Source organism: Lepidochelys kempii, chromosome 8, assembly GCF_965140265.1.
Source record: "Lepidochelys kempii isolate rLepKem1 chromosome 8, rLepKem1.hap2, whole genome shotgun sequence".
In the NCBI taxonomy this organism is placed as follows: Eukaryota; Metazoa; Chordata; order Testudines; family Cheloniidae; genus Lepidochelys; species Lepidochelys kempii.
In genome coordinates, this window is record NC_133263.1 from 14842691 (window position 1) to 14960735 (window position 118045).

The 118045-nt window shown below is 43.6% G+C and overlaps 2 protein-coding genes across 11 annotated transcripts; both read right to left on the reverse strand.

Moving 5' to 3' along the window:
* Window positions 1–1411: 1411 nt before the first annotated feature.
* On the reverse strand, window positions 1412–14081 carry LOC140916436 (exocyst complex component 1-like). Its single transcript, XM_073358085.1, has 3 exons — window positions 13994–14081; window positions 3493–3623; window positions 1412–1681 (listed from the first exon to the last, which is right to left on the reverse strand). Exons 1-3 carry the CDS (start codon window positions 14079–14081, stop codon window positions 1412–1414), a joined length of 489 nt encoding a protein of 162 aa, XP_073214186.1.
* Window positions 14082–15784: 1703 nt separating this feature from the next.
* Window positions 15785–71233, reverse strand: P4HA2 (prolyl 4-hydroxylase subunit alpha 2). 10 transcript variants are annotated; one of them, XR_012160225.1, is made up of 19 exons: window positions 71160–71233; window positions 70321–70517; window positions 53043–53142; window positions 50594–50690; window positions 47903–48054; window positions 45503–45640; window positions 40597–40836; window positions 37236–37435; window positions 35472–35648; window positions 30341–30411; window positions 26608–26707; window positions 24977–25030; window positions 22818–22877; window positions 22683–22748; window positions 18638–18706; window positions 17653–17749; window positions 17208–17317; window positions 16860–17104; window positions 15785–16255 (listed from the first exon to the last, which is right to left on the reverse strand). XR_012160225.1 is itself a non-coding variant. In XM_073355634.1 (17 exons), the coding sequence occupies exons 3-17, from the start codon at window positions 53122–53124 to the stop codon at window positions 16185–16187; spliced, it is 1674 nt and encodes a 557-aa protein (XP_073211735.1). In that variant the 5' UTR covers window positions 53125–53142; window positions 70321–70517; window positions 71160–71233; the 3' UTR covers window positions 15785–16184. The 10 variants fall into 10 exon arrangements, 8 of the variants coding, with proteins under 8 accessions (XP_073211735.1, XP_073211736.1, XP_073211737.1 ...); XR_012160224.1 differs by having other exon boundaries at window positions 16860–17317; XM_073355634.1 differs by lacking the exons at window positions 16860–17104; window positions 17208–17317.
* Window positions 71234–118045: the final 46812 nt, after the last annotated feature.

The window sequence follows — 118045 nt, forward strand, 5'->3', positions numbered from 1 at the left end:
ACACAGTAGGAACTATAGCCCTGCTTGAAACAAATCCTTGCGACGTATTGAGAAGTTGAATGGTCTAATATTTCCAGTCCACACAGGGAACAAGAAAGAAGACAACAAGCTACACGTACAAGTGTCTGAAATGATCCTTTAATAAAAGACATTCAGTCTGCACTGTGGAATAGACCAAGGAGAGTGTGAAATGCTTGGGATTACAATAAGGGCATGTCCAGGATATCTGTTTTTGATCAATGTTTTGTTTCAGAACATTTGGAAATATTTCTTAGCACAAACACTCTGCAAAACAATTGACATTTATTTTTTGGTTTAACAAGCAAATAACTTTAGATGGATACGTTTTAAAACAGGGTTTCTCAACTTTTTTCTTTCTGAGGCCCTTCCCCTCCCTCCCCCCCCCTCAACATATTATAAAATCTCCATGGCCCAGCTGTGCCACAACAACTGTTTTTCTGCATATAAAAGCCAGAGACAGCCTTAGGGAGTAGCAAGCAGGGCAACTGCCCCCGGGGCCCCACGCCACAGGGGGCCTCGTGAAGCTAAGTTGCTCAGGCTTTGGCTTTAGCCCCGGATGGCGGGACTTGGGGCCCTGGGCTTCGACCCCATGTGGTGGGGCTTCAGCTTTCTGCCCTTGGCCTCAGCAGGTCTAATGCTGGGTGGCCCCCCTGAAACCTGCTCACGGCCCCCCCAGTCCCGGACCACTGGTTGAGAACCACTGTTTTAAAAGACATATTACGGTTTGGTTGCATGAAGATTCTTAACATAGTTTATAGCGGAGTACTGTAGGGAGAGCTTAGATGCTAGGAATTAAGTTCTTCTATGAATATTCAGGCCTTACAAGAGTAAAAGGTATTATTTCTACGGAGCAAAATTACTTAAATATTTAATTTTCATCCAACTGATGCTTGAAATCAAGTGGGTGTTTTCTATTCTTGATTCTCTTTCCTGACCATAAGGGGAAATTTTGGGTGAACAATGTCAAAGGAACATACTAAATCAAGGACAATTTGTTAAAGCTGGACAATTCTTGGGAGCCAGTTTCTGCTGAAGCTCTAGGAACTATTTAAATTACAAGAAAAACAACCAATCAAAAACAAAACAAACCTACGCTTTCTCATGAGACAATAAAGACTTGCTCCATGATAATTCCACATGCAAAACGGTACCACATGGGCAGTTTATTAGACCTAGGTGTATTTACTTTGTTGAAAGTTTATATAGCATTGAACGTGCAGTATACATAACGGCCCAGATTCTGGTCTCACTCTGCACCAGGTGTAACTCCCCTGACTGTGATGCAGTAACTTCGGATTGGTATTGGTGTAAGCGAGCTCAGAATCAGGCCTAAAGTATTCAGAGTAGAGGTTGTTAGGTATAACATCAATTAGGTCAGTTTTAATAGGGCTCAAGCGCGGAGCATTGCACCCAGTTGTATTCCTATAAGCAGCCCAGAAGGCATGCACAGTTCAAAACCTGTATACATCGTATCTTCAGATACTTGGAAGAGTCCAGTGTCACTCATATGATCGTCGTCAAAATTCACAAACGCAATGTCCCTTCTGTAGTGAATTTTACTCATTTTCCTTATGCAGCGTGTAAATGCATATTTGACTGCAGTGCTGAAGGCTTCCCAGCTATAAACATGTTCATAATGCATGTCAATTTTGGGATAATCCTACAAATTAAAACAAGCATTATGTAATCTAAGAGCTGTCAGCCAGCTATGAGAAGTATAGCTGTATAAGAAGTATATAGCCAATATGCAAGACACATGCTGACTAGTATTTCATATTTATTTTACTGTAGCAACCAGAGGCCCCAGTCAAGATTAGGGCCGCATTGTGCTAGATGATACATCAAACACAGACAAAGATATAGTCTCTGCCCTGAAGAGTTTACCATTTCAGAGAGCCAGATCCTGGGCCCCCATTCCATCTAAGGCAATGCAAACCACCTGGAAAGTTGGGGTTCTCTTGCTGTAGGGGAACGCTCGGTGATGTGAAGCTGGCATAGTTGGCTCCACATACCTGTTCCTCTTGGTTTAAGAAGCATGGTAGAAGCAGATTGGGGCAAAAGGGGATCCAGGGAAGGTGGGACCAGAGCACAGCATGAAATTGTCTCTAACTTGCGCTTGAGGCTGGTTTGAGTCACTTAACCATCTTTGCCTGCCCCTTGCCAGCTGAGGATTTAGACCTAAGGACAGAGTGACATGAAGAGATGGGCAGCAAGTCTTAGGCATGAAGTCCAAGACATTGGTTTGGGTTACCGCAGATAGTGGGCAGTAAACATGTGGTTGACTGTATTCTGAATATTTACATCTGTTGTATGCGCATAGTGTGTTTTTTCTTGTAGGTTTCCTTCCTCCACCCAAATATGCAGAGTGGTGCATTAAAAGTGCAAGTGTTTCTTATCTTGTCTTCTTTCCCCCCCACACTTCCCCAAAGCAACCAAACAGCCAAAGTATCTCTTCACAGGCCAGCTGCTGACCAGGGTTTGGGCTTTTCAGATCTTTCGAGCTGGAGTAGATTTCACACAAGGACACCTGTGGGAAGAGCATGTGCTACGTTGGCTGTTTCCCCAATCAGGCTATTTTATTCATGCCAGAAAAACCAGTCGCCTTTGATATCTAGGATAAAGCCTAGGACTTAGTTTCATAGGACACTCAGCACTAACGTGGGCATCCCCCAATCTCTTCACCCCTAGGCTACAAATTCTGTTCCATAGGAGGAATACAAACTGAGCCTGAGGAAAACAACTGCGGGGTTAAGTGACTAAGGCACTTCTGAAAATGGCATTTAGAAGCCATCATAACTTAAGTGCTTTCAAACGTTTTACCCGGCACCTTGGCATGAAAATAACTGGAGTGGGAGTGGCAGGCAGGCACATTTTGAGATTTCATATGCCAAGACAAATATTCATACCAAAAAAATATCTGAAAAGGCCCAATTCACCATTGTTAGACACTGATTTTACCCAATCAATGTAGCTGAAGACATTTTTTTAATTCTAGTCCTCTCCTTGATAGAAAACCACAGTTAAGCATCTGTGACCCAGGAACCTCTTAGTGCCAACTGGCAGAGGGCACAGCGCGGGTCCCTAGGGGTTACCGCCATCTCTGGCATCTGACACGTGCATTCCAGTTCACCAAAGAGTGTCATGTGAAGTCTCAAATAAAAGCTAGTGTCACCCTGGTTCTTAGTATTGTTGCGAAAGGCCGGCATGAATGTTGTGTAAAGACTTATGTACATACACTGAAAATTATGAGGCCTGTGTTTAGGGACTGGTCACCTGCAAAGGGGAAATCAAGTTTCATGTCAGAAAAGAAATGTTTATCTAGCTGGCCATTTACATGTCAATTAAGTATCTACAGCACAGATGAGACTACTTCCTGCTAAGGGCAGGTGATGGTGAGGTGCCTTACAAGAACCTTCACAGTATCCCCACAAATTATCTGTGAGGTAACGTACGCAGCGCAATTAGACTTACTTGCATGGCCTCTTTTCCATCTATCAAGGTTAGATCTTTCAGCAGCCACATACAATCGATTTTGTACTGGCTGCTTGTCTTCTCCTCCAAGGTGATCACATAGGTGATTTTCACATCTTTTTCTCCGGTAACTTGGACAGGAAATAATAACAAATAAAGTTAAATGCAGAACAAAGAAAAGTACAAGTATTTCATTTAGTGAACGTGGGGAATCTGGATTTTTAGGTGATTTCTCCATTCAACTGGAGGGATGCATTGCCTGCATAGTGGTTAATGCAATGTGTCTACACCCACTATAGTCAAGCCAGAGTTTAACAAACCAAGTATTTGAACTTGCTTTCCATTACTGTCATGGAGGGAAAGGGGGGGTTCTTCTTCTGCCAAGACACTGTAAGATACTGTAAGAGGATGCCTTTCTGGGGTAGAGATAGTCCACATGGCATCAGCATCTATCATGCACAGGAGTTGGCTGTTCAAACACAGTGAGAAAGCTTCCTCGTGGACGCAATAACAGCTCCTGTGCAATCTGAAAGCATTTTTACAAAGCTCCCCAGAGTGCATTATGCACACCCTCTGGCCTTCTATGTATGCAGCCTGACAGACACTTGCCCAGCCCAGGGTCAGTGTGGAGTCACACCACCCCATGTTAAGTGTCAGGAAGGATTGGGCTTCCTTCCAGAGCACCTAGACTCTCAAGAAGTGGCGTAGCGTGCACATTCCCTTGGAAGATGCAGCATGTACCCTCTGACTAGCCAGTTCTGGCATGGAGTAGGGAAGAGGGGCAGACAATGCCCCCCACCCCACCCCCTGCGCCTCTTCCTTTGAGTTGCCTAGTAGCCTGGGGTTTCAAGGACGGAGCGGTCTCTATGCTCAGCTGAGTGCAAGGACTACAGTGTGCCTGGCTTCTGCATGAGGTCACCTGAGCAATAGTCAGCCACAGTCCTGCCCTGTAGGAAACACTTCACCACTGAAATACAGCCACATCTGGGGCAGGAGGAGGCAACCCTGTGGGAACCGGAGCACAGCCGGCTAAAGGTGAAGGTAACTCCTGCTGTTACAAAGAGTGCCATGGGAACACTGAATTACATCCAGAACGGACAAGACTTAGGTCTTTTGGGGTATGTCTACACTACGAAATTAGGTCGAATTTATAGAAGTCGGTTTTTTAGAAATCGGTTTTATATATTCGAGTGTGTGTGTCCCCACAGAAAATGCTCTAAGTGCATTAAGTGCATTAACTCGGCGGAGCGCTTCCACAGTACCGAGGCAAGCGTCGACTTCCGGAGCGTTGCACTGTGGGTAGCTATCCCACAGTTCCCGCAGTCTCCGCTGCCCATTGGAATTCTGGGTTGAGATCCCAATGCCTGATGGGGCTAAAACATTGTCGCGGGTGGTTCTGGGTACATATCGTCAGGCCCCTGTTCCCTCCCTCCCCCCGTGAAAGCAAGGGCAGACAATCATTTCGCGCCTTTTTTCCTGAGTTACCTGTGCAGACGCCATACCACGGCAAGCATGGAGCCCGCTCAGGTAACCGTCACCCTATGTCTCCTGGGTGCTGGCAGACGCGGTACGGCATTGCTACACAGTAGCAGCAACCCCTTGCCTTGTGGCAGCAGATGGTACAGTACGACTGGTAGCCGTCATCGTCATGTCTGAGGTGCTCCTGGTCGCCTCTGTGAGGTCGATCAGGAGCGCCTGGGCAGACATGGGCGCAGGGACTAAATTTGGAGTGACTTGAGCAGGTCATTCTCTTTAGTCCTGCAGTCAGTCCTATTGAACCGTCTTATGGTGAGCGGGCAGGCGATATGGACTGCTAGCAGTCGTACTGTACCATCTTCTGCCGAGCAGCCATGAGATGTGGATGGCATGCAGTCCTTCTGCACCGTCTGCTGCCAGCCAAAGATGTAAAAGATAGATGGAGTGGATCAAAACAAGAAATAGACCAGATTTGTTTTGTACTCATTTGCTTTCCCCCCCCCCTGTCTAGGGGACTCATTCTTCTAGATCACACTGCAGTCACTTACAGAGAAGGTGCAGCGAGGTAAATCTAGCCATGTATCAATCAGAGGCCAGGCTAACCTTCTTGTTCCAATAAGGACAATAACTTAGGTGCACCATTTCTTATTGGAACCCTCCGTGAAGTCCTGCCTGAAATACTCCTTGATGTAAAGCCACCCCCTTTGTTGATTTTAGCTCCCTGAAGCCAACCCTGTAAGCGCCCCTCCCAGCGTCAGAGCAATGGCAAACAATCGGGCATCTGAGAGTGCTGTCCAGAGCAGTCACAATGGAGCACTCTGATGGGGCTAAAACATTGTCGCGGGTGGTTCTGGGTACGTGTCGTCAGGCCCCCGTTCCCTCCCTCCTTCCGTGAAAGCAAGGGCAGACAATCATTTCGTGCCTTTTTTCATGAGTTTCCTGTGCAGACGCCATACCACGGCAAGCATGGAGCCAGCTCAGGTAACCGTCACCCTATGTCTCCTGGGTGCTGGCAGACGCGGTACGGCTTTGCTGCACAGTAGCAGCAACCCATTGCCTTCTGGCAGCAGACGGTGCAATATGATTGGTAGTCGTCCTCATCGTGTCCGAGGTGCTCCTGGCCACGTCGGCTGGGAGCGCCTGGGCAGACATGGGCGCAGGGACTAAATTTGGAGTGACTTGACCAGGTCATTCTCTTTAGTCCTGCAGTCCTATTGAACCGTCTTATGGTGAGCGGGCAGGCGATACGGACTGCTAGCAGTCGTATTGTACCATCTTCTGCCGAGCAGCCATGAGATGTGGATGGCATGCAGTCCTTCTGCACCATCTGCTGCCAGCCAAAGATGTAAAAGATAGATGGAGTGGGTCAGAACAAGAAATAGACCAGATTTGTTTTGTACTCATTTGCCTCCTCCCCTGTCTAGATCACACTGCAGTCACTCACAGAGAAGGTGCAGCGAGGTAAATCTAGCCATGTATCAATCAGAGGCCAGGCTAACCTCCTTGTTCCAATAACAACGATAACTTAGGTGCACCATTTCTTATTGGAACCCTCCGTGCAGTCCTGCCTGAAATACTCCTTGATGTACAGGCACACCCTTTGTTGATTTTAGCTCCCTGAAGCCAACCCTGTAAGCCGTGTCGTCAGTCGCCCCTCCCTCCGTCAGAGCAACGGCAGACAATCGTTCCGCGCCTTTTTTCTGTGCGGACGCCATACCAAGGCAAGCATGGAGGCCGCTCAGCTCACTTTGGCAATTAGGAGCACATTAACCACCACACGCATTATCCAGCAGTATATGCAGCACCAGAACATGGCAACGCGATACCGGGCGAGGAGGCGACGTCAGCGCGGTCCCGTGAGTGATCAGGACATGGACACAGATTTCTCTGAAAGCATGGGCCCTGACAATGCATGCATCATGGTGCTAATGGGGCAGGTTCATGCTGTGGAACGCCGATTCTGGGCTCGGGAAACAAGCACAGACTGGTGGGACTGCATAGTGTTGCAGGTCTGGGACGATTCCCAGTGGCTGCGAAACTTTCGCATGCGTAGGGGCACTTTCATGGAACTTTGTGACTTGCTTTCCCCTGCCCTGAAGCGCATGAATACGAAGATGAGAGCAGCCCTCACAGTTGAGAAGCGAGTGGCGATAGCCCTGTGGAAGCTTGCAACGCCAGACAGCTACCGGTCAGTTGGGAATCAATTTGGAGTGGGCAAATCTACTGTGGGGGCTGCTGTGATGCAAGTAGCTCACGCAATCAAAGATCTGCTGATATCAAGGGTAGTGACCCTGGGAAATGTGCAGGTCATAGTGGATGGCTTTGCTGCAATGGGATTCCCTAACTGTGGTGGGGCTATAGACGGAACCCATATCCCTATCTTGGCACCGGAGCACCAAGCCGCCGAGTACATAAACCGCAAGGGGTACTTTTCAATAGTGCTGCAAGCTCTGGTGGATCACAAGGGACGTTTCACCAACATCAACGTGGGATGGCCGGGAAAGGTGCATGATGCTCGCATCTTCAGGAACTCTGGTCTGTTTCAAAAGCTGCAGGAAGGGACTTTATTCCCAGACCAGAAAATAACTGTTGGGGATGTTGAAATGCCTATATGTATCCTTGGGGACCCAGCCTACCCCTTAATGCCATGGCTCATGAAGCCGTACACAGGCAGCCTGGACAGTAGTCAGGAGCTGTTCAACTACAGGCTGAGCAAGTGCAGAATGGTGGTAGAATGTGCATTTGGACGTTTAAAGGCGCGCTGGCGCAGTTTACTGACTCGCTTAGGCCTCAGCGAAACCAATATTCCCACTGTTATTACTGCTTGCTGTGTGCTCCACAATATCTGTGAGAGTAAGGGGGAGACGTTTATGGCGGGGTGGGAGGTTGAGGCAAATCGCCTAGCTGCTGGTTACGCGCAGCCAGACACCAGGGCGGTTAGAAGAGCACAGGAGGGCACGGTACGCATCAGAGAAGCTTTGAAAACCAGTTTCATGACTGGCCAGGTTACGGTGTGAAAGTTCTGTTTGTTTCTCCTTGATGAAACCCCCCGCCCCTTGGTTCACTCTACTTCCCTGTAAGCTAACCACCCTCCCCTCCTCCCTTTAATCATTGCTTGCAGAGGCAATAAAGTCATTGCTGCTTCACAGTCATGCATTCGTTATTCATTCATCACACAAATAGGGAGATGACTACCAAGGTATCCCAGGAGTGGTGGTGGAGGAGGGAAGGAAAATGCCACACAGCACTTTAAGCACAGCACTTTAAAAGTTGACAACTTTAAAATTTATTGAATGACAGCCTTCTTTTTTTTGGGCAATCCTCTGTGGTGGAGTGGCTGGTTGGCCGGAGGCCCCCCCACCACGTTCTTGGGCGTCTGGGTGTGGAGGCTATGGAACTTGGGGAGGAGGGCGGTTGGTTACAGAGGGGCAGCAGTGGCAGTCTGTGCTCCAGCTGCCTTTGCTGCAGCTCAACCATACACTGGAGCATACTGGTTTGGTCCTGCAGCAGCCTCAGCATTGAATCCTGCCTCCTCTCATCATGCTGCCGCCACATTTGAGCTTCAGCCCGGTCTTCAGCCCGCCACTTACTCTCTTCAGCCCGCCACCTCTCCTCCCGGTCATTTTGTGCTTTCCTGCACTCTGACATTATTTGCCTCCACGCATTCGTCTGTGCTCTGTCAGTGTGGGAGGACAGCATGAGCTCGGAGAACATTTCATCGCGAGTGCATTTTTTTTTCTTTCTAAGCTTCACTAGCCTCTGGGAAGGAGAAGATCCTGTGATCATTGAAACACATGCAGCTGGTGGAGAAAAAAAAAGGGACAGCGGTATTTAAAAAGACACATTTTATAAAACAGTGGCTACACTCTTTCAGGGTAAACCTTGCTGTTAACATTACATACATAGCACATGTGCTTTCGTTACAAGGTCGCATTTTGCCTCCTCCCACCGCGTGACTACCCCCTCAACCTTCCCCCCTCCCTGTGGCTAACAGCGGGGAACATTTCTGTTTAGCCACAGGCAAACAGCCCAGCAGGAATGGGCTCCTCTGAGTGTCCCCTGAAGAAAAGCACTCTATTTCAACCAGGTGACCATGAATTATATCTCACTCTCCTGAGGATAACACAGAGAGATAAAGAACGGATTTTGGTTGAATGCCAGCAAACATACACTGCAATGCTTTGTTCTACAGTGATTCCCGAGTATGTGTGACTGACCTGGAGTGGTAAAGTGTCCTACCATGAAGGACGAAATAAGGCTGCCCTCCCCAGAAACCTTTTGCAAAGGCTTTAGGACTACATCTAGGAGAACCGCAAATGCCAGGGCAAAGTAATCCTTTCACATGCTTGCTTTTAAACCATGTATAGCATTTTAAAAGGTACAGTCACCAGAGGTCCCTTCTCCGCCTGCTGGGTCCAGGAGGCAGCCTTGGGTGGGTTCGGGGGGTACTGGCTCCAGGTCTAAGGTGAGAAACAGTTCCTGGCTGTCGGGAAAACCGGATTCTCCGCTTGCTTGCCGTGAGCTATCTACAACCTCCTCCTCATCATCATCTTCTTCGTCCCCAAAACCTACTTCCGTCCTGCCTCCATCTCCATTGAAGGAGTCAAACAACACGGCTGGGGTAGTGGTGGCTGAACCCCCTAAAATGGCATGCAGCTCATCATAGAACCGGCATGTTTGGGACTCTGACCCAGAGCGGCTGTTCGCCTCTCTGGTTTTCTGGTAGGCTTGCCTCAGCTCCTTCAGTTTCACGCGGCACTGCTTCGGGTCCCTGTTATGGCCTCTGTCCTTCATGCCCTGGGAGATTTTGACAAAGGTTTTGGCATTTCGAAAACTGGAACGGAGTTCTGATAGCACGGATTCCTCTCCCCAAACAGCGATCAGATCCCGTACCTCCCGTTCGGTCCATGCTGGAGCTCTTTTGCGATTCTGGGACTCCATCATGGTCACCTGTGCTGATGAGCTCTGCATGGTCACCTGCAGCTTGCCACGCTGGCCAAACAGGAAATGAGATTCAAAAGTTCGCGGTTCTTTTCCTGTCTACCTGGCCAGTGCATCTGAGTTGAGAGTGCTGTCCAGAGCAGTCAGAACGGAGCACTCTGGGATAGCTCCCGGAGGCCAATACCATCGAATTGTGTCCACAGTACCCCAAATTCGAGCCGGCAACGTCGATTTAAGCGCTAATCCACTTGTCAGGGGTGGAGTAAGGAAATCGATTTTAAGAGCCCTTTAAGTCGAAATAAAGGGCTTCATTGTGTGGACAGGTGCAGGTTTAAATCGATTTAACGCTGCTAAATTCGACCTAAAGTCCTAGTGTAGACCAGGGCTTAAAGTCCCAGCTACTTCCTTCCCAACAAAGGTAATGGAACTCAGTCGAACAATACTACTGACTGTGGCTTCCAGTACCAGCCTTTTGGTGTTCAACCATATCTCTTCTTCCTGTCCCCCAGCTTCTCATATGCTGGGCTATTGATAGTGCTAGAAAATAAGTTCAGCTAAGTGATCAAGTGCACATTGCATGAAGTGAAGGTTGAGAGGAGTAAGGCAGTCCAGTCCCCAAAAGACTGACACTATCCACGGTTCTAGTGGATTTTAAGAAATTAAACACATTCAATTAATGCTGCCTGGTATTAACAAAAACAATAACCCTGCCATAAATTGCTGATGACAACTGCTGTTGGAAATATCAAGCTTATTAAACACTCACAAGATCATAACCTGCTATATAGTTATGTTAATGTAAACCATGCCAGGCCTATTTGTACATGCTTGAGATGTGTGGGTATGAATATGGAGCTTGATCCACCTCCCTTCCGTGGTGTCACTTCCATCATTGTCAACAGGAGCGGGACAGGACCTGGAAGTATGCAGCAAGAATGGCACTCTTCTAAGTGTGGAAAACTGTGGCTAACTCACATAATTGGGCTCTTTCTAATGAATAGCTGAGCACTGTACGTGGATAGAGATAAATATTGTGTACGTCACTATAACATCTGTCAATGTGATGGGGCTGTCAGGCTCACAGGAAGATCACACTGAATGACAGAGGAAAAAATGCTATTCAGTTATATCACTGAAACCAATCCCTCCCTGGGACAGGCATAGTTCATAAATGCCTTTGTAGAGCTAGGTAAGAGGCTGCCTTAGAGGGAACTGTCTTGCTGGTTTGCTTTTCTCAGACCCTTTAGTGTAATTTTGCTTTTTGCATTTTCATGCATGTTTTTTATATCATCTTGCAGAACGTATTGCTGTTTTATATTGATAAAGTAAAAACATTTACTTGTGGGGTGGAGATATTCTACAGCCTTGTAGGGGAAAAAAACCCTCTTTGTTCAAAGTACACAGGCTATAATAAACTGGAAAATAATTTTATATCATGCTATATTTGCAATATGTCACTAGTGCTCACAACAGACAAGTGTGTCTTGTATTGTATTAGCATGGATTGGGATTCAGCAACTAGTAATTGGTAATATTAGCCCCATTAGAAATAGGCTATGCCTCAAATTTATACATCTTGAAAACAATATTGTGTGATCATTCATGTACATTACATATCAGTGTGTTTTATTAATTATGAATATAAAATAGTGAGGAAAGAACATCTTTAAGGTGAATTTTTTGCTTTAATTTCACCGTTTAAGTATCCAAAAAACCCATCCCCGTCGCCTTCAAATACTGCATTTTTCAATTAAAGTCAAAACGTGTCTGACATTGAAGATAGTTGGGAGCTTTAAGTAAATGCACATAAGATTTAATTGAATTCGGTTCTGTGTTACTAGGCTTTTGAGTCACGTTCCCCCTTCACCCCCATTATCTTCTAGCAAATATTGACTCTCTTCAGGTTGATGAATACACGAGATATGGTTTTTAACACCAACTTTTTCCCTTACCTTCTCAGGGTGGTGTATGTTTGCCTGGAACATTACCAGTAGTGATGTTATTGAAAACCCTGAAAATAATTAGTTATGTTTGAAAAGTCCAGGGAGCAGAATGGTTGATGCAGAGAGCTCAGATATTGTCACTCTAAAATGGCTTTGAACAGTGGATAGGGAATTAATTTTAAATGCGTTTTTCTTAATAAAAGACCACTTTCATAAGAATTGCCATCAGAGTCTTCTTATTATGAAGAATCTATCCGCAGCAATACGGAGAGTCAAAGGTTATTTGCCAGCATAAACATGATGCTTTTCATATTCACTCCAGAATTAAAATATATTCTCACAGAGGTGACGCAAGTAATTGGAATTGTGTGGCTCAGATCCCAAATATTCTCCATGAAATGTCACCAGGTTGGTGATATCAATTCCATTGCAAAATTATATCATTATTAACCATTTACAGAACACTGCAAATCTCCATAGTGCTTCTACACTAAGAGACACAAAATAGAGAATACTATCATTTCCATCTAAATGTGCAGTCAATTTCAAGGGAAAATGCCATCTATTAAAAAGCAGTTAAGTGTCAAATGTATTAATTTAATATTGTTCACAGATTCTTGTCAAATGTTCTTTACATTTCTAGACAAACTTGGCTCTAAAAAAATCCCCCTCTTGTTTAAAACTGATGTACTAATGTCCCCAAATTACAATTATGGTAAATTGAAAATGTAAAAAAACAAAAACAAAACTCCCATTCAGATTACTATGAAGAAATAGCTTCTGCTATGTGTTACACCCTGTGAAATATAGAAGCATAAGCAGCGTGTTTATGAGATAGAATTCTATCAGGTTAAAACAATTGTGTGAAGTAATCACCATACCTGTAACGCACAGATAGGAATGCTCCTCTCCCTGCATAGTGGAAGGCATTGATAATTCCAAGACATGCAAAAGCTTCTCTCTTTTAGGTCTGAAAACAAAGTCCTGTAGGCTTATTTTTAGGCTTGCTGCCATAGTTAGTCTATCTTCTATAAAGCCAGGGAGCAGAATGGTGGACGCAATCTGACAAGCTATGCACACATCTCAGAGTTTACTGACACCCAGGTGTTTGAGACATTGTTTTGCAGAAAAGCCCAGACTCTCCAGACCTAATAGATCAATACTTTACAAATCAGATTAGCTATAAGAGAATACTGTACATGGTATAATGAAGGACCATGCCCTGTGAGTTCAAACACTTTCATACACACTCACTCCACTTCTTTCTCTGCAGGAGAGGCTAAAGGCTAGGTGAGAGTATCCATTATGTATTATAGGCATTTACCTGGAAAAACAGGATCAAGTGAACAGTAGTCAGTTTGATGTGTGAATTACTCAATTGCCTATCCCAGTCCTCTTGGTTGAGATGGTGTGACTTGCAGCTTTTGACTAGAGTTCTGATCTGTTCTGTTGGAGCCTATATACATACCATGGTGATGGTTGTTCTAGAAATCTATAGCTACAATAGATAGATTCTTCTCCCACACCCTGAAATTCAAAGGAGTTAAAATCTTAGCTTTTAGCCCATCTCTGTTTCATCCAAATGTTTGTGGGTTTGCTATATGCTGCACACATTGTTCTAAAACAAAGCACATCATTTCTTGTGTTTTTGTTGTGCTTAGAGATTTTACCAACATAGCTACAGCTCATCAGTGGAGTTTTCTGAAGAAACAGCCAGAAACCATAAGAATTCTTAGCAACGTTTCTGGACAAGAGCCGTGAAAGATTACAGAAAAACGACCAAGTTGTAGTCAAGACTAGTGTGGAAAGGACACCGCAGATTAAAGGGGATTGCCCTCAGGGTCAGCTAAACTGGGGTTCAGTTCCTGACTGCCACTGGACTCACTATGTGAGCTTGGGCAAATCACATAGCCACACTATGCCCCAGTTTCCATCTATAAAATTGGGACAACACTTTCCCAGCTTTGAGAAACACTCAATCTGAGAAATACACTCAGATTTTCAAATGCAGAGTGTAGTGTATTGCATTTATTACCACAGGCTTTGTGAAAGTGCTTATGATTTCACATTACTTACTGCAGCTGTTTGTAGGATAAAGCGATTTATTCACACATAATTATTCAATGAACAACCCTTCCCACCCATATCGTTCACAATGAATGATTCCATCAGCTCTATTCGTTTATCTAACCTTCCAGCCTTCTCTTCAAGAGTGTATTTGCCACTCATGGTGAAATTAAAACTTATGATTAGTACTTGATAGAATCAGGTCTAAGCATGTGCCAGACTTTAAGCATGTAATTCCACTGAATTCAATGGAAATATTTACATGCTAAAATTTAGGCACGTGCTGAAGTTTATTGCTGAATCAGAGCCACACTATCCTACCATCGTACCAGGGAGGGTTATGTCCATTATACCTGCCATATGAAATCCAATACTCTCTAAATTGCTCTTTCCCTAAGAACACAATCTAGTAGGCGTAGTGCTTCCAGCCCTCAAGAGGATGTTGACAGATAATTGTTTTAAGTATTAGTTCATTCAACAGTTACCTTACAATGGAGAAGAAATGTACAATGGAGAAGAAATCAATGTTCATCTTATGATGACATTATGGGTGCAGTTAGACACGGCAAGTTAACTGAATTTTCTTTCACTGAAGTCTCTTCTGAATGTCAATGCCCATAGTCTTTAAGCAATAATGTAGGTTTTTACGGTTTACTCTAAGGCGTTCACTTGAAATCACTAATACTCTAAAACGTTCACCCTCATACCAGTACTGGCCAGAAGAACTCCCACTGAAGTCAACTCCCTGGCACATCTGCACAAGAGTCAGCCACAATCTGGCTCAGTATTTCTTAATTTTTCCCTCAAAACATGTCTATTTCTTCTCAATTCTGCTAGACCTTTTGTGCTATTCACTCCCCATAAGTAATCATCTCATACTTTTTGAAGAAATTGTAAAGCACCTAAATACAGATATTTGGCCCCAATTTCTACTGTCTTGTGCTTTGTGTGGTCTTATCCTCTAGCCCTTGCCCCTTCATGAAACCATTATGATTTGGAAGCACTTTACAGTCCCTTCACATGTGTTAAGTGACCAACACAAGATGCAAGGCAGCCGGAAATCTGGCTCCTTGTGTGTCTGGTACAGAAGACAATGATGACTTGAGCACAAGAACACATGCTCCAATCTATCCAGACACTTAAGCACGTGCTTAAACTTTGCTTGTGAGTTGTCCCGTTGACTTCAAGTTAAGCATGTACTTAAGTGCTTTATTAGATCGGGGCTTCCTGCAGCAAAGAGGCACAGTACTATGCAAAGGAAACGTATACTTCTGGGATGAAAAAGTCACAAAAATGTGAAGGCGCCACACAAAAATAATGAAAATGTTTAAAATCGTAACTAGAGACTGTCGTAAATCTACCTATGTATTTTTCAAAGATTTTAGGTCTCCCATATACAATATTTCCTAAAGATAATGGAAGCATAGGAGTTTATTGTGTTGTAGATGTTTTTGTATTTCTTATTTTAAAAATGAAAGTGACAATTCTGTTAACTGGAGTAAGCTCAGGCCCAAACCTGGAGGTTCTTATTCAAGCAACGCATCCACTGAAGTCAATTCAGACAAAGGAAAAACCCAGGCCAAGTTACAACATTGTAAGCATGTTGTAAGATTTCAATACAGCTACACCAATTTACACGCTCAGTCTTGCAAGGTACTGAGCAACCTGAGCTCACTCTGGTTTCCCTAGGAGGTGTGGGTGCCCAGCACCTTGTGTGATCGAGCTCCGAAGTGCTAGTCCAAAACATTTCTAAACATAAACATTTCTAAATGAAGCAAATGGCCCAGACCCATAGATAAGCTGGGACACAGCATTAGACACAAGCTCACAGCAGAGGACAACTTTTTTTTTTTTTGAAACAGCATTTATTTTTTAAAACTTGCAATCCACAGAAATACAATAAATTTAACACGTACACAAAACTTTGGCTCAATGAAGTATTTAATACCTAAAACATCTGAGGAATGAAAGGCACAAGACCAGGCGCTCAAATGCACTGAATTGCCAAAAGTGCTGTTTGCACTGCTATAACAGAAGAGACAATTGGGAAGGTGTGGTGAGAAGGTGAAACTGGGGGAGGAGTGGGGAAAATAATAGTTACCGAGTACTGCCAAGTCATTGCAGCCTTTTGCTTCTTTCACTTATAGAGGTTACATTCTTTTTAAAAAGTGCCAGAGCTCTTTCATAATAGAAGATGGATCATTTCTTAGAAATGAACTGAAAAAGAAAGGGACAAAAAAGGAAGAGCTAGCAGCAGGCTGGATTTCAGTCGACCTCTGTTGACCCACAAGGTCTTAAGAACTCATTCCCTCTTTCGTGGAACCATTTGTTTGAAACTGTGGAACAAAGAGATAAATTAGTTAGAACTGTACATGGAGCCTGTATGTAACCTTCAAAGTTTGGTTTCTACGGATGAAATTTTGTCTGGATTAATAAAATGAGGTGGTTGAACTGGATGGTTGTGTTCCTCCTTCTCCCGCACAAGAGCTAAAGAGACTCAAGGGAGGAGGTGCAAGGTACCTTTCCAATTCCCCAATTCTGGGGCCAGTCTTAACTTACAGCTATGGTGGCAACATTCCCCTTTGCATTATTCTGCCAATTTGGGATCAGCCCACAGTGCGGGCTGCTCTGATAATTCTCCCTCTGCAATGCCCTTTATGCTGGAGTGGGAGAATGGGTGGTGTAGACCTCTGTGTATTCCCATAAATATCCTCAGCTAATCAATCCACCTTCTATATTCCAGCACAAAGCAGCTGGACAGAGGATTGAGGATGTGGGCTTTTGTTCACAGTCTGGAAGTGAACATCTGAGGCCCAAAGGTAGAATTCACTTTCCATTGGCCTGACGTCAAAATCGATTTACTTCCAGAACATGTTGTAAAACTGTCTATTTTGAATAGGTAATGATGGAAAAGATATTCCAGTGCAAGGTTAGAATTACCTGGGAGAGAGACACATACACATGCCAACTGCTTTACTTAGGGTGATTTGAAAGTAACCAATTCCTAAGTACGTTGCAGAAAAAGCTCTTCTCTTTGTGTTCCATTTGATCTTCTCTGGTGCTCTGGAAGTGTCAGTGCAGTAGAAAGTGTTCAGATACTATTTAGTCAAAACTACATTGTCACTTTCCAGGTCACCAGTTCAGCTAACGAGTCCACCTTCTATATTCCAGGCAGAGTATGTCACCTGGGGATATGACCACAAAGGGACCTCTGTAAGTACTTAGGTCCTATCCTGCAAACACTTATACATGTGTTTAACTTTGAAGCATGTAAGTAGTCACACCGACCTCAGTGGGACTACTTGCACATTTAAAGTTAAGTCCATCTATATGTTTTCGTAGGATCACGTCTTGAACCCCAATCATCCTTGATTTTCACGGCATCTGGATCTAGAGATCTACAATATGGAAACAGCAGCCTTATAAGTGTTCTCAACATGAAAAAAAAAGATGTTCACAACATTGACCAGAGAATGCAATAACTGGGTGTCATGTGTGATTTTTATTTGACACAACACTGGTGGAGTGATGTGTATTTATGACTCAAAATGGCAAAAGTTAAAATGGCAATGCCACAATTACAGAATCCTTTTCGAAGAGAGTTCAAATATTATCTTTTCACTGAAAGGGGAATTATTAGACAGCTTCTTTTTGCGAATACAGACTAACACGGCTGTTACTCTGAAACCTTGCAATTTTTGTTACTAAAGGCAAGTAGAGGACAATGACTTACCCCATTTGCAGCCTACTAATACTGGGCAAGCTGCATGCCTTGTTCGATAATCACCCTCGCCACTTCTGAAAAGATTGTACCAAAACACTGCTGTCCCCTGAAAACGAAAGCCTGGATTAAACAAAGTTCAACACAACTATTCAGAATGAGTGTGTGAGAGAGAAAGTAAAAACACCAAGTATCTGGCTCTCAGTAACGTCAAGCTTATGGCTCACTGCTGACAGTATATCAAAATTAAATAATTTAAGCTCCAATTAGTAATTTATCTCACCTTTCTCTTTGCTCTTCTGAGCTTCACACCTGTTAAATAAAGAGCCACTCATTCCATCCCTGCCATAGTGCACTCTGGGTTTATGGGACTGTCTAGATCTTTCTTTAAATTGATCCGAGTTTTCCCTGTTTCATTCCTATGTCAGGATGTGAGGAGCTATAACTCTGCATAAGAAAGCCACAGCTGCTGTGCTAACTTGCTTGGGCAGCCAAGTCTTAACTCAAACTCATGCATATAAATTGGTTGGGACTCTTTATAAGTCAGAAGGAACTAGGGACAGGGACAAGGGAGCCCTGAAAGGAGAAAAGCTAGGTACTGCCATGCTAAAGGGGAAGCTCAAGATGAGGTTGCTTTTTGTTCCTATTTAAGATAACAAAGGAAAACCCTAAGTAACGGGCAGATGATGTGTTTAATATCTAGTATGGGTGTACTGTGTCTGGAGCAGGGGGTAATGTTACCTCCATGCAACTCCTTTCCTGTTAAAAGCTGCCCTTTGTAGAAATTGTTCAGATTGCCGTTCTACAGCCACCCAGAATCGGGTATCATTGCTTTCTATAATGGCAATATATAGGCCCATAATCTAGGGCAGCTCTAAGTAAGTCACTGCTACCACTCGTACCATGTAAGTGTATGAAAGCAACAACGTTTTCACAAACTTTACTGTGCATGTGGGGAAAGAGGAGAGGGACTGTATACAAATAAAGGAGCTGTTACCTTTTGGGGCCAAATTGCAGCCCCAAAGTCTGGGAAAACTGTAGCACCTCCAGCTTCTACATCACTCATCTGGGAAAATAAGTTAACAAAGTCACCATAACACAAACATTTTATGATGCAATGTCAGAGCATGCAAATCACAACCACTGAACCATTATAAAAGTGCCCAAAGCACCAGTGGAAACACAAAGTTATAACTCTCATACTGTATAAACAGACAATTAATTACATGGAGGATGCTGAATTTGAAATGTGAACAGAACACACAAGACTTGTATATAACTATCAGGGTCCAGACACCCCAAAGGGAGAAGAGGGAGTCTGAACCACAAAGAATAAGCAGTGGTTGTATACAATGTTGTGTATAAAAATATGCCAATTAAGGTTTTTATGAAAGCTTATAATGTTCTGAACTTGATGGTCATTATGAGATATGTATACAGACTCTGGTTTTGAATCTATGTATTCACGTATGTGGAATATGCTCCTGACTATGGATATGATTTTGTCACAGTAAAATTAAGCAAAATTCACAGAACAGTCTTGGTAGAAAGGACAAAGTCAGGGTATGGTCACAGCAGAGCTGAAGCCAAAGTCCGGGGCTGACAGCCTGAACCCCACCATCCAGGGCTGAAGCAGAAGCCAAAAAAGTCATAGAGATCTCTTAAAGTCATGGAATTCATTACCTCATCGTATCCTTGCTCATGATTGGTACTACAATTTCATGTACACCTCCCAAGCTAGTTGTTTACACAGAACTAACTTCAAGGACCCATCCATTGTCCAGCCAGGCAAAGATAAGAGTGGACCATTTGAGTTAATGGGAAAACACTGAAACAACTTGAAACTGACAAGAAAACCCCAGTCTCGCCAAACTGAAAAAGGAGGTTTCAGAGTAACAGCTGTGTTAGTCTGAATTCGCAAAAAGAAAAGGAGTACTTGTGGCACCTTAGAGACCAACCAATTTATCTGAGCATAAGCTTTCGTGAGCTACAGCTCACTTCATCGGATGCATACTGTGGAAAATACAGAAGATGTTTGTTTTTATACACACAAATCATGAAAAAATGGGTGTTTGTCACTACAAAAGGTTTTCTCTCCCCCACCCCACTCTCCTGCTGGTAATAGCTTATGTAAAGTGATCACTCTCCTTACAATAAAAAAGGAGGAAATTTCCTTCACCATAAATGAACACAGTCTGGGGACAGACCTACACATAAAACACTACAGCTTGAGCCACTGTAGCATTTTAATGAAGATACTCTATGTTGATGGGAGAGAGCTCTCCTGTTGGCGTAGTTAATCCACCTTCCCGAGAAGCGGTAGCTATGTCGGTGGGAGAGGTTCTCCAACATGGTGTCATCTACATGGGGGTTACGTTGATATAACTATGCTGCTCAGGCATGTGGATTTTTCACATCCCTGAGCAATGCAGTTCTACCGGTAAAGGTCTGTAGTGTAGACCAGACCTGAGAGAAAGACTCTTACCCCCGCAAACCCTGTTAAAAGGAAAAGGGTTTGAAGTGAAAGGATCCAGAACTGAGGGACAGTCTTGAAGACATGAGGCTGTCTGTGAACACTGGATTCCCCCCTTGGGGCTAGGGGGCATGCTGGGAAAGGCAAAAGGCAGTTGTATTAGAAAAGGGATTTTTATCTGATGTGTAAATGTAGAGACCTGAGGCTGGGTCTTTATGTTTATTTTCTGTGTAACTTTTATGTGTTTGTCTTCCTTACTATGTCATCTTTGAATCTGTGGTTTTTCTATTAAATAAACCTTTTATTTTTACCCCCAAACAGGTTGTGCAAACTGTGTGGAGTGTGTCCCCCAAAGTTAGCTGGTAACAGGGGAGCAGGTTTCACTCCTTTAGGGGTGACGAACCACAGAGGAAGAGTCTTAGTGTCTGGTAGCTAAGAACTTGGAGTAGATGGATGTGGGGACTCAGAACGGGAAGGGCTGCTCAGAATAAGTAGCCTGGTGGGCTTGTAGGCTTGCTATTGGTGTCAGGGCTTTGAGCCACAGCAGCAAGGTACCCAAAGTTATAAGGCAGGAAGTGAGAGAACCCCTTACTGGTCTGGGTGATCCTCAGAACATCTAAGCTTGGTCCATCCTTTAGGGTTCTTAAAGAAGCCAAAGATTTTTGTTCACTTCACATGTATATGTTATATAGCGAGATAAGGTGGGTGAGGTAGTATCTTTTATTGGACCAACTGCTGTTGATGAGAGAGACAAGTTTTCGAGCCACACAGAGCTCTTCTTCAGGTCTCGGAAAGGTACTCCCAGCGTCGCAGTTAAACCCAAGGTGGAACAGATAGTTTAGCATATGTAGTTAGCACATATTCTATGGAACTATTCAAGGTGGAGTGGCCTGTTAACACCTCTGCAATCATAGGACAAAAAGAGGGTGTTAGTGCATTTCAGATTGATGTAATAAGCCATAAACTCAGTGTCTCTGTTCAGTCCATCTGTTCAGGCTCATCTTTTGAAAGTGTTGTGCAGGTTTTCTTTGCGGATGAAGACTGATGGGTCAGAAATGTCTCTATGTATTTCCACTGATTTCAATAGCCTTTAGATCAGGCCCTAGGTGAAGAGGTATAAAACTGGGTTTGATTCTGCTCTCTTTGAAGTCAACAGCCCAACCACTATTGCCACCAATGAGAGCAGGATTGGATCTTGTGTTTTGTAAATATTACCGTCCTAATTGTCATCACACTTTCTCATTTTGATTTGTTTTTCTGCTTAAAGAGTAACATTATTATTACTTTTGTGTCCCAGTTTGGTACCTACAATAAAAGGGCACAAGATGCCATTGGCATTAGGGGCCAATTCCCTCTCTCCCCAATCTAGAAAGCATAGTGCATGCAGCTTTGCAAATTAAAAACCTACATTTTAGCAACAAAACAATCTTTTATAATAGGCACCTTGGACATGCTGACATGCTGTACATGTCATATAATAAGGGACATTTGCTGTTGTACATGTACCACTGACAATGTATGTAATTTTTATTTGTTTTAATCTCAGTCAAAGTTAGTCAGAAAATGTGAAAAGCCCAATATGAGCTGTGGCCACTGAAATTTCATCCTAACTAACAGACCCATTTGGGACCACTGTTTCGGACAACTGTTTCATTGTTTCAGTCAAGTTGTTTCTGGTTGTTTTTACAAGCTACACTTGACATTTGAAATATCAGCTCATTCAAAACATTTTGCAAACAGGGTGACACCTACCCTGTATCACCCACAAACTATACTATATAACAGGACTGAAGACCCAAACTATTGAGATAATAAATAGAGGTTATCTGATAACTGTAGTATGTCATTGTCAGAATAAAACAGCCATGAAAGCATACCCAGGGCCATATACAGCTTGGAATCTGCTTGCAGAACTCCCATTAATTTCAGTGGGGATGATGCATGGTAATCTAGTGTATATGGCCATTAGGTTCCATGCTGGAAATGCACCACACTAACATTACTTTATTTTCAGTACTTGCATTTGTAGCAGAGTTTCTTAACTGAAGTAGCATTTCGTTAGTCATGTCTCCGTTTGCAAAGGTAATAACTACACTACTGTATATTAGCTTTGAGCGCAGAGTTACAAAGGGGAAACTGCCAGAAGATCCACAACATCAAGTGCTATCAGACACTGGTGAAAAAGATGGAAGTCCCCTTGACAAACAACTGATGGCCAGGATGCTGAGTGAAAGGTTATGTTTGAAGTCACTCAGCCCCTTTTGAAGTTTCACTTTGAAACTTCTGAGTCAAATTCTCCTCTCACACCCGTGCAAATCCAGTGAAGCCAATGGATTTGTTCCAGTGTAAACAAGAGCAACATTTAGTCTCTATTCAAATTATGTTTTCCACATTCGGGGTAAGAGATACTGAACTGTGATAGCAGCAGATGGTGTGAGAACAAGGAAATCCCCACTTTCAGATGCTATAGCTTTTTAGTTAGCCCGTATTACAGCTTGTACGACTGGTTATTTCTAAATGTGATGCTACGGAAAGCATCACTCGACACGTACAGGATTATCATACTTACATAGTTTAAAAAAGTGGCCACACGATTTCCAGTCCCTAAACGCTTGAAAGCATCAGGTTCATCTTTCTATAAAATTAAATGAGAATCAACTGCAAACTTCAAGAGCACAAACAACAAGGACACAGGGGTACTTACATAGTTAAGAAATGTTGCTAGCCTATTTCCTTCCGTTTTGAGTGTGCTGTCAAAGGGTCGCTGTAATAGATAACAACTTTAACCCAGGTTCCAAACAGGCTCACACTAATGTTACATGCGTGTAGCTCTCTGCAAAAACAATTCCAGTAGTTTGGCACAAAATGTGGACACTTTATATGGAGTCACATATAAAGGCATTACATCTTGTAGCCAAACTAGGTTTGCAAATGCATGCAATGTGCACACTGGATAAGTATACACAGAATTGAATCAACGCGGTTCTTCAGCAATCAGAAGCGTCTGAATGGAAATTTTAGGGCACAGAGCACAAACATTCTGCAAATAAATATTATAACCCTTGTGACATTTTCATTGTGGATGGCAGCTGTATTGGGATTACTGGACTTGATCCAAAGCCCACTGAGGTCAATGGAAAGATTCCCATTCACTTGGTGGGCTTTGGATCAGACCCCTGGTTCTCCTAAATGTCTGATGCAGCTGCAACAGTGCAGGTCTAACCAATTGTTCCCACATATAATATACTCTGCTCTGGGAAAAGGAGCAGAGTATTTTTAGCTAACTGTGACAGGTTGTAATAGCAGTAATGACACCAGCCAGACACTTCCAATTGTCTGGGATTAATGAATGGAACAAGAATCCCAATTTATCATTAATCCCCAGAAAATGCTTTGAAGCCTCATTCGTTATTGTTTAGGAGTGGCATCAATCACCCACCTTCAAACAATACAAGTGACAATTTATTTCAATCTCTCAAGTGCCAAAAGCAGTAAGGAATTTCAGCCAGGAGATGTTAAAATGCATGGTTACGAAGGAACAAACAAGAAAGTCCCAAAGATTATACAGGGAATGGAGGAAATCAGGATTAAAAAAAAAAAAAACATTCAAAAATATAAACAATTTCAAATCAATTTTGGATGCAAGAATACACGTCTGTCCTGAAATGGGTTCACAAAAGGCACTGTGTATGTTTTAAATCACAATCAACTTGAAATAAAAAATTAATAAGAAAATGTTTAGAACTTGGACCTTGACAGGCTTGCAGCCTTTCTGCCAAATGCAGCCTGTGTGAAGATTTTGGAGTTTTGGTTCCTAAAAACAGGTCTGAAAGTTTTGAGTGATTGACAGTAGTGCTCAAAGTGGGATATACTTTTATATTAAAAAATAATTTTAAAAAAATCACTGTACAAAGTTCTGTGAGCAAACAAAGAACTGCAAACTCGTATGGAGATTGAAATATGGAAATCTGCAATGCACACAGAGTGGAGAGGACCAGTCCAAACCCATATTGAATCTAATTGTTGCCTTGCATTAACTTAGGGAGGAGCTGCACTTGGAATTTATCTGGTAATTGCTGCCAAAGTGCCTAATCCAAGAGTAAAGATTATGTTGGCCAATTTGACGGCTAATTTGCGTTCTTTATTAAGATTCTATCAACCTCCTTTAGTTCAAACGAGGATTTAAATGTATTTATTTGCATCAAGAGATTACACAGACTCCAAGTTAACAGGAAAGTGATGTTCAGTAAAGCTAGCAAGCCAAAACTTGTTTATGAGCAGTAAGTTTGATAATGAACACAAGCGGTCAGTGTTGAAGTTTTGTTTTAATGCTGACGAAGGCCTCAATCCTGTATTCAGAAACATGAATGTGGAACTATGTGCTCCTGAAATCAGTGGGACTCTGATGGGTGCAGGAGTCCATGCTAGTGGGTCCAAATGCAGAACCAGAATCTGAATTCGGATTTAACCATAACACACTAACAAAACATTGGTTTAAAACAAGCAGTTATAAATGGAATACATCAAAAAAAGACAGCAAACCATAGCTCCCCAGTAGGGTTGGCACGGACACTGACTGCGTTTAGGTGGCACTCGTGAACTACTACTGTCTTTTTCAGCCTGGTACTCAGAGACCCAATTCTGCAAGGTTCCAAGTACCTCCTGCAAGCTGTTAAATACCCAAGCGAACAGGAGCAGAGGTCACTAGTCACCTTGCAGGGTCAGGCCCTAGGTTAATAAATATTAAAATAATTTTTCATGAAAACAAACATCATATCATCTCTCAAAACGAACCTTATTTTAAAGTACTATTTGCATTTAGCATTAATGTGAGCATTAATGAGTTTGACACTGTGATCTTACCCTTGAGAAATCAAAATGTGGCTCATACTGTCCTCCCATTCCATAATTAGCAACCTAGGGTGTGGGGGAAACAAACACATTTAATTGCAAATTAGATAGTTGGGAAGACAAATATTTTCTTCTTGGAGGCAAAGACCCAAGCCATATCCACCCACGGAGAGGAAGTGGCTTTTGACAGGACTGCATTGCACTCTTATTTTGTCACGTTATGTTTAATCCACACTTTTTCTATCACAAAATGAACACGAGTACCTAAATAAATATAAAGGGGGAAAATGTTTTATTACTTTGAAGGGATGTCTAATTAATTGAATGTGGTCACTATAACAGTCTTCCCTTGCTGGATCAATTCAGAAACTATTTTAAAATATTAAGCAGAAACTTTTTTTTTTTAAATAAAGCTGGAAGTACTGGTCCTTTGGCAATGTTCTGTTCGAATGTTTGACTATTATAGCAAGAGGCAAACAAATGAAAGAAGAGAAACAATGATTTTTCACATGCTTGTCCACCACCTCTTTCCACTTCTATAAACACATATAATCCACTGGCCAGGGTGTATTATGTGCTCCTCTATGTGCCTGATCCACAGAGGCTGTGAGTCTGTTACAGCTCCAGCTAGAGAGCCTGGCTTTAGTGTGTGCATTACACATGCATGGCCAGTTTCATACACGCAGATGGAGGAGGACAGGGAGGGTCAAAGGTGGATTTAAACTACCTTTCGCCTCCTCGGCTGTTTCCTGGTATGATTTAGTGCAGCCTCAGGGTCGTTCTATACTCTACTCAGCAGCCACAGCCACTAAGCGACTATCTGGCACCTGACAATAGCCAGAGAGGAGCAGGGCTCCAGCCATACTCTGACACTCCTCCAAAACTGCAGTCTACAAGGGGGATGTAGAGATGTTCTGGCAGCTCTGTGCCACTTATGGAACCCCTTACTGCAGGGCTATTCCCTAGGAACAAGATGCAGACAATTCACATTCCCTTTGTATCATCAGAATAGCACAAAAGGGCTGGAGCAGGGCTGTGAACTGGGCTCACGGTCTCCAAATCCTTCTCTAGGGGATCCTAAAGGCAACAGCAATAAGGATGTTATTTTCCTTCCAACCAGGAATCTTCATTTAAAGACTTTTTATTTTTGCCAAATCTTGGATCCCTGCCCAAAGCCCGTAAGCACAGAGAACATTTTAAATAGACCTGCGTGGCTGCCAAACTAAGAGAAAGAATCCTCCTCTCGGGGGTGGGGCTGCTGCACCTCCCTCTAAATGGCAGGACTGGCTAGTGGATTGCCAATGCTGCAGCTTCTCTGGCTCCACGTCTTATTCCTTGGCTGCCCTCTATCCTTCCACGTTGGCTAACCACAGGGAGAGCAAACTGACCCATTGCACAGCTCTGTAGCAGGAAGTGGAGTGCCTATGACACTCTTCATGGGGTCCCTGTCCACCCACACCATGGGAATGTGACAGTTCTGCATCGCTTAGGCCTTCTGAGACCTGTTGAGCGAGATGTTTGGTAAAATATCCCCTTCCTATACCCACTTCCACGTCAGGCCCAATCCTGACCCTCCTGACAGGCGTGGAAGCTGCTTACAAAGCATCGCGGTGTTAACCCAGGTAAGAAATATCAGAACCAACCTGCAATAGTTCAGCTGTTTTTACTGTTAATCCCGTGATATGCTGCATTCGGTGATTCACTCTGGCAACAACAGGATCATCGTGTTCCTCCAACCATGAACTGGGCGTGGAGGCGAGGGGAAAAGAGAAAGAAGAAGAAAAAAAAAAAAGATGAGAAATCCAATGTTCGACTCAGAACAGCCCTACTTCATTATCTTACCTCACCCAGCTTGTCTCTCTAATATCCTGGGACCAACCCGTCTCCCACTACACTGCATACGCCTTCACTCTGCCAGACACAGCTTTACCACATGACTCTATACCAGAACTTTTGGTGGTTTCTGCAAGGTTTTGCCACCTGCGAAGTACTTCAAATTTAGTTTCAGTCACAGACAGCAGACGCAGGTGTGAAAGGCTTTGGTTTTTGTTTTTGCACAGATATAGTACAACTTTTACCAATAAAAACTGCAAAAAGTGGGTGTTCTCTCTCTAACCTAGAAGGTGAAAGTAGAGGAAAGAGCTTCCAGGCCTAGCAAAGGGCCATCAACATTCTTATCCACACACAAGCCAAACCTTTCCCCTTTTCTCTGAGTTTAGTTCCCCACCTTGAGACATTTTGGGCTTCATTGTCTGAGGTTCTGGCCACTTGCTGATACTATTTATTTGTTGAAAAGTGTGATAAAACATATATGCAAAAAACCAATCAAAGGCAATAACCTTTGAAAAGCTGGAGCCACCCCAGCTTATGTGGCTTAGCAAATCAGCGGCAAAGGTGCTCCCTTACATAAAATCTTGATAGACGAAAAAGCTGAGTGATTTGCAGGTTTTCAAGGTCTATAGTGATTTCAAAGATTCTGACAGGTGTTTCTCGTGCATCCAGAACCACCGTGGCAGTTACGGAGTTAGCTGTACCGATTGTTGGGCTACAGCTCTTGTGCTCATCTAAAAAAAAAACCCCCACAAACTAGGAAGAATGCAGCTTTGCAGGCTTGTGATGCTGAAGAAGTTGGTTTGTTTTGAAAAATGTTACTCTCGCATACACTGGCAAAGAGGACTGAAGAGACTGCAACCACGGGGTACAGACAGTAAAGACAAGCACATGGTTTTTTTGGGCCAGTGCAACCCATCAACATCAGCTGAAGCTGTATTGACCTGGCTGCTGCGCAAACCTTTGTTGCGTTAAGCACAGAAACATGTCTGCTGTTCCTGAAATGTGCAGTTATTCTGCCAACCGCTAGATAATAGGAACCCAATATACCCACTAGTTTAAAAAAAAAAAATTGTGCCTTCTGTTAAAACCTGTCCTGCAACCACAGATTGCCCTGTCCATCAGATATCCCTGCCCAAGATAACACAAGATGTAGACATCACTGTGATTCCCTCCTCCCCTTACCAAATCACTACATTCTGTTTTTAGCACATGGCTCAGTTTGTGATCTCGGCCTTTAAGCAAAACTTCCAGAGAACATTTCCACCTTGAGATTTAGCATTGGAAATCTAGGTGCACGTTTCTGGTAGTCTAGGTGCAAAATCTGATTGATTTTTGGATTACAAAAAAGACTTCCCCCTCAGAAGTTGCTGTGTTGCAGTATGTTGGATACTCTCTATAGAGGTCTGATTTTCCTGAATGAGAAAAATGAAAACACAGCCAGCAAAGGAGGTGGAAAACATCATGCAGGGAAGTAGGGTAGAGGTAATAGTCAAAAGACTAGGAGGTTGAAAATGTGCATGACACAGTTGAAACATAGCACAACCACCTTTTAGCCTGAGGAAACCCACAGTCCTGGCTCTCCCGATACTGGGGGAAGGCAAGGGGAAATAACAAACGTCCTTTTCCTTGAGACGATGAACTTAACATATGAACTGATGCAATAGAGAGAAGCAACTGGGCTCCCTGAACCTGACATAAAGCCCACTGAAGTCCAAAGAAATCTTGCCTTGAAATGCTGGAAGGTTTTCCTGCCCTTCCTCATCACGTTTACAATTTATTGGCTTACTCTGGCAGCAACCCGCATAGCACACATCTAGAAACTGAGTAAATGCTCTGCAGGAACTTGACGAGGGAGGGGCAGGAGATAAAACTGATTAACCTTAAAAAGGAAATATAATATGCTTCCCTTTAGAAACAGATGGCAGAGGATTACAGCCCTGAACCTGGAAAAGGTATTAAGGCCAGGTTGACACTACACACTTACTTCAGTATGACTACATTGCTCGGGGGTGTGAAAAATCCACATCCCTGAGCGATGTAGCTATCCAAACCGTAAGCCCCTGTGTAGGCAGTGCTATGTCGGTGGGAGAGCTTCTCCTGTCAACAAGGCTACCGCCTCTCACAGGGGTGGAGTTATTAAGCTCTCCCGTTGGCTTAGATCGTCTTCACCAGAAGTACTCCAGCTGCACAGCTGTGCTGATGCAAGTTTGTAGTGTAGACCCTCAAACTTGGTGCAGTAGAGTGAAGGCAATGGAGGGATTTAAAAGGGGTGTTGACGTGGTTACATTGTATAGTTTCTAAACCTCTCTATTCACCATTAGAAGTTTTTCTAAAAAGATATGCTCTAGATCAGGGGTTCTCAAACTTCACTGCACCACGACCCCCTTCTGACAACAAAAATTACGACATGACCCCAGAAAGGGGGACGGAAGCCTGAGCCCGCCCAAACCTTGGTGCCCTAGGTATGGTGGGGCAAAGCCAAAACCCCACTGCCCTGGGCGGCGGGGGATTGGTGGGCGGCGTTAAAGCCCAAGCACTTTAGCCCCAGGCCGGGGACCTATAACTTGAGCCCTGACACCCAGGGTTGAAGTCCCTGGGCTTTGGCTTCGGCCCTGGGCGGTGGAGCTCAGGCTTCAGCTTCGGTCCTGAGCCCCAGCAAGTCTAAGCCAGCCCTGGCGACCACATTAAAATGGGGTCGCGACCCACAGTTTGAGAACCACTGCTCTAGTTCAACTACAGGTATTGGACTTAAAGCAGTAATTAATTCAGGGAAGTTCTATAACCTGGCTTATGCAAAAGATCAAACCAGATTATCACAATGGTCCCTTTTGACCTTTAAAATATATTAATCTATGAAGGTTTAACTTCTCTAGAAACATAACTTTTATAACAATTTTCAACATCAGCAGGGTTTTTGTGAGACTTTATGTGCAAAGTATTATAATACTGCTCGATATTCCAAACTGTATATTTTGAGTTTTGTTTGAAAACCATTTGGTACAGGTCGTCTTGTTGCCAGAAGGAAAGGGACAAAAATATTTGTGTTTTTAGATCAGTAAAGCTGGATAGATGCTCCACAAAAAAAACCCTGCATAATAAATTTCTATTCTATTATTCTAAATTGTACATTAACATAAGGATTCATAAATCCTTAAATCCAGAATTAAAGTATCTTTATAGTTAATATCAGTGTTACTGCTATTTAAAGTAATAGAGGCTATTGTCTATGAGTCTCGTAAAGCATCTAAGGCACCAGAATTTGCACACATTCAACCTCCAGAATACAAAAATAAAAAGCATTAATTAAAGGCCATAAAACTCATTGTCTAATCTTAGATGTAGTATAAAACACAGTATATGCAATTAAAGCGATCTAATCAGATAGATAGCATTCTTCATTCTACACTGTCAATGAAAGCAGGCAGACAAGGGAAGAATGTTAAGAAGAGCATATGGACTAGTGACAGCTACACCACTGCATTCAGGTTGAGTGGAGCTTGAAGACAAAACAGTAGGATGCAAGTTCTTTCACAGTCATCTTACCTTTTTGACACCCTGTAGTTGGCCACTGTTAGGACACCTGTTTTGGGGTCACGTACCGTGGCTCGTGCCAACTGTGTCAAAAGAAATGCCAAGGACAAAATTAACAAAGAATAAACAGTTTAAAAAAAATCTGTTTCAAAATTCTACCAATTGCCTATTTCCCTCCCCAATTGTCAGACTCCAAATTCCTGGGTTAGATATATTTCTGGGTGAAATTCTTAGCTTCAATCTGGACCTTATTCTGATTTCACACAAGAACAGTCTATGATGCAACGTGGATGAGCTATAGCGGTCATCCTCCTGATTAGAATCTGGCTAAGGGGGCTGCATAAACCATGGTATCCATTAAAGCTATAATTTGACGTTGCTTGACTAATAGGTTTGGAAAGTACTTTTGTCTGAAGTATGGCTTGGGTCGATATCAGCAAGAAGGAACAACAGAAAATTAATGACCCATGAAGTTTGTGTCCTTACTGACAGAGAAGAAAGAAAGTTAACTCTTGGATATTCTCTGGATTCAGCCAGATTATTTCAAAGGTGGGCTGGGGTAGATCATAAGAATTGCATTGTCGGAGAAAAACACAGTTCTCACTCTTCAGGTTGGGTGCAGCAAGTCAGATACACTTTATTATCTCAAGCAATTGCACAGAGGGAGACTGTGCACTAGGACACAGGGTTTCCCCCACCTAGGCAGGTCTCTCTAAAGATAAACAATTAAAGCAAGCATTTATACCTTTATTATGGACAATAATGAGCAACAGCTGCATATTGTTTATACACATTCCTTCACGATATCTTATTTTTCTCACCAATTTCTCTTATAGTCTACATTCTATTCTTATCTAATACAAGGTCACAACAGCCTCTCTCTCTGTTCTTTTCCCACTCGGTTCGAACAATCCCCGCTTCTACAAATCTCACGCTACTAAAGCTAGAGTTAGCTCGACTCCAGCTCATTTAGAGGCCTGTGCCCAAATTCCCTTTATCTACTTCCACAGCATTCGGTGTTCACAAGGAGTGGGTGAGAAAAACAAGGACTTTGTTATGAAATAGGTTAGGCAACTGAGGAATTCACAGGATCCAGCTCAATGAAATCACAAGGGAGCATGCTCATCAAAACAAGGGAGCCCTCAACCCGTGTACTTGATGGACATTGCCTCAATGGAAGTGCACAGGCTCATTGTTTCTCTTAGTGTTGGGTTTATTAGGTACAAGTGCTGGGAGCAAGAGTGTTGGGCTGGGGATGTATCTGCTGTTGGATCAGGTGAGAATGTTCAGCACTGTGGCCTAGCAGAATGAACCCTGAACTCCTGAGTTCTAATCACAGCTCTAACATGGATTTATTGTATGACCTTGGGCAAGTCACTTCACTGCGCCTCAGTTTCTCCATCTGTAAGATGCAAAAGTTTCACCTACACTACAGGGATGCTGTTGGGATAAACAAGTTATATCACTTTGAAGATGAAGAGTGCCAAACCCACTTACTTACATGTCACCCCCATTCAATCACAATCCCTCTTGACTTTTGTATTTTTTTCCAATGCATAATCACATTTTCCTTCATATTTCCCCAAATGTGTCATTCTCCTGTTTCCCTTCCAATCTGCTTGTTAGGTTTCTTGTCTCTACCCGCAGCTCTTGGCACAACTTTCCCCATAATTCTGACTAATTTGGTATTTTGTTCCAGAATTCTGCTCCATGATTCATAGATATTAAGGTCCGAAGAGACCATTTTGATCATCTAGTCTGACCTCCTGCACAATGCAGGCCACAGAATATCACCCACCCACTCCTGTGAAAAACCTCTCACCTATGTCTGAGCTATTGAAGTCCTCAAATCGTGGTTTAAAGACTTCAAGGAGCAGAGAATCCTCCAGCAAGTGACCCATGCCCCATGCTACAGAGGAAGGCGAAAAACCTCCAGGGCCTCTTCCAATCCTTCCCGACCCCAAATATGGCGATCAGCTAAACCCTGAGCATATGGGCAAGATTCACCAGCTAGATACCCAGGAAAGAATTCTCTGTAGTAACGCAGATCCCACCGCATCTAACATCCCATCGGGCCTATTTACCATGAATATTTAAAGATCAATTAAGCAGGGAAGTCAGGCTGACAATGTTTTTCTTTATTTGGACAATGAAGTGTTGCTTTCTGCAATATAATTTAGCTTGCCAAACTCCTCATTACCCTTCTATTTCCTTTGGGTTCTCCATATGGTTTCTTTCTGTGGTCACCAGTTGACCTAAACAAAGAAGAGAAGCTAAAATATGCCTGGCTACAAACTTATTAATTGGTATCTCATTTGTGTGGTGCTAGAATACTCCATTTCTCTGTAAAATCTTGTCTTCTTGACTTTAATCGTGTATTCAGCTCATAGTAGACCTGACTACAACATATAATTAATAATAGTGGATTAAAAACAAAACAGAAACACCCCAGATTTCATTCCTAAACCAATACACAAACAACGTGTACACTCTGTGGTTTCTGGGCTTTATAGAATCTTCATTAAAATTCTGCTCTAATATAAATTCCATTCTTTCCTACTTAACAGCACAACTGCTTTTCTTCTCAGGCAGAAGTCTCAGTTCTCTTTCAGTTTTTTCTCTCTCCACCCCTGCCCCAGGCGGCTTCTTCAGTATTTCAACAGCACAGCTTTTCCTGTAACCCAGGATGACTGCGAGTTATAACTGAGAGGTCAGTGAGGCTCTATACTTTCCTCTCTATGATGCACCTTTGTCTAATCTGGCACATCTGTATTACAAAGAAGCCATTGTTAAAATTTACAATTACATTGTATATGCTTCCATGCTACACCTGTCCCAGTGCAATCCATGCCTTTTACAATTAACAGTTTTATTGTTCCAGCAGTTCAGTTGATAGTTCGGAACAGATTCATTTAGTTTAGAAAGCAATTTTAACAGTTGATGAAAATATGACTGTATTTTGCAAATTGAGCATGAAAAACACCTGGTCGCCCTGAACAGCTACCCCCTCTCAAACGCAGATGTTGCTTTTCTTCAAAAACAAAGCCTTGGCACATTTAAACCTGCAGATAATGTTTGGAACTGGGAGGAGAGATTTCTCGAGCAGATATTCTACAATATTAGGGATAACTTGGGAACTCCCAACCTTTCCAAATCCAAGATAGTAACACACTACCTCACAGAGCTCTGCCTGTAAAACTTAAGTGATTACTGAATAAAGTTTCCTGGCTGAAATTACATTTATTTTATTTAGGAATTATCCCATCATAATGTTATATTTTCCACCCTTCTGGGCATAACACCATGGGTTTCAAAGTAAGTCCAGCAGTTAGGTCTGAGACAGATGCTGAAAAATTAAGTTTGTGAACAACTATGTAGGAATATTTATAAATTCACCTAAAACTATTACATTTACCTACACACACTGGGTCTGATCCTGATCTCACATATACTCGTGAGGAATCAGGAGTAATTTCACTGAAGTTAATGGAGCTACGCTGATGTAAAATTGGTGCATGTGACCCGGCAGTGATTTCATAAATGAAATCTGAACAGCAAACACACTAAATTAAGTCAATTGTTAATTATTGTCTTATTATATTTATAGCCCATTTGCTTTTCCAGACTAGAAAAAATTTCCAGTGATAGAGGCTAGTTTGAATTTTTGTTTTATCTGAAGCTTTTGAAGTCCCAAGGACCATTTTACAGCATGATGCCATGGTGAAGCATCAGGAAAAAGATTTAAGTTCATGGAGGTGCGAGTCTTGAAAGAGAAATAACATTTTCTGCCAAGGCACTTGGCTGATAAACACAGAAATCTAGCTTCAGAAACTTACTAAATATAATTCATGTTCCTAAAAGGTATCGATTTCTCACTCCATTTCCAATTATATCTTAAAATATTTCATTCAGAAATACATGCAGAAAGGTTATCCTCACTGGTATTTTAATTGCATAGTTTATAGCAATAGCGAGAAGAAACGATTAACATGAATAATTAATTATATAACAATCAATATAAATGCTTTTAATTTTAGTTTCTTGACAGACTTTGCAAAGCAGAATGAATCAAGCTTAACATCTAGTATTGGTTTTGAGCTGCCATTATTTTCCTTTTTGAGGTTTAGCAAGTAAAGGAAGACAACTGCAGCACTGGAAAACTACACCGGCTAAAGAAACATTAGGTTCATATTAGCTGTACAACACAGTATAGCATTGTTTATGATATATGGTGTCACTACAACTTAGAGTCTGGGTAAAAAGATACCACACCAAGACTTGAGCCCATAATCAGTGCTGGCACTGCATTTGATATGCACCCAAGAGCAGAGAAGGGGGGTGCTGAAGAATCAAGCCCTCTTCTTCCCAGCTGTCCAGGTAGACGTTAGAGATCCCAAAGCGCCTTTGGAAGAGAAGTAGGTCAAGCCCTCACCTTGACCAATACTCCACTTTCATAACAAGTTCCAGCATTCAGGACTGTAAGCTATTGTTGAGCATACAAAAACGTGCTCTATTTGTTCTATTTTATGCAATGCAATAATTCTGTGATAAGACATACCAGTGACTTCAGAAGAACACTGCAGCTCCATTCATCAATGGAAACACAGCCTAGATCAGACTGAGATACTGGTTAACATACTTTGTTTTAGGGAGGAATACATTGCCTTTACAACAACAACAAAAGCAAATAAAGGAAATAAAAATATACCTCCAAGAAACAAAAGAGGAAGCGTTTAACAACCGAAGCAACATTATTTCTCCAATTCTTGTTTGTTATGCCCTAGAGTAAAATCTTCAAAAGCATCATATTCAAAAGTGGTTTAGGAGCCTAAGTCTCCATTGGAAATTAATGGGACTTAGGCTCCTTATGAGTCACTTTTGAAAATGAAACTTAGGCCCTGAAACACTGAGCAAAGCAATGCCTAAAAACCTTTAAAAAACTGGGCCTTGGATTCCTAAGTCACTTAGGTTGCTTTTGAAAGTTTTACCCTTAAGTTCATCGCACGTAGTATAGCTGCACTGTATAGTCCAGGATGTGAAATTAGACATTTTTAATCCACTTGCTTAGTCTTCCCTATTAGAGATAAAGTGCTGAAACAGCAAGTGTTGGTGAGATGGAAACAGCAGAAGAGGGGACACCTACTTTTGGTTTAGCCAGCTCCTTAATTTTCTCTATTTCTTCATGAGACATGACATCATAGTATCGGACGATATAAGGGCTGTCCCATTCATCTTCTTCCTTAAAGGGAGCTATGACCAGATGGGGATTTCTGTTTCCATCATGGTACCTGCAGAACAGCCTCTTTTGTCGCCGAGGTGTCTGAAATATAAGCCCCAAACACACACACACACACTTGTTTTCTTTAAATGTTTAAGACCAAAACCAAAGTGTTCTCTATACTGTGTAACAGAAGATATTGGGAAACTGAATGTCCACATTATCTGGCCTAGAAAATTTATAGGATTGTTACTTTACAATCTTCTGCGAGTAAAGAGTAGTGACTAGTCTTTTCTCCCCTATGTTACTGAGTAACAGCTGTGACATTCTACCCTCTATAAATCATAATAAATTACAGGTTATGGAAACCAAATGACAAAGCAAGTAGCCAACTGGCTAGAATTCTGTTTTTCATATGTAAGGCTTTGCAGCAAGACTGATGAAACAAAGAAAAGAAAAACTCAGAAGACCCCAAAGCAGTGTCTAATCTAGGAATTACAACCACGTTTGAAGACAGGTATCAGAGACCACTCCCTTCTGCCCTCTATAATGGCGATCAAAATGGTTGCCCCATAGAGACAACTGATTTCAACAGTAGTTAAAGCATGATAGACCCTTGACAGAAAAAAGCTTCTAGCACACCCAGCTACAGTGAGTGTTCAGAATGGCTGACCAGACACACTGGAAGGACAACCATTTGCAACACCCTGTGAATGAGCAGTGGAGAGCCCTTTTTTCTATGTAGGTTTATATTATGATGTCCGAATGCCTAGCTGTTAAACGGCTGGAAGTTCCAGTGTGGACTTAATTAAGAAACATGCTCTCAACTCTTCCAAGTGCAATATCTAAATGACTCCACATGAGGAAGAACCTAAGCCCTGCATCAGTGACCCTGCTTATACATACAGAAACCCAGCTCAGTCAGAAAGGGCAGTTTCTACCTAAAGGGGACAAGAAACCACAGCCTACAGGCTTCCTATGTATAGAAGGAGAAGCAGAGTCCTCAAAACTATGTTCTTTTCACCATCTACCGGCAGAGAAAAGTAAAAATATGGGCTAGTCTATAGGAGAATGATGGGGATAGGGAAAGAGGAGAATTTTTTTTTAAATTTATACTATGCAGATTGCTTAAATAATAATAATTAAAAAAAGAACTCAGGGGTCAACATGAGATGGAACAGCTAGAGAGTTAATGGATTCTGTTTCTATACAGAGGCCACCATTAAGAGGTCAACATTCACAGGCAGATACCACTTAGGGATAATCACGGAGTTCCCACTATTCTGCATCCCAAATGCAGAATAATATCACGGTAAAGAGATTCCAGTGCGTCACCTAAATTCTACCACAACCACTGTGATTGATTTAATTTATCTACCACGTCTTTCCCCTCACAGGCAGACATTTTTTATTCCATTATTAATTTTCCCCCAGAATATTTCTGAATAGAAAGGGATGACTTTTGAAAACAGACCCCTTGCTGATTGTACAGTTACATACTTGCTGGGACAGTGGCATCTGGCAGGGAGCATGTGTTCTGAAAAGTAGCTTTGGAAGGGAACACTATAAATCAAACTGAAAACTTTACTATAAGCCATAGGAATTATCAGGACACAGCCCTTGGCAGTCTATACAGCAACATGTACTGTAGAAAGAACGTCCCAAGTCAGCACTTTGTACTTCTCTCACCATTTTCACACCTTCGCCTCTGCAGAGAGCCTCATAGGTATCACGCTCTGGCAGATAGTCAGCAGGTCTCTCATAAAGCCCACCTTGTGTGGCCGATTCTGTTATCGTTGACGTCGTATTTAGTAGCTTTGCCACTCTCTCTTTCTCCAACAACTTCTCAAAATATCGCAGGTTGCTGCCTGCCCTCTCGTGAGCAGAATCTTGGTTGGGGAGAACGAAAAGAAAAAAGAAATAGTGGAATTCATTCGTCCTAACTCAATAATCTAGTCAGAGAAAGCCTTGAGCCGATCAACACTGCACCAGCAATCCTGCCCATGTCAGCCTCCCCCGAGATATTGTTTTAGAACAGAGGTGCAAACATACACAGTGGGCTCCCATCTCTGAAATCCATGAGAACTGAAAGCCAGATCAGCTGTACACATCGAAGGGAGAGCTCAAGGTGTTTCTTCACCTCTTTTGTCCTCCCGCAGAGGTGGCTGTAATCCTTTTATTTATTTGTATGTTTTTATATAAAATATAAATACAATAAAAACAAAAATATATATTATATATATGTATATGCACACGATGGAAGTAGCATATAAAAGAATTCATCGTTCATTATTTCCAAACCTGAAGAATCACCCCCCCACCCCAAAACCCTGAAGTCATAGAAGTCATTCAAGGCATCAATAATTAAAGTAACTAAATAGATAAATAAGTGAGACGATACCCTATGACTGTCAGGGACTCATATAAGCTAAACTGCAAAAGCATGCAAAAGTTTCATGTGTGATGCGACAGCCTCATATTTTTTTCCAACCATTTCTATTAAACAGACTAATTTTTTCCATTTACGCAGTAGCAGAGAGCTCATTAAGCCAGTCTGTGTATGGGAGAGGAACGGCAGATTCTCACTTTCTTAAAATAACTCTTTTGCCCTTTAGAAGAGTTACTGCAATCCATTTCTTAATGTTAACTGGTAATACCAACTCATCCAGCACTCCTAAAATGCACACGCTTGGAGACGGAAAGATAGCGACATTAAAGTTTTTGAGAGAGCACTGAACGCGGTATTGTTTGACGGGTATAGAGGATATATGAAAGGTTGGCATGTGGCTGTTTGAATCTCCAATATGTGCTGTACATTGCAATCCAGCTTTAAATTAACGTTCTGGAGTCCAGTTGTACCTCTTTAATATCTTCTTCCTTGTGATTCATTCAGAACAAGAACGTGAAGTATCCTTAACGTTAAGGCAAATATCCTCCCAGATTTCTGCTGAAATGTAAGGCTAAATTCTTTCTTCCCATTTCGATTAGAGACCGAGATTAAGAAGGTACTGCAAAGTATTAAGCCGCCTAAAAGTAATTCCTACAGAGTGACTTTTGCTTCCATTTCTTAACATGTTCTTCTAGAGGTGAGAGAGCTGCAACAGACTAATTGTCCCCTATCCTGACATGAATCCTTGTGCACACCCACTGAAAGAAGGAACTCTGAGAACTGCCTGTCATCCTGTTGGAGAACACAGTCCCCACCAGCACCCACACAGGCACTGCAAGTTCAAAGAGAGTGGGAATGTCTGGGGTAAGGTCTGAGCCATGACCTTCACTCCCACTTTGCTCCAGCCAGGCTAAGTTGGCAATATGCTGCATCCTCTCCACAGACAGCAGAGTTCCCTCTGAGGTGAGCACATACTGGAGGTTTAAGGAGGAGGTCTGGTTGAGTTAGTCCAGTTACCACACAGCCCCCTTTCCCCACCCCTCCCATGCTCTATGTGCAAGGCACAATCTTGCCTTGAGTGAAGGCTAAAGATGGATCAGAGCTGCAAAGTTCAGATCTGGACAAGAATATCTCCAGAAGTTTGGGGATACTCACCTGCAGGGTTTTGGTAAGAGCCAATCTTTAGGAAAAATTTCAGGATTGTGCCATCTAGTAGGTTTATTAAAGGAGTTATCTTACAATACTAACAGCATTAGACCTCTTCCATCTTGTGGGGATTTAGGTTAAATCAATTTTGATGTGTCTACAGGCATTGTCAATAAATTTTAGCTGTCTGAACCAAGAAAGAAATAATTCCCTGGTCTTCATTAATAGCTTCATGCAGTTTTGAGACAAACATGAAGAACAATTTCCCCTCTGCCCAGGTTTCATTTTATAATGTAAATAATTCTGAGCTTTCCTGAGAGCACATATTTATAGAGTTCTGCTCAGATACAAACATGGTCTATGGATGCAGATATCCATGGTTGCAGAATATTCATGGATATCAAGTGGATATCTGCAAATTTGCAGGACTCTAGATATAAAATTTGGATCTGCAGATATCTGCAGATTTGCAGGGCTCTACTTATTTAACCATATTGGATAGCATCAAAGAGTGCAGGCAAATACAGGCCAAGCCTCCTTACACTGATAACACCACTGAGCCTCTCTGAGCAGCCACTGCCAAATCTGTCCCATTGTGTGATAGTGATAAGGACGATTTATTTGTGCTTTGCAGACATTGCCCAGGCACTGGCACAGAAGATTGTATTTAACAATAATATACATTCACATTTATATGGGGATTTTGATCCTCAAGAGCTTTCCAAAGTTAAGCTGGTATGTGTGTGTAAAGATCACTTTGCCCCCTATTGGGGTGCAGCCAACATTGGGGTAAAAGACAGCAGCTGTTTACCAGTGTATAGCCACACAGCACAGCTGATTAGGGCATGAATTGGAGAAGAATACATACCTTGCGTTTCAGCTTGGCTAGGTCACACAACCAGGTACAATCATTCCTTCCCATATGACTTAACCTGTAGCTCACTCTCTTACTAAGAAGGAAGAAATGAAAGTTGATCTGCTATGAGCTAAAGACAGTGCTTTTTAAAAGCCTAATTAGACCAAGTTCATTTAAGAATTTGAAAAATCCAGTCCCTTGAAAACCTGTGGGCAAAAGCCTTTTCTTTTGGCATAAAGAAACATTAAAAACCATCTAGTAATGAAGCAGAGAAGTTGGTAGGATTTAGTAGAGAAAACAGCATCCTGAGAGTCAGTCGAATATGGAGAGAAAGGCCTCAGACAATACAAACTTCCGCCACTAGCAACAAAAAGCCTCTTTCCATGACAGACAGTACACATGATTGACGCTGCACCATGTCAGGCATGTGTTTGCTTTTGGGGTCAGCTTTGCGTGAATTGTAGGACACCTTTTGAAGAGGGCTTTTTATACAAACAGGCTGTGGTACCCAATATTTATGTTAGTGCGTGTCACAGGGTAGGACATTTCTCGGTAAATGTTGTTGTGCTGATTGGAGCACGGGTGTTCTTGGCACTGCCACCTACGGTACATCCCATTCCTCCCTGGCTTTAGAAAAATGAATCATTTGTACTTCTCACCGAGAGAAATCAGGCGCCTGGTGAGCTCCACGGCCCTGTGTAAGTCACCAAGCTGGAAGACAGCAAAGCTGAGATAGTCCAGGATCTCCACTTTGGTGACGGCTGCATCTTCCCCTTCATCGTGCTGCTTCAACGCCTGCTGCATCCACAGCACCGTATGATAGTAATCTCCTTCATTGTAAGCAATCTTTCCCATGCCAAAGCAGTCGTCCACTGTCAAAGTGGATCTGTATTTTGTTCCTAAATTTATAAAATGAAACAAACTATAAGTGCTCTTTGCAAATCTTGAGTGAAAATATTTTTGGCTGGGAGACATTTGTAAATACTGACCTCGTTTGAAAAGGTTTTTAAAAGGGGACACCCTGCCAAGATTTCAGATCCTCTACCACTCACCAAACTCCATTTATATGAAAGAGTTAAGGGTCATATCCTGACATAGCTCCATGTGTTTATCTCCTATGGAAGTAAATGGGAGTTTTGTGTACAAATAAGATTGTGAGCTCTAGCTTACATTCCATCTATGATACTTACCTGACTCCAAAAAGCACATCTGAGCACTTCATAATCATTAATGTGGTTCTCCTCACCACACCGCTGTAAGGCAGGGAAGTGTTGTTATTCCATTTCACAGATTGGGAACCGTGGCACAGAGAGACTATGGGTATAACTGACTACACAGCAAACAGCAGTGAGGCTCAGAGCTGAGAGACTTGGGCTGGTGCTACAGAACTAAAAACAGCTGTGTAGATGTTTGGGCCTGGGCTGGAGCTTGGGCTCTGAATCCCAGGATGAGGGGTGGGCTTCAGGGTCTGTGCTCCAGCCCCAGCTGTAATGTCTACACATTTATTTTTAGCGCCGCAACACAAGCCTGCAGACCTGGGCTCTGAGACTTGCTGTCATGGGTTTTAGAACAGTGTAGACATGCACTAGGTCAGCGGTTCTCAAACTAGGGGCGCAGCTTGTTCAGGGAAAGCCCCTGGCAGGCCGGGCCAGTTTGTTTACCTGGCGTGTCCGCAGGTTTGGCTGATCGCGGCTCCCACTGGCCGCAGTTTGCTGCTCCAGGCCAATGGGGGCTGTGGGAAGCAGCGCGGGCTGAGGGATGTGCTGGCTGCCCTTCCCACAGCCCCCATTGGCCTGGAGTGGCGAACTGCAGCCAGTGGGAGCCGCGATCAGCCAAACCTGCGGAGGCAGCAGGTAAACAAACTGGCCTGGCCCGCCAGGTGCTTTTCCTGAACAAGCGGCACCCCTAGTCTGAGAATCACTGCCCTAGGTGACCTGCTCATTGTCACACAGGAAGTCTGTAGCAGAGCAGGGAATTTAACCCAGGTTTCCCAAGTCCTAGCCTAAGACCCTGCCCACCAAGCCATCCTTCCTCTCATTGTGAGCTCTCCGGGGCAAGGGCTATCTCTGTGTATTTGCTTGTACAGCGACTACAGTATCAATGAGAACCTAACCCCTGTTTCTAGTCTTTAGCTACCACAATAATAATGGCAGGATGGGGCTCCAATTACTGTAATTAGCATTTTCTTTTGAAAGTAAAGCAAGAGTTTGTGCCCACACAAATCTATTTCTACGAGTCACTGAAGACACTAGTTAAAAGACATAACACACAAGCCATCTTGTGTGACCTACGTATGCACAAATCTGACACCACGATAAGGATGGCTCACATTCTCAGCACCACGTGTGCAGTCTGTGCAGGAAGGCATATTTATGCTGCTTCTGTAATATACTGTGCTCTCAAAATCAGCTGGAAAAGACTATGTGGCTTTGGTGGAGATGGCTGCCCTAGGAATGCATACAGAAACTAGGGACAGTCGCTACACTTGCACACCTAGGCTAAGTGAAAATAATTTCTTTATAAAATGTTATGGATGTGACTGGGGATGGCAGCCTGAGGCTTTCGTGGCAACAAAATTCATAGCCTTTCACCAGAATTTCTCAATCATTTTCACAGTATGGACATTACCTTAATTGTGAGCGTGTCATCTCCTCCCACTGCTAAGCCAATAACATCCCATTGGCAGTAGCTGCTTACAGGAAAAGGTAATTTTAGGCAATTATATAGGATAATTTTAGCTGCTCTTAGTTTGATTTAACAGCTGGATGCAAGAAGGAGCAAGTTCTCAGACATTTGGGAAACCTCCATTTTGAACTGTGTGATGGCCTTAAAGGCCTTCTCCCTTTCTCTCTCAGCAAGCCCTTTAACTTTTACTGGTCCAGCTTCAGCAGGGCTGACCATAAAAGTCTTTCAAAAAATAGAGCTCTCAAACAGAAGAACCTTGATAGTAAAAGACCTTCCGCCCTGTGTTTCCTGGGTGGTGGGGTTGCCATCCCCTTGCACTGCCTGGAAAGGAGATGCTGGGTCATCCCTTGTCCTCCTGGGACTCGAGAGTGCACTGGCAATAGACCGTCTCTATTTCTTCCCTCTTCCCCATGAGAACAGGGACCCTTTTGTTTTGGTCCTGCCTGCCCAGGGTGTCAAGGTTGGTTTGGTGACTGACTGATTGAGTAGACAAGGGGGAAGCCTATCCTCACCGTATACCACAAGGCTCCCGGTCCCAGTTCTATAAAGCAACAGTAACCTAGTTATGTCTCAGATACTAACTACCCCTTCTTAGGGCCACTTCCTGTCTCCCAACACCTGCCCTCTATCATTTCCAAGCCCCTGTTTGCTCCAGAATTCCTGGAATAGGGAAGCCTGGTCTTAAAGGGCCAGTATGCCCCATTACTCACAAACTTGTCATTTCAATGCACGTGCCTGTGTTCACAGATGTTAAGGCCAGCTACAGACTAAGGTCTGCAATGGATTAGACCCAATTTCAACTTGCAACCAGTAGTACACAACGCATGATACTTTCCACTGTTCTTCTAAGCTTCTGTGTATAATTTGCACATCTATCTCCAGGGCCCCCAGAAAATTTAAACTTGGGACTTCTGACACTGTCAGAAGGAGACATACCATAAAACACAATACTAACTATCTGATGTGTTAATATAGAAATTATATTAGATGAAAGGAAGGATTATCAATAGTGCTCAGAACTGGCCAGACTGTGTTCCCACTGCAGGCAACAGCAAAACTCACAGCAGAGCAGAGCTAGGCCAATGCTGAGCACAACCGAAAGAGGTTAATTAACAAACTAAAGAGCTTTAAAAAGTGGAAAGGCAGTAAGAAGTCCTGATTCCCAAAGTTTTCATTTTATTCTCAGAGCCTAACACTCGATGACTGACTGATAATAATAAGACCTATAAACAGAAGAGAGATGAGACTGTTGAGCCATTTGCTGGAAGGATTCCTGCCATGTCTGCTGATGAGCTGCTCAATCAAAACACCATTAAAAACACTTTATTATTTGTTTAGTTTGTGCAGAATGTGCTAACTGGTGCAGAATTTTATTCCGTTGGAGACAAATACAACACAAGGTTTCATAACACTACCCATCCTTTTCTGAATAGGGGACAAATTAAAGAGGAACATTTTCAAGAGCAATAAATAACTTAAGAGCCTAAATCCCACTGACTTTCAACGAGATTAGGTGGCTAGAAAGCTGGCTAGATTGTCGGGCTCAACGGGTAGTGATCAATGGCTCCATATCTAGTTGGCAGCCGGTATGAAGTGGAGTGCCCCAGGGGTCAGTCCTGGGGCCGGTTTTGTTCAATATCTTCAATAAATGATCTGGAGGATGGTGTGGATTGCACCCTCAGCAAGTTTGCAGATGACACTAAACTGGGAGGAGTGGTAGATACACTGGAGGGTAGGGATAGGATACAGAGGGACCTAGACAAATTGGAGGATTGGGCCAAAAGAAATCTGATGAGGTTCAACAAGGACAGGTGCAGAGTCCTGCACTTAGGCCGGAAGAATCCAATGCACCGCTACAGACTAGAGACTGAATGGCTCGGCAGCAGTTCTGCAGAAAAGGACCTAGGGGTTACAGTGGATGAGAAGTTTCAGAGTAACAGCCGTGTTAGTCTGTATTCGCAAAAAGAAAAGGAGTACTTGTGGCACCTTAAAGACTAACCAATTTATTTGAGCATAAGCTTTCGTGAGCTACAGCTCACTTCATCGGATACATACTGTTGAAAAAGAGAAGTTGGATATGAGTCAACAGTGTGCCCTTGTTGCCAAGAAGGCCAATGGCATTTTGGGATGTATAAGTAGGGGCATTGCCAGCAGATTGAAGGACGTGATCGTTCCCCTCTATTCGACATTGGTGAGGCCTCATCTGGAGTACTGTGTCCAGTTTTGGGCCCCACACTACAAGAAGGATGTGGAAAAATTGGAAGAGTCCAGCGGAGGGCAACAAAAATGATTATGGGACTGGAACACATGACTTATGAGGAGAGGCTGAGGGAACTGGGGATGTTTAGTCTTCAGAAGAGAAGAATGAGGGGGGATTTGATAGCTGCTTTCAACTACCTGAAAGGGGGTTCCAAAGAGGATGGCTCTAGACTGTTCTCAGTGGTAGCAGATGACAGAAAGAGGAGTAATGGTCTCAAGTTGCAGTGGGGGAGATTTAGGTTGGATATTAGGAAAAACTTTTTCACTATGAGGGTGGTGAAACACTGGAATGCGTTACCTAGGGAGGTGGTGGAATCTCCTTCCCTAGAAGTTTCTGAGGTCAGGCTTGACAAAGCCCTGGCTGGTATGATTTAGTCGGGGATCGGTCCTGCTTTGAGCAGGTGGTTGGACTAGATGACCTCCTGAGGTCCCTTCCAACCCTGATATTCTATGAGATTCAGGCTTGCAAGTGCTTCTAAGTGACTTTTGAAAAGGAACTTCTCAGGTGCTTTTGAAATTTTTGCCCAGTCTCCTAAAATGCTGCCATCATGAACATGTCAATAAAATCACTTCTTCAATACAAACTGAATCTTAAAGCAGAGGAGGCTGCTGTAGCGTTACCTGGTAGTCTCCCCTGAGACATGGTCTCAGGGTCCAGCCTATATGTGTCCTGTAGACGCATCAGAGCCTTAGCAGCACCTGTCTCGTCTTCCTCAGTTGGGAAGAGCTGACGTTGAATTGTGAGGTTCGCGATAAAACCTTTCAGTTAAAAAAGAAGAAAACAGTTAACTCCACAACTCATATGCATATAATCAATACCAGACTGGCCCAGGATTGGAAACATGCGTTTTGTTTTGCAACACATCCTCAGTGGGAATCAAACAGTTGAGATTTAAACATAAACAGTCCTCTTGTCAGACTCTTCAGTTATATACATATCTTGTTCTTTACCTTTTGCTTTAAACCTTTTGATTTATGAGCTCAAATGAGAGACATTAACAGAAGATGCTCAGTTCTCGTGTGATGCACCATTAACAAAGTAGGGTGATGGATATTATCGCCTTAACCCTAATAATTTTTATTTTCCCATAATGCCTTTTCCTAACATCCCTCCTGCTTCCACAATATCCTCCCTCACTTTTCCTTTGGCAACACTCCACCAAGGCAGATGCAGGATCTCAGCATTCTCTGGAGGCCTCCAAACTCTGTGAACTTCAAGCATCTGCTAACCCATAGGAGTTCTGTGAGATGTGAAGACCTCAGATGACCCAAAAGAGGCTCTCAGACCATCCCACATCCCATTGATGACACAAAGGGGGTGTTTGGGGAGAGACTGAGTACTTATCTCACTTTAGTTTGGTACGTGGGATGAGATTCATGCCTGATTATGTATTTTCCAACTGCTTCAACCCATCTCTAACAAAGAGAGAAAATGACCTAAGTTTCTTTACTTTCTGACAAGTCTGGGACCCCCCCAAGACCCCACCCCTATCCAACCCCCCCGCTCCCTGTCTCCTGACTGCCCCCCTCCCCGAACCTCCGCCCCATCCGACTGCCCCCTGTCCCCTAACTGCCCCTCGGGACCTCCTGCCCCCCACTTCCCCTTACCATGCCGCTCAGAGTGGCAGGACAGGCTTGTTGGAAAGCCTGGGAGGTGGGCGGGGCGCAAGCGGTGATGTGGCTGTGGGGGAAGGGAGACAGCAGGGGAGGGGCCGGGGGCTGGCCTCCCTGGCCAGGAGCTCAGGGGCCGAGCAGGACGGTCCCACAGGCTGGATATGGCCCACAGGCTATAGTTTGCCCACCTCTTTCATACAACATCAACAGCAGAGCCACAGTGCATTCATTTTAAAGGGATACTCGCAACTAACAAAATAGGTTGCATAAAGGAAGAACTTTAAGTGTATTATGCAAATAAATTGAAGTGTTGAGCTATCCAAAATTATATGAAAGGTTGTAAAAAAAATAATAAGGGAAGAAAACAAAAGTTCTGATTTTAATTTTAAGTGTTACATCAATCACAATAGTATTGATTTTACAAAATATTACAGGGAAATCTTTAAGAGCAAAATTAGAGAGTAAGTGCTCAGTGGAATTAGTGATCTAGTTGTTAGAAAAGTTCATAATTGTATTTGTTCCAGGACAGCTATAAAACGCTTGGCTGAACAGACAGACTTCAAAGCATCTAAACTTTTAGCATAAGCAGAATGGAAAGAGAAAACATGCAGTCGAGTTCAAAGAAAAATATTTCCTCCTTTTCTTCTTTCACTTTCAGAAAGTCCAATAAAAATAAACTGACAAAAAATGTTTAAGCTTAAGAAAGCAAGATTAAGACAGGTTCTCTGGGAAGAATATGTAGTAAGAAGCAGGGTTAGCTACGGAACATTTTTAGAAGGATAAACTCATGAATAATAGACAAATATATAGACATTAACTCTATAATGTTTGCCAGCTGTTTATGTTGGAGCAGATCAGAAGCCTCTGGAGATCCAGTCTGGGCAGCAGAGTTTGATTCTTAAGTCCTTCTATCTACTGATCCAAAGGCCAAGGCAGACCAAAGACTAGCACTACTGAGTGCTGAGAAGGGAAAAAAGAATAAAAACAGATTGGGAAGACTGAGTGGAATAAGAGCTTTCCTATAAAGCTGAAGTCTCAAGAAAAAAAACGCTTTAAATAAAAACTGTCCTAATAGTTGGACCTTTTGGTATATCATACTCTTCTTCCCTCTGCCCGATGTTCTAAAATAGCATGAAGGGCTTCTGCCATAATCAAACTAATGGCACTGCTTCTAGGACAGATCAGGGTATTGATCAAAGGGAAATGTCTAATGGTGGCTGGGAAGTGGTGAACGGTAGCCAGTAAACAATAAGTTATTTCTTGGTTTGTAAGTTTCACACAATTCAGGCAACAGTATCTGAAATCACAACAATTAAGTCTGCAGATTTCCAGTATATGAGCCGGGGAAGGAAAAAGCAGAGTTGCAGCAAAGTCACAGAAACTATTTTCTTCCCTTTAACACCTTACCACTTGTTGAGTCCTGAAGAACTAGATTCTCTAATTCCAGCCAATCGGTGTTTAAACGCTTCACCAATTTATATGCATTTACTGGGTGTGCAAGATAACCTTCTGGGTCGGAAGCTGATTTCATAGTCAGTGCATCCATTTTTTCAGCCCAGCTGGAAAAAGAATAGTATGTCTCAATCTGAGATAATTTTATGAAGGCATGTCTTCCCTATTATCATCACATCTAAAAAGGAATTGCTCCTTTTGCTATATATAGCCAGCTGTCTTTGCTATATATAGCCAGCCACTTACTTTTAACTCTGTAAGGGTGACTCATGGCACAATTGATTTTTTTTAACTGCAACAAAATATAAATATTTCCTACCTGTAAGGCCACTGGGCACAAATCTTGTTTGCATTAATGTCTCAACCAACAATTTATATTATGTTGAATTATGAAAAAGATACATTGTGCAAGATGAACTACACTATAATTCTTAAAAAGTCACTCTCATTTACACCTCACTATCACCACCACAAAATCAGTTTGCTTTTTCAAAAGCTGTTTAGGCTCTTATGGGAGTGATCCATGCACACAGATGGAAAGACAGACCTCTTCATTTTTCAAGTTATTAGGATTCTTTTCTTCTAACAATAGGTTAATGAATATAGTTCCATCATACGCTCATGCAGAAGTAAGTTGGCAAATTAAAAAATGATAGTGATGAGTCCTAATATTCTTTTGAGTGTCATAGATGAACTCTTATTTTAGTCCGATATATGGTACTTCACTAATGCTACAGTTGTGCTCTCATCCCCGGCTTTATCTGATCTCTTAGCTGAACCATTACGCATGCACCAGAGCTTCACATTTCTCTCTCCAATATGCAGTGGGAACTGAGCACACTACCGAGGCAAAACTAAAAAGTGAACAATAAAAGAGCTTTGCTCTAAGCAAGATCCTTGAGCACAGTCCAAAAGCTTCCACTTGCAAGCTTGCAGTTTCATAATCAGAGGGGTCACGAATGTAATAATGTTTCCAACTGACAGAGATAATTTAGTATAAATTTATGCAATTATCCCCAAGTTGCTCATGTATTTTCTGTGTATTATAATGTCCCAGGTCAAAATGGAATCCAAAGCTACTAATTCTTCAGAGATACTTTAAAGAGATCCTGTCAGATTAAAATCCATGTACTCACCAAAGCAGATTACTTTACCCATGCTCCTAGTAACATTCTTTAGATTTTTCATATTCTTTCAATTTTAGTAATTTAATTTTCACTATTTACATTGTTTGGGGGGTTTTGCTGTACAAAAGGAGGGCCAAATTTGATAATCATGTCGAGTAGTATCTTACTTTGTAAACAGCTCCACTGAAACCAATGAGACCAATTGAGTAGTAAAGTACCACATTAAGTGAGTGAAAGTGGCAGAATCTGGTCCTTATTTTTATCATAATATGGCAGTTTCATTTTTGCCTATAATTAGTATCTAAGAAGCTTTAGGGAATTCACTGTAGGGGAATTTATTTTTTTTAATTAACTATTTCTACTGAAATTTAAAAACATACACAAAAGACATTTTTGCTGACATTTATGCAAAAGCTCGTTGTAACAAAAACCTACATCTGAAATCTAAACTGACTTGACCATCTCCCTTTAAAGGAAAATATATTGACTGGATTTCAAAACTTATAAGGAATGTATATTACTTTTCCCCTAATGGCCAGATTTTCAAGAGAGCTCAATAGCCATTGGAGCACTTAAATGATGTGGCAAGATTTTAATAAATTCTCAGCACCCAGAAGTTCCCATTGAGAATAAGTAGAACTGCTGAGTTCTGAGCACTTTACAAAATCTGTCCCCAATTATAGGTGAATAACATTTCTAAGACCTAGCCCTGAAAAAATGGCTTTAAACCTTTTATAGAACTATCTGAGTGTTGTTACTCTATCTGTGATGCTGTAATCCCTATTCAGAAAACACATGCCAACACTCAATGCTCTGGGTGAACTTACTTGTTTCTTTTTTAAATAGATGAATAGTAACAAATTCATACAATCTACTTTTAGGGACATTTAAACAGGGATGATTGGCAGGAACATCTCAGCTGTCAGGACCATGTAGAAGGAGAAAAGTGGCTTCTGAGGCAGCCAGGGCCCAGAATATATCACAATTTATAGATCAGAGGCCACCTTGATCCACATTGGAAGTAAATATAATCAGTGCAGCATGGAACACATGGGTGCAAAGTGCTCATTGTGGGCCTGCTAAACAAGCAGCCTGCCATGTTCTTCCTTAAGATTACTGCTTCTGAGTGGTCAGCAAGGGTAGCTCAACCATAACATGTTGACACAGTCCAGCTGAGAGGTGCACAGATAACTATGGCAGAGTCTTCTTGAGAGAGGAAAAGTTCCAACATCTCAACTGATAGAAAATGCACTCTTGGCCATTGCTAGTACTTGAGAGTACTACAAAGATCCAAAAGAACACCTAGAGCGGGGATCTCCCTCACCCCTGCTTTTGCTGGAATAAGCCTCAGCCTGCTTGCTCTTATTTATCCCTCTCCCTTGGTCAGGCACTGGGGAAAGCAGTGGCAGTACTATCCGAGAGAGAGAGAGAGAGAGAGAGAGAGAAAAAAGGTGATATTGTACAGTCAACATATAAATAATGGAGAAGTGCAGATTTGTTATGCAATCCTTCCCCTTACCTTTTAATCTTAGAGAGTTTAGATTCTTCTGCTTGAATATATTCCTTTAAAGACTGCACCAGATCTTTCTCTGCATAAATCAGGTCTGTCATCTGACCTACAATGGAAGGAGAAATTTTACTACACAAGTAAAACAAGGGACTACCCTTTCCCATGGGCACAGAAGAGGGGAAACATCCCAGACACTCTAGGGCTAGTAAAACAGCTTGAAGAATCAACATATTCAGGCTCAAGCAATTTACTACTTTGAGGCTAAAATGAGAAAAGCCTAGAGTTTGGGACACTGAATTCCTGTTAAAACCAGGTGTCCAAATCCTCTAGGTGGCTTTGAAAATGTCAGCCTTAATGTCTTCTGGAGGAACTTTGCTGTGACCCCTTCATTGCCTTTGAATGATTTTAATATTAGTTACTTGCACCTGTGTGCAGTCAAAAGAGATTTGACACAATTACAGTTAGAAGCAACACAGTTAGCGGTCAAAATAATTGCCATGGCATCTGCTCTGCGTGTGGACACAGATTAGGTCATAGTGCTAGTTTATTAGTGAATGCCACATGCACTAGTTAGAATTATAGTTCCTTGGTATGTGGCTTGCAAATAGTAACTGTGGAAACAACAAATATAAAAGACTTACAGTCTAACACTCGCAGACTAACCGATGTGCAGAAAGTCTCCTAATGGAGATTGCTAGTATACAAATCTTACTTCATTTTGTGTTTTACACATAAGAAGCCCTTGATTTTTGGCAACCAAAGCTGAACACGTACACGTATGAGTTGATTAGACTGACAAATACAGCTACAGATTTCTTTTCAGCATTACTAAGTAATTATGACTGAAGTATAATTAAGCAGCAGTCCTAGGTGAAATCCAGAAATGAGTTCTGTTCTGCCTGGGTCAGACTTGCAAATGGGGAAATACAAGACAAGGAGAAGGTCATTCACAACAACTGCCTATCAATAGTTATCTTTAACTGCCAAGAAAAAAAAAAGACTACCAACAATAAGTTTCTGTCTGTTTTTATCACAGATATTTAAACGCAGCTTAGAGCAATCTGTTCTGTATGGGACTCAATATGCTTTCTTCCGACTGAGGAATTTTACAAAATAAAGCAGAAGTCTAATCAAGGCATGATGTCCATCCAGTGTAACTCCACTGATTTAAATGGGGCATAAATCATTTCGAAGCCATTCAAATCACAATTGAATATTGAGCACTATTCACAGTACAGCATTATAGATACGGAAGCATAAGTCCCCTTGAAAGTTAATAGGACTTGTGCTTCTCAATCTCTGATGTGCTTTTGAACAATCTACCTGCATAAGCAATAGTGTTCTGAGATCTGTATACTGAGACAGGGCTATTAAACAGAAGAAACTAAAGCAGCCTGGGCTAGGATCACTAGTCTGATTGTTTTCAAAGTTTCCAGCTATTCTATGTGACATTTTTGATTAATTTACTGGACAATTTATAGGAGGACTTGAAAAGACTTGTTTAAAAAGGGGGGGGGCCCCGCGGGGAAATCACATGATTTTAGTTTTGCCCTCTTTTTGCACCCAGCATGTGCAGTAATTGACATCTGTTGCAAAACAGCTTTAAGTAATTCTCATTGCAGAACATAGGTCACACTGAAGAGAGGGAAGCAGAAATAATTCAGCCATAGTATATAAAGTCCACTTTAATCATATAGGTAAAACATATTCTGCAACTTTTCATCTGTGTGGAGTTCAAACCAGGGAGTACAGATTTACTAGAAGCAATTGTCAATCCTGCCTGTGGTTCATTTTTGTGTGTCTATAAATGGAACTTTTCAAAAACAATCTATTCAAGATGGGCAATGATGTAGTCATTGTATCCGAGGTGAGAGAGAAACAGTCATAATGATATGGCAAGAAATGAAAGTAAATTTACCATGAAGCTTTATTACATATTGTTAAATTTCATGTGAAGTCATCATTCTTTGTTTATTCAAATCTACCATAGCAGGCTCCCAATTCTAAGAAGTTCTTACACGTAAGGAGGTTTTGTTTTTGATGTTTTTTTTTTTCCTTTTTTAATTAAAAAGGTTTCCTAGCTACTCAGTGATTTAGCATTAAACCTTCAGGGGTAAGGTTTAAGTGCCATACTCAAGCCAGAACAGATACGCAATGCCAATTAACAGCAAGGAATTAGTCATCTTTTCCCTTTTTGCGTGTTTCATTCAAATCTGAGGCCCTGTCTGCATGAGAGAAATCTGCACCAGTTTGCTCATCACTGGTGAGGCTTAGAGGGAGTAAGTGGCCCCAGTGCAAATCCTGCTATACACAATTGCATTAGGCAATTCTAATGTAAACCCTGTCTGATAGGGTTACAGTGTGAGGCTTACCAAAAGAGAACCTTCTTTGTGTGCACTAAAGAATTTTATACACTGTGCTCCAACATCAGGTTATTTTGCACTGACTCTTTCCTTACCTATAGAGGTGAAAAATTCAGCTTGTGTGTGCCATGTGCAGCTAATGCAGGTCAACAGCAGTGACAGTATCCAGGACTTCATCTTCAATAAAGTTGAGATCTGCAGGATATTCGGAGAGGAAAAAAACTCAATACCCTGTGTACAAATAACACTCAGATACCCTAATAAGGATGAGTCAAGAATCCCTAATTTTCATAGAAACAGGACCTAGGTCAGTGATGGGCAACCTGCGGCCCTCCAGGACAATCCGCTGGCGGGCCGCGAGACAGGGCTTACACTGACCATCTGCAGGCACAGCCGCCTGCAGCTCCCAGTGGCCGCGGTTCACTGTTCCTGGCCAGTGGGAGCTGCGGGAAGCAGCTCCACTTCCCGCAGCTCCCATTCCTCAAAAACCCCTGCCTCAAATTTAGAGACTCTGTTATTCAAAAATACATCCAACAGGATGATAGCTGTCATCCCTCTCATGATCTCTGCTGGAAACTCTACAGTAGCAATGTTCTGCACTGCCCCATGCAAGGCCTGGTTTGCTCTATATGATGACAGAGATAAGGCAGGACACAGAAGAGATGCACCTGTCTCTGAAAGGAAATGAGAGCAAGTGTCACAAAGATTCCAGACCTGGAGGGAGTTTTTATTTTTTTAAACAAGAACAGGATTAAAAGAGTGGGGGGTTAGCAATAGGAGAGGTGCACTTCAAGGAGAATGGTATCCTGGGAAGGAGTTTTCGCTCTCATCCCTATTCCAGGGCACTGGGACTCAAGACCGCAAAAGCATCATTTAAAAAAAAAAAAAGTGTACTAGTCAAGTATTTAAAATAAGGTGGTTTTATTTTTGTACACCTGAAGCTAATTTTAGCTCTGATGAAAGCAAAAGCAAATTCTCTTGACTTCAGTGATGCAGTCTAATGGCCTCTGCATGAGATTAAGGATCTGATACTTCTCCCACTAAAGTAAATGGCAAAACTCCCTTTGATTTCAGTGTATGATTTTGAGCATTGGCTTTGCCTTTGATTCACTGGTGAACTTCTTAACCTCTGCATGTCTGTTTTTCCCACCCATGTAAAGCATGCACCTCGCAGGCTTGTGGAGAGAATTCGCTCTGCCCCTCTTCACCTACCCCTCTACTACCAGCCTGTCTTGCTCCAGCTGCATGGCTGCTTTCCAGCCTCTCCCCACCCAACAATCAGAAGCTCCCAGGCAGAGTTCGGCTGAGGAATAGTAGGGAAGGCTGCCTGCACAGGATGTGCCACCACTCGAAATGGGAAAACAGGGCAGGACTCACTGCAGGCAAAAGCCCAAACTACCCTCACAGTCTTCCAGGGAGTGCAGGACAGAGGATATGGGAGGGGACCAGTATGCAACCAAAGCAGACCGAAAGGCCAATGGCAGCTGGAAAGTGGGTTAGGAGGACCAGTACCCTGCAGGAGGGCACTCTAGGAGCTGCAGTCAAATTGGTGTTGAATCCCGGCCACTGAACACAGTGGAAGTCTGTATTGTATGTGCAATCTGGAGGTCATCCTGCAGGAAAGTCTCTCTGGGAACTGACTGTTCTCAGAGTGTTCCTGACCACAAATGCCTATCATAGCCTGCATGCTCATTGCAAAGACTCTGAGGGTCAATAAACTTCAAAATTACCTTTAAAAAGGGGGTTACTTTAGACTCATCATAAGCTATGGACTATCCTGTTGGCAGTTGTTCTTTTTTATGCCCCATCTGGTCAAGGTTAACTCCAGATATGAAATAGTTGGCAAATACAACCTGCTTTGAAAATACAATACCCCTTCAACTATACAGAAAAGCAAAGACTAAGACAGAGTCACTTAAATTTGCACACTTACTGCAAAAACCCAGGAGAAAGTGCCACTGCACTGCTCTAAGACTAAGAAATGGGCAAACAGAAAAGTACGATGTTTCAATGCCACAGTAAGGGATAAAGCTGCCATGCAGAGAACCACTTACATGCCAGCTCTGTTTTCTGCTGTTTATATTATTATATTCATAAACCATTGTTCAGTTTTTAAAACAAACCTCCCCCCAACCCCTTTGCAAATCTACTGGAAGAATCTGAAATATTTACGGCAATATGTATATCGGGTGTATACACGTGCAAGTGTGAGAACATTGTCTCAGTTGCGTCATGCTGAATATTTTTTCAATGCCATGTGCTTTAGAGTTGTTATGTTTCAGACACATGTTTTACTGCAAAGCTAATACACAGGTAATCTGAGCACTAGGCAAAGCTGAATGAGTAGTGCCATGAAGAGGTCTGCCAATACTAAAGCCACAATAAGTGATATAGCAGACCAGAAGAGTGAGTCAAGAGCACTCAGAAGATACATGCACTCGGATATATTAAACCCTGGCTGTCCAGCTGCATAGCTTGTTCTTGTTTCCCAGAGCAGTTTTCTGGAATCATCACACACAGTTTGGCCAAGTGACTATGAACGAATTTTCCACTTAAAACAGCATAACCCTCCATTCCCTACTCCCAACATTCTCTTGTAGTTCAGGACATCTGCCAAGAACAATAAAATTTACCAAATCTAGCAGCTTTGCCATCACACGCAGAGAAAGAATCAGTAAACAGGCACACTCAATAAACACAGGAAATCAATTCTTGCTTGAACAAGGGAAAGATACCTGTCTGTAGGGATTTTAATATTGTTTACAGGCATTCTTTGCACATCTCAAAACACCAGCGCCAACACCTCCTCGCCACAGCCTGAAAACAATTCTTGCAAATATGTTTTTGGAGAGAAGACTGTACACCCCACACACCATTACAGCTCGAACATCTTAGGGATTCAGAAACCCCTGTAACCGAGACCAAGATACTTGGATATAAAACTAACCTGTTCGTTCAAGCTGAGGGAGAAACACAAAACTCTGGTTTTCAAGAAATGCTTAGAATTCAGCAATAAGGAGAAAGCTATTTAGGGCAACTATTTCCCATACGTACACCCTTTCTCTTAGGCTGGCTTTGTATCTGTCATAAATATAAAGGGAAGGGTAAACCCCTTTGAAATCCCTCCTGGCCAGGGGAAAGCTCCTCTCACCTGTAAAGGGTTAAGAAGCTAAAGGTAACCTCGCTGGCACCTGACCAAAATGACCAATGAGGAGACAAGATACTTTCAAAAGCTGGGAGGAGGGAGAGAAACAAAGGGTTTGTGTGTCTGTCTGTAGTCGTCTTGGCCGGGGACAGAACAGGAATGGAGTCTTAGAACTTTTAGTAAGTAATCTAGCTAGGTATGTGTTAGATTATGATTTCTTTAAATGGCTGAGAAAAGAATTGTGCTGAATAGAATAACTATTTCTGTCTGTGTATCTTTTTTGTAACTTAAGGTTTTGCCTAGAGGGGTTCTCTATGTTTTTTAATCTAATTACCCTGTAAGATATATACCATTCTGATTTTACAGGGGGGATTTCTTTATTTCTATTTACTTCTATTTTTTATTAAAAGTCTTCTTGTAAAACACTGAATGCTTTTTCATTGTTCTCAGATCCAAGGGTTTGGGTTTGTGGTCACCTATGCAAATTGGTGAGGCTTTTTATCCAACATTTCCCAGGAAAGGGGGGGTGCAAGTGTTGGGAGGATTGTTCATTGTTCTTAAGATCCAAGGGTCTGGGTCTGTGGTCACCTATGCAAATTGGTGAGGCTTTTTACCAAACCTTGTCCAGGAAGTGGGGTGCAAGGTTTTGGGAAGTATTTTGGGGGGAAGGACGCGTCCAAACAGCTCTTCCCCAGTAACCAGTATTAGTTTGGTGGTGGTAGCGGCCATTCCAAGGATAACGGGGGTAATATTTGTTACCTTGGGGAAGTTTTGACCTAAGCTGGTAAAGATAAGCTTAGGAGGTTTTTCATGCAGGTCCCCACATCTGTACCCTAGAGTTCAGAGTGGGGGAGGAACCTTGACAGTATCAAAATTATCTTTGAAAGCAGAAAATCTCACTTTAGTTGAGGCAACATTTAGGATTTCCTTAAACCTTCTTATCTTCATCTGTAATAGACTTGGGAAAGACTTCAAAAGCATGCTCTTATTGACCCCAGTTCATCCAGAGGCCTGTGCAAAGCCCAGGGCAATAAGAAGAGGAGAGGCATCTTGTTTCTCTGTGCTGGGGCTACTGAACGACAGTTTGGTCCTGGGTGCAGTTTAGGGCAATTGTACCCAAGCTGCCATGGGTCTTGTGGCAGCTGGGAAAATGGCCAAGCTGTCATGGCAAGCGTTGCTGGCAGAGGGACTCTGGGAGGCATGTTCACCCAACAACTGATGCCTATTCCCCTACCTCATTTGAGATATGGTTCTGATCTCACACTGGTGAGAATCGGAAGTAACTCCACTGAAGTCAATGGAGCTGCACCACTGTAACGCCAGTGTAGGGCCAATAAGAGTCAGGCCTTAGTATTCTGAATTTTTCCTTCCACCCCAAACACCCCTTGATAACTGCACTCAATAGTCAAACCTAAACTATGTTGTTCAAACACTTGGCTTCTCTGTAACTGCTAAATCTCAGTGAATCACTGATCCACTGAGAAGAATGCTCTGTTGTACTTCTGAAACTGCTGGCAGAAGGAAAGAGGCTTTCACATACAGTCAGGGGTAGGAAGGCCACAGAGGAGGCAGGAACAGAATTCTCTTCCCAAGTTACCGAATTGAATTCTCACCATGTTACTTTGAAATGCTATTGAAATTAGGGATCTAAATATAATTTAAAAAGTTAACCATTTAAACCAGGGGTTGGCAACCTTTCAGAAGGGGTGTGCCGAATCTTCATTTATATCTTCACTTTAATTTAAGGTTTCGCGCGCCAGTAATATATTTTAACGTTTTTTTAGAAGGTCTCTCTCTATAAGTCTATATATTACATAACTAAATTATTGTTGTATGTAAAGTAAACAAGGTTTTCAAAATGTTTAAGAAGCTTCATTTAAAATTAAATTAAAATGCTGATCTTACGCCGCCGGCCCGCTCAGCCCACTGCCAGCCTGGGGTTCCATTCACCTAGTCCAGCAACAGGCTGAGCGGGGCCTGAAGCCAGGACCCCGGCTGGCAAGGGGCCGGCAGTCAGAACCCCAGACCGGCAGCGGGCTGAGCAGAGCTGGCGGCCGGGACTCCAGACCGGCAGTGGGCTGAGCGGCTCAGCCTGCTGCCGGTCTGTGGTTCCGTCCACCGGCTCCTGCCAACCAGGGTCCCGGCTGCCGGCCCCGCTCAGCCCGCTGCCGGTCTGGGATCCCGGCCCTGCCCACGTAGAGTGGGTACCTACCTTCTTCCTGGTTCTACCCATTCTCTTCCTCTCTCTCTGCACTGAACTGAGGTTGAGAGTGCACTGAGCACAAGGCTGGGGGTGAAGGAGCAGGCTGGGGGTTGGGCTGTAGGGTCTGGCCAGGAGCAAGAATGAGGGAGGGGGCTCAGGGTTGGGGCAGGAGGTTTGGGGGTGGACCATTTACCTGGGCAGCTCCCATTTGGTGCTCAGGGTGGGGGTGGGAATGTGGGGGATGCAAGAGTCAGGACATAGGGTGTGGGGGGGCTGGGTATGTGTGGGGGGTGCAGGAGTCAGGGCAGAGGGCTGGGAGCATGTGAGGGGGGTGCAGGAGTCAGGGCTGGGGTCATGGGGGGGTGCAGGGATCAGGGCAGAGGGCTGGGTGCGTGTGGGGAGATGCACGGGTCAGGGCAGAGGGCTGGGTGCGTGTGGGGAGATGCACGGGTCAGGGCAGAGGGCTGGGAGTGTGGGCTGGGGTCGTGGGGGTGCTCCCAGCCCTTTGCCCTGAGCGGCTCACTGCAGGGAGCTGGAGGGGATATGCCCTGATTTTACCCCCTTCCCCATGGCCCGTCCCCACCTCGTCTCCGCCTCCTCCCTGGAACAGCAAGCCCACTGCAGCTCTGCTTCTCCCCGTCCCCTGCAAGGGCCATCAGCTGATCAGGGGCAGGGAGGGAGAGGAGGAGGGGCAGGAACCCAGCACGGCCTCTGAAGCAGCAGCCGGCAGGACCAAGCTTCTTCACCCTGCCCCGGCAGGGGGGACGGAGAAGAGTGGGCCAGGGCGGGCAGGATTTTTAGTGGCACACTGCTGCCTGCCGGGGTCCTGGACTGGGTTCGGCAGTGGGCTGAGCGGGGCCGGCGGCTGGGACCTGGCAGGCAGCAGCATGCCATTAAAAATCGGCTCGTGTGCCGTCTTTGGCACATGTGCCATAGGTTGCCAATTTAAATGATTAAAATGATATCATTTAACTGATTAAAGGGAGAGGGGCTGGGGTTGCTCCAGCCAGCTTGGCCTGGGGCTGCTCCAGCCAGCATGGCCGGGGTCAGCCGGCCCAGGGTGGCTGGGGCTGCTTCGGCAGGCCTGGGATAGCTGGGGATTAACCGTTAGGGTGGGTTAATGGTAAGACAAATGCTTACCAGTTAACCGGTTAACTGTTTAATATTTTACATCCCTAATTGAAATGCGGGTCTTCCTGACTTTCAGGGCCAATAACCACAAGCGGCTCAATCCAACTCCCTTTCATCCCAATGGAAGGACTCCCATTGCTCAGCTGGGCTCAATAAAATCACATGGCTGCTAAGTATTCTGCTCATTTGGGGTCCTGTTCCTGCCTGCACCTCAGTCTTCCTCTCCCCCCTTCTCAGGCAGTAGAACCAGACAGGGAAGCCACAACTCAACCACCAGAGACCCTCGCCCCAGTCAGGAAGCAGCAGCTCAGAGCACAAATATCCCTCATCCTTCCTTGGAGCACTGCAAGACTTTCAGCTACCAAGTTAAAACAGACAAAGAGTCCTGTGGCACTTATAGACTAACAGACATATAGGAGCATAAGCTTTCATGGGTGAATACCCACTTCATCGGATGCATGTAGTGGAAATTTCCAGAGGCAGGTAGAAATATGCAAGCAAGAATCAGGCTAGGGATAACGAGGTTAGTTCAATCAGGGAGGATGAGGCCCTCTTCTAGCAGTTGAGGTATGAACATCAAGGGAGGAGAAACAGTTTAAGTAGCTTTAGGATGAATTTCACAAGTGCGCCTGAAGACAGACACACAGGAGAAAGTTAATAAATAAAATGTTTTTTTTCTTGATACGTCAGCAATCTTTCATTTCGTTGTTACAATGATTCATCTTCAGATGGTTTGCATTATACTCTGCATTTACTTTACTTTTTGAAGCCGCATTATAAAACAAGCTGCAACGGAATATTTATGGTGCCGCTTGTGTTCTGGACTTTCAAAATTAATTCTCTTTTGGCTGATGATTCAGGGGGCAATTTTCTCTTTCCAGTCAGAGAGAATGTTGAGCACAGATGAACAAGATGAAAGTCGGAGCAAATCTCCCCCTTCCCTGATAAACTAGTGCCATCGAAGTGCTTAGTCAAATGTTAATTGCTTCTATCAGCGTCAGAATTTACATGGTTTTCACAGGGAGGCCAACCAATTTATCAGATTACATGAAGATATACTGAAATTCGGTCATAATGAGATCAGTTTATGTAAAATTTAAAATCACAATCTCATTTCATGCCACAAACCAACAGGTAACACCAGAGTGACACATTCTGCGGTTTGAAATGCTCCCCATAGTCACACAGGCCAGAAGATACTTTTTACTCTCTGCTCACATTAAGAGTCAAAGAAGTACACCCAGCATATATCAAGTCTTGCTCCCTGACTCTGTTCATGAGCAAGACTCTTTAAAAAGACCATACATTTTCTCATCTTATATGCTGAAACCTACAGAAACCACAAATGTCCACATGCACTCCATATATGTCTGCCTTTATATATATATATATATATATATATATATATATATATAAAACACATTTGGTTTTACCTGTGGCTCAATTTTCAGCACCAATTTTGGGCACCCACAACTGCAACACCTGACATTATTGGAAGTAGGTGTGTGAAGCCATTCTGGAAACCAGGCCCCAGAACTTTATTCCTTCAACTACACAACATGGCAGAAAACATTTTTCAGTTACCTCCTTTGTCTCATGAACATGACTGTCCTATTTAAATCATGGCACAAGAATTGGGAGGTGGACGTTCGAGAATTCAAAAGCCAGTTACCAACAGATTCGGGAGGCCAGGGTTCAATTCCCTGCTCCACCACAGACTTCCTGCATGACTTTGGGCAGGTCACTTAATCTCTGTGCCTCAGTTTTCCATCTGTAAAAAAGAGATAATAGCACTTCCCTCCCTCACAGAGAGTTGGGAAGATACATACTGAAGATTATGAGGCTCTCAGATACTATGTCAATGGAGGCGGTCTAAGTACCTAAAATAGACAGAATAGCCAGACAGATGGGGACCAGAGAGTACTACATATGTAAAAAATCTATAGCCAATAAGGAACTTTACAAATGTCAGGAACTGTGTATCAACACCATACATCAGGAATAGAACTCAGATTCTCCTGCTTCAAAAAGCATAGATCTCTAGAAGAGAATCTGTGATAGCTCTTAGCACAGAGGAGGGCAAACTACGGCCCACAGGCCACATCTGGCCTGCAGGACCATCCTACCCGGCCTTTGAGCTCCCAGCCAGGGAGGCTAGCCCCCAGCCCCTTCCTTGCTGTCTCCCTTCCCCCGCAGCCTCAGCTCACTGCGCCGCCCGCCACTCGGCCCGCCACTCCTGACAGGCAGCGCGGCAGGCTTTGGTGGGGCTGCGAGCTCCTGCTGCTCTGAGCAGCATGATAAGGGAGCGGGGCGGTTTGGATGGGGCAGAGGTTCGGGGGGGCGGCCAGGGGACAGGAGGGTTGGATAGGCATGGGAGTATCAGGGGGCCTGGCGGGAGTGTGAATAGGGATCAGGGCAGTCAGGGGACGGGGGGGTTGGATAGAGGGAGGGGTTCTGGGGGGGGCAGTTAGGGGTGGGGGGATCCTGGGAGGGGCAGTCAGGGGACAAGGAGCAGGGGGGGTTGGATGGGTCGGAGGTTCTGAGGGGGGCAGTCATGGGGTGAGAAGTGGGAGGGGGCAGATAGGGGGCAGGGGCCAGGCTGTTTGGGGTGGCACAGCCTTCCCTACCCGGCCCTCCATACAGTTCCGCAACCCTGATGTCGCCCTCGGGCCAAAAAATTTGCCCGCCCCTGTCTTAGCAGTACAGGGCCTAACTTACAGAGTTGAGTAGTTCCAATTCTATCCAGCAGAGGGCTACAGTGCATATACATACCAGCTAAGTCACTGCACATTCTTGGTTAAAGTAGTTTTCATAATAAATCACATCATGTACACAACATAGGATCTATTCGTTTCTTCCACATTTATTTAAGAACACAGATTTTTTTCTGTAATGATATAAAATTAACTATGCAGCAGAAGACACTGCAGTTCTCTTGCTCTTAGTTAGGTCCCAATCTTGCACTCCCAGCGTACACAATGTACAAAGGTATAAGGCATTACAAGATAGGATACCATGAAACAAGAAAATCTAAATCCCATTAATACCTTAATTACTTTACTCAACCAACTGCAGTAAGCCAGCACTGAACAGTGAGTAAGGGTTGATGTTTGGGCTCTAATCTGTACTTACTCAACAGACTTGAAATTTACCTCAAAACCAAAGCCAAAGTAAATGTTGCTTCCAACGTGCATCTAAATTTAAACTAGCATGGTGCAGTCTAACCAGCCTGACTTAAACAAAGAACTAACTGTTTCAAAGGCATACATGGCTACAGACTGGCTGGTGGTATTTTTTTCAGAGGCATGGCCCAAATACAAAGCCATGAAGAGAGGTCAACACTTGTACAAATAGCAATTTAAGGTTGAACTGTTGTCTGAGCCAAGTCTGCTTACACTTCCCCACATGCCATTGCTGCATCATGGTTTAAATCACTAGTCAGGAAGACTCGATTTAATCATGATTTTCTACATAAAAGTGCATTCTTGTTGGTTGTTATAACCTTAATACATGTTCTTCACAACTTAGAGATAGACATAGGTTTCATTTTTAGAAGGTACACACTATACATTTTTAAACATTGATTTATTTTGAAAACTTTTCAGATTAGTTTTACAGCTATATCAGAAAATGAATGACTGTTTGGTTATTTCATTTACCAAAGGTAATTGAAGCAGATATTTATGAAGTCACTGGGAGGTGAACTATCTCCAATTCAACAGGTTAATCATTAATATTTGAAGGATTTTCTTGCCAGATTGTATTAGGAGAACATCACCAGACAGGCATTTAAATTGTTTTATTTAACTAAAACAACAACATTAAGTATTCTGGATTTTTTTCTTCAACAGCAAACATATAATATTTTAACAAAACAAGTGTATGTCCTTCGCTTCTCACATTTATCTCCAGACTTCTTCTCCTTGTCCAGATCTATTCTGCCTTTCCGAACTTTTTGAAACTTGGCACTTTTAGAGAGAGGTAAGAGATTGACTCTGCGTACACAAATTTGCAGAGGGACAATAGAGTTGAGGTCTGTCATTTCTCACCTCTATATATTATTTATTTATTTAAAAACATTTTTGCTGTTAACAAGCAAGTTACCTCTGGAGACACAAATCCACAGTTTGAGAACTGCAAAACTAAGCATCTCTGATGGTATCTTCAATCTAGACTGAGCACTGAGTCTCATTGGGTAGATAGAAAGATTAACCTAAATAATCTATACAGAAGCGTGTGGAACCCCATAAGATTGGGTCCCTAATCCATGAACTATTGGAACTCATTTACAAAACTTTTCTTAAACATTACATTAATATATTGTCTCATACTATAGAATTATAATTTATAATCCCTGTTCCATTATGAGTTATCTTTGAGCTATAATGTAGAAAAATTATCTTTAGATAGGTTTTTTCCTCAAAAAGCATTTTATTAAAAAAAATCTGATTTAAATAAAAAAATATGATTTTTTTTAAATCATTGATTTTTATCCACCCTGGCATCCGATGCATCAGCACTCTCACTTACAGGACCAGAAACGACAAATAGTGAAGTACTAAACCCACCACATTATTTCATTTTTCCTCCATCTACAGACAATAGACTTTCTCTGCTTAAAAAGCACACACCATCAAATGCCAAGCTGCTGTCAAACTGGGTGACTTCAGCTATAAGGCTAATGATTTTTAAATGGATAACACAGACAAAATCTAAATGTCCCCCACGCGGCCAAACGCCAAGGGCTGTGCTGAATCATAATTAGGATTTTAGGATGTTGGAAGGTGAGTATACTATGGTTAGAAAGATCAAAAAGGAAAGCAATCACAAAATACTCCACTTAGCAGGATTTTAATGAGGTCAGCTGAAAACCATCTGCAAACTAGACCAAACCATATGAAGCATCTTCTTTAAATTACAACTTTGCTATCATATGCACTAATTGCCAGCAGATTAGATAGCACACAGAAACCCTCATTACTATTATGATCTCCATCCAGGGGGTGGTCCTTAAGGCTATAAGGTGAGCCTAGGAATCTTGCAATTCATTACTGCTGTAATTCAGATGTACTCAGGAGACCTACACTTGCCTGGGCCAATTGTAAATTTGCCCGTAGCAATGGAAACTGAGTCTGGATTTATCACACCACAGTGCAGAACTCTAGCCACCAGGCTGTACTTTAGAACCCTCTATTGAGGCAGTTCATAGCATGAGATCATACAGCTGCACGCAGGCAGCACTCGTTAACAAAAATGGGGTCTTGTTGGCTCTTGATGTCATCTGCCTCTGTACTGATGGATCCTTCCCGCGCCCATCCCCTAGAGATAACTATTTTCTGGCTGACTCTTCCTTTTCATCAAAGGCATCACACTCGTCTCCACATGCCTGCATCACCAGCTTCCTTGCCAAAGCCTCTAATGTGCATCTGCAAATAATTAAAAACTACATGCCCAACAACTTGCTTGCCTTTGTTTCTCCAAAACAGACCAAAGAAAAATGCTGTTTCTTTGCATGCACTGATATTGACTGTCTTTATTCAAATTTCCATTGGCTTCCTTCAGTCTAAAACTTGTGATATCCGTAGTTATGTAACCTTAAGAAATGTCAACAGCTGGATTAACTTCTGATAGCTCCTTTAAATCATAGCTGAAAAAATATTTAATTCCTGGCAGTAAAAAAAAGAGAGAGAAGTCACACCAATCTTAGGAGCAGTAGTCCTGCCCATCATTTCCCCTGAGATAACAGCAAGCTCATCTCATATTAAACTCAATAGTCTGCAGAGTGTTAAATGCCCCAGACAAGCTATACCATAAGTGGGGAGGTTGTTGACCAAACTACATGTTTTCAACCCCTGTTGCAATATGCCAAGTCTTTTCAATCCTGAAGTGTACCTGTGTTCCTGAACATAGCCCATAATTTTAATGGATCAAAATCTCTCATATAAACTTCCAAATTCTCTGGGAACGTTCAAAATAAAAGGTCATTTGAAACTGCATTAAGTGTTCAGAAAAGGTTAATTTAAAACATATCAGGAAGCATTTATTTTTCTTTCCCCTGCTATCAGGAGGATAAAGCAAGAAAAAGAAAGACTCTTTCTGGATGGCACAGAGTCCGAGCCTACTCTGGCATGGCAGCATCCTACTTTCCAACAAATATAAAACTCCATACACTGAACCAGTCACAGAAAATAAAACCTATCTACATGTTTATATTTTACTCCTTAGAAATCTGCCATCACGAACAGTGTGGCAAATATAAATGTAACAGTTGTCTTATGTAAACAAGTCTAAAAATGGAAAATTCTTTGGACTAATACCCCATATGTTACCCTTGACTATTAACTCCTTTAATACTTGTGGGAAATAAAGGCCCAAATTTTCAATGATGCATATATTTGAGTTAGGGCTGCAGCAAAATAAAGTTAAAGAAGTTAAGGAGTAAGCAAAAGGCCAGACCTTCATCCATTAACTTCAGTGCTATGCTGATTTACAGCAGCCAAGGACCTCTGCCTGTCAAGTACTATGTACACAAGAGGGATTGTTTCCTGTTCAGTGTCACACAGCTGCGGGAATTGGTGGTTGTGGGGTCCTTTTCAGCTTATTTCTATCCTCCCAGTGCACCTATAAAGTGAAGCAATCAGGAGTTTTATTATGGGAAATGTTTTGTGTCAAAGCCTATTTGGAGGACTGAACCTTCAGGTCTGATAATGTGGGGGATTAACTAGCAAGGATATGAAACCCAAGTAAAAAGTGTCCTGAACTGGCTGACTCGCCACTGCATTCAGAAATCCAAATATTCAGGCTATCTGATTTGCCTCTTACTGATACCATTGCTCACAATAGCAGCTGGGGGAGCACTGTTTCTAGGCTTGGACAGCAGATAGCCTTTCATCTTTCACTGCTCAAACATTTTCGACACACTATTCCAAATAGAAGATAGCCTACTACTGCTACTAGCTAACAGTGTTACTCCTTTAACTCACGTTGCAGAGATCTGTGCCATGGTTCAGTGTTCAGAATGGGTGTGATAGGAGAGCCTCCTATCACACTACTCCTCTCTCCCCTCCTCCTCTTTGGAATGTGGGGGTATTTGGGTGGAAAGTTCCCCCTATGGCCAGATGCTGAGCTGGCAACTAACTTCCATGTGGTGGTGACACCTACAGTTTCCCTCCTTCACTCATGCACTCTCAAACCATCTCAGCACCCGAAGTTATAAAACTGGATTTAGACACTTGTTCTATAATAAGGAGAGCCCACTCTTTGCTGTAGGCCCTCCTCAGAACATTTCAATAATACAGGACTACAAGTAAACTATTCCAGGGACTCCTTCCACCCAATTACAAACATATTTAATAAAGATAACCCAGCAGCTGAAAAATTATTATCAACCCCTATCAGAGTCCTCCCAAACCCTCTCAGGTCTGGGAAACAAATGGGCCTCACAGTCCTGCAGGTTGATAAAGGAGGACCATTTCAGAGCAGGTTCCAAAACTGAGGGGCCCTCACAAAGACGGCCTTGTCAACTGCCCCTGCTTTCTTACACAAGTGGAGTTCCAGCTCAGGAACTTCCATTCATCGCTCACTCTGGCAGCACAGCATGGGGAGCAAGGAGGCTTACAGACAAGAGAGTGAGCTGGACCCTTGGGCTGGCTTCCAACCCAGGGAGAACCATGAGGGCAGGGAGAAAGAGAAGTGAAGAAGAAACTAATGGTAGATGTCACAGACAGGAGAGCGAAAAAGAGAGAGAATAGAATAGGGAGAGGTAAGGAGAAGAGAATAAAACAGATAGGGAGAGGACAAATCTGAGGTCTTGTCTACACACACACCATTTGAACCAGTTTAACTTAAACAGATTTAGTTAAAACAAGTGCAAACCCCTGTAGTAGACACTTATTTCTGTTTAAGCCAGACTTATTTCCGTTTAACTTATAGCTAGGAACTGGTTTAGGCTAAAACAAAATAAGAAGTGCCCACACAGAGGCTTGTACCAGTTTAACTAAGCCAGTGCAAGCTTGTACATGGACATGTCCTTTCTTTCTTAGGTTATCTCTGATTCTCTACTGCCTGCCACTTTATGTCAAAGATATCTGTGCAAAGTGCAACTCTTCTGATCTGGAAATGTCTCCCACTGTTTTTGCATTGGTGTAAGTGGTGACACAGAGCGCCAAGGATGGGAGAATCAGGCCCCACACTTTATGGTGGTGGGGATGATTTACAGGAAATTTGTTTTGAATGACATTTTGAATCTGTGATTTACTAGTAGTTTGTCTGTTTCTAGCTAACCTGAAAATCATCCTGGCTTAGGACGTACAGAGGTGACAGACTTTAAAGGCCAGAAGGTATTATTATGACCATCCTATATAACACTGCTCAGACATTCACCCACCAGTTCATTAGTGAGACGAGCAGCTTGTAGATGAACTAGAATATACCTTTCAGAAAGACAGGCAGTCATGATTTAAAAACTCCAAGTGATGGAGAATTTACCACATCCTTTAGGAAGCTGTTCCAATGATTAACTCACTGGTGAAAAAAATGTAATTTTTTTAAATTCCAGACATTGCTTCATGTTATCCCTTCATGTTATCCCCTTCGCTAGACTGAATGTCAGACAACAGGACCCTTCAACACCCTGAGAAATTTACAGGTCACCCTAATTTTTTTTTTTTTTTACGGAAAGTTGGAATCAACACAGCTGCTCCCCATCTTCTTTCTTTGCGCACCTGTCTCTACCCCATCCTTTAGAAATCTTCCATGGAAGCAATGGCAGACCATTGCCCCCTGAGTCCAGAAGTGGGACTGGCTCCAAACTGCCTGTTGTAGGACAGGCTCTGGAAAATTCCATCCATCAACCCCAGAGAAAACTCCTAAGGCATAAGGACTGGGATGGAGAATAATACAAAAATGTGATCACAGAATCACAGAACTGGAAGGGACCTCAAGAGGTTATCTAGTCCAGCCCTGCACTTGTGGCAGCATTATCTAGACCATTCCTAGATCACGCCGTTATAAAATGTATATATACAATGTGCAACCTCATCTGGAATACAGCATGCTGTAGTGGGCACCCCATCTCAAAAAGGATATTACAGAGAGCAGGGATGCAGGTAAAAACAATGAAAACTCTTCTATGAAGAGAAATTGAAGATATTTGGATGATTACCTTAGTAAGACAACAGATAAACAGGGCCTGATCTAAGTATACAAAATAATGAATGGTCTAGAGAAAGGAGACTGGAACCTCTTGTTCATCTATCTACTACCTCACAAGAGCCAGGGGACTGTGAATGAAATTAAAAGTTATCAATTTGGAATTTGCTACAAGGAAATACTTCTTTACTTATCCCATAATTAGACTGTGGAATTCACTGCCACAGGACATCACTGAAGCCATGAACTTACTAACATTCAAAGAGGCCCTGGAAATCTATAAGGATAACAAGAATAACCAGACATAGAACAGTTGATGCAAACAAAATTTAGGAAGAAATACAAAACCGCAGGCTTCATGGCTTAACGCCAATCTCTAACTATTAGGGCTTACTTCTTTTGAAGCATCTGGTTCCAGGGCAGCGAGTTGTATGGGCCCATGGTGCCCGGCTCCACCAATGTTTGGGGCCGGGTCTCTCCCCCGGCCCCGCCTGCTGCCTCCCCCGAGTGTCTCCCAGCCCCACTTTCTGCCCCCGTGCGCCTCCCCTGGGTCCCAGAGCATCCCTGCCTCTCCCTTGCAGCTCCACGCTGACTCTGCTCCGCTGGCTCCTGGTATGAACGGCCACCGCAGGGTCCTAGTGCCCCTCACCAGCCTGCCCTGCCCTTCTGCATCAGACCCTTCCTTCTTCCGGCAGGACCCTCCACCAGCACAGGGGGCCCCCCTGCCTGCAGTCACTGCTCCTGGCCCACACTGGGCAAGGGGCAGCCCCATCCCCCACCCCCCAGTGAGGCTACAGTGATGGGCAGCAGCAGGGGAGGAGGCGCACATGTGATGACAGCCCCCCCACCCCAGCACCCACCACAGGGGAGGCAAGGGGGCTTCCTGGGCCTGAGAGGGGCTCTAGGAGCATGTACTGTGATAATGGTGTGAGGTGAATGTGCTGCCGGGGAGGGGAGAGGGGGGCCCCTCCCCCAGAGCTCACTGCTGCCGGTGGGGAGAGGGCTGAGGGGAGTCCTCCTTTCTGGTCCCAGCTCCGGGACAGCCTGCCTGCACCCCAAACTCATCCCCAGCCCTGCCCCACCCCAGAGCCCACACCCGCAGGCAGAGCCCTCAGCCCCCCCATACCCCAAACCTCTGCCCCAGCCCTGAGCCTCTCCAACACCCCAAACCCCTCACCCCACCCACACCCTACCCTCTGCCCTAGGCCTGAGCCCCTCCCAAACCCTTCATCCCCAGCCAGAGCACTCATCCCCCTGCACCCTAACCCACTGTCCCAGCCCTGAGCCCCCTCCTGCATCATGAACCCCATCCCCAGCCTCACCCCAAACCCCTCATCCCTAACCCCACCACACAACCCTCACCCCCTCCCTCCGCACCCCCTTCCATCCCCAAACTCCATCCCAGAGCCTGCACCCCTCACTCCCTCCTGCACCCCCTCCCCCTTGCCCAGCCCAGAGCCTACACCCAAACTCCAGCCCAGAGCCTGCACCCCTCACTCCCTCCTGCACCCCCACCCCCTTGCCCAGCCCAGAGCCTACACCCAAACTCCAGCCCAGAGCCTGCACCCCTCACCCCCTCCTGCACCCCTCACCCCGGAGCCTGCACCCAGCAACCAAACTCCATCCCAGAGCCTGCACCCCAGACTTCCTCCCCCCACCCAAACCCCCTCCCCGAGCCTTAGGCAGGTGGGGGGACGGAGTTTGTGGGGGGCGGATTCTGGGCACCACCAAAATTTCTACAAACCTGCCACCCCTGTCTGGTTCTGGCCCCTGTCAGAGACCGCGGGTCTAAGCCGGTGGGACAATTCCTATGTCCCAACACGCCTGAAGTGCAGTGCAGACGTGCGGGCTGCTCGCTGGTGTGTCTGTCCCATCCACGGGAGCTGGCACAAGCCGGCTTTCCTGAATTTTCCCTCGGAGGAGGGAAGGAACCACGCCTAACTGGGGGAGAAGGGGGATTCAGCCTGGGGAGTACAAGGAGACAATTCTCTTCTACCCTCCCCACCTTGACACCTCCATGGGGCAGGCCCCCTGGTCCCTGAGAGGGGTCTCTCGTTTTTAGCTCCCACCCCACCTTGCCCTGGGGTGCCCTGCCCAGGGAGTTCCACTCTTCCCCGCAACACCCCTGCCTGGGCAAGGGTCGCCACCCTTCCAGTCCCCCACCCCCCTGGTGCCCCCTCCATCCCGCAGAGCCAGCGGAGGGGGGGTGTCTCCTGCTGGGGTGGCTGCTGGGGCGCGGTGGGGGGTGTCTGCGCGACCAATGCCCCTACGAACACCAGGCAGAGGGGAGTTTGCACGGGGCAGCCCCTGCCCCGGGCGAGGCCGGAGCTCGCTCCCCCCCCCCCGCGGCTCCCTAGGGGCTCCTCCCCACCCCCCGCCGCACGGATACGCGCCGCTTTCCCACCAGATCTCGCCGGTGGCTCCACGTTTCTCCTGCCAGGCCGGGCAGGGCTGAGACGCCCCGGGCAGCGGCCGGCGCCCGGGAACCCCCGAAAGTTAGCAACAGCCCCGGCCGCGCGGGCCTCTGCCCGCCCCTGTGCCTGGCGCGCGCCCGGTGCCCGGTGCCCAGCGCCCCCCGCTCACCGGCCACGCGCCGCCCGCGCCCTGCCTTCCAGAACGGCCGCGGCACCTCCAGCGGCAGCCCCCGCTCCGCCTCCTCCCCGGCACGGCCTGCCCCCGCCTCTCCCGGCCCAGCCTCCAGACGGGACCGTAATGCTTGGAATAGCTGCAGCCCCGGAACCACCGGGAGACGCCGGCCGGCGGTGGAAGAGGAGTCCTGACCGGGCCCTGCACTGGGAAACAGGCAAGGCTTGAGGAGCAGCTCAATGGAACAACTCATGTCTGCTCTGCCCCGCCTGCAGCCTGTGCTTAGGGGAAATCCCCATAGAATGTAAAAGAGGCGAAGATCCCTTCCCTGGAATTATTACCGCCCCCCCCTCCCTTCACTATTAATTTCTGTAAGCAAAAAGAAAAGGAGTACTTGTGGCACCTGAGAGACTAACCAATTTATTTGAGCATGAGCTTTTGTGAGCTACAGCTCAGCATCCGATGAAGTGAGCTGTAGCTCAGGAAAGCTTATGCTCAAATAAATTGGTTAGTCTCTAAGGTGCCACAAGTCCTCCTTTTCTTTTTCCGAATACAGACTAACACGGCTGCTACTCTGAAATTTCTGTAAGGGTGTGTAAAGCTCTTTCTAGAGCACTCTCTTGGTTTCCTCCCTATTAAATTCCAATGTGTTTGTTTCTCTCGGTGTTGTGCCCTGAAATGAAAAGTCCAGGGACATACAGGGGATTCATAGCATCATAGAAGCATAGGGCTGGCTGGAAGAGACCTCCAGAGGTCATCTAGTCCATCCCCTGCACTGAGGCAGGACCAAGAATGCCGACACCATCCCTGACAGGTGTCTAACCCGTTCTTGAAAACCACCAACGATGGAGATTCCACAGCCTCCCTTGGTAACGTGTTCCAGTGCTTAACTATACTTATAGTTAGAACCTTTTTCCTAATTTCTAACCTAAATCTCCCTTGCTGCAGATTTAACAGATTATTTCTTGTCCTACCTTCAGGGGACATGGAAAACAATTGATCTCCGTGGTCTTAGTGACATCCTTTAACATATTTGAAGGCTGTTATCAGGTCCTCCTTCCCTTTCCTTTTCACAAAACTGGGTTTTCTCTTCCAAACTTAGGTTTTTTAAACCTTTCCTCTTAGATCATATTTTCTGATCAGTTTATCTTTTTTGTTGCTCTACTTTGGTCTTTCTCCAATTTGTCCTCATCTGAGTTGTTTATCTTGACCTTATTGTGACAGATATTGCAACCCCATGCAGTATCTTTGAGGACCATTATATTAAAATTGATGAATGATTTATGTATGATTGTGTTCTGTGTCTGGGGAAGGGTGACTACAGCTCCTCCAGGAACTAAAAACAGTGTGTGTAGGGGATGATTAAGGCAAGTCACAGAAACTGTAAACGACCCTGAAGAGGTACCACTACTTGGGGTGGTTCGCATTGACTGGTTCAAACTAGGTTTTACAGAGACCAACAGACAAAAAATGGGATTTGGGTATGAAAGACTGAGTTTAAGCAGACTGGTGGTGGTTTTCCTTTTGATTCAGCAAACTGGCAGAACTGTGGGTCTGAGGAGGATCCCAACTCTTGCTGAAGAGTTGGAAAGACTGACACCTACCAGAGCCCTAGGTTGGAGTTAGAAGTGACCTCTGGTAAGCCCTTAGCAAGCATGTGGGAACTTTTTTACAAAATGTTTTCTCTATAATGCTTTTGCCTTATAAATAAGTGTACATGCTTCGAAATAGCTGTGTGGTAATGTGTAACTGCTGGTAATATACTGTTGATAGTCTTCAGAGAGAAAGCAATGCATAGGGGCTTGCAGGGGGTATTCCAATGTAAGGCAGGGGTCTACGCAGCCTTAAAACACCCAATCAGAAAGAAGTGAGACAAGGGTCTCTACCTAGAGACAAGTGTCCCGAGACCTGACTGAGCACTCCAGGAGTGGACTACAGAGGGGAAATACAAGTGCAGTTATTCTGAAACAGTGACAATGATATTTCATTTCATTTTTTCTAAAGGCCCTAATCCAGCAGAGTACTTAAATATGTGCTTAAATCCAAGCGCTTGAGCAGTTACATTGATTTAAATGGGACTCTTCCCATGCTTATAATTAAGCAGATGGTTAAGAGTCTGCTGGATTGGGGCCTTAATGTCTGAATATATTATAATAAATAATAATAATTAAGACCTGGAGAGTCACACTATTAAACTTTGTAATGTTAATAGAAAAAAATGGGTCAGTTGTGAAGCTTTGATCCAAGTTCCTAAACTTCAGATCCAAACCCAAGCCCTCTTCACAAGAGTATTGGGAGTTCTCAACTGGCCCATCATAAAAGTAAACCTGAGCTGTGAAGCTGAAATCTGGATCAAGATCTGATCTTCCTCATGTTTGTGAATGGTTTGGATTCTGTGTCCTAGTTTTGGATTCATCTCTAGTTAAAAGTGAACTGTAAAGAGAAAATGGAATTGTAACAAGCATGAGATTTCTGGTACTTGTGATGCCCAAGAGAACCAATGTCTCCTTGTAAACCCAGAAGAGAGAGCAGATTCAAATGGAGAGGAGAAAATAATTTTATAAGGTAAATTAGAACTGATTCCTGACATAATTATTCGTGCTGATATTATCACAAAAGCTCTAAAAGATCATATCAAAGGATTGGCTTGCAAATATCTCTGTTCTTCAAATTGATATAATACATCAGTACAATCCAGAGCTTCCCTAGCAAGACTGCTGCCAAGGGTATAATTTACCACCAGTTGCTGTGGGGGCTTTTGTTGTAGGAACAATGTCCAGTGGAAACTAGACTGAACTCAGCAGCACATTTCAGAATACTCACTACATAGCTGGGTAGGTGCTCTCCAGCCACCTATACCCTATTCAGCCTAGACCCAGCATGACCACAACCTTCAAATGTGTTTACCCAGAGCCAGTTTAGCCTTCGTAGCTTGGGGTTTCCCCTCTCCCATGCCCCCTGCATCCTCACATTCTATTCACTTTGGATGTAAAGGCATGGTTAGCCAGCATTTAAGCCATTACTTTCTCTAAGAGCTGAGCTGTCCATCAAAACATGTTACAGAGATAACTCTGTTGCCAGATCCAAAGACAGAGGTATTTTTGGATCTCCTCTATTGTATTACAAGGCTTTTACCTGGCAGCTTAACAGAAGAAATATTAAAACCATCCAACAATACCTAATATTATCATAATATCATTATCATAAAACAATACTATAGGTGACTGAAGACTAAAGAGACAGGGGGTGACATGCTGGTCCCATTCAAGTCAATAGCAAAATTCCTACTGATTTCAATGGAGCCAGGATTACCCCAGTTTATAATTTACACCCAAAAAGTGTCTCCAGTGCAAAATATATTTCTGTGTTTAGCCGCATGTCTATAGCTCTTCTCTTGTTTCTTGTGAATGGAAGGGAGGAAAAAATCACACTCGCACATCTGAGAAAATCATCAGAAACTGAAGCCAAAAAGCGAGGCATGCCCAACATAATCTTTGTGCAGTTCAGAGGCTCAGACAAAAACCTGGCCCAATTCTTTACAACAAATACTGTAGCTAAAAGATTGTACTGCACTGCATCTGGGAAGACGGTGTCTGTTGAGGTGACATCTAATTAATATTAATCCTTGAGGGTCTGTAGGTGGATTTACAAGGGGGAGATTTGTCTAGGCTACAGAAAATATGGTTCATTTCTTGGTGAATGGAATAACTGGGAAATTTCCAGAGGTGAGGATAGGTGGTGATGGAGCATTACAAATTAATCTCCTGCTCTAAGCACACAGCCAGCGTGGATGTTCTGGCTCTAGCTGTGTGCTCAGCCACTGGGGTTTTTCAGAAGCCCGACATCACTGGAGGCTATGGCACCCAGCCGCTATTGTAGCCCCTTCCTGCCAAATGCCAGCATCCCTCTGCTGCTCTGATCCTTGAGCGCTCATCAGGAAGCCGTGCAGAGTCTATGTGGTGACCACTGAGCAATAGGAAGAACTCAGGAAACCCAACCCCCCCAGGAAACATAAGACATCAAATGGAAAATGTTCTTGGATGGGTAAGTCCAAATCCTCATTTCATCCTCATTCCATCTGTGGTGAGGCACAAGAGGAATGTTACATAAAAGGCATGCACCCTGGATAAGAACCTACTGCAGCATCCGCGCACCCTCAAATGAAACATTACCTATCAAACCAGAAGGGCACATCAGGAAAGTTCATTTTCCTGGGGCACACCACTCTAGGCCAGGGAATACCGTAACCCCCAGTATGGGAAGTTCAGCTCTGGGATCTGTAAATGGGGGGACACAGGGGATGCTGTCTGTAACACAGGCAGTGGCTGAGAACACTCTCCTCTGGTTACAGAGGCACAGGAAAGCACCGCAACAAGCAGAGATGCCACCTGCAGGGAGCTCTGCTCAACACTCCCACTACAACTGCAGATACCATTGGAGGGTCAATGCACATCATGTCTATGCAGGCTGTGTGCTTCCTATTTTTCTCAGCTCCAGGAGCCCTCACAGTCACATGTATCCCATTCAGTATTCCTGTCATGGAAGGGAAGTGGGCTCTTTCCTTGAGGTCCTACATTATTGCCAACAGCTTGTTTCAGTCCATGTCCAAAGAGATGTATTGAGCCCTCTCTGCTGTGCTGAGGAAGCCCTCAAGGCAATGGGAGGCAGTAGATTGGTTTATTCAAGTGCTGTCCCCGTCGGCCCTCTGAAAGGACACAGCAGCTAGCATAATCACGGCAGTACGGACTTGGCCTGACACAATTCCTGTCGGACAGGTCCCACTTCAGCTCCTCCCAGAGATGAGAGATGGATTCCAGGCCAAGCCTGTGCCTTTGGATTTCCTGTACCTCTGTGAGATCAAGAAAGTTTCTGCTCGGTTCCTATATCTTCTCCATCTCTGAACAAGGGCCAGACTTTCTCTCCAGCTCATCTGATGCCTCACTGTATACCACTCTAGCATGAACAGATATTTGTTCTGCAGCAAGTGGCTGCATAGCTCCTATATGAATTGCCAAACCCAAGATGAATCCTACTCCCCCCATCCCTCCCACCTACACTTACCCCAGAGTCCAGAGTCATGTTCTCAGATGTGGCGTGCAGACAACTATTGATTGGCTAATGCTCGAGTGACTTAATTTGTGCCTCCTGGATTGGTCCGGTAGCTGCTATGACCACTACATGTTAAGCCAGGAGCAGTTGGCTGAGTGGGGGTGGAGGGAGGAGAGAGAAATTTCTGAGTGTTTTTGAAAATGGTTGGTCATATATCCCACTAACCACACCAAGGCTCTGCCTTCTTGGAGCATCAGGGCCCCGCTGAGAACATGGGTGGAAGTAAGCATGTGCTCTGAAAATCACTCGAGCAGTGTCACATGCACAGAGCGCATGTAGGAGCAGGCAAAAAGCCACTTGGGCCTACACAAGCTTTGGAAAATTTTGGCTTCAGGGCCCAATCCAAGGGGTTGAAGGTGCTCAGTCTCTCACAGGAGGTGTTCAGCATCTCACAAGATTGGGCTTTCCGAAGACACTAGAAAAAGCAAAGTGCAATAAAGTAAAATGGAAGCAGGGATTGCATTAGTTAAATTCTGAAGTTGACTAGTGGAATAAGAAGGTATCTGACAATGATCGGATGGGAAAGGTCTAGCAACTCCTGCTGCCTCTGGGACAGGTTTAAGAAACTAAACATGGGATTGATAGGAAAAAGTAAAATAAGCCAAGAGAAGAATTTTGATGGCTCATGTTCCTATTTAGTGTAATTATGGTACAAAGAGGTTCCTGCAGCTCTCTGAACTGTGTTCAACTGCACGTTTACAAGGCCTGCTAAACTCCTGGAAATGTGGAAACCTCCAGAAATTGCCAGTGTCGTTTATTTAAAGTGTCTAAAATGCATCCTTCCAGACACAGGACTGTCTGGCTGCCCTATATGAGAGGAGAGAGCTCTTCTTTCTCCATGCTTATAGGTTATGTAAAGGGTTATTTCATGTATTTTAAATATGGTTTTGAAATTTGATAACTCCTACAGGCTGATCTTTTCTAAAGCAGAGATTCTCAGCCTTTCTGGGCTCAGGATCCTTTTGTAAATGTGATGGCCTGTTGTGACCCAGGAAATGGGAAACAAAAATAACCATTGTTACACAGGCTGTGCTATAGCACCTCCCAGCCAAGGATCACAAACAATGTATTTAGACCCACAACCGCTCTGTAAGGTAGGGGAATAGTGTTACCCCCCATTTTATAGATGGGGAGACCGAGGCACAGAGCAGTGAAGTGATTTTTGACAGGCCACATCAGAAATCTGTGGCACAGCCAAGCAGTGCCGGGTTTACAATGGCTCCAGTGGCTCCATGGAGCCGGGCCCATGCTCAGAAGGGGCCCCGGCCTGCTCCGCTTGCACTGAGCCCTGAGACCCTCCTGGCTCCTCCTGCCCACCACCTGCCTGCCGGCTGGCCAAGTGCTCCTGTCAGCCCCCTGGCCAGACCCCACCTCCGGCTCTGGGCAGTCTCTGCTTCCTACCACCTGTGGGACCCCACCTGTCTCCCCGGAGCTAAGCCACCTGGGACTGGTGCAAAAGCCTGACCAGTCTCAGCCAGGTGTGAGGAGGGGGAAACAGTGTGGGGGGCCTGGCTAGGCCCCTCCAGGCAAGTACGTCTTGAGGGACCCCGGCCGGGACAGGTCCTGGCCTGGCTGATCGCGCCACTCCCGAGGGGCCGGAGCGATTCCCGGCCCTGGGACCTTCGCTGGCAGCTCTGCCAGCTCAGCCCGGCAGCAAGGCTGGTGAGTGTGGCTGGGAGGCAGGGCTTGGGAGAGTGGGTCTGTGGAGAGTATGGGGGGTGGGGGGTGCTGGGCTGTGAAGAGGCGGGGAGGATCTGTGTGTGTTGGGTCACTAGGGAGTGGGGGTTCTGTGGGGGGGTGCTGGGCAGTTGCGGTGGGGCTGTGGGCAGGGGTGGAGTTGTGCAGGGTGCTGTGCATTTGTGGGTGGGTCTGGGGGGGCGCTGGCCATAGGGAGTCAGGGGGTGTCGAGTGGGGGGGAGGGAGGCTGGGTGGTGTGGCATAGACCCACCCCCGAGGGGAAGGGGCATGCTGCAGCACAGGGCTAGGCAGGCTACAATGCGTCTGGCAATTGCTGTTTTGTAAATAGTTCCCTTGCATTGGATGGAGCAGGGACTAGCCCCTGCCATGCCATGCCCCATTGCTTCCATGGGGGCCCACAAATATGTTTGGTGCCGGGCCCACAAAAGATTAATCTGGCCTTGGAGCCAAGAACAGAACACACTGTTCTTAACTCCCATCACTGTGTCACAGACCATCCTTCCTCCCTGTTTGAACCATATCTCAACACAGATCTCATATATGACTATGCAGCTAATATAAGACATGCCCTATGAGTCATTCGTCACAGACTCCAGAATCAATCAACTTCAGAAATAGGAAAGACCTGTGAGTCTGATTATTCCTTTTAGGTGCAGCGAATCCTATAGTAAAGAGATGTGGATAGATGGCATTACAAGGGCCTTTTTAAAAACTGTGTTTTATTTACGTTGCCAACTGATGGAGGAAAAGAAACCCCAAGCCTTGGCGGATACATTTTGAACCAGACTTGTCTCAGGAGATAAATGGGGAACTCTTCTCTCCAGCATGAAGGGTAATGTGCAATCATTGGTACTGTATATGGACAACATTCTTTAAGACTGGAATCCAGAGGCACTTTTGTATTCAAGGGACTGTACTGTAGGTTTTTTTCATACTAATGGGACTATCACAATTAAGCAACACTGCTAGGATCTGTTATGTTACTGCTGACAAGCCCCAGCTCTGACTATTAAGTCTACATTCCTATTCACAATGCATCATCCTATGCTGCTTTGCCGAGTCCATTTTTTTGTGCAAGATATTTAACAGCAGCCTCAAATGGAAAACCAGCCAAACAGAAATGTGCTCAGTTTAAAGGATCCAATTCCTGATTCTGAGCCCTTCCTAAATCCAGCAGATTGTTGATATCACATCTATATTGACAGAGAAAGGTTCGCACTATCACCTCTGGACCAGCCATGAATGAATGAAGAAAGCTACAGTGACAGTTTGCTCATGAACGTTTGTTTTCTCCATCAACAAAGTATTTAACCTCGCTTGCATGGGAGGGGGGTGATCGGGAGCGGCCAGCGTGGATTCACCGGGTGGGGGTCGTGCCTGGCTAATCTAGTCGCCTTTTGTGATGGGATTGCTGGTTCTGTGGATGGGGGGAAAGCGGTGGATGTGTTGTTTCTTGACTTTGGCAGGGCTTTTGACGCGGTCTCCCACAGTGTTCTTGTCGGCAGGTTGGGGAGGTGTGGGCTGGATGAATGCACTATAGGGTGGGTGGAGGGCTGGCTGGATTGTCGGGCTCGGCGGGTGGTGATCGGTGGCTCCATGTCTGGTTGGCAGCCGGTGTTGGGTGGGGTGCCCCGGGGGTCGGTCCTGGGGCCGGTTTTGTTCAATATCTTCGTGGATGATCTGGAGGATGGTGTGGATTGCACTCTCGGCGAATTTGCGGATGGTGCTGGGCTGAGAGGAGTGGTGGATGCGCTGGGGGGGAGGGATGGGATGCAGAGGGACCTGGACGGATTGGAGGATTAGGCCAGAGGAGATCTGGTGGGGTTCAGTGGGGATGGGTGAGGGGTCCTGCACTTGGGGCGGGGGAGCCCAGTGCACGGCTGCGGACTGGGGACCGAGTGGCTGGGCAGCGGTTCTGCGGAGGAGGACCTAGGGGTGGCAGTGGACGAGAGGCTGGATGTGAGTCGGTGGTGTGCCCTTGTTGCCGGGAGGGCCAATGGCATTTTGGGATGTGTGGGTGGGGGCATGGCGGGCAGATCGGGGGACATGGTCGTTCCCCTCTGTTCGACATTGGTGGGGCCTCATCTGGAGTGCTGTGTCCAGTTTTGGGCCCCACGCTTCGGGAGGGATGTGGATGAATTGGAGAGGGTCCAGCGAGGGGCGGCAGGGATGATTGGGGGACTGGAGCGCGTGGGTTGTGGGGGGAGGCTGAGGGAGCTGGGATTGTTTGGCCTGCAGGGGAGAGGAATGAGGGGGGATTTGGTGGCTGCTTTCAACTGCCTGAAGGGGGGTTCCGGGGGGGATGGCTCTAGACTGTTCTCAGTGGTGGCAGATGACGGAGCGAGGAGTGGTGGTCTCGGGTTGCAGTGGGGGAGGTTTGGATTGGATGTTGGGAGGGGCTTTTTCGCTGGGAGGGTGGTGAAGCGCTGGAGTGCGTTGCCTGGGGAGGTGGTGGAGTCTCCTTCCTTGGAGGTTTTTGAGGTCGGGCTTGGCGGGGCCCTGGCTGGGATGGTTTGGCTGGGAGTTGGTCCTGCTTCGGGCAGGGGGTTGGACTGGATGGCCTTCTGGGGTCCCTTCCAACCCTGATATTCTATGATTCTATGAACCCTTCAGCTTTTTCTTGAGCACACATATGCCTTTTCATTTTTGCTTCAGCGCATTTACAATCCTTAAGCAGTATTCCAGCCAGCAATACCCTAGACTAACATTCCTTTTTAATATTCCACCCCCAAAATCAATACCTGCCACTGGTAGATATCTTTTCAGCATTCCCATTTCAGTACTTTGGATACAAAACCAGGGATCATTCTTCGAAAGCATCCCAAGTTTTAAAGTGTGAGCCTTGATCCATCACCAGACCAGTTCTACAGCAGCACAGAAAAATGAGGAAGCAGATTCCTTTGGAGACTTATTAACTTTTGGAGTTCCAAGAGCACTTTCCGATTTGTCACTGGATTTTAAGAATATTTGCCTGAGTTAGACAGTAGTTTTTAATTCCTTACTGGACAGTAGAAGACTGTGTGCACTGTATACTCAGCATAAACAAACAGTGACTGGCCAGACAAATTTATACAGGGATCTATTAAGTAAGGTAGTGAATGCATTTCACTTGAGCTGCTAAAAGGGAACATATTTTTTATGTCCATATCTGAATTTCGTGCAGAAATTTACACTTGCCTTTCCACTATGTACTCATTGGGATTATTTCCAGGAAAATATTTTTTTCTTGGTCTCCCTGTCATAGGATAAACGAGCCAAATTCATTCCTGGTGTAACAAAGTGGAAGTACCAGCTTTCAAGTCTGAGTCTGTCCCCTCTTCTAATAACTGGTTACACAAGATGTGGTGAAAACAAATCAATCAACTTCTCCTTTTCAAAGCAAACTGAAAAAAATTAAAACTGGGTGGAGGTGGATTCCATTCCTTAATTACGCAGCAGAACATCCTCAAGAAGAGAGAGAGAAAGAGACAGGGAGACGTTTTAACCTGAAATGGCAAGAAGTTTTGTTCAATGTTTTGAAAAGAGTAAAGAATTTATTCATCTTATATGACACAGGAACAGAGGATTATTCATCAGTTCTAGGGTTGTTTCCTAACATACATTCTGGGCGTTATGACATGGGATATGCTATTTCATTTCTTGGGTTCTGGGCTTTGTTAAATGATGTTCTGAGTTTTATATCTGCTCTTTTTGGAAGATAGAGAGTTGATGCATTATGACAAAAGAAAAACTAAACGCTCCCAATTAATGCACTTAAGGAATATGTTTTGAATATTTGTGTTAGTAGCGCTGTGCAACATTTTTTATAAATTTTTGGAGTAAAAACAAATTGAGAAAAATGCTGACAACATTTATGTACAAATTTCCCCCTGTTTTTGACCACCAATAGAGCTGGTTGAAATAAATAAGTAAATAGATCACTTTTTAATATTTCACATTTTTAAATATCAAAAGTTGTGAAGATTTTCCCTTTTCACCCCTGATCAGCTCAGTCTGGTTTGTATTAGACGTGTGGCTAGGACTTCAGTAAAACTACATTATGGAAAAGCTGGGGCAAACTGTCATAGCCTTCTTGACATCAGTGAAGCTATACTGAATTACACCAGCAGAGGATCTTGATTATACATTTAGCTATACAGTAAGTGTCCCCATTGAGTTCAGTGTGCTTGGCTCAGACTCTAATACTTTGGTCCTGAATGTTATCCTTACACAAGTGTTGAGGATCCATAAATTCAATTAATTCTTCTGGACAAAGCCAATGTTCCCTTTCAGCTTCTTTGTGAATGTAGCAAGTGGTGCAGTATTAGTAACAGTGCTGGAATTTTTCCCTTTATTGCTCAGGTTGCCAAAGAATGCCTGAGAGCCAAACGGAGCCTGTGGAATATGGCCATGGCTACTCAGTTTAAGACAGAAAACTTCATGCTGGGACCTGTAGCCTCCACAGCTGCGCCTCCATGCTGGTGTTGAGCTGGTTGCACTGTACTCCATTTTAGGAAAATTAGATGTAGCCTGGCAAGTTCCTAAGGTGGCATTTGCCTGGGCAAAGTTTGGCTGCTCTTCCGCTATCATAGAATCATAGAATATCAGGGTTGGAAGGGACCTCAGAGGTCATCTAGTCCAACCCCCTGCTCAAAGCAGGACCAATCCCCAACTAAATCATCCCAGCCTGGGCTTTGTCAAGCCTGATCTTAAAAACCTCAAAGGACAGAGATTCTACCACCTCCCTAGGTAACGCATTCCAGTGCTTCACCACCCTCCTAGTGAAAAAGTTTTTCCTAATATCCAACCTAAACCTCGCCCACTGCAACTTGAGACCATTACTCCTCATTCTATCATCTGCTACCACTGAGAACGGTCTAGATCCATCCTCTTTGGAGCCCCCTTACAGGTAGTTGAAAGCAACTATCAAATCCCCCCTCATTCTTCTCTTCTGCAGACTAAACAATCCCAGTTCCCTCAGCCTCTCCTCGTTAGTCATGTGTTCCAGTCCCCTAATCATTTTTGTTGCCCTCCGCTGGATGCTTTCCAATTTTTTTCACATCCTTCTTGTAGCGTGGGGCCCAAAACTGGACACAGTACTCCAGATGAGGTCTCACCAATGTCGAATAGAGGGGAACGATCGCGTCCCTCGATCTGCTGGCAATGCCCCTACTTATACAGCCAAAAATGCCATTGGCCTTCTTGGCAACAAGGGCACCCAGTTGACTCATATCCAGCTTCTTGTCCACTGTAACTCCTAGGTCCTTTTCTGTAGAACTTCTGCCTAGCCATTCGGTCCCTAGTCTGTGGCGGTGCATGGGATTCTTCCGTCCTAAGTGCAGGACTCTGCACTTGTCGTTGTTGCAGCCTCATCAGATTTCTTTTGGCCCAATCCTCTAATTTGTCTAGGGCCCTCTGTATCCTATCCCTACCCTCCAGCGTATCTACCACTCCTCCCAGTTTAGTGTCATCTGCAGACTTGCTGAGTGTGCAATCCACGCCATCCTCCAGATCATTAATGAAGATATTGAACAAAACTGGCCCCAGGACCGACCCTTGGGGCACTCCACTTGATACCGGCTGCCAACTAGACATGGAGCCATTGATCACTACCCGCTGAGCCCGACAATCGAGCCAACTTTCTATCCACCTGATAGTTCATTCATCCAGCCCATAATTCTTTAACTTGCTGGCAAGAATACTGTGGGAGACGGTGTCATGACAATGCTGCCCATTTATTATATAGTATCAAAAATTCCTTGGCATGGAGGCCCCTCAAGGCAGGCTTTGCCTGTCCTGTTCTGAATCAAGGTCAGCACAAATAGGACCTGATGCTGTGAGCCGGCTCTCTACATGACCTCCCATGTCACCAGCCTCAGAAAGGCATGTAGCTGCATTTCCTTCCATGAAGCATACAAGTAGTGAGCTAAAGCAGTACAAGCAACACAGCATAATGCCTATACTTTCCCCACAACTCTCTGCCCTGGCTTCTGGTCAGCACAAGCAACCAACCCACCCTCCCTCTGTCCCTCATGAGAGTAGCCTCCCCCTTTTTTAAGGTGTAGAATTAAATAGGTTTCATAATTAGTTCCTAATTGGTATTGCCTTCCTGAACCCCAGCTGTGAATGAACCCCTAAGTCTCCAGGCTGCTGGCTGGCTCAACAGTGCCTCCTCCTTGTGGCAAAGCTGGGGCACTGTGGCAGGGATTCAAGATCCTCCGCCAGTGGATACACACCAAATACCCCCATCTACCCTGTCAGTGCACTTTGACTGCCAGAAAACTGCACATTATCAGTCCTTTCCTGCCCCCATGAAGCATTCCCCATTCCTCCCACTCCTCTCACCAAACAATGGGGCAAGCCCTGTAATTAATTTTTAAAACAGAGGTCATAATTAAAGTGCTCTTTCTCCTGATATCAATAATGGTCTCTGCATAACGTTAATATAGCATCTTGTATCTCAAATTGCTTCTTCTCAACCTGAGCTGCAAAGTTTAGGTCCAGATCCAAAATATCCTAAAGTTCAAGGTGTGTTTGGATCCAGGGTTTTGGCTTGGCCCTTTATAGAAAGAGGGGTCAGGTTCAGCTCAGACATGTGAGATAGTCTGGTGTGATTGGAGACAGGTTCAGAGTAAGGTCCATCACCATTTTATACCTCCAGCCATCTTGGGAGGTGATGAATGGTAGTTAGATATACAGCACAATGGGGATGGGGGAAGTAAATTCTGGCCAGAATACTGTAAACTCCTACTTTTAATAGGAATGCTATGTAATAGTTACTGTCCATGCTGAGCAGACAGGTCTTTGCTTGTTAAAGTCCCATACAAAAGACACTCCTCTGCCTCGCAGTAAATTGCAATCATCTTAGTTTATCTAACACAGAAGATGTTAGATCTGAATATTCTAGTATTGCCAACTGGGTGTTTAAACCTCTATGCCATCCTCTCTACTAGAGAGGTTTAAGCCAGCTTCCGCAGAAATCCCATGCAAATGTGGGATGTAATAGTTTGCATCATAGCCACAAGAGGGTGTCCTGAGATCATCTAATGTTTGGTGTGATGATAAGTTCATCCTTAACAGGCAGTGTAAAGTTCTCACTGCTGTTCATTGGAGAGAAGAGCACCAGAGATATTGTCTTATTATGATTACACAGCAATGAATGATGGTGCAGTACCCACTGTTGAAAATGATCTCACAAATCAGCTGTGACAGGCAGGTGACAAGCTCTACCGAAAGCCCACATCTCTTTCAAAACACAGACATGCTTTTGGCAAGGCCCCGGGCAAGTGAAAATGCCGCATGCTGCTACATACACATTGGTAGCATGCTCTCTCTTTTTAAATGTTTACTAGAACTCTCTCTCTGTCAAACAGTGCTTGGAGTTGAGATTTCACAAAACTTCAGTACTATAAAGGGGGATGGTTTTGCTTTACTGGCCCTCTGATTCCATATCGTATTTGTTCAGTTTACAGACAAAAAGATGGCTTTTCTAAATGTCAACAGTGCCCACTCTGCCTGGGATCTGAAAATCAATTTGGATTATTTATTTTTTTTTTTGTCTCGGGCATTACTTCCAGTAAAAAAAGACTATCTAGAACTTAGTTAACAGTTCTATTCAGAACACAGGAGCTAGAAATGAATCTATATTCCCCTCCAATAGCTGTGTTGGCTCAGCACAGCTAGTGGGAGTAAAATTATTATTGTCAGTATAGAGATGAGACAGGGAGCAGAACTGTTGAGTAAAAAGGTGCCATTATTAGGTTGCATTAAATCTAAAACATAATTCAGATTCATTTGTATTTTGCTCACACTGTGAGTCCCCGTACCTATGTAGTATATTTCACATAGGATAATATTAACATGGTACCAGACTATTCATGGAAATTAGCATTTAAGAGCTTTTTATTTAGCTACAGTATATTACCATTAATACTAGAAACAGAGTAATAACGGTTTGCTGATAAAGCATCCAGGGTGAAAAAATGCATGACAGTTAGATGGTAGACTTAATGGCTCCTATGGAGCCATTATGGCTAATCTTGGAAATAACGTTCATTCCTAAAATTAGTATGAATACTCAAATCCATATTTATCCTGTGGATCATAAGAGTCATGAACATTTCCAGTTTATACTTACGTAGATTTTTTAAAATATAAAATGTGCCAAGACACAGGTTGCTGACTGGCTCAGAATACAAAGTTAGTGGGACAAATTACGCTCTCGATTACTTCAGTGTAGGCAAATCCAGGGTAACTCTACTGAGCTCAGTGTAGTTAGTTTGGATTTACACCAGGTAACTGAAAGGGAAATCTGTCCCTTTTATTTCTAGATTGTCAGCTCAAGCACAGCTCAGGTTGGCTACAAATGAAAGTTAGAATCTGATGGCCTCTAAAATATAGGTGATTAGAAGCAAAACGTCTCCATTACAAGAACCACCACCACATTTAGTGCTAAATGGAGCCTTTGTTACAATCCTAGCAGAAAGCCCAAGAAATGAATGGGTAGGGAGAATAAGCTACCCCTTTGTACTTCAGCCCTGACCTCTCAGAGAAATGGCACTGATTTAACTAAATCAGTTTCTAAACTGATGTACTTAAATTGATACATCCACTCTATGTAGGCATTCAGAATCATTTAAGAGTGTCTAATAGCAATTTAGTTTTAACACCGAATTAAACTAAATTGATATTATCCACTCCTAATCCAAACTATACATATATATTCATTCCAATTTAACTACATTGATTTAAACACTGATTTAATTATATCAGCGCCATTTCTGTGTGTAGACTGGCCCCAAAAGGAGCCCGCTCAAGGGAAGTGTGGAAGCACATTGACCATGAAGATTAAGCTACTACAGCCTCTGCTGAACTGGGAGCACTTTGAACTGTCAAAGGATACATCAAACTCTATGGCCAGATCCTGGCCCCGGATGTGTCTTTTGCTCAGCCTCAGTAATATGAAGAAACTACATGGCCCCAGCTGGTTTTCACAAATTGTGTTTACTAACTGCACACAGGCAGGCAAGGCTTCACTATCTCCATAACCAGCTCCGGCTGATTTTGAAACGCAGAATACACCAAGCACCACTAGAGGGCTCACAATCCCCATACAAAACTAATGTGTGCGGTTATGAGTGGTGGTGAGACAGAGCTAAGCAAGGGCTGAGGTGATGGACTCATCTTCAAAAATCCAGGGTGGGGAGGAGTTAAGCACCCATGCAGTCGAGGCACAGCTGCAATTCCACGCATACACAGGGTGAATTCACATAGCTCACTGACCCACTGGTCAAGGCCCCCCACCAGCTGACCCACAGAGAGAACCACCACCAGGTAAGTCTCCTATGGGGCCTCCCAGCCTTTGCACAGCGGGAATGCAGCACTCTTTCTTCCCACTGCATTTTGAGCTTTCCACAGCTTGGCAGGAGGCCACAGGATCTGGTCCTAAAGTCATTCCCCTTATTAAAAAAATATTAGCCTAGTCCAGACAACCTCACCAGGTCATTTAGAGGTGGAGCTGACAGCCCATTTGCAACCCATGCCATTGTGCCTCTCCTTCCTTTTGTACAGCCCCCTCAGGTATAGATTGAGTCACATTTCTGAATTCTTGCACAGGGCTGCAGTCAGGAAACTCTCTTTAAAGTCTGTGGGAGTCAGGGAGCTACAGCCCCACCCAAGGCTGTGAAAATTATTCCTCAACATCAGCCTGAGCTTTTCATTCCTCCCCTCCGCTTGATAAGATGTTGGGCTGAGAGTTTCAAAGCTGCCTAAGGGATCTAGATGTCCAATTCCCACAGGAGTCCAAATTCCCTAGGCATCTTTGAAAATCCTAAACTTTGGATATTCATCCTGGTCCCAGTCTTGAGGTCTCCCTGTGGAATCATTTACACCTATGTAAAGTGGGTGAAAAAGCACTACCAAACAAGAATGGTGGGCTCTAAGACTCCCCTGGTCTTTTCTTTGCACAGGTGGACATGACCTGACAGGTGAGTGGGGGAGAATCAGCCCCTCCCTCTTTACTCAGTCCAAATCCCATATAAATCAGCACATTGATTTTGATCACACTTACTCCAGTTATACACCAGTGTAAATTAACACCTAATAGAAACTGGTGTGAGAGGAGGGGCAGGACTGTCGGGACTGAGCAAATTGGGAGTAAGGACTTCAGGACGTGGCTTTATATCCATAATTTAGATGGACCAAGCCTAATTCTGACCTCACATCTACCAGTATAAATCACAAGTAACCACTTTGAAGTCAATGGGTCAGGATGGCCCTGAATCTGAACTCCTTTCCCATGCGGGACTCCCAAGGAAGGCATTAGAACATTGGAACTGCCAGACTGGAGCAGACGCATGATCCTCAAATCCACTATCCTGCCTCCCACTGTGGCCAGCACCAGATGCTTTGGAGGAAGGTATAAGAAATTCCAGCAGGCAGATGGGGGAAATCTGACTCTCATGAAAGCTTCAACCTAATCCTTAACAATTAAGAGATTTGTCCAAGCCCAGAAACATGAGGTTTTCTCTCTCTTCCAATGCTTGGTTAGCATTAACTATAATAACTGGATATTCTGGTTGGTCATCAAAATGTTCAGCCCTCTTTGCATCTGGCTAAATTCTAGGCTTAATACAAAGTCTGAAAGGAGAAAACTACTGTTCTGCCATTATATTAGTAATGGAAGTTATGTATGTGGACTGAAGGAGAATAGAATCCTTGTAGTTTTATGACCAAAGGACTGTTAGCAATTTTTTTTTGGGGGGGGTGGGGGTGAATGTTTTACTTAGAACAAGTAACTTGACAAATGGAGAAAAGGAGAGAAGATAACAGAGATACGTCATCCAATTTATTAATGTAAGTGTATGAAGCCGCATACACAATACAAGACCACATTATGCAGAATGATCATGAGAAGGACAATTTATATTCAAAAGTCAGAAAGAACTACAAGACAAACCTCCAACTCAGCACAGCCATTCACCATTCAGATTTAATTCCTTAGTTATGCAGTTGCTCAAGAACAAAACCCAGTATGTGTCCTCCATGAGATACCAACCTTTCTCAATGTGACTGAGTATTTTTGGTGTAAACTACAGTTCCTATGGAAACAAAACTTAGTAGCATTATTGGTATTTTCCATATGATCATGCAATTTCCATTCTGCTCAGGAATAGAAACCCATGTGATCCCTGAGCAAATCCAAACATGTGGGCAGGGAAACATTTCCAGTTGTGGGATCCAAGGGTGGAGCAAATAGAGTAGTAAATTAGAGGCTCAGTTTTAGAAAATCCAGCATGATGATGATGGGCTAGATACTGAGTTGGTGTAAATTGGCAGAGCTCATATTGCTCCATCAATTTACATCACTTGAAAATCTGGCCCGAAAACTCTAATGCTAAAATCCAACCTGGATTCCTAGGGCCTGATTCAATGTATTCAAGATTCAATGTATTCACTGGGACAGTCTCATCAGGGGCCCGATCCAAAGTCTTGGAGTGCAGTAAATGGAAGTCTTTGTCTTTCCTCTGACTTCCCTGGGCTTTTGATCTGGCCATAGAAGGACAGGGCTTTGGTGGGAAGCAGTGTTCAATGTCATTGAAGGAATGCACATTTGGGATGGTAATTACTAATTGTTGCTTATTAAGAAAAAAAGGAAAGAAAGAAAGAAAAAAAAACTATAAAAAATTAAATAAATCCCAGAAATAGTAATTACCATCCACAAAAAAGGGCGAGACAGCGAACAGCACCATAAATACTCAATTCCCAAAAGCAAATCTTAAACAGATTCCAAATATTGATAAATGCAGGAGAAACTGCTATTCCAGAGACAAAACAGTGCTACCTAGAGTGGGGGCACTACGCGGTGCAGAGGGACTGTTTCCCTCTCTCACAAGGGACAGTGCTAATGCTGTTCCCTGTGTGCCCAGAGTACAATGAAGGAGATGGATGAAGCTGCATGACTTGAAGAGCTGTCCTGCCTTCACACAGCTATTAGTGCCTGGAGACCAGTATTGAGCAGAGGGCATGTGACACGTCCCAAAGGTGTGATATGCTGCTTTGGACATTTTCCTTCCATTATGCCTGCCTCTACCTCCTAGCATTATACTGCCAGCCTCCGTTGCCTATATCTCTCCTATCCCCAAGAAGACCTATTCCTCTGCCCATATGTCTAGCTAAAGCCTGCTACTGTAGCGCAGTATTAAAGTACAAAGCAGTCAGATGAGACGGGATTAGGCGACAAAAATAAAGCTGGTAGTCTAACACCTCTTTTAATCAGAAAGGATGGATGGTGTTTTTGTTGGTTTTTTTGCCAGGGTTTTCAGACAGGATGAGTCATTTTTCCTTTAAACCTCAGTACCGCTAATACATGTGTCTATATATCTATCATTTTGGTTATAGCTGGGGTAATTCAGAGGTCAACAGATAATGTAGTAGAGAGATTTTTATGAAAAATCACTTCTGGAGCCAGGAAATAAATAAAAAAAAATCGCAGAAAGTATATCAGATTGCATGCTTGTCTAATTAGGGCATTATTGTGAAAATTCCTGGCATTGACTTTTTTTTCTTTTCTCCCCTTTCTAAATAACTGTGGAACAGAAATTGCAGGGTGAACATTTTTCCAAGCTGCCCCAACTATGTGCCAAATAGTTTAGAGCAGCTGAGGCCATATTTTGCCAACCTATTAAATAAACTAAAAGCCAAAATAGTTAGCGATAAACAAGCGCAGGATTTTATGGTTGTTTTGACGTCATAATCAGATTTGATTCCATGCTGATATGTTTTCATTGGTTTGAAAGCATTTGTTGTGATGATCTGGCATGGTGAACAGTTTGGCTTATGCCCAAATTCACAATCTGGCCCTGGTAAGTGAATGAAAAACGTGATAATGGTGTGATCAGAAGAGGTGATAGCCTCTGGAACATCTGGTACCCATCTTGGAGACCAGTGAAGTATCACTGCTCCCAGTTTTCCATGGCATCTGCACACAAGGTGGAGGCTTCTTCCTTTGCTAATAAAATCAGAATATTTACAAACAGCCCTTCTGAAAAGAAACGCCTACATTCACCTCTGGGCATCAGCAGTGAAAACCAGCCCTCATGGAGCAGCTAAGAACTCCCCAACACAGATTTATTAGGGGGTATAGAGCTGGGACAGTAACCTGCTTCACCCATCCACATAGGGGGTATGGAGGGGCATATATGGGGCAGATGGGGGGTGCATTGTGCACAGTAATCTGCCTGATTCGTAGCTAGCACAGAAGTCCCTGTGCAGCCCCACTGCAGTTGGCATAATTTAAGAGCAGCCTACGAGCTGCTGTAAGTTATGTTGGAGACCATTTTGGCCCAAGGTCAGCCCAAGATTGGCTTAGAGTCACCTTCTGCTCCCCAACTTCTCTCCTCAGCTGCATCAAGTATAAATTCTTCACAGCTGAGGACTGAGCCCTGTATCTCAGTGTCATAATGCCAACATCACAGTCCTGGTCTGGACCCGGGCCTGCTTAATCAATCACTGAGCCAGCCCTTCTGCTACAGCGGTGGGGGTAGGTCCTTCTATTGGAGAGTTACTATGTTAAAATATTCTCTCCCTCCATGCTATAGAATAGAAAAGCCACCATCAGCATTTTCCTAATGGCTTGTCCAGTGGAATTTCACTGCTCCAATTCTAGTGCTAACCAGATAGCCACAGGTCTTACTAGACTTCCAGAGTGACAGTGCCCTATGTTGTAGGTTTTCATGTGGACACATGCATTTACATGGGGCCTATATACAAAATTTCTAAGGTGCCGCCTTCATTCCTAAGTACTCCTAAATCACCAGGAGTGTGAGGCCAGAATGTTCACTGTTTCCCCTCTACGTTTTGTAGATGAAAATGGGTGTTTGTTTTCTTTATGTTCAAATACCTACATACACACCCACACCCAAAGGGAAGAACCTGTTCCACAGCTGGTGTAAATCAACATAGCTAATTGAATTCAAAAGAGCTGCACTGACTTACACCGGCTGAGGATCTGGACCTCTAGCCTATCCTCTTCAGAAATACCAGGGAGATAAAGGCACAGGCCAAGCCTGACATGGCAATCAGTGGTCATCTCAGAGAGAGATGAGAGTGAAAAGGTTTGCTATACTTTGAAGACATACCCACCCTTCTTTTATGTCTCAGTCCATATTAAATTTGGGACAATTGTTGGTAAACCAGTCTATTAAGTCTAAAAGTCAGTGTAAATAAGAGATGTGGTGACAGTATGATCAGTTGCAAACATGTTCCAGCTGTTCTAAAGACTAAGGAACCACTTTATAAGCAACTTGAGTTTCCTGGTAAGAAGTACAGTGGATCTTACTCTGTTCTCATACATAGGCAGAACTCCCAGGAATGCTAATAAGAGTTACGTACACATACATCAAGAGAGAATAACCTCTGGTCAGCAATGAGGACAGTTCAAACCTGTGGTACAGAACTTTTACTCACAGTGCATGGTCAGACTCCTATTGTGGTTGCTTATTTGTGCACCTTATTCCAGATCCATCTCTATTGTTCTCCTTTATCTAGCATTTCCTTGATTAGGTCTTCTTAGTAATAAGAGATTTGTCCCAAGATGACTTACAGGTGTACTTCCCATGCAATAAATTTTCTGTAAATAGAGACTCATGGAGCAAATACTTACGAAAACAAAGTTGGAAGAGTTCCTGATAAGACTCATCTGTTTATTAATGTGAGCCAATCCTCAGAGGTGCTTGGTACCTGAATCTCTTCTTAGAGTTAGTGGGAGTTCTGGGTGTTCAGCCTCTCTCCAGATTTGGCCCTGTAGATTTGATCATCATTGTTGATCATTTGTAGCATATCTGAACACTAAGGGAATAGGCATGGGGAAGAAACTGCACATGTCTAAAGGGAGCAGGGAAAAATGAAGCAGGGGTGGAAAGTTCAAACAGGTTCATGGAACAAATACTTAGGAAGTTTTGCGGGGAAGTCAGGGTTACAAATGAAAATTCCTGGGGAAGCTTTAACTGGTAGGAATGGGACTTATGCGGCAGTCATACTAGTCACATAATGATTCTAGTTCCTTACACTGTGACCACAGCTTGACTACAGAGACTGTCTCTTTTTTCTGTGTTTGTACAGCGCCTAGCACAATGGGGCTCTGGGTCATGACTGGGGCTCCTAGCTGCTATTACAATACAAATAATAACAACAGTGCCACAATAGGCTCTCCTCTCAGACTTGCATCTCTTTTTACTAAATCTATCTTTTCCTAAATAAACATGTTTTGTGCTTAGTGCAAGGGAAGTTCCACTCTACTTGTGTCCGAGTTCCATTATTTCTCACCAACATTGATGGTGTATGGGCTAGAGTTCCATGAGAGGTCTTGTTTGTACAGTTCCTTTTTAGGACTCCACAGCCAAAAACATCTAATAAAACTTTTCACCTGTAGTTCTTTCCTTTAATAAATGGGAGTGGGGCCTGAACATACTGATGGTGTCATTAAGGGCATACAGGAGGTGAGCAATTGAGCTATGAATCAACATTGGCTTGCAGAATGGTCAGAAATGCACGACAGTGCCCAATACAGAAATTGCAGGAAACAGGAGCCCAGTGGTACCTGGTTGGATGAGCACGCTACCTGAGGGAAATCCAAATAGAGTGTATTATCTAAGCTTAAATAGCTTCAAGTGATCCCCATAGCCCACCAAAGCAATAATGGAGCCAAGAGCACATCCCTCCTGAGGCCTACCCTGCCTGAAATTTTGTATACATAGATCTAAAATACCTTAATAAATGCATTGTCACATAGCAGCATCACAGCTGTAATCTCCATACCAGGGACTGCTCAGAACTTTGTAGCCACAAACAGGATACAATTCAGTTCCTCCGGCTACAAAACTACAGGTCTCTACCACTTGAGCTGAAGGAGACTCTCCATCAGCTGCTGGTAATGTAGTGTCTAAAACCATAATTGACCAATTCCAACTACATCTGATTCAAGGCAATGGGGCTCATTCCACTAGCCAGCTAAGAAATAATAAAGAAAAAAACCTAGCTGTTATATAGCACTGATCCTCAGCAGATCTCAGTGTGCTCTAAAAGGATGTCAGTCTCATTATTTCCATTTTACAGAAGGCAAAACTGATGCACAGGAAAGTGCCTGAGGTTATCCAGCAGACCAAGGCAGAGCTGGGAACAGAAGCCAGGTCTCCTGACTCCTTTGCCAGTGCTCTAATAACCACTAGGTAACAGTGCCTCCCATGGCAGAAGTTGCTACAGCTTAAGCTAAAGAGGTACGCTCTCAACAGATGTAAACAAGAAGATTAACTTAATGCTGTGACTGGCACATAAGTGCTTGTATAAGAACAAGTATCTTGGTCAGCACTGGGAATTGAACCTGGAACCTCCACAGCTTAAAGCATAAGTCGGCACAGCTTGAGCTAAAGGACTAAGCTTACATAGAATATAATATTCTGTCTCATAGGAAGTCTGAGTAACCTATTTTTTTTCTATCCAGTGAGCATTCTGTTTAGCCGCAAGTGTTTGCCTGCTACTGTTCTGTATGCCAGTTCCAGGTTCCCAGACAAAATGGCCATCATGCTTCAGAAATCTAGATTCCTGTACTGTTTTTCACAAGTTAGGCCCACATTTAGAAATAAGCCAGTTAGGACTAACAAATAGGTGATCAATACTGCACAACAATTAGTACACAGGGCCAGAAATTCAGCCGGGTAAATTGGCACAGCTCCATTTAGGTCAACAGAGCTATATAGTAGACCAGTTTACACCAGCAGAGGATCTGACACATAGTGAATAGGGAACTGAATGCTACTTATTTTTACAGAAGATGAGGCAGTGACTAATCTGGATGACAGCTTCCAAATACAGTAAGAAGCATTTAAGAGGCTATTCCTGTCCCTAATCCTTGTGTGGATTGGGCACATCTTTGGATAACAGTTGAAAAGGATCAAAGCCAGATCTCACAGCTGCAGTGACCGTAATGGCACGTACTGGAACTCCAGATTTTCCATTTGAAAGGCCTACTCTTATTTAGTTCTGCGGCAGAGCTAAATTAACCTGGAAGCCAAGACAGCAGGCCAGAATGACTGAACAGCTGGAGAAGAACTAGAGCATAGCAGTTGAAAATAAACTGTTTAGACAGTGTGAATATAGCCTAATAACAATGAAGTGATGTAAGCCTGAAGCATACCTTCAGTGATGAATACAATTTGATATAAACAACTCTGATAGCAACCTCTGTGCCATATTTTGCTATAAAAATCAGACACTAACTCACAAAAAGAGGCTATCCAAGATCTGTAATGGCTTTCTTAGCCACATGCACATAGACAAATGGTGGAAACCTGTAAGTTGTGCTTGAATAGTAAATAAATAATAATAATAATAAATAAGGGTCCTGAAAAATCTCAAGATGTAAAAACAAGGACAAAGCTTACCTTGTTACCTACGGTACCTGATAGAGTTTCTAAATGAGTTAGTAATGCTGAATATCACTCATATTTTGGGTGAAGAAATTCAGAAAGCAAGCAGTATCTCAGAGAGCGTGTTTATGACACCAGGCAATAATGTTATATAGTGCTTTACTCCAGTAGATCTACAAGCACTTTACAGAGGAAGGAAGGAAGTATCATTATCCCCATTTTACAGCTGTGGAAACTGAGAAGCAGGGAGGTCAAATGATTTGCCCACGGTCACACAGCAGGCCAATGAGAAAGCCAGGAATGGAATCCAAGTCCCACACCAGTGCTCTATCCACTGGGCACCACTGCCTCCCATACCACAATCTACCTAGATACTAGATGGTTGATTCAGAACTTTGAGTTTCCATAGTTTTAGTACTTCAAGGAATGAGAATTTCCTATGTTATTCAGGGGTAGGGGAATTTGATTTTTTTCCCCACATTGGCAATGGATCAGTTCCAATTACAATATATAGGAAATCTGCATTCATTAGAAATCCCTAATCCATGGTTCTGACCTCTGGACTGGATTCATTAGAAAGGCTTTGTAACTGATTGCAGTGGAATCATCCAAAGCAATCTCACACTCATTAGAAATAAGTGTGAGATTTAGCTCTTGGAATGAACTGCTAAAATATGTTGGATTTCGACAGATTTTCCTTCAGCTTCATTGGAAATGGACAAGCATTGTATAGCAGAGGTGTTGTAATACAGGGAGAGGTCATCACCATTTGTTTTAATGAAGCATTTGTTGGAACCTGGATTCATTAGAAATGCAGATGCTGCAGAGCATTACTAACAAACCTAGATCTCAATGAGCAAAGCACTTTGTTCCAGTGTTTCCAATGAATCTAGGTGTCAGGTCCATGGATTTCCCACTAAAAATCTCAGATATATTAAAAGATGTAGAACTTTATTAACTGTTAAAGGAATCAAATTCTTCTTTCAGGGACACTTGCATAAATCTTAGCTTTACTCTGGATTTATACTAGTGTAACTGTGCGGGGACTTTGACCATGTGTACCTTTTGAAACACTGGTGTCCCTTATATGAACACACATTTGTTCAAATATTAAAGTGTACCAGTCCATGTTAAGGACTAGCCTTCAGAATATGGGGCCAGGTTCTAAACTGGTATAAAATGAACATAGCTGCAGTGACTTAATTGAAGTGCTGTGATTTACACCAGCTGAATAGCTGGCCTTGAAACTATAATGATCCTCTGTATATTTCTTTCTTAGATCTAGCAACAGGAGGAAGACGTGTTTTCCTTCACATTTTAGAAAGAAACTGGGACCCCAAATTTCATCCTGAAGTGAACTATGAACGTCATACAGGGCCCAGTCAAGCTATACTGAAGTTATTGGGCATCTTTCCACTGACTTCAGTGGGAGTCAGATCAGGTCCTTGCACAGGGCTTGAAAAGATAATACTGGCACATCGTTAACTACTGCATTCTAAGCATCCCAGGTTATTGTACTGAAATCTTTATGGAATACATTTTTCATTAAATCAACACAAATATAGAACCACACAATTTTTATACACCAGAAAGTGAAGTGGGTGTTACTAACATGACTTTCACAGGACGAAATGAAACACAGACTCAGCACCCTACCCTAGTTCTGGTAAGCAGGCATCAAGTGGAAAGGATCCAATAGCAGAATGCTTGAGTCTCCAAGTATATTTTAAATAAACTATAGAGAACACAGCATTGCCAAAAAGAGAATTCTTTAAATGAAATGTATAGAAAATCCTCGGCACTATTGTAATATTACATACAGACGTACATAATTAATGTCCTTGCTGAGAACAGCTTACGCTACTGTGTCTTTTGCTATTTTCCTACAGACATTCTTTGGAGATCTTTCAAAAAGAGCATCAAATTTCTTAATGACTGGAACAGAGCTTAATATTATCTTAGGGAGGACACAGAAAGGATTGTTTCATAGTTAAGTCACAGGATTGGAATTCAAAACTCCCTGTTCTGCAGTGACCTTGGTCAAATCACTTGAATGTCTCTGTACCTGTAAAAAGGGGTTTGTGTTTACTTATTTCACAGTGTTCCAAGGATAAATTCTTTAGCATTTGTGAAGCACTTTCAGATCATCAGATGGATAGCGTTATAGAAGTGTGACTCATTGCCATCAAGTATTTCTTTACAACAGAAGAAGGCCAAACCACATTATTGTATAGACATCCACTTTTATGTGGTAACATCATATTTTGCCCATGGGGTTTTGAAGGAAGTATTAAATTCTCTTACGAAAAAAAAATCTACTTTGCAATGCTTTTGGCATATGTTTAAACCTGGCAATGTTAAATGTATTATTGCTCTAATCTTACTTCAAGGTGAGGAACTGATGAGATCTGTCTGAAAAAAATATAAAACAAAAAAACAAAGGACAGTCCAAAGGAGGCCTGTGACATAACAGCGAAGTTCTAATGAGCGTGATGTGATACTGTGTTTGTAAGTGATACAACCTTTTTGGAAGTCCAGGCTACATTTACACACTGGAGAAAGTTCCAGGGTCAGCATGTGTGTGAGTACTGCATGCCACCCACAGGGTAACACATTGCTATAATATAAACCATTCCAGATGTCCAAATGAGCCTCGGACAGATGCCCAGCGAACCCAGGATATGTGAATAAGGACGGCTGAATTCCTTGTTCATATCTGCCCTGCGATGGTCTCATTGGATAATTTTTTTTAAAGACAAGGGACAACAAGGAGGCAGCTTTTATTGGTCATGTTATGGATTACTGTTAAATCCACATACCTTTTACTAGCAAAACAAAGACACTTACATTCATTTTCACTTTATTTAAAAACCTTCAATAGGGACCCAGCTATTTTTTCACTGCAGTGTTTGCAATGCAAATATCTAGGACATGACACAGTCTCACTTACTCTGGGCCTGACCCAAAGCCCAACAAGTGGAAAGACTCATATTGACTTCAATGGGCTTTGGATTGGGCCCTATGGGTAACGTCTCATAAGCTCCTAAGGCTGCATTGACACAGGGATAAAAGATCCACAGCAGTCACAGCTGGCCTGGTTCAGATGACTTGGGCTCAGGAGACTCAGGCTTTGGGGCTAAAAATTGGTGTAGACGTTTGGGCTCAGGCTGGATCCACAGCTCTGGGATCCTCCACCCCTGCAGGGTTCCACAGCTCAGGCTCCAGCCTAAGGTCTACTCTGCACAGTGATCTTTCAGCCCCATAGCTCAAACCCGGTGAGCCAGAGTCAGCTGACTCGGTCGAGCTGCAGGTTTTTATCCCTGTGTAGACAAACCATAAGTGACTTAGGATACTAAACAGATTCAAGATACTAAAGGAAGTAAATAAGAAGAATAATTGCGTAGACCCAGATTTCTTTGCAAGCCTCGTAAGTAACAAGTTTATGTGCAGGGGAGAGTTCACTTTAGTTTACTACATAAAAAACATTCAGGGTATGTAATGGGGTGCCCTCTCCACTCTGGTCTTCCTCCATGCACAAGACTGGTTAGAGACTCTCTGTCTGTAAACATCATGGGTGGTTTATTTATAGTGTCCCATCACCTGTACTGTGTGGCACCTTGGCTACAACACCATATTATTCCTCAGCCCCTTAGACCCTTAGCTCTGGCTCTCAAAGCCAGCTAGTCTGCCTGCTGGCTTCTACTCTCCGAGTTAACAGGCTAATCCGTGCTTTAACTCTCCCCAGCCCATTCTAATCCATCAATTAGGCAGTCTTGTCCCCTGAGTTTACTCCAGGGCGATTTCATCGATACAGTGATCAGAGTGCTGGTTGCCCAGCATTCTGTCACAGGGAATGTCCCTTTGCTCCTTTCTGAGAGAAAAACCAGGAGGGAAAATAAGTAGCTGTTTAAAAATTGTACCGCAGAGTATATTTATAACCGATTTAACCAACAGAACAAATTTCTTTAGGGCCAAATCCTGGGAGCAGCACAGGCTATGCGCCGGTTATCTCCAGAGAGGAGGAGTGTGGTTAGTGAGGGAAGTTTGCTCCTCCACGCTGACTCCCACTACACTCTGCAGGTATTTCTACTTCTTACCCTGGCTGCTGAGATTGTCCCCAAGAGTGTCAACTCCAGTGATGTGATGTGGTCCTGGAAGAAATGAGAACACCAACTCATTTAACTTAGAACAAAGATAACAGGACAACCTCTGCTCCTGTACAGCACTTTTCACCAGCAGATTTCGTAGAAGTTGATGTCACCATCCCCACTTTACAGTGGGGGTAACTGAGGTACTCGGAGAGGAACAGACTTACCCAAAGTCATCCAGAAGGTCAATGGCAGAGGTAGGAGTAAAATCCAGCCTCCCAAGTCCCAGGCCAATGCTCTATCCACTAGGTATCTCTGTCTCCCATATCACAATATATCTAAATGCTGGAATGTTGATCCAGAACTTTGTTTTTCCATAGTTTTAATAGTTCAAGGAGCATGAATTTCCTTTGTTATTCAAGAACCTTTAAATGGGAATGACTTTCCAGTTACCGCTGACCTCGACCAGAGTTAAACTGGCCACAGTCTCTGTATTCCACTGCCAAAACCCCAAGGCATCCAGTCCTCTAGGCTTGTGTGTGTCTGTGAAATCAAAGCACTTCTTTATCATCTTAAGAATTTTATAACTTTGCATTCAGAAAGGGAGTGAACTTCGGCATTAAAACAAAAATGTTTCAAGTTTTCCTAGTACAACATTAAAAACATTTGCGGCCAGATTCTCAGCTCGCATAAATCAGCGCAGCCCCACAGACTTCAACAGAGCTACATTGACTTACACCAGCTGAGGATCTCACCCTTTGATTATTCTCCCAGCAAGAAGGTTACATAAAATCTTTTTAAAAAAACAAACAGAAAAACCACACACACAATAAGCCCACCACTTGGGGGTAATTTTTGGTTTAAAATGGATTTTGTTACTTGTTTAAATCATCTTAAATATTTTGTCTCCACTGAAGCAGCCAAAAAGTAATGCAATATTCAGACTGACAGAAAATAACTCCATAAATGGAGATAAATTAACCAGGGTTCAATACAGACCAGAATCAGGCTTTGACAGTTTGTCTGGGCTTCTGTGTCCTGATGCTGCAGAGCTTGGGTGTGACTCAGCGGCAGAACACCTCTCGCACCTTGGGACTTGTGCTCAGAACTTTGCCATCCCCACTCCAATAGTGCTGCTCACACACTCATGTCTTTTTCATGCCAAATTAGGGAAGGTGACCCACTCTGATGAGCTAGAGAGAAACCTGGACAGTTGTGTTAATTGGCTAATACCACCCCATGCATGATTGTCCTTACAAAAACATACGTCTCCCTGAATGTATTGCAAATATTCACTTGGAAGCAGGCCATAAGTTCTGATTGCTCCCTAGGTCTAGATTGATACAATCATAGAAAAGATTTAAGTCACCTAGCTCACTCCACCCTCAGTGAAGGATTTTTCCCTATATTATATTCTCCAGTTCTTTGCCCACATCAGTTTTGTATGGTTCAGCAGTGGGGCTTCCATCACTTCCCTTGTAAATTTTCTTCACAGTACCATAGACCATGAGATTTTTTCCCCTGACACTATTCTTTTTTATCTACTGTGGGCAGGTTGTCTTTGTGCTGGAGGGCAGAGGATGAACTTAGCAAGTATATTGATTAGGTGTAAAGAGGCTGGCAGCCTATGAGCCCAGGCAGCTTTGGGACACCAGTAGCAGCTGCGTTCTCTGTGCCTTTATGACCTCAGGAGGAGAGGAGTAAGATCACCACAGCCTGTGGAAAATAGTGTCAATATTCACTGCCATTGCCCTGCCCTCTCACCCATGGAATAGGGACTGAAATGTTATAGCTTAATGCAATATACAGTCCTTCCCCCCTTGTCCCTGGTGGGCCATTCTCACCATGGCTGGGGCCAGAGAGCAGTGCTGTGCTGAGGCACTCCAAATCTGACGTGTTGTGTTGAAAGTGTTTATGGGAATAATCAAAGGGAGTTTTGAAACTTATCTTTCCCTTGTGACTGTAAGTCCAGGGGCTCTTCTGTCTGTTTTTAATCAGCATCTTCTGGAGTGGCAGCCTTGAGGGATCCCTCCCTCCACACTACTAGAACACCTGACCCTAACGAGGAGGAGAAAGAAGAGGATGGGGTAGGATGTGCTCAATGGTGCAAGTAGAATTCATTTCTTACCGCTACGCTGCACTCATGGAGGGACACAAAGGAGTGGCACCAGCTAAAGGGCGGGGGGTGGAGAACGTGACCTACCCACGTGACCCCCTATGTGACTCCTCCCCACCCTGCCCCCAGCCCAGGGGCCCCGCACTCTCCACATCCCCTCCCCATGATCCATCCCACGTTACCTGGTGGGGGGGTTCTGTCTGCCTCTCGCTGTGCTGAAGACTTCTGAACCGAAGGGCTCTCCGGAACCGCAGCGGCGAAAGGAGCAGTTCAGACCCCAGACAGGAGATGCTGCTGTGTGGAAGGGCTGGGGGTGGAACAGCTCCAGAGGGGCTGCTGGCATGGAGCTCCCGCTGGCGGCCCCACGTTGTGCTCCTCTGTCTTTCTGGTACAGAGTACCAGCTACAAATATCTTACTGGTACGGCACACTGTACTGTACCACTGTACTTGCACCACTGGATATGTTCTGCAAGATGCTACGCAGACCACGGACAAAGGTCTGGAGGGCCAATATGCCCAACAGCATGGAGAAGGACAGGGGACAGGAAAAAGGCCCAGAAGTCTCAGAAGGAAAAGGACAGGGAAATACACCAAGACATAATGGGTCTTCTCAGGCAGCAAACTGAAATGCCCCAGACTCCAGTTGATCTAGAGGTCCCCAAATCCCAGATTCCCCACACTTTGCAGTCCTTGGAAAACTCCATGGTAGCTGCTCCCTAATCCACCTACCCCACGGCATGAGGAACCGCATCCTTACCCCTACTACTCCGTGTGGGGGACAGCAAAGAAACCCAGATTCACATTCAGCAATCCTGGTCTCATAGATAAGTATAACTGTAGCCATAACAAAAAGACTATGTGTGCACTCAGTTGATCCTAAGTGTTTACTTCCTTCCTAATTTTAAATGATCACCGCTTGAAGTTATGTTAAATTTGTATAACCTTTTATTTGCACATTGGTTTTCTGCACTATTTTCCCCGCTTTCAATAAAGTTCTATTTTTGGAGAAGGAAATTATCTTTATTAGTTCACAACAAATATTGCAGAGTGCACAGCGATATCAAAGCAAACGGTACTTGTAAATGCACATCAAGCCCCACACAATTCATAGGTCCAGGAAAATACCCAGTCAAATTTATAAATGTACAGCAAGCAGCACGCGACGCTCCAGGCCCAGAGAACATTACTGTGGCTGACTGTCAAAGTGCTCTTTCAAAGTCTCCCTCAACTGCATAGCTCCACACTGGGTCTTGTAATAGCCCTTCTGTCTGGCTGTTCAAAGTCAGCAGTCAGCTGCTGCACCTCTGCCCTCCACCCTGGCAGCAGCTTTTTCCCCTTTGTGCACTGCATAATATCCGAGACACAACAGGCATTGGGATATTTTTCTCACTGAGATCCAAACTAGTGAGTGGACGCCGTCAGTATCCCTTCAATCTACCAAAAGTTCATTCCAACAGACATTCTGCATCTGCTGACCCAGGAGTTGAATCTTTCCTTAGTGCTGTCAAGGTGGCCAGTGTACAGCTTCATGAGCCAGGAGTAGGCTGGGTCCCCCAGAATCACTACTGGCATTTCAGTACCACCAGTGGTAATCCACTGGTAAGGAAAAAATGTCCCTGCTTCCAGCTATCTGAACAGTCTTGTGTTCTTAAAGGTGCGAGCATCATGCATCTTCCCTGACCAGCTCACACTGATATCAGGGAAGGGCCCCCAGTGATCCACCAGTGCTTGCATAACTACAGAAAAGTTGCCTTTTCTATTGATGTACTCTGTTGCAAGGTGGGCTGGTGCCAAAATAGAGATCTGAATGCCCTCGATTGTCCCACCACAGTTCAGGAACCCCATTGCTGCAAATCTATCCACTATGTCCTGCACATTGCTGAGATTCACAGCCCTGTGTAGAAGGAGACAATTAATGGCCTTACACATTTGCACAAGGGGAGGGGCCAGAGGCTAGCCTCTCCCAATGACCTGGCCACCATCTCCCATGATACCAACCCTTTAAATCCTAGTCTAGACAAGCCTCAGAGTCCAGGTTGTAGAGGGAACAGGAGTGGCAGAAGGTAGTTGCCACTCACAGACATGGGTGAATATCTAAGCATAAATCCACCAGAAGGTTATTGCAGGTCCTCACTTGCTACATGGCTGAAAATCTATGCAAGGGAAGGGGATTTGGTGTACCTGCCAGTGGGGGACGGAATAGTGTGGAGTTGATGAGGCCTCCATATGGAACTTCTCTCCCTTGAGAGTTTCCCAAAAGTCACATGGGACAGTGGGTTTAGGGGCCAAACTATGCCTCGCTACAGGACAACTGGGGAAGACCTCTGCAGCAGGGTTTCTTAAGCTCTTATACTGAAAAACCCAAGTAGGGCTGGCATGTGAGCTTCGTAGTACCCTTGAGTCACATGCATAACTCCCATCGATTCATAGTCTTTGCAAATTACAATCTATACAATCTATACATATGCAAATTACAATCGATATACACGGTATCGATTATTTTTTCCGTCTCTTTTAAAGCAACACTTTTATTTCTATTTATGAAGTTCTATAAAAGCAAGCTTAGAAAAGAATCTTGGGATCAATAAACTGAAAAGCTTCCCTGAACATATATGTTTAAGCTATTAATTCTTCTCCTCCTGAGAAATTCTGAAGAGGCACAATCTCTTGCAAATCATTAAAGCAAAGGAGTAAACATGAGCCCATGCTAAATATTTGCATTCTCTCTCTGTGCAGCAGCACCGATTACTATGAAAAAAGTTATGAAACTAGAGCTGCTGAGAGAAATAAAGGTTGTTTACTGGGGTGACCAAAACAAAAAAAAAAAGCAAGCAGACTTCTGGGCCTCCAGAAAAACAGGAAATTGCAAAGCAATTTGATGCTGCAGTGCAACACAGGCACTACAGTAATATTGTAGGGTCAATTAACCCTAGCAACACTCACATGGCAATAGTCAGAGAAGCCAGTGAAACACTGACATGAATGTTCTTGAGAATCTTTAGAGCAACTTTAATATTTAAAGCCAAACAGAAATGTTAAATCTTCAAAGCATCAGACAGGAATTAAAAATCTGAACAATTCATTCTTGCTTGGCGTTTTATGAGACCAAATTACTATTATTTCTTGATCTTTTAACACTTTACCTTGCATTCCTAAACCATATTCCTTGGCAATCAAATGTTACCGTATCACATTTTAGAAATATGAAATGCATTTGTTTCAGTGAAATCCCTTTAGCGTCTTCTCCAAGTTAGTATTTTCTCAAAACGGGTCTTTTCAGCAAACTTATCAAGTACAGTATCTTTCTAGTACAATGCTTTCTATTTTAAACTAGTGTTAAGAAGTGTTCTATACATTTCTATGACTAATGGAAAAATCTTAAAGCATATTTAAACTTTTTGTTTCAGGTTCAATTTTTCAAGTCTTAACAACAATACGTTTGGAACCAGAGAAAGAGAGAACAGACTTCATATTTGTGCTGAACACGTTAATTCAAGGGGTATGTTACACTGGGCATTGTAGAGCAATGAAACAGAGCAAGACAGGAGGGCCAAATGCTGTGCACTGACAAAGTCTGTAGATTATATTATTATTGTAGGCAATAAGAATCGGACGGTGTTATAGGAATGCATATGAACTAATCTGAATAGGAATGTAGTTCATATTTCTATAGCTTCATAAATGTGCCTCGCACTTTACAACATGCAGGGGAAAGGCCGTATGCAGTCCAAACTGGAAGATACTGTAAAGGATCAGGTGCTAGAGGAGAAGCATTCAGTGCTAGAATGGAAACCAATAACTAAATGCAGAGACCATCAATGGATAGTGTTGTAGCAACAATCTCCACAAAGACAGAAAAGGAAACAAAAGAAATGGGACATGTCTGTTTAAGGAAGTTGATATATTAAATTCCAGCAAGCCTTTATGAAATTATGCTCATATGTTGCTTGGGAGAGAAAGTATTAAGTATGAGCATAGGTAATGGCTTTATAATGCTGTGATCAACAAAAAATACTGCTTATATTTTAGGGTCCTGGATTTTCAGTGTTGTTCTAAAAACATTAAATTTGGTGTTCCAGTTCTAGAAAACCTGCATTCACAAATGCAAAATATAAAATGCTTAAAATATTAGGACTTGTATAGAACACCAGGGAATAGAGCTACAGCTGAATAAACCCAAGCTTTTCCTCTGTTGCCTCCAGTGAGAAATAATATAAACATCTTAGATAAATCTCCAAAGCTTAGGTTGCCCATTTACAGTTATAAGGAGAGAACTCTATATGTTCGAACATGCCTACAAATTTGAACAATTCTCAACTTGCGTAGGTTAACCACATTGTTGTTTTCAGGATCCATTTGTGCCTTATGAGATTTCTTCAGGTTCAAAATTAAGTCAGGGAAGACTAACAGAGATATATCCATGGTTTAACTTCCTGGCATATATTAATACAGTACATTAATGAAAAATTACTTTGCTTTCATGCCAACCTGAAAAATTACATTTTGGGGAGGAGAGTTTCACCGCTGTGATTTGGCTGCCCAAGAGACTGAACTCCTTTATTTATGCACAGAACTGATACAAGCTGGGTACCAAGTGTGCCTCAACTCTGAGTTGGGACTATCAAACTATCCACTCATTGATCTGCCTGACCAGGTCACCTTTCTGAGACATTTCACCTATGTTGGTGTAAATGGCTGACCTGTCTACCTGAGCCCGGGGAAGGACTAATGCCACATCCAGATCTCTTTCTAATCCTTCCCTTAGGCTACAATTTAATTCAAACACAAAACTCACCAAAAAAAACCCAACCCAACTTCTTCCACCCCCAAACCAAAAGAGAATGCACAGTATAACACCCCACCTACTTTCCACAGCTCCTCCCTAAGGCCTTTCAGTCCTTACAGGGATCACCTGACCCCTTCCCAGTTGGGTCTGACAATCAAACAAGGTTGTGTGGCTCCAGGCTTCCTGACTCTTAAAGAGACAGGCAACCCTGTTACAATGGGTTTAACCACATTTAATACATGTAGTTCTTCCCTCCCATAGAACCAGATCTATTGGCTATCAGATATTTTAAAAAACTTCCACTTGAAAATCCAGGTATCTATGTCTACGTAAGCATTTTTGCCCCATTAACTACATCTGTATATTTCAGCTACTATGTTCAGAGAGTGTGTTCATTTGGTCATAAAAGGGTACGAGTTCTGACTGGGAATTGACGTTTGATATGATGTTAAACAATGCAGAGACATTAGCACAGGGAGCACTGGAACTGCTTGGCTTTATGGAACAGAATTGTGTAGAAGTACAATACTGGTGTCTTCTAGAGCTGCAAAACCAGGGCAAAGCTACTGGACATGATCCTGTCTCCTGTTGACACTGGAATATTGTAAAAAGGGAGTATCCTGCAGAAGAACTCAAATATAAATATAGAGTGGGGACTGTGTGTACCTGATATATCAGAGAGATTTTTCAAGCACAGTTCATCGTTTCAATGCACAAAATACCCGTGGCTGGCAAGGTTGGAGGGACTTTGTTATTGAAGGTAGAATCCAGAAAAATAAAAGCTGTGCTCAAGCAGTTTTATACCATGTACTTAGCTTTGTAAATATGTTGCAAGTCTGGAACTCAGATCCCAGACAGGGCTGGCAGTTACAAAAGCCATCTCTTTAGCTTTAAAAGGAGTAGATTTGATATAGAATCATTAAACATGCAGTCGTTTTTCAGAGTACATCAACCTAATAGTAGATAGGACACCAGTTTTGGGGGGGACTGGCCCTGCTTTGCTTACTTAGCTAAAACTCCTACTCCTTTCCATGGGAGCTTTGACTCTGCAAGGGTGGCACGCCCACGTTGTACATCCTTTTATTGCATCTGGGGTCAAATAGGCAATGGTTTGAAAACCTTTTCTTTGTCTGAGCCTTGACTCTTTCTTCTTACCAATCATCAGCTAAGTTTATATTTTATAATCCACAGAAACTCACTCTTAATGGCTATACCATTAATAAAAATACTAGCCACTCTACAATAGTAAACAAGCCCTTCGTAGTATTCTACACTGATGAAGCTCACGTAAGAGATTTTTTAAAATTTTCATAGAACCTATACATTTTCACGAGGGCTCAAAAATTCTGTTTGACAAAGTGTGATAGAAGGAGCATTGCATAAAGGGATCTGAGGGTCATAGTGGATCACAAGCTAAATACGAATGAATAGTATAACGCTGTTGGGGGAAAAGCAAACATCATTCTGGGATCTATTAGCAGGAGTGTTGTAAGCAAGATACGAGAAGTAATTCTTCCACTCTACTCTGTGCTGATTAGGCCTCAACTGGAGTACTGTGTCCAATTCTGAGTATTTCAGGAAAGGTGTGGACAAATTGGAGAAAGTCCAGAGAAGAGCAACAAAAATAATTAAAGGTCTAGAAAATATGACCTATGAGGGAAGATTGAAAAAAATTGGGTTTGTTTACTCTGGAGAGGAGAAGGCTGAGAGGGGACATGATAACAGTTTTCAAGTACATAAAAGGTTTTCACAAGGAAGAAGGAGAAAAATTATTCTCCTTAACCTCTGAGGATAGGACAAGAAGCAATGGGCTTAAATTGCAGCCAGGGTAGTTTAGGTTGGACATTAGGAAAAAATTCCTAATTATGAGGGTGGTTAAGCACTGGAATAAATTGCCCAGGGAAGTTGTGGAATCTCCATCATGGAAGACTTTTAAGAGCAGGTTAAACAAACACCTGACAGGGATGGTCTAGATAATATTTAGTCCTGCCACAAGTGCAGGTGACTGGACTAGATGACCTCTCAAAGTCCTTTCCAGTCCTAAGATTCTATGATTCTACAGGGCTTAGCCCCTCATCACCTGCGAGGCTAGCAAATGCACACAATTAGTTACGCTTTGCACCTCGGGAGGTGAGCACCTGGGAATTGACTCCAGGCCTTAGGGGTGAAAGCTAGGCCATAATAAGTAGACTGAAGGAGTTGGGGAGTGAGACTATAGAGAAGATGGGGCTCTCTCTTGTCTACACAGCAAAGACATGCCAGACAACTTGGGCTTGGGCTGCTTCGCTGCTGTGTAGATTGCTGGGCTCAGGCTGGAGCCAGGGCTCTGGGACCCTCCCACCCCACTAGGCCCTAAAGCCTGGGCCCTGAGCCTGGAATTCTACACAGCAATGAAACAGCCCTGTAGTCTGAGCCCTGTGAGCCTGAGTCAGCTAGCACAGGCCAGCTGTGTGTTTTAAATTGTTGTGTAGACATACCCTCTGTCAGAGGGGAACTTAGAGCTAGGGTTTAATGGGAAGATAAATGGAGAAGCATATTGTAGGGCAGGGTAGGCTCCTATATGGGAAGTCCTGAGCCAGGGTTTACATGTGGAGAGGGAAGAAGTCAGTAGCCCAAAGAGGCAGAAGAATTATTCAGGTTCATTTAAACTTGTCTGTGGTACCCCAAAAGTGGTTTGAACGTTGTGACTAGTTGGAGGGCTGAGCCACAGAAGGCCTGAAGCCAGAAGCAGACAGCCAGCAGGAGGTACTAGAGCTGAAGATACCAGCAATGTTATGCCTGGATGCAAAGGGGACGTGCCAAGGGCGAGTGTGCCCCACCACACAAAATTGGAAATATAACTCCTTTTGTTCTGCAATAGTCAGAGGCGCTCATACAAAAGGTCGAACTGTAATGGGTAAGAGTACTTGACCTTTCAGCTTTTCAAATCTGGGATCAATCATGCCAAAAATATTTTGTGCTCCTCCCTCTAATTCTCAAAGGAAAATGTTTTCCCAATTCCCAAAACTCACAAAAAGATGACAATTGATCATGATTTACTTTCTATGCTTAGGATTAGAATAATGGGAAACAGGTAGTACAAGTGTTTTTTAAAGACCAAACAAACAAAAAGTACATTTTACAACTACCAAATACCATGGGCCAAATTCTGCTCTCACTATATCCTCTATAAATCTTATCAGGCTTGGGTTATCACTCATTTACACTTGCAAAATGCAGCCCTCCACATTTAGCAGCGCTAAAATGCTATCAAATAGAATCCTCAAACTTAGGTCTAGTGGTAACATGCCACACTCCCTTTGTACAGGTGTGAATGACCAGGCACTGTGTGCACCAGCGGTGAAGTGGGCTAACAGAGTTCTGGGATTGCATGGGATGCAAGACAGCACAAGATTTGCCCATCATACTTTAGGGGAGATAAGACCCTAACAATGTAAGGCTGATGGAAATTCTGAAATGAATTAGGACACTCCTGTGAAATCCACTTAGTAGACCTTTTGAGATTACTGGGATTTAACTAATGGCATGTGTGGAAGTCAGACTTTTAAAAACAGCTTGCTGCACTTATTTCTGAATGATAAAAGATAAACTTTCCTGGACCTGCATAAATTAGGAACATTTGGGTTAATCTCCTCCAGTTGTCTGCATTCTGTACCTGTGCAGAACCCTAAAAAGGAAGCATTGCTATCAACTGGGTCCATATTTAAGATGATAAAACATGCCCCAAAAGATTAAGATCTCAAAGCACAGCTCAGAACATTCTAAATGGAGTATGTACACTAATTGACTTCTTCCTGGATTAAATAATAAAAAATGCAACACACTTGTTTGCAGAATATACTGACAACAACCATGGATCTCGAAAGGAAAAAATATAAGCAAACAAGACCAGAGTTTAATTGTTCAGTAGTCTACAAGTGAATGACTCATATCAGGCGGGGGTGAGGGGATAGGGACATTACTTTGTTTTCCCCGCTGCTGCTTTTGACAGGAAACTGATCATTTAAATCCCATAATGAGAACAAGCAGCATTACAGGAAAAAACAGATCATTGGTATAATCACATCTTCTGCTTTCAGTATTGTGACAATATTCTCCTTGGTATTTTCCAGCAATGGTTCATCAATCACACAGGCAGCTGTAACAGTGTGTAACCCTTCTGCCCTTCAGAGTTGGCAGCAACAAGGGCCGGGTTCAGTATCTAGGGGGTCCGTTCGAATAACACAATGCAAAACCGGCTCGAGCCCCCACCCAGTGACCCGGGACAAATATAACCTCCCCCCCCCTTTCCCACCGGGCGCCTCTAAGAGGCAATACTTCCCCTCATGCAAGCACAGAGTCTGAGTGTAGCAAAAGCCTTTTAATAACAGAGAAACAATGTGGCATTATGTTGGGGAAACACCACCAACAGGATTCATGATACAAACCATGAGCAAAAACCCACCCCAAGCAAATTGGGCCATTCATTCACACCTGTACAAAGGGAGTGTGGCATGTTACCACTAGACCTAAGTTTGAGGATTCTATTTGATAGCATTTTAGCGCTGCTAAATGTGGAGGGCTGCATTTTGCAAGTGTAAATGAGTGATAACCCAAGCCTGATAAGATTTATAGAGGATTTAGTGAGAGCAGAATTTGGCCCATGGTATTTGGTAGTTGTATAATGTACTTTTTGTTTGTTTGGTCTTTAAAAAACACTTTCCCTTTGGTTCTTGAGTTCAGCAACCCAAAAGTCACCCAAAGTCCCAAAAGTCCAACAACCACGAAGTCCAGCAACCCAAAAGTCTCTGTCTCTGTCCTTGGTGAGTCCAGACTTCAAAAGTTCATCTGCAGAGTTTTAACCACCCCCCCCAGCCTGTGTAGAAATGGGGGAGGGGGGAATAAAGGGGCACCTTACGTGCTCCGACAGGCGACTGCCCCACCTCTCTATGGGTTTCTGCTGCAGCCTTCACTGCCAGCTGCTCCTCTCCAGTAGCCATCCTGCTAGCCACTCCACCAGCTGCTCCTCTCCAGTAGCTGTCCTGCAAGCTGCTCAGCAATATATCTTCAGGCCCCCTACTACTTAACACAGTACTCAGTGATTTCAGCTTATAGTAGGGGAGCCCCAGCACTGATGCACCATTAGCCTAAAGTAAATTCAGCTCTGCAATTTGTAACCAGACTCCTAGTAGAATCAAAATTATCTCTGCTATTACACAGTGGAAAGAAAAGACGGTGCAGTTAGCACTTAGAGCCTTCAGAAGGGGCCTATAGCACTAGATACAAATGACTCTCTCCATTCACTGAGTTTTGGAACCCATGTCCCTTGCCTAGCAAGTGCTACATAGTTGATGGCAAGTCCCTCCATCATAACAAAATGCCAAGTACAGGTCCACTGTCCTTGATTCACATAATCAGGATAATAACACTTTATTCTTCCTGCCCCAGAAACTGAGGATCCCACAGCAGCCAAAGTGACCATCTAGGCAGGGTGGGTGTGCCTATGCAAATGAGATCAGCCCCTGAAGTTCTTTTCCACAACCCGCCACAACTTACCACTAGATGTCAGGGTAGAGCTCATCCTGACTCTGCTTACAAGTGCATTCCAAGAAAACTATTTTTACTATAAAAAGAAAGCAATAGCTAATTTTAGTGTTGCTCTTCGCACCATAACCATTCAAATTGCTTTTAGTACAAAGCCATCCATCACCGGATACAATGGGCCCGGTCCTTGCATCTGGCCAAGCTACATTGGACACAGAACCTGGTGGGACAGGTCAAACGTGACAAAGCCACCTGCTTACTTGCACTAGCTGGTCACAGATGTACGGCTCGCTGTGGTGGCTCTAAAGTAGCTGGAGAATCTCCTTTACCCAGGGAATCTCAAGCTGGCCACTTTGGCTAGCTTTCTGGCTACTTGGGCCAGATTCTTGGACTCCCATTATGCCTGTTTGTGCTGCTTCGGTGCCATTTGGCTCATTTACCATTTGACCCTTCCCCCTTTATTCTAGAAGGTTTAGCTCTCTTTCTCTCTCTCTCTCATGACACTATATCCAGAGAGGGCTGCTAAGGACTATTACAGCAGCAAAGGAACCCTCTGGCTGTGATTCTTTTCCCCTGGCCACATCATCTGTAATGGTGGGGTAGTGCAGGAGCTGGCATGCAGGATCCACACTTTAGAAGATCCCCCTGTGCTGGGATGGAGCTCCTCTAATTGGTTATGTGGCTGTAAGCCTGCTTTGCACCAGTGGTGAATGCAAAGTAGCCCACATTGTAACCTAGAATCTGGACTACTGGCTTCAATACATATTGTACCCCTGGTTCCGTTAAAGTCACTCGAAGTTTTGCTATGGAATAAAATGAGAGCAGGATTTGATCCATTAAATCATCTTTCCATCTAAGTAAGGAAAGTAGGTTTTATCCCACGTAGTAGAATTTGGTTAATAAACTATATCAGCTAATCCAAACGCTGTATAATTCAAGATGGGTGGGATAGAGAAATGGGGAGAATGTGGCTGCATCTCACACATCAGCAAAGATTGAATAGTAGAGGGCTGAAAGGAGGCTTCAAAATTTAAAAAACCTACTTATTTTTACAAAAAAGACTATAGTACATTTTCTGGGACATTATAAAAAGTTAAAACAGAATTTATAAAAGTCAAAACGAACAAAGTTCATCTTGTTCTGTATTAAGCCTTGTTCTGGTCACTTATTCACAACATTCACAATACACAATGGGTTTCCTAGTCATTAGTGTGAATTATCTGGTTTCTGCAACATTGTCTATATCGGAATCTAAGTTAAAGCTGAACACAAGGTAAAGCTTTCACTAATATAATAATTATACTACAAAGTTCCTTGGCACTCAAATTTAGTAACCAGTTTTACCACCTGTAGATGACTGTTTACAGTACAAGAAATACTAATTCCAGCTAGCACTTTTTGATTGATTTAATGTTTTGAACTGTATCTTGGCTTTTGCTGTGTGATGTTTGGATGCCTTATGATAACATTTCATACACTACTTAGACAAAGAAATGAATTAAATAAAATTTACAGTGTTGACTTCCAACAGTGGGGGATGTTCCAAAGACCTTTTAAAAGCCAAAATAACTCAGGACTGAGAGGCACTGCAAAGCCTATACATTATGTAAACTTTTTCAAATCTATAGCTAAATCTGCCACAGGGTTCAGATTTGCCGGGACTTAATCCAAATAATGAGATTCAAAACTGAAACTAAGATTTTTTTCATACACTATTAGTTAAAGAATTACAGTCAGGTCATTGTAACGAAGCATGGGAAAGGTCCCAGTGGGATTAGGGAGATACCAAGAGTGGCTGGTGTGGTCAGTGGAAGCAGAAAGTAAATTGAAACAGTCAAGGAGTTATGATTAATCTAAGAAAGGAGCAGAGGCTATCCTCTGAGAACTCTGACTACTGGAAGGGCAAGGACCATATAAAGGTTAGCACTACAGCTGTACAAATGTCTCCAAAAAGGGCCTGTGAACATCTGAGACAGAACATTTGAATTCACTTCCATCTCTTAAATATTTACTTTTCGTGAAAATTTTCAAACAAACTTTAATGGAAACAACCAATTTTAAACAGTTATTAAAGCATATTAATTGAAAATGAATTTCAAACTGAGACTGGGTTTCAAACCTATTTCTAAGAGTTGTATTCATACTATTAGGTAGGATAAACAATACCTTATCTATGCAGCTGGTTAAAACTAGCCAACACATTTTGAATATCAAATGTGCACAGTAAGCTATTCACATATGGTCTGTAGATGATAATACACCAAAATTACGTGGTGAATTTCCATTAAAAAAAATTAAGCTTTTCATAAATAATTTGTGACTAGCTAAAAAGGCAAAATTCATCACATAAACTCTTTGATGTGAGTTATTTACTCCGCTTCGGTTAGCAAACTGACACTAAATAAAGGACAAAGAAGAAAAACAAAAACATCTCAGTGTTTATACCTGCCTGGAGGGCTGAGAATTCGTCAATGTAGTCCGAGCTACAAGGAACCATTTTATGTCCCAATTTTAAACAAATTGTAGCCTTTTAGCTGATGATCTCCCAGGCTTGAAATATCATCAGAAGTACAAAAAGCAAGAGATGAGTACAAGCAACATACTGTATGTCCAATCTTGGCTAAAAAATGCCAAGGAATTGTAACAGAAATCTGTTTCAAATGTAACAAAGGAACATTGGCTCTGTAGTCAATAGTATTCAATAATATAAACAGAGCTGTACAAAACAGAAATTTTGTTTCCCACACCTGGACTTTCATTTGGCAATTCAGATAGTTATATTAGATTCCAGACTCCTAAAGGTGAAATATTTATATTTTTGAGAGCTGGTCCTATGTTAAACACTGCATCAAATTCAACTTTTTACACAATAACTGAAAACGCATCAAGAAACGCTTGCCCTGGAAGAGAATAATCACACACTTACACCAAGGATCAAGAGTTAAGTAAGGGGCTGTATAAAATTATTTTGTTGAATGTGTTGTGTTGCATGACCAGAAAGGGTTAAGCCTCTTGAAGGATAAATGACTCAAATTCAACCCTTAAAAACATATGAGTAGATAATGTTTGCGTTTTTGTGTATTTACATATATATTGCTAGTGGTCAACAATGTAATCAAACAGTCCCTGTCTGTATTCTGTTAATTCAGAGATCAAAAGGACATCTTAACATTTAAATGAACTGTAAACATAGGATATTGCTGTATTCATCTCTCTTTGAAATATATAGCAAATCATCTACAAATGGTGGAAAAACAGGCAATTGCCTTATGTGGATCTGTGTGAATAATTACCAGCGATGCTTAGGAAATGAGTGTCTAATGTTCGCAGAGGGACTGAAACTGAATAAAAAATGGCTTGGGTCCTGATCCTGCCATCTCAGATCTGCTTGAGGATTCATGCAGGGGAAGCCTAAGCCACAAGGACTGAGATCCCAGTTCTGACTGGACCGCCCTGAATACAAACATAACCTATGGACTATCTCTGAAAGAACTCTTTGCATCTACAAAGCTCACCATCTATGCTGTGAATCTGAAGCTCAAGATTGTACTTATGTCTGTATGTATACTGATCTTTTAACTTATACTCTCTCTTTTCTTTTCTTTTTTAAATACATTTTAGTTTAGTTAATAAGAATTGCCTGTAAGCATGTATTGGGTAAGATCTGAAATATTCATTAACTGGGAGGTAATGTATCCGATCCTTTGGGATTGGTAGAATTTTTTAATATGATTAATATGATTTTCGGTAATCCTCATCATATTTGACTTGGATGTCTAGGTGGAGGCCTGAGACTGGGTTACTTTAAGGGAACTGTGTTGCTGACTTCTGAGTAACCAGTGAGGTATAATAGAAGCAGTTTTGTATTGGCTTGGTAAAGCTAAGTATTGGAATATCCACCAGCTCTGGGGATTGCCTGCCCCATTCTTTGCAGTTCATCCTGAGTGACCTCAGTTGGCTCTGACCGGGACTCTGGTCACACCACCCATTTAATAAATGATAGGAATGTTTTAAGTCTCAAGTGATAAAATGAACTGGAGTTTAGTGTTTCTTGTTTACTACATTAGATTTAAGGGCAATAAAAACTCTTTCAGAGATACCATTCGTCTGGAACATTTGGGTAAAGTAAGTACAAGTGACAATGGGACTTTTCATAGTATAGGATTTTTCTACTTACGTAGGAAAATAGAGAAGCTTTCATTTTCTTGCTTGTCATTATTAATAAGATAACTTGACACACAGGGGTGAAAGTGAGCCGGTACGGGCCGGTATGGCGTACCGGTAAGAAGCCGGTACCGGCCCGTATGCAGCCCACATTAATTTAATGTCATTGCCACTCCCTCTACCCCCGGGCCGCCGATGAGGGCGGGGGCAAAAGCGCAGCTGCTCTGGGGCCAGTGATTTAAAAGGGCCCGGGGCTCCCGGCTGCCGCCGCTGCTACTGCAGCAGTGGCCAGAGCCCAAGGCTATTTAAAATCGCTGCAGGAGCCCTGGGCGGCGGAGGCCAGGCAGCGTACATGGGCTGACTGAGGGAGGCTGACCCTCAGCCCCACCCTTTCCACCCGAGGCCCTGCCCTTTCCAGGGGCCGGAGCTGGCCCCCGTACCAGTAAGAATTTATTATTATTTTCACTCCTGATGACACAGAACAGATTTCAGGCCCAGCTGGATTTTTCTTGCATGCACATTGCAACTTGTCTCATGTGCTCAGAAATAAAACAGCCTGATTCTGATGTCACCTGCTTTACCCTAGTGTAACTCCCTTGATTTCAATGGAGCTGCTCCTGACTTATATTGGTGTAAGATCTAGGTCAGGGCCAAAGGGTTTGTAAATTTCCAACAGAAACATTACCTGACCCAAACTTCAGTCTTTATAAGATTTTACCTTTGAGACAACCTAGTATACTGAAAGTGTAGTGTATTTTATTATAAAAATTATCTGTTCCAGGAATATTCTTTTAAAGAGATGATGATCATTTATCCAGATAAAAGAAATGTCTCTTTACATTACAAATATGAACAAGCCATACGCTACACTTGAGTCACACAGCGCTCCCATTGAAAACATTGAGGAGTTCTGCCACAGATCAAGGGTATATGGCTCTATATAATGCACGAAGTAAAACCAGATTCATTATTTAGGTAGCTGTTCTGTCACTTTCCATAAACTGGTGTTACTAAGGTCTAGCTTGCTGTTTTACATTTCAATTAACTAGCTGCCAAGTTGGACTTTCAAAAGCACCTAAATGGCTTAGGAGCACACGTACCCTTGAAATTCACCCATGTTACTACATGTCCTCAGTTATTTGCACCTCTGACATAAAAATACCTGCCAGATCATTCCTCCCAAGCAAAAACCCTTGGGTGGAAATCATGACAAGGCCTGCCTTACTGAGATCCCACCACATCATCCCACTGGAGGGTTGTAATTTTCACAAGGCCAGATGATGTGCATTCCACTCTCCCTCCATCCCATCCATTCCTCATCCTATTCCTACTCCAGACAGCACAAAGACTCCCTACCGCAGTGTAGAAAGGGAGGGAAAAATGATACCACAAAGATGGTCAAACTCCTGTTCTATGAGGAACTTGGAGAGGTCCCTGCATAGATCCCTTGTGCAAACCTAGGGAGCACAATTTGGCTCACCCACGTCACGAAAGGTGCACATATTGGAAGAAAGAATAGAAAATGGCACTGAGTATGCTTATATTCCCTATCTTGCAAAGTTGTGTTTAAAAACACATCACCTCTACCTGTTGTATAAATACTATTACAGGAATGTTTGCAATAAATAGAAATCACAATCCTCACTTCTTCCAAAAGATGCATGATTTTAGTGGAGCAATGCACAGAATAATTTACACAAAGCATATCATTCAGGTAAGCCTTTCTTCACTGGGCATATAGCCCTTCTGCACAGACATCAAGCCTTTCAATGAATCCTTTCCTGAAACTCCTTGCATCTTATCAACATGGTTACCAGACAATCTGGTAATACCAAAAATAGCTCCCCATGTTTCAACTGCCCTGCTTTTTAAAGTTAAGCTCACTCCTTAATTAACCAGAAAGGTATGATAGGTAGCGTCAGCTTCTTTAGACGCTGCTCCATTAGTGCACTTCATTGGCATTTTGAGACATGCTGTCTCCAGAAGGCAAATGAAG

Excerpts from the sequence above, each read along its gene's own strand:
- LOC140916436 (XM_073358085.1), bottom strand. The coding sequence starts at position 14,081 with ATGAGTGGCAAATACACTCTTGAAGAGAAGGCTGGAAGGTTAGATAAA. Across the intron at positions 3,624-13,993 it reads ATTCATTGTGAACGATATGG|TTACCGGAGAAAAAGATGTG; the intron begins GTGGGAAGGGTT and ends TTCCTGTCCAAG. Across the intron at positions 1,682-3,492 it reads ATGGAAAAGAGGCCATGCAA|GATTATCCCAAAATTGACAT; the intron begins GTAAGTCTAATT and ends TTTAATTTGTAG.
- P4HA2 (XM_073355636.1), bottom strand. The coding sequence starts at position 53,124 with ATGAAGTCCTGGATACTGTCACTGCTGTTGACCTGCATTAGCTGCACA. Across the intron at positions 48,055-50,593 it reads AAACTCTCTAAGATTAAAAG|CTGGGCTGAAAAAATGGATG; the intron begins GTAAGGGGAAGG and ends TTCTTTTTCCAG. Across the intron at positions 25,031-26,607 it reads AAACAGCTGAACTATTGCAG|GTTGCTAATTATGGAATGGG; the intron begins GTTGGTTCTGAT and ends CCCACACCCTAG.